Source organism: Nuphar pumila, chromosome 5 (assembly GCF_984573655.1).
Source record: "Nuphar pumila chromosome 5, dmNupPumi1.hap1.1, whole genome shotgun sequence".
NCBI lineage: Eukaryota > Viridiplantae > Streptophyta > Magnoliopsida > Nymphaeales > Nymphaeaceae > Nuphar > Nuphar pumila.
In genome coordinates this window covers 25,760,462-25,904,640 of record NC_143253.1, presented here as the reverse complement: position 1 = coordinate 25,904,640, position 144,179 = coordinate 25,760,462, and the positions used below count along the sequence as shown (strand labels likewise).

At 37.2% G+C, this 144,179-nt stretch overlaps 2 protein-coding genes across 2 annotated transcripts; both read right to left on the bottom strand.

The window, feature by feature from the left end:
- Positions 1 to 144: 144 nt before the first annotated feature.
- Positions 145 to 4,922, bottom strand: LOC149837177 (uncharacterized). The gene is made up of 7 exons (XM_090007267.1): positions 4,577 to 4,922; positions 4,268 to 4,466; positions 4,013 to 4,113; positions 3,770 to 3,873; positions 3,151 to 3,594; positions 1,232 to 1,369; positions 145 to 1,113 (listed from the first exon to the last, which is right to left on the bottom strand). Exons 1-7 carry the CDS (start codon positions 4,904 to 4,906, stop codon positions 906 to 908), a joined length of 1,524 nt encoding a protein of 507 aa, XP_089863393.1. The 5' UTR covers positions 4,907 to 4,922; the 3' UTR covers positions 145 to 905.
- Positions 4,923 to 32,661: 27,739 nt separating this feature from the next.
- On the bottom strand, positions 32,662 to 125,307 carry LOC149837176 (putative ATP-dependent DNA helicase CHR12). The gene is made up of 12 exons (XM_090005870.1): positions 125,037 to 125,307; positions 123,174 to 123,330; positions 121,781 to 121,845; positions 101,643 to 101,837; positions 101,364 to 101,513; positions 100,760 to 101,152; positions 93,130 to 93,389; positions 58,491 to 58,709; positions 36,340 to 36,547; positions 36,113 to 36,266; positions 33,834 to 34,436; positions 32,662 to 33,671 (listed from the first exon to the last, which is right to left on the bottom strand). The coding sequence occupies exons 1-12, from the start codon at positions 125,196 to 125,198 to the stop codon at positions 32,935 to 32,937; spliced, it is 3,303 nt and encodes a 1,100-aa protein (XP_089861996.1). The 5' UTR covers positions 125,199 to 125,307; the 3' UTR covers positions 32,662 to 32,934.
- Between the last annotated feature and the right edge of the window lie 18,872 nt (positions 125,308 to 144,179).

Below are 144,179 nucleotides of genomic sequence, written 5' to 3'. Positions count from 1 at the left end.
AACCATCAGTTGATGCCTCCAACCTATATCGAAAGCATTTTTCCGTTAATTGCTGTTCAGCAAGGTACAAGGCACAGGAAATGAGGGTCTTTTAAAGCAGTGTAGATCACTCGCGATTGCAGTGAGTGATGACGCAGCAATGTATCAAGTATAATGCGTATATAAGGGATCCTCTGTAGTAGATTCAAAGTGTAGCAAAGACCCACCACGTAACCTCGCCAAGCTACACCAATGCTTGCTTGTTCATCTGAAAGGATGGAAGTTCACAATGTCTAGACGAGGCGAGTTGGTAACAATTGTGTGTATTCTTTCTTCCTTCTGTGTTCTCTGTTTTATTACTCTGAATTGCTCCGCCAAGATATGTTTTGCCTTGGGATGCAGCAGTATAAATCTTGCACAGGAAAATGTAGTTTGTTTCGCTTGGTACGAGATGAAGAAGCTGACGAATTGCAATTTTCTTTTCAGTTTTCATATTTTTACAATGCCTCACAAGTTGCAACAATTGGGCAGGGAATCTGCGAAGAGGATCCTGTTACCAACCTCGTTCATGGAGCAAAAATCATGACACAGCCTGCCTGCTTGCCTGCATTAGTTGTGTATGCTGGGAATGCGCCTGCCCTTTCATCTCCCTCAAGACGTGCCTGCTTGATCTCTTTCCCTTCTCTTCCCCCTTCTCTTTGCAAGACGAGCTTCGAGCAGGGTGGTATGGTCCCAGGAGACTGGTTGGTTCACCACATCATTGGCCATACCATTTGTGACTGCAGGGGCTTGGCCCGGAGTTCACTCATATGAGTGGACACACCATTGATGATGGCGGTGATCTCGCGAGCTTGGTGACAAGAGGAGACTGACCACGCCAATGCCAAAACACAGAATGGAGAGTGATTTGTGATGCCACCACACAACTATCTGCTCGCTCCGACGTGCTGTTGGTCAGCCACCTCCACCTCACGGGAACACGATGGTGGGCCTGATTGAAGGCAAATCGTTGTCCTGGAGACATGCTTTCTGCACCGCTCGAAGATGCTGTCGTAAATAAGATCAAACTGTGCACCAGCTCTCTCCCGGTTCACAATGAAGAGGATATGGTCTGCTTCCACTACCTTGTAGTACCTAGGCAATGATATCGATTTGGTCACAGATACAAGCATGCATCAGTTCTCCCATTTCATAATGCTGATGTGAAAATGTGAACAAACACCATTCAGCAAAGAAAGAAAAAAAAACATACCATATGCCTGGCCTTAGGGGATGGCACTCTGGGTCGCCCTCATCTTCCACAAAATGGCTGGGATGCTCCAATGGTATGCGAGGGTGCGTCATGGATACCGTGTTGACTGCCCCATCATTGTCATGCCAATCCTCATCCCTGAAAATTGAAGTTGGCATCGGAGGTTAATTAAGTTGTGTTTTATTGCTTGTCCAAAATTGGATGGAACAGGACAACATAGACAAAATACATATTCTATCTGTTCTGGTACTTCATCCAGCGTTTGTTTCACCTTGACATGAAGTTGTGTTCCTTGTGTATGGTGTATGATTTTTACATTGTGCAAACAACTTGGAAACATATGGATAATGGGTCGGACACATATGAATCTTTTATTAGATGTAAATACCAAAAAATATTTAAAATTTGAGTAATTTGATATATATATATATATATATATATATATATATATATATATATATATATATGCTTTAAAATTATAGTTTTTTAGCCTCGAATATGATCTCAAGATGGATTAAGGTACATAAAATGTTTAAAATTTGGGCAACTTGAGAAAAAAAATTATATTTTTATAAACAAATGCAAAGCCCATAAATAAATCATAAAACTTTAAAATTCAAGAAAATAAATAATAAATTAATTAAAAACCCTTAAAATTAAATATAAAAAACCCTAATTCAAATCATAATTAAAAAACTAATCAAATCAAAGAAAAACCAAAATAAAAATAACTATATAAAACCTTAATTTAAGAAATTTGATTCAAAGCCCTAATCAAGAAAAAAACTCTAATCAAATCAAAGAAAAGCCCTAAACAAATTAAATATCAAAAGCCTTAATTAAAGACATTTGATTCAAAGCCCTAATCAAACAAAATAAAAGAAAAACTCTAATTAAACTAAACATAAAAAATCCTAAATAAAAAAAATTAATTCAAAGTCCTAATAAAAAATTCTTTATTCAGAGCTCTAATCAAAGCTTTAAGAATTCATATTTTTTATATATAAATGCAAAAACCATAAATAAATCTTATAACCCTAAAATGCAAGAAAATAAACCAAAAAATCCTAAATTATAAGAAAAATAAACCATAAAATTAAATATAAAAACCCTAATTCAAACCCTAATAGAAAAAATCAAATAAGAAAACCATAATCAAATTAACTATAAAAACCTTAATTCAAACCCTAATAGAAAAAATCAAATAAGAAAACCATAATCAAATTAACTATAAAAACCTTAATTTAAGAAATTTGATTCAAAACCCTAAAAAAAAATCAAAGAAAAAACCCTAATCAAATTAACTATAAAAAGACAATTAAAGAAAATTGATTCAAAACCCTAATAAAAAAAACTTAACCAAATTAACTATAACAAGCCTTAATTTAAGAAATTTGATTCAAAGCCTTAATAAAAAAAAATCAAATAAAAAATCATAATCAAATCAAAGAAAATTCCTAATCTATAAAAAACCTTAATTAAGAAATTTGATTCAAAGCCCTAATCAAAGAAAAGCTCTAATCAAATTAACTAAAAAAATAAAGAAAAAAACTTAATCAAATAAAAAAACCTAATAAAAAAATTTCTCATTCAGAGCCCTAATCAAACCCCTAACAGAGAAGGAGAGAGACCAGGGTGCAGTAACCTCGCCCCCCCCCCCCCCCGCCGGCTGCAAAGAGGTGAGAGAGAGAGAGGAGAATGAGAAAGGGTCAGGGTAGACCCCTTGCCCTGTTTTTTTTTGAGTGATCCCCAATCCTGTTCTCTATGTAACAGTGGGGCTGGAAGGGGGTGGAACGGTGTTTCACAGTTCAGCGGGCACGTCCCACGTTTGATTGCGGCAGCGACCCGCCTCCCGTGCGATCAAACACACCCTTAAGGACCAAAAGTCCCAAGCATCCAACAAACCAAACCAAACCAACCTGTATCCCTTGTAAGGAGGATGGGCATTGGGAGGGTGGCGCCATCTTGTCATCTGCAGGACTCTTATGAACAATAACGGGTGGATCCCCAATATGCCGGATGGAACGGTGATGCCCATCAGCTTCCTGGTACGTTTCGTAGCGTAGCTGAAGTAGAAAGTGTTGGGGAAGGTATTGAGGGAGGCATTGAGTTGCATGGATCCTTGAAGGGTAAGGTCCGGCAGGATCCAGTCAGACGAGGCGAAGGGTCCTCCACCATTGTTGGCGAGCAGGGACTCGATCAGCCCAGAGATGCCCAGAGTCGACCAATCCATGAGGAAATGGTCGAACCCGAAACTGTAGTACCTCTTCAGCCACGGAATGTCCATCCATTCGTATACGATGACACCAATCCGGCACAGCTGCAGAAGGCACAGACGCTTCATCCATCTCCCGTCTTCGGGCCTGTTCCATCGTTGAACCCGTCATCCATCAACCAAAATGATTAGTGCGGCATTGCGCCATGGTTTCATGAACGGACGAGCGCTCTTGATTGACAGACGCCCTCATCAAACTGCGCTTTGATCGACGCCAACAAGCTAATCGAAAAACTAAACCTCTAAAATCAAAATCCACTCACTGCATTCCATCCATGTATGTCCTGGTCGTTCCGTTGAGGGCACCCGACAGAGAAGTAATGCTCAATACCCAATCTGCAGAAGTGTCCTCGAACCCCTTGAAGGCCTAGTAAACATGACAACCTTTTGTTTGTCAATTACCCTTTGAGATGTGCGTTTGTGTCATGTAAAAGAGACATATTAGAGTTGCTGACGATTATTGCTTTTGATCCCTTAATAGAGGTGAGACAGAGATTATAGTATACCTTGTCCGCCAGCATCTGCTGCAACACCCGGACAACCTGCGCCCCTATAGAATGACCCACAAAATGAACGGGATGCTGCTCGTCCCATACCTCGTAGTTCCCTATAATAGAAGGTGGACAACGGGGAGACCATAAGAAAGGATTACCAAAAACACGATACCACACAATTCGATCAGGTCCTCATTTTTTGAGAGAGGCGTTGATCTATGGGGTTTCGCCCCAGTAGGCGAAAAAGATTGGAGTTTTGAAAGATACCTCGATCGTACACTCTGCCAAATTGGCAATGGCCGCAGCGCTTGCTGTGTTCTTCCCCATAATCAACCTGCCCTCCTTTGAGGTAATAAAAGAGCTCCCGAGCCCGATCGTAGACGCTCGTCAACGGCCCGAGGTCCGGCACGAGTACGTGCTCGTCTTTCGTCTCCGCCCCCGCGAAATACGACAGACCTCTCAATCTCTGTCACACACAAACACAACATGAATCAATCAAACGGGCAAAGGTCCCCCCCGATCTGGATCTAACAATGGCTGGCGGGGTGGGGGAAAGATTTAGAGTTGGTGACCAACCCCCTTTCCGAAACCGAAAATCCCGTGCACAAGAACAATTGGGGGCAGGTTGTTTTCCGGTGTGAGACCCTCGCCGGGTGCCCGAAGCAACTTCGATCGATGATCCGCGTCTCCGTTCGCGTCTATCAACGAAGAAGAAGCAATCGCAAAAACAATCCTTCTTAATTTGTTGCTAACCCTAAGCACCCTGCTGCTACTGCTGCCAGATGTGGCTATGCGCTCTATGTCGGAGGCAATGGCCGTGCTGAAGATGTACATTCCATACAACATATGAACCATAGAGCTCACAAGAAGCTCCGCACAATCCAAAGCCAGCAGCCACAACCTCATACTCTCTCTCTCTCTCTCTCTCTTTTCCGAAACCCGCCTCAGATAGCAAAAGGGCAGGCACGTATACAGGCAATGCCCGATAAAGGAATAGCCGTAGCTACTGCTGCACAGAGGAGAAGAACTCAACTTGATGAAAGTGGGGAAGGGTTGGGTTTATTTGTCCCCCTCTTGCTCTTTATCTCTACGGTGTCGGCAGAGAACAGATCAGGTGATCTGTCAAGTGATTTGAGCATGAATTAGTTTTAAACATATTGGACGAAGGCCTAATGATCCTCCAATTAAAAAAAGATGAAGAAATGAGAAAATATATTAGTTAAAAGAGATCGGGGTAGGCCTAAGAAAACATGAATAAAGGTGATAAGAAAGTATATGAATGCTTTGAACCTCACCGAGGACATGGCATTGGATAGAAATGAATGAAGAAGGATTCATGTGGAAGACCCATAATGATTTTCTTTGTTGGTTCATATTGCCGACCCTAATTGTTTTGAGATGAAGGCGTAGTTGTTGTTGTTGTTTGTATGAATTAGTTTTAAAGTCCTATCGGTTTTATTTTCTAAAAATGGGAGCAACCCCCACCATATTCGTGGTCTACTAATAAACAATTTGATTTGGGTGCCAACTTATGAAATCATAAAGCTAGGAACCATTTTGCTAAAAATCTCTTAAACGAGAGCTAAGACCTAACTTTTCATAAAAACCCATAAGAAAATGATCTTTCGTGCTCTCGTAGTCTATCTACCTCGATGTTAAATGGGGTTTTCATTTTTTTTTTTTGCTTTATGTTTAAATTATGACCATACACATGTGATCTAGTAAAGATCAGTTATTGGAGTGTTCAATTTGGACACATGGGTGAGTTTTTATAAAATTCACAAAATTAACGCTTCAAAATCTTTATAAATTTTTTAGGCTTCAAATATCATTTCTTTTATCAAAAATACATTATTCAGGTGTCGATTCCTAGTAAATTGATCATGCCAAACACATTTATGGAGTTAGAATTCTTAAAGGAAACATGAAAAACTCATTTAACATGTTTCATTTAGTGTATTTCATTTAGCATGTTTGCACTACTGGAGTTACAAATTCCAAAATAACCAAATTGCATTTTTAAGCAGTAACGGTGAATCAAAATTCCATCTAGCCCATCCCCAGATTGACCACCCTTACCCTACAACATCCCCATCCATTCTTGAATATATGACTTCTGTGTATTTTAAGGACCTGTATTATATATAAAATAGATATTTTCACTAAAAGTTGGAGTAGTTAACATATTTCAAGATTCGTCTTAGAGGAGGCAAAAATTTGTCGGCGCAATCAAATAAAAGGCTATTCTCCATCATCAAATGGGGTAAATTCATCATCTTTCAAGACATGCACCCTCTTCATGAATACTTCAGGTCAGAATAAAAATCATCTCAAAGCTATCAAAATTAAGGGTGTCAACGGGTAGGGTTTGGTTCGAACCTAGGTGAAACCAAACTTGTTCTAGATTTTCGGGGCCCGGGTCTTATCGAGTCTACTATAAGAGAAACCATACCAAGACCTGATAAGAACTACATGAACCAGACTTGAATCATACCGGGTAAAACAATATGTTTTATCATTTTTACATTGAAAATTTGCGAGTCTTAATCAAAACTCAGGTCGAGCCCAAGTCTGGTATAAAATTTCACAAACTATACATGGATTCATGTATTAGTCAAACCTTCAGGTTCGGACTCGGGTCTTCTTATTTATCATCATACCTAAACCCTATAGGGTTTGGTTCGAGTTCGGTCCTTCTAACGCTCCAAAAATTTTAACCTTAATTATATTTCAAATATTAAAATTTTGAGACCATTTTTTTTTTATAAGTATAAGTAAATCAGATCTTATAATGCAGAAATAATTTTTAAAAACAGTTACGACTTTTAGCGCAATTACACTAAAAATAAAAATCAAATCAAAATATATGAGATATACACATTTTAAACCACATATAATATAAGATTGAAATATGAAGAATTTTAATTTTATTTCAAATTAGAGTATGAAAACAATACTTCAGTCTCTACATGATCAAGTACTTAAAACAAAAAGATCATAAATACCAAGATCGCAAGGTAAGAGTGGACCCTCGAGGATGCAACTCGATTAGCCCTTCGCTCTAACTACTCATCATACTTTATCTGCATTACATGTCCCCTATAAAATGGGGTCAGGCTCGCTAAAGTCTGGTAAAGCAACCCAAACTCAAACTTAAAGAAAACATATCAAGCATTTAAATGTAAAGATATATTATTCATCCATTGTCAAGTGATAGACATGGGAACAACGTCCTATGAGTCATTCATTTCAAGCATTCAAACATAAAGCATTTAAAAGTATTTCATCACTTAATATTCTATTCAACCTTAACTCACATAATAAAGCATAATCTATATGCATTCAAGTCATACAAGTCATTACATAAATATATATATGCATTTAAATCATTCAGATCATTGTATCATTTTCATATGCATTCATAATTCTTATAAACAATAAGTCAAATCATATTTGATCATTCCAACGTGAAACGCACGCACATACCTTATAAGTAATTTAGTTAGATATTCATGATATACATCAATCATGATACATAGGTGTGATATATTTACTCAGACAATAATTTGCAATGAAACTATGTAGGCGTGATGTATCATTCACCTAATAAGTCAAAACTAGTCATTTGTAGGCGTGATGTGTCATTTACCTATACGCTAACATAAGTGTCACAATCATAACCTCATATCAAGATCTAAAATCAATAAGGATCTGATTATCATATATGAGTTCAATATATAATCATGCTATAATAGAAAAACCAAATCTATAGATTCATAACTGGTTATCTCAATCAACTCAGAAGATCATCACAATTCATCATAACATTTTATTTATTCATAATAATGATTTACAAAATTTATGCTGGATCACCTGGTCTGAGAAATGTACAACCTCACATAGAGTTACCGCCCTAGACGGATGGTCTGCCTGGTCTTGGACAATGCACTTCCTCACAGGAATATACCGTCTTCGCGGGCTACCCGCTCTTGAACAATGCATTTCCTCACAGAGACTTACCGTTCTAGCCGGATTACTTGATCTAGTCATGCACACCCTCACAGATAATCCTTTGGGAACAGTTCCTCAACGGGTACCATATATAGTGAAAACTATTATGATATATGCATTAATACAATTGACCACTCTCAGGGTCAATAGCCATCAACACGAGCATAAGCATGTATACAATCAAAGCATCACACCATACATCACTTCATATGGCATTAAAATTATAAAATCACACATTTAACCAATAAGTATTCATGAACCAAAGTTCACTATTGAACTTAAACATTTATCGCATGCATTCATAATTTCATTTCACGTGGCATTTAAATCATATCATATATAAGCATATTATCTTACGCATCATATCATCGCCACAAAGAATATTGCACTTCTTAAATTGAACCTCTAAGCATGCGTAAACAAAATATGAGTTCTATGCATGCATACGTGAACATGCACATTTCATAATATGAAGCAACTAAATCTCAACATACATAACTCCTACGTAGTTCAAGATTTGCACACACGATAAAAGTCATATGCATTTTTTATCACATGAATTGATATATCACCTTAGATATAATTGTATAAGGGTTGGTCAAAATCTCATTGACCATCCTACTCTATATCATACGCATATATTTTTCAAGCAAACAAGACATACAAGTTCAAAATAATTTATAATATTCACATGCTTTCTTCTATACAAGAATAAATGAGTCCATCATATGACAAGACAATATATATAACATTCACAATATGCATCAAACACGACTTATACATATCCACAGTAGTTATATGTGTATCATGTATCAAATTCATATAAACACACAAAGCAACATAGTATACGCAAACCAAAGTATGATGACACACATTGTGTACATATTATACATTCATAAGTGCACATGCATTCAAACCCACACACAGGTGTACCTACAACAAATGCACTCCATATTCCGCTAACTATAATCATGACAAGCATGATCTCCGAACTACAATCACAAGAGTCCTAGATATCCACAACTAAGTAAAGTGTGTGAGCATAACTTGTAGTTGCAATTCATTTAGATATTTAGTGCAACATCATGCTTACACAATTAGTGCCTAAACATGCTCTTTATAAGTTCAGTTAAGGTATCTTACTTTAATAATGTGACGAACAATGAATCGAAACTCAAAAGGCTGAGGAGTTTCGAAGTCTGCAAAGACCGCTACCCAAGCAATACAACGAACCCTGCGTGTGCGATTACAAATGCCAAAAACTCAAAAAAATGCCAACTATAACAAGATTAGCCAAAAATAGCAAATTACCCTGTAAATCATTACCAAGAGCCAAATAACACAAATACACTCCAATAATTTACAGACTCCATTAAAAAAATATTTAAATATAATATATATATAATTTATAGCCCAAAATAGTTCTATAAATGTAAATTATACCCTGACTAGCTTGAATGAATAAATGAATATGTAATAAATAAATAAATAAAATTTAAAAGCTAGAAACATATTTCTAATTTAGAGATAAAAAAATGAGTTTTTTAATTATTAATAATCCTTAAAAATTATGGGTTTTACAGTCCTGGTAAGCCCGACCTGTTGGCACCTCTAATCAAAATTAATGACAAGCTTCGATTATCTTTTTTAATATATTGGTAAAAGATCATGGCATTAATGAAATTACAAAGAACATGAGGCCTGGATTTAAGATTTCACTGGAGAGGTTGGATCCCTGAATGAGAATTTTCTTAATTTAAATTTTCACACATGGAAAAAAGGTAGCAGTAAAAAAGTAAAAGTAAAAGAAGGGTTGACTTGATCCTGCTTGGCTGGGATGGGTTATCACCGTAGTGACAAACATTTTTTTTTCGCAAAATCTCATTTTTCAAAATACTAGCATGAAATTGAAAATTTTTCATAAATCTTGTGTTTTTTATGGCAAAATCTTGGCAATAAAAAAATTAATTAAAAAATATAAAATTATTTTTTATAAGCAAATATTAATAAAATGTATTTAAAAATAAAAATACATGGTTTTTTCACAATAAATAATTGTTTAAAACGTAAATATCATGTTTAAATCACGGTATTTATGTTTTTTCATAAATCTTGCGATATTTTGAAAATCTCATGAGAAATTTCAGTTTTGAACTTTCAGGCAATTTCTCACAATATTATCACAAGATTTTTCATAAATCTTGCTATATTTGTCACTATGGTTATCACCAGAACATTCGAGGGTCAAGTCTCATCAGATCCCATATGACTGGTGCGCTCCAACGAAATCTGTGGATCACAACCAAGGAAACGAGTAGATGGGAGCAACTTTGGATACCATTGATCTCAAGATAGATAAACGGCATCCAAACCTTTATGAATAAGATGCCCATCACTTGATGGGCCCCACTTTTTTTCTCAATGTCGTTTAGGTTTCGAATGGACAACATCTGGATGGTTTAAAATGAGCGGCTCACAATGAGCCTTATTCACTGTTTGATGGGTGTCGTTCGTTTTTAAGATGAATGGAATCTAAAGCGCCTATGATGGTTTTTACCATCTGAGGTGCCTCTGACCCGATCCTCTCTCTTAAAAGAGGGTCGGTTGGACTGGACAGCGGTTGAGGTGGTCGGAAGTGCAGGCGACCAGTGTGTAACCGGGTTGGGTATACTTGAACTGAACCAATGTCAGTGAATCCATTGGACGGGACTTGATTCTGATTTGTATAGACAGTAGGTTTTGGGCCGGGTTTAAAATCCAAGCCTCCTTATAAATGCAATTCTTTATTTTTATTACTCAGAGAAACTCGGGCCCTGGTAGTAGTTAGATCTCAGATCGACCCTCAACGGTAAACACATTCATTGCCATTTTTTTTGGCAAGTTGGTGTTAGGCAGACCCTACACCAATATAAGAAAAACAAGATTACAAGCTCAATGGAGAAGGAAACCAAGTAGGTGTTTTTTTTTTAACAACGAGGCCTCGGCTTGTTTGGTAGGAGCTGTTAGTGCACGTCAACATGTATTGAGACGTTGCAAGTTCAAAACCCAATGGTATGTTGTGTAACTTGTGGGGGTCTACCCTCCTATCAGCTTGCCTATAAAAAAAAATGAAATAGCTTGATACATATAGTTGCTTGAACTAGGAAGGAAAATTCACTTGAAAGCTCGAAAAGGAAAAACTATGTCCAACAATGTAGAAACTAAAACGGGTAACCGTCCACGACCCTCGAGAGCTTGGTCAAGTAATTGAACTCTATGTGTTCGAGCATGTTTGCACTTGACTTGCTCTCAGGGGCTTGAGGCCCTAGGCATATTTTATTGGAGGCTCATATTTCTTCAATTTTTTTTCCATTAGAGGCCTTCAGCATGAGGCACATGCATGTGCCATTAGGGGTGGCAATCGTGTCGGGTTGGCGGGTCGACCCGACGGGTTGGCAGGTCAGCATACCTCAACCCGAACCTGACCCGTTTATTAAACAGGTCGATTGTGGCAAACACGAACCCGACCCGTTTAATAAACGAGTAACCCGACATGACCCGCCAACCCATTTAATAAATGGGTTGGGTCGGGTAAACGTGTTCGCAGGTTCGCGGGTCAGGTTGGCGGGTCGGGTTAGGGGGTTGGCAGGTTGATGGGTTGGGTTGGCAGGTCGGGTTGGCGGGTTGACCCACCCGCCTAACCCGTTTATTAAACGGGTCAGCCGGGTTGGCATACCCCTAACACGAACCTGACCCGTTTAATAAACGGGTTAGGCGGGTCGACCCGTTTATTAAACGGGTTCGTTTTTTCCAAACCCAAACCCGCCTAAGAGGCGGGTTGGCGGGTCGTGTCAGGTTTTGCCACCCCTATGTGCCATGTTTTAGTGGAGGCCCTCACCATGTGAAAAATAAGCTTTATAATTGTTTTTTTCATTTGAGGCCCTAGGCAGTGGCCTAGGATATCAAAGAGGCCAGGCGGCCCTGCTCGTTCTTATGCTTGATACAAATGGTTATATGCAATTTATATCTCAACTAACTAGAACTTAACCTCGATTTGTACTCAAATTGCTTGTTTTGTTTATAGTTTGAAATCGAACCAATATCGCCCAAATCAAGTTTATACCCAACTTATTTTAAATAATGTTTATTTTATCTATAAATATTATCATCTTTTACAACAATGGAAAATGACTGTATTGTATGGATACGATTGCTTAAATACCTTACAATTTTTTATATTCTCCCATTGTCTAAAATTGCAAATATCCAACATCTTTAGGATTCTTTTACCATTCCCAACTGTGAATTTAAGCTGCGAATTTAAGCCTTATTGCGATCAAATTGTACCGCCAATTGCTTAGTTTCAACTCCCACTTAAATCTAGAATTGCATGTTTTTTTATGCAGACCTCACAAACTCATATAAATTTATTTGCAATTTTTTAGTAAAATTGAAATCACCAAAATCATAAATATCCTACATTTTTTTCATATACATCAATTTCACATAAATATATTTTTGAAACTCTAATTACAAATATGTTGTTTTTTTTCATATACTCCATGAATTCACATAAATATATGTGTAAAAGTCCACTTACCACTAAATTCACAAATATCTTACTTATTAGCATATACTGCACTCGCATAAAGTTATTTGTGAATCACCTTATATTACAAATATCGTACTTAAATATTTATGAAATTATGACAAATATATAATATTTTTTATTTTTTTAGGATTTTTAGAATTATATATAAACTCGCTATGGTCTTCAATCTACTTATTTTCGTATAATTTAAGTATTTTTTTGTCTTTTGTCTCCAACTAGTGGTTCCCAATCTACTTTCCTTTTGGCAACTATTTTCAACTCATTTGCATATATCATATTTTTTTCGCATATACGTTCCAAAATCTTATGAAGTATAGCAAAAAATCTTACTAATCAACAAAAACATAATAGTTTTATAAAATTGTTTCTCCGTGTATAAACAAGTCAATATAATTAACATAAAACTAAATACAATTGGTTTGCAAGAAATCAAAAAATTAAAGTTTAACAATTACAAAGTTACATTCAATATACGGGCTTCATTGCAAAGTTACACTTAAAGGTTAACTTGATCCATTTAATTACAAAGTTTAACTTGATTCATTCACTTATAAATGTATGTTTAAATTGATTTACCACAAAGGTGCATAATTGTTCACAACTCAACTATTTATGATTTTTGTGGTTTCACTTTTACAAAAAAATTTGCAAACAAATTTGTGTGAATTTGTGAGGTCCTCGTAAAGAAAACCTACGGTTTTGTATTTAAGTGAAAGTTAAACCTAGTCTACTGTACAATTTTATCATAATAAGGCCTAAATTTGCAGTTACAAGGGGTAAAAAGGTCTTAATGATGTATCAAATTATTTGTACGATCATTTTTTGTCAGAATAATGGCTTATATAAGCTTTTCATTATCCAACTATTAAAAAATAAGTGTTTACAAACTGATCTTGTATCGACGAATCAACCCGTACAAATCTATGATTTTTGTCGCACCCAAACCCAAACCTGAACTCAAATCAAGTTGGCTAAGTTCGGGTCCTATCTATAGTCTTGAACAGAAAACAAGTTTTTTTTTTAAACTAGATCCCGCATACTCACGTATACTTGAACCCATTAATCCATGGTGGTACCCCTCTCCAACACCACGAAGCAGGTTATATGTCCCCCCCGAACAGGGGAGTTAGCTACATCTCATGTTCGGGGGTCCCAAAGAGCACCACGTATGTAAGCATGTGTGTCTCGTATCCCCATGTTTGTCAGCATTAATTAGCGTTGAAGTTTGATGCGATTGCAAAGACTTAAGTACCCTCTCCTCCATTGGTGCAAAAAAAATGATGATTCTTGAAAAAAAGTGGTTGTAAAGACTTAAGTGCCCTCAAGATGATTATTTAAGACCCAGTCTCTGCACTGCAGGATTATCCGAGAAAGAAATCTCCCCTGTAGGAGGCCATAACATCAACCCTCTCACTCTCTCTCTCCCTTCTATTTCTGCTTTTGGGCACATTCAACAGAAGATCCTACATTGCTCCATCAAGCACCGACTGCCCTGCACATTGACTGTTGTACAGCCTGATTCAGAGTTTTTACCCTTACAGGAGGAGGGTTTGGGGGCTCATCCTAGCGTGGGTAGCATCATTCAACTAAATAAGTTGTAGATCCTGATTCAGAGTTTTTACCCTTACAGGAGAGGGGTCTCGGGGTTTCTCCCAGCGTGAATGAAATGGTGGTCTTCAACAAATGCACAAATAACTCACAAACAAGTGTCTATTGGAGACACTACAAGCATGACCCTTGAAAGGGTATAAAAGAAAGAACACTTGAAAAATAAATAATACTTTATTCATGAACAAAATGCTTAAGAAGCATGGTCATTTACATTGAAGGGGTTCACCCCTATATATACAAAAAAGTGGGAGAGAGGAGAGCGCATTTTGAGCTCTCCAAAAGAGACGTTGGATTCCAACGACTCTTAATATAGCTGTTGGACTACAGTCCAACAGCTATTTGCACAGTCAAGTTCCAACAGGAACTTGACTGGATCAAATATCTAGTTTCTATTGAACTAGATGCTAAAAAAGAAAATAAAGAAAAATAATAAAAGAAATATAATAATATTAAATAATATATATATATATATATTACAGTTTATATTTTAACACTCCCCCTCAAACTTACGGTACAATGAGCGAAAGTTTGTCTAAGAGGAAGTGAAATCTGGGAGCAGCGAGAGGCTTGGTGAAGAAGTCTGTTAATTGATATTCTGATGTAACATATGGCAGATCAATGGTTCCATGTAAGTATTCCTCTCTGACATAGTGACAGTCCATTTCAATGTGTTTAGTGCGCTCATGGAATGTCTGGTTGCTTGCAATGTAGATCGCACTTTTGTTGTCACAGCACATCTTTGAAGCTTGCGTTTCTTTAGCTCCCATATCCGCTAGCAATCGTCTGAGCCAAACAACCTCCATAGTGGTGGTTGCCATGGCTCTGTATTCAGCTTCGGTGGAGGAAAGAGAGACTTTCTGCTGCTTCTTGCACCTCCACGAAATTAAGGTTTCACCTAGGAACATACAAAAACCAGTAGTTGAGTGTCTATTATTGGGATCACCTCCCCAGTCCGCATCAGTATATGCAATTAAATTTAATGAAGATGAAGCAGACAAGAAGAGTCCTCGTGAAAGACAGGATTTTAAGTATCTAATAATACGCAAAATCGCTCCCATGTGCACGGAGGTGGGAGCATGCTGAAACTGACTGACTGTATGAACCGCATGAGTTATATCTGGCCTAGTAATGGAAAGATAAGAAAGAGCTCCAACAAGCTGTCTATAAGGAGTAGGATCATCAAGAAGTTCTTCATCATCAATTTTCATTTTAACATTGACTCCAATGCTTAGTGATGTCAACAGACACGGGAATACGAGCCCCATGTGCTTGTATACGTGGTGCTCATTCAAAGCCCTGAACACAGACGTGGGATTCAGTGAATCATCGTGGGGGAACATACACCACCCTCTCATTTCTCCCAACACCAACTTCACATTGGGTGACTCCGGTTGGTAAAACCCTTAAGGCCCCCTTTCCCATCAGGGAGTACACCCAGTGACGTCCCATCAACTTAGTAACATTCAAGTCGCTCGTACCAGATGAGCAGAGTCCTTGTGGATCCCATTCCGTGTTTACCATCTCTCGTTCTTAATGAAAGTTCGGTTACTCATCATCATCATCATGGTCGTCATTAGGTCTGTTACCCAACCGAACTGAACCCGTTTACTCAGGTTTGGTAAAAAACTTAGGAACCTATTAATAATTGTGAGTTTGGTTTTGAGTTTTGCAATCAAACCCTAAGAATCTTAAAAAAAACCCAAACCCGATTAAAATCTCACTCCATTAAGTTAATGTTGTGTTTTAAGCTAGTGGATTTCGGGTTTGGTTTTATCCAAATTCATTCAAAACGAAACCCGATCAAGCCATACCCGATTAAGTTGGACTTGGTAATGACCAAATCCAGCTGGAGTCTAACCCGTTTACATCCCTAGCCAAGTAGCCATCATCTCTCATGCTTAGCTGCCTATCCACGCCTTCCCCGCAACCAATATATGCGAAAAGATCAGGTGCAATATGATTCCACAAATATTTGTGCATTAAGCACCTGATCACCCTCCATCTTGGGGACAGGGCCTGTCAGTTGTGGGGCCCAAGGCCTGATGGAGGGCGATCAGGTGCTTAATGCACAATTTTTGTATCATGCTATTGCACCCGATCTGGACTCACCTATATATCCAATAAGAAGCGTTGCACTTGAACGAGTCCTGATCGGGTGCAATCACATGGCATAAAAATTTTTCGATGTTTTAATTAAAACCCGTCCGTCCCGTCTTCTTGGTAGTTGGAGGCAGACCGTTTGAGAAAGTAAATGCCGTAACATATTTTGTTCGGTGTTGTTTGGAAGACGTGCGGGGCACAATCATGGTGGCATGACTGAACTCTTAATAAGGGCTCCACGTGACGATGGGCCACCCAACAAGTCACCTAGGGCTGGTCAACAGGTTTGGTTTGCATCGGGTATTCGACCCGACTTGACCAGAAGTCGAATTTTCGGGTATGGTTATGAAAAGTATTGGCCCGAATAATATTTAGGTCCACCCCAACCTGCCCACAGCAATATGCGAGGGAGAGATGTTTGGGTCATGATTTTTGCCGAGTAACTTACTGGACCCAGTTTTTTTTTCTGGGTACCGAGCATTCTTAATTAAATAAAATTTTAAAATTATATCGCTTTGAGTTTGGGATTCTATTTTCGTGACCCGATACAATTCAAACCCGAACTTGAACCCAGTTATTAATTATATGGGTGGGTCCGGGTCAACCCTGACTCGACCCCTTGACAGCCCTAAAGTTACCAACTCTCAATGAGCTGGGTTTGTACTGTGTATTTGACCAAATCCGAACTCAAATTTTTAGGTATGAGCATGAAAAGTGTCGTCCCGAATTATATATATTAGGATCTACCTGAACCCAACCTGAACAATATGCAGGCCCAGGTTTGAGTTATGATTTTTGCTGAGTACTTGATCCAACTAGCTTTTTTCTGGTATCGGACCCGACCTGAGTATTTTATAAGTAATTTCAATAAAAGTAGAATTTTGAAATTATGCGGATCCAAGCTTGGGATTTCATTTTCGTAACCCAGCAAAACCCCAACCCGAACTTGAACTCGCTCGTTTCTTATGTGGGCGGGTTTGGGTATATACTCTAATGGGCCGAGTTCCCGACCCATTGACAGCCTTATTACAGGTTAACTCCTATTCAAATGTTCTGACTGTCGTAGCATACACGGCATCACTTGATTGTGACTCCCTCGCACCCTTTACACGCCCACCTTTATCCCCAACATTAAGGGCACCTTTGCTTGAATTTGTGATTTGACTCCAAGTTATAGGGTGCATAGGCAATGTTTGATTTGGGATCACAACTTTCTTATGTGTATCCTTTTAAAATCTTAAAATTAGAAAATATGTGAAGTTTACCATAAAAATAACGTGTTTTTTTCAAAAAACTTTACAATTTTTTACAATCTCTTCCATGCCAAAAACCACAAATGTCTGTCATTAAAAGGACCATTTAAACTTTTGTATGGCGAATTTCCTCCCAAATATGTTTTTAAGTATTATATCCAAGATCTATGACAGCCTTTGATTACTGATTTTTACTCAAAAAATGAAGGATTTCAAAAAATATAGAAAAGAACAAAGAAACTAAACAAAAATATATTTTCAATAATACTTGATTCACTGAAAAATGACAAACAAGCGTTGAGACACAATCCCGACAACGTTCTTAAAATAGGAGATGAGCAAACACAACTACACCAATATCGATTATTCTATGACATTTTCTAGCCACCTCTGCCAGAAATTCAAAAAAACAATAAAAAGGACAGAGACATATCGGGGCATTAGCTTTTCATTGCTATCAAAATCACCTTGATCTTACGAGCACTTGAGGAGAAACGTCCTTTGGAAGTTAGTTTGTTCGGTTGTTCCAGTCTGCAAATCATGTTTCTATTTCAGTTTTGAAACTTAGAAACAGGAACCCTAGAGGGGGGTTCTGGTTCTGACTCAAAACAGAAAAGTTATAAACATATCTCTCAGCTTTTGAACGACTATAAAAATATAGGTTTTCAACATCGATTAAAAAAGATACAAATCTGAGAATATAAATTATTCTGAATAAAATATGTGAATATACAAATATGTGTGTGTGTGTGAACTGAACATATTAGGCCCCATTTCTCATCATGCTCTATTTTTTCTCATAGGTTTTAAATATTTTATTATAGACTTGAACCGTTAGATGTTTTTAAAATGCTTGATTTAGTGGGAATAGAGTCTTAAATCATGTTTTTTTGGACAAAAAAACATTTTTTTGAGCCAAGAAAAACTTATACCTTCATAGCCATTGATTTTGGATCACTGGAAAAACCTATACACAGGTCAGATTCTAGCAATCCAAAAGCTGGTTCTGACTAAACAAAACCTATAAATCACATCTAACATGTTAGATCTGAGAAAAAATACTTAAAACTATAATTTTTGAAGGGGCCTAACGAGACTTAACGAAAAAGGAGACATATATATAGATGTGAGTAATTGGTAGGAGCCTGATCCTTTGAGCTTGACCTTGGTAACCATCTAAATCAGATCCAACGACCAGTAAAGAGAGAGAGAGAGAGTGGGGGAACCTGTGATCCTGCTCTCTCTCTCTTGCCCTATTCTCGCCTTCCTCTTCCTCCCCTTCCCTACGAGTAGACCCCTCTCTCTCTCTCCTTCGCTTTTACCCTCTCCCTCTCCCTCTCCTTCTCCTCGTCCTCGCATTCGCCCTGCCCTTTTTATCTATTTTCCTATAACAAGCAGACTGTGATCTCTCTCTCTCTCCTTCACTCTTTCCCTCTCCCTCTCCTCGTCCTCACCTTCCCTCTCTCCCTCTTGTCCTCGTGCTTGCCCTCTCCCTCTACTCACCCCCACCTTCCTCCTCTCCCTCGCATCCTCGTGCTCGCTCTGCCCTCTTCCTCTCCTTCCCTGCAACGAGTGGACTAGTAGAGAGAGGAGCATCACCACCATTGTCACCACTGCCTCATGATCACTGTGAAGCCATGGCAGCGTAGGCATCGGTTCTTGCCTTGTGCAGAGTCGCCATACCCAGCTCACCAAAGCCAAAGTTGCCTAACCCAAGCCGCCAGAGACCCCATTCTCCACCACCCTTGCTCACTGAAACCCCATTCACCAAAGTCGCCTGACTCGACTATTTTGTTCTTGGTTTGTTTTATTTCAAGCACTAAATTTTAGGTTTTTTCTTTTTTTCCTCTCCCTTATCTTTTCATAATGTCAAATGTGAAGTTGTTATACGGATTGGAAAATTATGTTCAAGATTTTTGTTGTGCATTATCTTTTCATAACATCATCTTTTTTTCGCTTTTTTTGGGGGTTCTTCATTTTTCATGTTGTTGGGATTTTGGTATTTGTTCTTTAATGGCGGATGCTTTGAATCAATGAAAAATGACCATACTCTATGATTAATTTGACCTGATTTCCTACAAATCTTACAATTTTTTATATTCTCCTGATGTCCAAAATCGCAAATATCCAACATTGTTAGGACCCTTTTATCCTTTACAACTATGAATTGAGGCCTTATTGCAATTAAATTGTATCGCCCGTCAGCTACGTCCAACTCCCACTTAAAACCAGAATCATTGTTTTTTTATGCAAAACTCATGAAGTTGCATAAATTTATTTGCGAATTTTTGGTGAAAAAACCACCAAAATTGCAAATATCCTATGCTTTCACATATATATCAATATTTCACATAAGTATATTTACGAAACTCCACTTACCACCAAATTCGCAAATATACAACTTTTTGCATATACTTCCAGAAATCACATCAATTTATCTATGAAACTTACTACTAAATTTGCAAATGTCTTCTTTTTTGCATATACTTTTTGAAATCACATAAATTTATCTTTGAAACTCCACTTACCACTTACTAATAAATTCACAAATATCTTACTTATTTGCATATATTGCACTATCTCGCATAAAGTAATTTGTGAATCACTTTATATTGCAAATATCATACTTAAATATTTGCATAATTATGATAAATATGCAATATTTCTTATTTTTTTGTAAAATATTTTCTTAAATCATATATAAAGCTGTTGTGTTCCCCAACCTGATTATTTTTGCATAATCTAGTATTTTTTTTTTTGCTTTTGTCCCCAACTAGTGGTCCCCAACCTGCTTCTCTTTCATCAACTATTTCTGTTGACTATTCATAAGAAGCATGTCATCATTGTTGAACCATCAACGACATGTTTATCGATAAGCACAATGTTCTCTTTTGTTTAAATGTTGAATCAAACATTATTTCCTTTTGTTTAACAGCTGAATCATACAAGATTCTCTTTTGTTTTGTTTTGTTTTTTTTAAATGAAATGATTTTTTACTATTAACAGTAAGCACAATGTTTCCTTTGTTTTGAAATGCTTTTTAAAAGCAAATAGTTTCATTGTGTTTTGCAATGCTTGTTCAATATTCTCTATCTTGTTATTGTAGGAGAATTTAAATTTGTTTATAAATACAATATGGCCAATAAGAAGAAGACAGCGAAGGGGTCCACTCCCATGTCTTCTTCTATTGTTATAGCATAACAACAAAAGCCAACGAAGAATTATGAAATGGGTCATCCTGGTAATTTAAAAGCACAACTTAGTGTACAAAAGTGGGTAGAGAGGGAGCCACATCCAAAGCCAAAAATATAGGTGTCTGATGTTTTTCCATAAAAATGCACCCTTGATAGTCACATACAGTTGCGCTTAAACAGTGAGTTGGAAGGAAAACTTGAATTGTCGTATAGCAAACAATTACAAATGTCAAAGTGGCTTGTATCTAAAGCAGAATGTGCATACAAAGTTGAGCAGTTTGTAGGGACAATCTTGTCTCTCAACCCGAAAGCATCTAAAAAGGAGGAGGGTGACTCATTGGTTGGCACTGAGGTTATTGTTAACCTCAATGCTCAAATAAAGGAAGTTGTAGATGCGGCCACTTGTAGTGGCAACGGTAAGAAGGCAGAGGAGGTACCTAACCAAGGGATTGAGGTTAATGTGGACCCTCTTGAGAAAGTAGATGTAAGTGATGGTCATATAGTTGAATTGAATGCGAACATCGTTCAGGAGTCCGATGTTGCTCTCCACGCGGAGGAGAAAGTGCAAGCTCTAACAAAGAGGTCATAGTGGGGAAGAAGGTCTGATGCTCATAGACAGGTATTGCTATTATCCAGAATGAAATTGAAATTTAAATTGCTACTATACACATATACATTCATTAATTGATTAGTTTAATATTGCTACTATTCATTGAAATCGACTTTGATTAGTTTACCATGCATTTGTGAAACATGTAGAAATTCATTGAAATTGAATGATTTTATTGATTAAATTGGGATATATATATATTGATTAGTTTAATGTTGCTACTATTTATTGAACTTGACTTTGATTAGCTTGTCATGTATTTGTGAAACATATAGAAATTCATGCAAATTGGCTGATTTCATTGATTAAATTAGAATATATATAGTTGTTAACCATGAATGCAATTAAAATTGAAATTGCTACTATACATATATACATTTGATCTTTTATTAGTTTAATGTTGCTACTATTCATTGAAATTGATTTTGATTAGTTTGTCACATATTTGTGAAACATATAAAAATTCATGCAAATTAACTAATTTCGTTTATTAAATTGGGATATATATATATATATATATATATATATATATATATTGCTACTATCTATGGATGCAATTGAAATTGCTATTATACATATATACATTCAATCATTGATTAGTTTGATGTTATTACTATTAATTGAAATTGACTAATTTTAGTAAACTTAATTTGGATTGCAGGATTTTTAGCCAATTGATTTAGAAAAGCTAACATCTTGCATGCACCGATTCTACTAGAATCAAGCATACTGATGATTTTTAATACTAACAAAGAAAGCAAATGAATTGTCGAATCGAATGCATTTTTGCAAATTCTTGGATACCACATCATGAAATATTAGTTACCCCCTCTAAGAGGTCATTGTGCAGTTTTGAAATCCGACAACCAACACAATCTAGTTCAAAGATCTTAAAATGACCATCATGTCGAACAACGTGTTATGAATCACTGAACTGAGTGCCATGGGGAGCCAGTTAGTGGACAATGGAAGAAATATTTCAAGCAATTGTATGATTTATTTGCAAGCAAATGATGATGCATTCAAAGGCAATAAGATCAAGTTTTCATGGCTTAGGAACTACTATGACTCCAATAAGGCAAGGAGGATGAAGGCAAAATTGTTGTATGTTAAAGGAAAGGGTGGTAGTAGGGTGGACAAGATGGTGAGAGCATTCTTGTTATACTTCTTTTGTAACACTCCAATTTTTATAACCCAAAAATAGTGGATTTTTTTTTTAAAACAGAAAAACTCATCAGGTGTAAAATTTGGCATGCTACTTTTCATGACCATTCATAACCATACAATTATAGAATTTTGAAGAAATAAATTCAAACACGCAAAAAATAAACCAAAGTCCATAACTCTTCATAATTAATTATATTTGTCTCTTAAATTAAAAATTAAATAAATAATCGGAGTCTAAAATCTTTGAAGGTAGAGGAAATGTAGGCTTGATTCCCGTCATAACCTCCCGCCTTCGCATGCAAGCATCTACTCACTTCCTTAAAAATATTAAATTATAGAGGGTCAGACATAACATGTATCAGTAGGCTAGATTATACTAAACCTGTAAAATAGAATACGAAGCAGAAATTTCATCAGACTTTTTATAATTTAAAACTAAAAATTAACTAAAATACTTGCACAATTGACATGTGGGTATAATTTGCTAAATTAAACAAGTATGCATTAATTAACTTATCCAAAGTAAATATAATGCATGAGCAATTAAAATGCATAAACTTACCAAATGCAGAAGCCATTGAATGTATGCATAAATTTTTTTCTTTAATTACATATTCTTTCTTAAATGATGCACACAATGCCTAACTAATGCACATACATCTTAAGTTATCACTTATTAACTCTGTGGGTATAACATAGGCAAAAAACTAGTTCAGGGCTATGGCTCAAGCAGTTTTTTACATACAGTGGTGGCTTTGACCTGGCCAACACCTTTCACCAATACCGGGTGCGGGACAACAAGAATGAGAGAGACTCCCAAAACCACCAACCCAATGCAGCAAACTTTTACTTATGAGCTTTTTACCCTCTACACTGCAGTTTATTGCAAAAGTTTCTCCTATCTTCATGGGTGGGGAGGAGCAACCTTCTATACTTAAAAAGAGTTCCACGAAGTTAGATATACCGCTTGCCTTCTCTTTACAAGGCCTTACTTTAATGTCACATGTTTTACTTAATTACTTTAATGACTTACATGCAACATTATGATTAAATCTGTTATAAGAATTTAGCCACTTCTTGGGCAATGAATGCATTTATGAAGCATTGATACTGAAACATGCATTCATGTTTTTAAACAGAAACATGTACATATGCATAAATGCAAAATTGCATTCATTACTTGGCATCCATCCATGCATATATGACAAAATCATCATCATCATCATCGACATTATCATAATCATATAGATTTTCAAACAATTTTAGCAGGGCTTCCATTAATATCCATAAACACATTACACAATTTGGACTCTTTGGTCCATTGCTTGTGCATAGCCCCCCATTTTGGACAAACATACTTATTATTGAACATGCATACATGCTTTATCAAGGACACACTATACCCTGTATAAAATCAAACATACTCATGCATACACATTCTATTGTTGATTGAAAGAAAATAATTTATGCCAAACATAATGAACTGCGCAAGTATCAGGGTTCGGTCCTTAGACCAGTTCCTATTTGCAAAACTCATGATTTTGTCCGGCTGTTATAGAGTTAACAAAAAAAAAATTATTCAGTGAACAAATCTAAGATTTTCACATATTGTAGAAAATTTTGTCAGCTTTCTATAGCCGCAAATTGTTCATAAAAAATCTTATGTATGAGGGAGTTATGAATATTTTAAAATGAACATATTGTTTTTTATTCTAACTATCACAACATCGTACTTCATTCATGAACAGAGCCCAAAATTTTATAGTAGGTAGAAAATTTTGTTAGCTTTCCAACGCAATAAACCACTCACCAATACTCCTCTAAATGAGAGCGTTACGAGCATTTTACTTGCTGAATGTTTGGCTAGAAAACAAAAATATCGGGTTGATGCATTGAGGTGGGGCCATACCGGGTCACCCACATCCGTACACCCATATTTTTTGTCATAAATTAATTCAAAAACTTAAATAAAATCATACATCTAAAGTTAATATATTTTAAATTTGATAAATCATATTTTTCCGCAGTCGTTCAGCCAGAAAAAATAGACCCATCTCGCACATGCCTTATTTTCTCAAAAAATAATTCGGTAAAATACATAATTAAAAAAATAAATTATAGAATTTGCATACAATTAAAAATAAAAAAAAACTACAAAAATCATAGAATATACACATGAACATAACCTACCAACTATAATTAAATATTGCATGAATCTAATTACGAAATTCATGTTTTTCCTAAATTTACCAATTTCTTTTATGAAAAACCAGATATGACTAAAATCGCAATATCTCAAAATTTTGATCATGAAAATTCACCAAATTTTTATAGAATGTCTACAACATCATATACTACTGACCTAAATCAAAATTTGCATATAAATATTAGCCTAATTAATGTATTTTAAAATTTTATGGTTTTATTTTCAGAGAAACTGGTTTTGGGAGAAAAACATGTTTTCAAGATGGTTTTCTCTCAAAAAACTATTCTCTTTTCATCTTTTGATAGCCCTAAGCCAAACCCACATATGTGAGAGTTTGTTTAGGGTGTAGGATTATGAAAAATTATTGGAATTCATGCTACGAATTTTGTTTCTCAAAAAAAGTATAGATCCACCTACCTTTTTCATCAAAAATTATAGGAGTGAAAACTATGCAAGCACCAACTGGACTCGAACCGAATACCACCTTCAAAGTGGTTGCAACACCTGGCTGAACTCCCTCTAATGAGTTTTAGATCTTCTCAAATGAATGGAGGGTGGAGGGAAGACAATGAAGAGAAAAGAGAAGAGGGAAAATGAGAGAATAGAGAGAGAGAGAGGAAATATAAAAATCCGACAAATAAGGGAGGGGGCATGAGCCCTTCTCCAACCCTTATACGGGTTGGCTTAATCCCTTTATTTCTAAAATAAAAACTGAAACCTACTTATTCTAAATTTTAATTGTTATATATTTTTATTTAAAATTTCATTATTTTTTTCTTTCTTTATAAAAGGTAGCAACCCATTTTTTGAAAATTGTATACTAATAAGGAAAGAATTGAGTGTTTATTTCTTATTATTTCATGTATGAGCTAACGAGGAAGGTCTGTGTAGGGAAGGCTTTTTATTATTTTTATACTTTTTTTTTATAAAAAATCTCCATTCATATGAAAATAAGCATTCTTTATTGAGACTACAATGGCCGGCTCAATTAATTGGCAACCAGTCACTATCTGATAGTTCTAAATATATTCTCAATTTTTTGGTTAAATTGGAGCCTCTCTTTGCCTGTGGTTGTGACTTTATTATAAAGCACCATGGTGGGAATTAGTAAAAGACTGATAATGATTAGTTATAGCTGCATTATAAAAAAAAAGTTGTTGAGAAGAACAAGTGTCAATATAATGTAACTCTATGTTGCCTTTCTATCATATGGACATACATGAATATAATGTCATTGATTTGTATATAATGTAATTGATTGAATGTTTCTATGAATGAATTTTTATATAAATACATTTGAATGTCATTAAATGATTTAAATGTTTAAACTGAAAACATTGTTGAATGTTTAAACTGAAAGTACTGTTGAATGATTTGTATATAATGTCATTATTTATATGTTTATATATTTTCAAATCATTTGAATGTTTAAATGATTTGAATGTCTATTTGCATACATTCACTGTTATTTGGTTGTTACATGCAAAAATTTACTTAAAAAACTGAAACCACTAAAATCTCAAATACTTCATAAATTTTCTTTAACATATGTTCACTTAAACTGAAACCACTAAAATTGCATATATCATACGTTTTTGCATATAATTCATGATTTCACATAAATATATTTGCAAAAATCTGATTGTTTCACAAAAATCTGATTATTTCGCATAATCGTTGAAACAACTAAAATCGTAAATACTCAATTTATTTATAAAATAGAAGGAATTTTGTGAACGAGTAGGATTGTTGCAAATATATTTATGTGAAATTGTGAATTATATGCAAAAATACTATTTTAGTGGTTTTAGTTTAAGTGCAACTTTGCAAATATATTTATGCAAAATATTGATGTATATGCAAAAGCATAGGATATTCATGATTTTGATGGTTTCAGTTCCATCAAAAATTCGTAAATAAATTTATGCAAGTTCGTGAGTTTCGAGAGTTGGACCTAACTGATGGGCAATACAATTTTATTGCAATAAGGCCTTAATTCACAGTTGCAAAGGGTAAAAGTATTCTAACGATATCGGATATTTGTGATTTTGGACATTGAGAGAATATAAAAAATTGTGGGGTTTTTATAGAATCGAGTCAAATTAATCATACAGTCCAATGCGCTTTGATAATAGTGGTGATGTAGGTTAAAATGGTCCACAAAGCACCTTGCATTTGTTTTTGCTTATTCTTTTTTCCCTTTCCCCCTCATACAACATTGTGATTGTAAATTAGATATTATTATAATGTTAGGGTTTTGTCCTAGTGGGTTTGATATGATCTTTTTCAGTTAGGATCTTTTGTATTTGCCCGTCAAATTTTGTTTTTATGGTTGCTTTCTGTTTTTACCTTTGATTTGAAAATTTGTTGGTCCTATTTGATTTTGTATGTTATTTACCTATGAATAGAATCTATGGGATCTTTGGGTACATTTTTCATAACAGACATTAAGAGTGAGAAGGTGTTGATCCTATTTTTCCTCTCCTTCTCTTTTCATAATGTCAAACGTGAAATCGTTATCTAGATTGGAAAATTATGTTAAAACTTTTTGTTATACATCATTTTTTCGTATCATCTTTTTTTTTTCTTTTGGGTTCTTTGTTTTTTTATGTTGGGATTTTGGTATTTATCCTTTAATGGAGGATGCTTTGAATCAATGTGCTTTGATAATGGTGGTGATGTTTGCTAGATGGCCTGAGAGAGTCTGGCCCCGACATGCCCTGTCCTGAGCAAGGGGTTTCTTTAAAAATAATCTGATTTTTAGGGTATTTTAGAGATTTTATAGGGCTCTCCTCCATATCTTTCTTGCTGGTTCTTTGGTGAATGGGCTTGTTCCATAGCTTTAGTGATAGGCCCAATGAGTTGCAGGGACTCCTTTCGTGTAGTAGGCGCTTTAAGCAGCTCTCGCGAGTGCAACAACCGTTCATCAAGTTCAAACAACATTCGCTTTCCTCAAGCCCTCTTCTGATGCAGTTATCGTTGTTATTGTTTTCTCGATCAGTATTGAATCTCTGTGATATGAACTTATTGTGACTTGTCATGAAAATTCATAAAAAATTTGCTTCGCAGTAAAATCATGATCAATTCACAATTTCTTTTATTTTGAATGACATCAAGTTTGTATGCTTTTGTTTTCTTCCTACATTTTTCATACTTTATATTTTGGTCTATTTAATTTCTTTTATATTAAGCTGTTGGCCAAGATTTTCCTGATATTTTCCAAAAGTTTTTTTTTGTTTAACCGCTAACAAATCTATACTTTTCAAAAAAATGGTTCTACTGTACTAACCATGGTTAGTAGGTCTATAAATATGAAGCATTGAAATACATAACCTAGATACAGTAGTATAGCACCATTTGAACTATGATGGTTTTCATTATTTGGATCCCAGTCGATGAGACCCTGGTACCCCACAATATATTGTAAAATATTGTAACTAAATATGATGAATTTTATTATGAGAACTGTCTCCCTGATTCTTGTTTCATCAACTAGCAATCATGTTCCTTGTCAGCATCATCTAGATTAGCTCAATTGGTTAGTAGGTTGTCTAAAGAAAGTCAACTTTTTAGAGACCTTGTTTCCTTGCAATCACTCGACCAAAATTATATTTATGCATTATTTAAGGTGTTGAGGAAAAAAATCATAATATTCTTTGATGTTCTGTTTTGTTTTTTACATAAATGATATTGTGGTGCAATTAATTAATCATGTAGTGCATATTTTCAGCTTTTAGAAAAGTGCACGGCTTTGCCTCAATACATGGAATAGTTAAATTACAGGATTATACACACACATGGGGGGAATGTAGGCCTTAGCTGAATATCCTTTTACTAATTTGATTTTTGGTTGTTTGCTGATTGATTTTTAGTTGATTGCTTGTTTATAAGGTTGAAGAAGGGTAAAGTTATGGATAAAAACTGGTGTTCTGCAAATCTCAATGTGGCAAACAAGCTGGACATGTTTGTTAACAATATAGACAATGGTGACAATGTGAGAAATTATGAGAATGTAGATATGTGTTTAGTTGTGGATGATGATGAGAAATTTATTACAAAAATAGATAAAGAATATGATATTGGTCTTACGTTATGCAAATGAAGGTGACGTGAAAAACAAAATAAGTAAAAAATATGTCAATTGTGTCGTTGAATAATATACCTATTAAGGGCATAAAATTTGAGAGTGATGTGGTTGCATATGAGTTCTATCATATGTATGCTAGAATGAATAGTTTTAATACTAAAATAAATACTTTAAAAAAAAAGAGTAGTTATTTGGAGACAATTTGAATGTACAAGGAAGATTATAAGAAACCAACATAAGAGTTAAAGAAGGAAAACCTTATTGAGAGATGTGGTTATAACGCAACAATGATTGTTCAGTTATATCCCAATAAAAAGAAGTGGGTTGTTCATAATATTTGATTGAGACACAATTATGTATTGCACTATCTATCTAAAATAAATATGCACAAGTCGGCAAAATGAATCAATACACCTAAAAAAATGTTATAAATACATGGATCAAATCTGGTACGAAGCATTCTCAAGTGATGTATCTTTTAGCCGCTAAAGCAAAAAGAACAAAAATTGTTTCTTAGGAACAACTTAGGGTGCATATTTGAAAGGAGAATAAAAAATATCATGACAATGATTGTCAAATTGCATTACAATATTTTATGAAAAAATGAAGAAAATACATATTTTTACTATGCTAATCAGGTTGCTGAGAATGAAAATATTGGCAATTGTTTTGGAGTTGTTGCTATATCACGTGAAGATTATTATTATTTTTAAAATGCAATTGCATTTGACACAACATATAAAACAAATAATTATTTGATGTTGTTTACCTCATTTACTGAAATTAACCATCATAATCAATTGATCATCTTTGGATATGCATTGCTTCTAGACGAAAAAATAAAAAACTTTGTTTGGATTTTTCAAAAATGATTGTGCGCAGTGGGTGACCAACCTCTAGTTTTGGTTATCACTGATTTGGATCTATCAATCTTTGCAGCAATAAAATAGGTATTCTTAAATACATTGCATAGGTTGTGCATGTGGCATATCATGCAAAAGGTTTCAGGATATGTAAAAATATATATATAAAAGTTATTCAGATTTTAAAATGCATTGGTATGCATGGTTTTACAATGTAAAAACAATTGAAGAATTTGATGCTAGATGGTATGAGATGATATACTTGTATCCTGATATGCAAAATAGTAAGTAAATTATGAACCTTTGGAAAGACAACATTGCATGGGTTTCAGCATATTGAAATGATATATTTACGACAAGAATGTTTACATCTCACCACCATTATTAAAGCACATTGATTCAAAGATTCCTCCATTAAAGGACAAATACCAAAATCTCAACATAAAAAATGAAGAACCCCCAAAATAGAAAAGAGAAAAAAAGATGATGTTAAGAAAAGATAATGTACAACAAAAAAGTTTTAACATAATTTTCCAATCGAGATAACGACCTCGTGTTTGACATTATGAAAAGAGAAGGGAGAGAAAAAGAAAAACTTAAATTTTAGTGATTGGAATAAAACAAACCAGTAACTGGGTTAGGTGACTTTGGCGAATGGGGTTTCGGTGAACAGGGGACTCCGGTGAGCTAGGTCCGACAACTTTGCACAAGGCAGGGACCGATGCCTGCTATGTCAAGGCATCATGGTGATCCTGAGGCAACGGCGGCAATACTCCTCTCTCTCTCTCTCCCTCTTGATCCGCTCGTTGCAGGGAAGGAGAGGAAGAGGGCAGGGAGAGCGCGAGGACAAGGAGAGGGAGAGAACAAAGGAGATGGTGAGGGGTCATGGGTTGCCCACACTCTCTTTTTTTACTGGCTGTTTGATCGGATTCAGATCCAATGGCCAGCATGGTTAGGCCCTGGTCAAGCTCAAAAGGATCAAACTCTTACCGATTACTCTATATATATATATGAGAGAGAGAGTAATTCGTAGGAGCTTACCCAGGGCTTAACGATACTGGCCGTTGGATCTAATTCTGTAAAAAAATTCTCATATTCCACAACCAAACACAGCTACATTTTCACAATTCTCATATCATCCCCATTGTCTATATTGTTAACAAACATGACCAGCTTCTTTGTCACATTAAGATTTATAAAACACCAGTTTTTTTCCATAGCTTTAGCCAACCTTATAAGCAAGCAATCAGCTAAAAATCAATAAGCAAACAACCAAAAATCAAACTAGTAAAAGGACATTCAGTTAGGGCCAACATTCCCCGATGTGTATATAATCTTGCAATTTAACTATTTCATGTATTGAGGCAAAAACGTGCACTTTTCTAGAAGCTGAAAATATGCACTACATAATCTGCACTGCATGATCATTTTTGTGGAAAACAGAACAGAACATCAAAGAAGAATATGATTTTTTTTCCTCAACACCTTAAACAATGCATAAATATAATTTTGGATGAGTGATTACAAGGAAACAAGGTCTCTAGTAAGTTGACCTTCTTTAGACAACCTACAAACCAATTGAACTAATCTAGATGATGCTGGCAAGGAACATGTTTGCTAGTTGATGAAACAAGAATCAGGGAGACAATAGTTCTCGTAATGAAATTCATCATATTTAGTTACGATGTTTTGCAATATATTGTGGGGTAGTGGGGTCTCACCTAATGGAATCCAAATAATGAAGACCAACTACATAGTTCTGAACAGTTGATTTTCAAACCTTAAAAGATTCTTATGCATCGTAATAGGATGATCCATTGTTTCCATAAAACCAAGCATCTAGATCACATTAAATTTAAGAAAAAAAATAAAAGAACCCGTGAAAATCTCAACTCTCTCTCTCTCTCTCTCTCTCTCTCTCTCTCTCTCTCTCTCTCTCTCTCTCTCTCTCTATATATATATATATATATATATATATATATATATATATATATATAGGAAAATGCATAGCTGCTTGATGAATAGGTGCTTAATCAAGTTGAATGTCCAACTCACATGCATGATGAACCGTCAGCACGAAAAAGTTCCAGGGGAACTGGGACCTTTAGCGGTGCATAAAAACACCGTGGTCCACATGGATCTTTAGCGATGCTTTTGAAAATGTTTTTAGCGGTGTTTTTATGCACCGCTAAAGGTCCCAGCAGAACTGAGACCTTTAGTGGAGCTGTAAAAGCGCTGTTGGTGCTTTCATCACCCATTTTTGCATGTTTTAGCGCATTTTTGCCAAAAAAAAGGCTGAGCGTCCATTGTACACGCGATGGATGCTCAGCAACATAAAGTAGTATTGATTAAGCAAATTGCATAAAGAAACTATAGACGTTAATATGTAAATCAACTCATCTACCAAATATGCCCAGGATCTCCTATTCTTCTGTTTTACCTTTTCTGTGTATCTTTTTTCATCAAATATATATAACAGATTCAATTGTTGTATGGAATATGAAAAATTAATTAAATGTATGGCAGAAAACGCCAGCTAAAGTTTAGAAAATCCCAAAGAGACAGCATTTCACTATTGAGTAAAGGAAAAAAAACTCAATAGGTAAGCAAACTATGGGTAAACATATCCATTACATATGGAAACTTCACCAACTTTACTTTTGCATAGCCAAACCGAATCCATCATGCAGGGCAATTCTGCCTTCTTGATTTAGGCAACTCTTTAGGTATGGAGACTACCCAATTGACCATCAGCTCTTCAACATTCTTTCCTTTTCCACTCATCAGGGCTCACAAGAGAAAGCATCGGGGCTAAGTCTAGCACCGTTGTGGGAGGGGCCCACATCCTTGCGCTTGGAGGATGACCCTATATAAGCTTTAATGTTTTTTTTTTCCTCCGCCCCTGCATGTAACAACAGTTCTTTAACATTGCCTTCTTTTCCGTATAACAATTAACAAAAAAGCAAGTGCAAGTACATGACGCTTTATGATTTATGAATAGAAACTTCTGAAAGAAAAAAGTGGTCTATTTCATTTGCAATTACATCAATACCATTTGCTCTAGAGGGACCCAAACGGATCCAATTTGGATCAGCTAAATACATGAGAGAGTCATACGGATCAGGTCGGAACAGCCAAAAATCACAAAACCCCAATACTGGATCCGATCCATTTGCATCCCTCCAGTAAAAGTCTCCAGTGGCAGGAAAAAGGGGGGGAAACTGGCGAGAAACGTGCTGGCTCAAACCCATCTGTTTCCCTTATTGCTGGATTGCTTCCCTCTTGCATCAGCGGGGTAGACATGGCTAGATCTCTTCCTTTTATGGGCTTTCCATGTAGCGATACCCCCAGCCCACACACTGCTACCAAGACCATCAGTTTCATCCGGCAAAGGTTCATCCGCTTCAGGGGACAGAGGTTTTGGTTTAGTGGACTTCAGCCCTTTTGGTACACTAGTAAAAGGATCCTCGCTCGTCCCCTCACTGACCACAGCCTCCTCCTCCCTGTTCCTTGATTCTTCAAGAATTTCACGCTCCACGATCTCACTGGTTGATTCTGTTGCATCCACAAGCTGCTCTTTTCTGCTGCTTCTCATAACTGCCTGAGTTAAGTCTTCACCACTTTCAACAGCTTTCAGCCACTGCACATCACTGAGTAGATCAGCATAAACCACCTCTTTCCTCCGTCGTTTCCCCGTGCTTTGGCTATTGTCAATGCCTTTATCCAATTCTCCAACAGTCCTTTCCTCCTTTCTGTTGGCCGCTGTAAAAGCCCAGTCTGGCACCTCATGTTCTTCCATTAATCTCGACTGGTAGTTCTCCCTCTGTCGCCTCTCTTCATCCATCTTCTCAAAAAGCCAGAACTCCTCTTCTGTTCTAGCTGCGAGACGATTGATTTCTCTCTCGCTTGGTACATCCGTTCCAAGAGAATTTGTACCTCTACGCATTATTTCCTGCAACATGTCTCTTCTATCCTGGGCTGAAAGAACAAAATTAAAAATCACATATCAATAAGCAGTTAATTGAGAACTGTCAATATCTCTCTCTCTCTCTGCCTTGGATGAACCAAGAATTATATATATGCAAGTTAAGAATGTAGGAATAAATGCATTTATAGATATAAAAGCATTAAACATAAAACCTGTTGCAGTGGTGTTGAACAGTCCAGCTTGAATGACCTTCGCATCGATCCCCATCTTCTGTTTTGCACGTTCCAAGATTTCCTCTTCAATTGACCCAACACTTACTAATACAAAAACACGCACTTCCTTCTTTTGCCCAATTCGATGAGCTCGATCTTCTGCCTGCTGGTCCATTTGTGGGTTCCAGTCACTATCAAACAATATAACTGTGTCTGCAGTCTGCAAATTAAGGCCAAGACCACCAGCTCGAGTGCTTAAAAGAAACATGAAGTAAGGGGAATCTGGGGCATTGAATTGTTTGAGTAGTTCACCTCGCTCCCCTGTCTTTGTTGCACCATCAAGCCTAAGATATGAAAATCCATGCAGTGATAGGTAGATTTCTAAAATGTCCATGAGGCGAGTCATTTGGGAGAAAAGTAGAACTCTGTGCCCTGATTTTTGCAGTTTTGGAAGCAAGCGATCAAGTAACTCAAATTTTCCTGATGCTCTCACTATCTCTTCTTTCTGATACATGTTGTATTCACAAACAAATAGGTAAGGATGATTGCAGCATTTCCTTAGTTGCATAGACAAATTCAGTAGACTCTTGGACTTTCCAGTACCTGCAGGTTTTTTTGTTTAATGTACAAAACAGTAGGTGATACGGAAACTATATAAAAGAATGAAAAAATTTAACTGTGACAATACAAATGATAATTCCATTGTGCCAGTGCCATCTATAATAAGGTCAACCATATCATGATATTGTCGTTATCTATTTGCTGTATGACTATAAAATATGTGCTCTCAGTTGCAATATTACTACTGTAAATGATAGCTAAGCTTGCCAAATAGTCCTTGATAATGAAACTTAAATTTTTTTTTCTTCTAGGATTGGCATCTCAAGGGATCACTTTGAATTGGAAAACAGAGAAATGAATTGAACAATCTCATTTCTAAGCTCAACTTGTACCATTCCTAGTGTAGGGAGTAACCTGTCCCTAGCCTCAAAAATTTTGTATTCTAATCCGTGTTATTAAAAACGTGCCTCAAGGAGCAAAAAGTGCGCTTCACCTCAAGGAGATGCCCTTTGTGCCTTAAGGCATGCAAAAGACTTGAGGCATGTGCCTCATAGGCCTTGAATGTAGCAAAGACCTGAAGCATACACAGTTTTCCTATTCTTGTGTGTGAGACGTCTCATAAATCCCTTGAATGTAGCAATGAAAATAGCAAGGGACTCCTAAAACCAATGACTTGTAAAATCAGGTTTCAAGATATTTTAAATAGAAACCAATCACCTCCACAAATTGTGAGTGATTTTATTTTCCATGGACGTAGGGGAAAGCTAGCCGAACCACGTTAAGAGTTTTCTGTGTATTGTCTCTTCTTCCTTGCTTTTTGTCGAATTGTGTTTGTTCCATACCTGTGCTTGTTTTTTCATGGTATCGGAGCCAATGGGGTTCCGAGCTGTGTGTTGTTGTTAACATCTTTGTTATCATCGTGGCATTGTCACCCAACTCTTCTGTCACTCAAGTTGGTCTTGCTTCCACCATTCAGTGGAATGCTCTCTTGTCGTTGGTGACAATAAAGCTTGATCAGACTAACTACCTGCTGTGACAATTGCAAATAGAGCCTGTGATGTATTCACAGGATCTCATCAAGTTGTTGATGATACTTTTCCAGCTCCAGATCCGCAAATCAAAGATGGTGATCAGCAGAAACCAAATACAGATTTCCTAGTCTAGAAACGCTCAGATCAGTTCACCTTGAGTTGGATCAAGGCAACTGTCACCCAGTCGGTCTTGGTCCAAATTGTTCGCAAAAAAATGCCGCTGATCACGTGTGCAATCAGCGGCGCAAAAAGAGTCCGATTTGCATTGGACACTTTATGTGTTTGACGATATGCACTAGTCTCTCTCTCTCTCTCTCTCTCTCTCTATATATATATATATATATATATATATAGAGAGAGAGAGAGAGAGAGATATAGAGAGAGAGAGAGTTTTCATTAAAGTCGATGGAATATTAGATGCATGCAGCAAAACCAGGATTCTTTTCGCTGCAAACCACCATGAATCCACTAATGGATCTAGCCCAAATACTTCGGTGTTACTTTTGCCAATTAAAGGTACTAGGAGATAACCAGTACACCGCTTAGACAAGTCAAACTTAAGGAACTTAAGTATCTTCAAAATGAAATGAAAAATAACAGTCAAATGCCAACTCTAACAAACAGTAGCAAAAGAAATAAACCAGCCCTCGTCTACCAAAAATGATGAGTGCAAGGGAAGTAGCATACTTGAATCAAGTCCAACTCTTCCTATATCTGTGATTTGTTGGTAATAAAGTTTCTGCCAGGCTGATAAATCACATTTCAAAATGACTTGTGTTTTCCCTGGAAGGAACTTCTCCACTTCATCCTTCTTCCTCCTCAGTAAAAATGGCCTTATAACCTGAGGGGGAAAAAACATAAAAAAGAGAAGCAACGATAACTTGGAATACAATATGAAGAACGGAAACAAGTACATGATGCAAACGACGGATAATCAAAAGTTGTTCTTCATCCGTCAGAGAAATATCAACGCGATCAGCAAAAGGTGCATTGAACCATTCTTCGAAGTTCTTTACTGAATTGAAAATGCTTGGAAGCAGGAAGTTGAGCAAAGACCACAGCTCTTGCAGACTATTTTGTATTGGGGTCCCAGTTAAAAGGAGCCTGCGCTTGATGTGGTAACTGCAACAAAGAACATGTTTAATTAAGAGTAGACCAAGACTCACTTGTAAACACAAGCAGACAGCAACCAACAGAAGTTAAAATGATTGGACAATAGCCTTTTTCTTGGAACATATGAAATAGTTCTATGAATCTATAGTAAATACACCTATATTGCAGATGCACTCATGTAACTAGAAATTTTCAGGATTAGAATTAGATTGTGTCCACCATTCTCTGAATTCTTATTCGATCTCAAAGAAAAGCCACCATTTCATGATCTTCCTAGTGACACATCATGCTCCACTTTTATGACTTTTCTGAGTATTCGATAGTTAAATCTTTTGCTGATTTAACAGATGCTGCAAACAATTGTGACCAATGCACTTCCTATTAACTTATAAGTGACACAATAAACTATATGAAACTAATATGGATGGCATCAACCTTCATTTGTTCACTATATGTTTGTATGCTATTCCCAACCAGATGCCCTACCAGCCCCCTAGAGATGTGCTTTCTTTGGTTGCATGAGCTCATTTTCTGGAAACACAGTATCACTAATATCATTCCTATTCTACAAGCCAGTTGGCATGTCTCAAATAGCAGACATCTTGAGTAGAAGATCTTTAATAATGGGAGTGTGGCTCCATATGTTCCAAGGAGGTCTCCATGAAAATTTTATTTCTTCAATAGACTTTTGAAAAAGGATGTTAAAAACATAAATATATATATATATACAAAGCATATGTACATACTACATACATATGTATACATATATGTATTTGTATATATGTAACTAGAATTAGTAACTAGGTTAGGTTAGTTTCCTTTTTTTGTTTTTTGTCTTTTGGTTAGAGTAAACTAGTCAACAATGTCAAAGAACCAAAGAGACGTTGGGAAATGCGCCAATGTCTCTATGGAGGCCTTTTGCTCATGTATATATAGGAGTGAAACCCCCTCTCATATGTATGCTTCTTGCATGGTCCATTATCAATAAAATTATTATTTTTAATTCTTGTGTTAACCACCTTTGGTGGATTTGGTGTGAGCCCATTTTGTGGCTTTTATGTGTTCTTTTGGTGCTTTGGTGAAACTCTTTTGAGTGTCCACTTTGATGATTTGGTGAATATCTTCAGAGGAAACTTGTTTCCTTTCATGGTATGAGTGCTTGGTGATCAAGCTGATTTTATGATTCGGTGCATTGGGAAGCATGGCACTCAAAAATTGAAAGAGTTGAAGCTTATTTCGCAAAACCTATTCAAGTGAAAAAGATTGGTGGTGCTCTTTTGGTGGTGCTCGCTTGGTGTTGGAGTTCTTATTTCTCTCTCTTCAAACTCATCAAGTTCGAAGAAGAAGAATGCAATCTTCACACTTTATTAACATATAAAAGTAACTAAGAATACAATCTTCACACTTAAGTTTTCAAACAAAAATTAGAGGCTTACACTTTACGCCTCGCCTCAGTTTTTTGTGGAGCGTCTCGCTACGCCTCAACACTTTTCACAACACCGGTTGTGGGGATTAGTGGATGGATCCGATCCGGAACCCAAACTAATTCTTACAAAGGTAGAAGGTGAAAAAGAAGTACCTCTGACAAAGGTTGAAAAGGTCAATGGTATGGTCACTTACGAGAAAAAATAGAAAGAATGGAGAATGGGGCATGCTAAGATTATATTTTGGCTTATTAGTAGTATTGATATCAAGAAGTGCTCTAGTCATGTCAAATTTAAACATACAAATAAGGCATGGGATTATCGTAAGAGAATATTTTTTAAAAGATATTGTACATGTATGTAATTTACAAGATAAAATTCGTACTATGACTCAAGAAGAAAGAAGTATTAGAGAATACTTTACTGAACTATCCGATTTTTAGAATGAGTTGGCTCTTCTTGAGCCTAAATGGCATTGTCCCGAAGATATAGAACTTCATCAAAGACAAATTGATGTGGAGCATTTCTATCAATTCATCAATGGCCTAAGACCGGAGTTTGAGACTACAAAATTGGCTCTTCTTCATATAGGAAAAGTTTCCTCTATGCAGGATCGCCAATCAGGAAATTTGATTGGAGAAGGCCATAGAGAAGGAGGTTTATACTATATGGACTTTTTGAAAATATCCAAGAATACTTTTTGTTATAATGTTCATAAACTAGATTTGGATTTATAGCGTAAAAGCTTTGGTCATCCTATTGTATTCAAAATTCAACACTTTCCAAATATGAAAAAAAAAATTGTAATCTTGAAAATTTTACATGTGAAAATTATATTTTTTTGCAAAATAAAGAGATTGTCATTTCAAAAAAGAACTTTTGTCTCTATACGACCTCTTGAGTTAATACATTTGGATGTTTGGTGCCCAACACCTGTTATATCTAAGGGTAGATTTGCATATTACATAATCTTTGTTGATGATTTTACTAAACATATTTGGATTTATTTTCTTAAACACAAATCTGAAGTTTTTTCACATTTTCAAATATTTCACAATTTAGTCAAAAATAAGTTTATAAATGATATCTCTATCTTCCGCACTGATTCAATGAAAGAATTTTTATCAAAATAATTTAAAGATTATATAGAATTAAATAGTATCACACATCAAAAATCTTGTCCTTACACTCCACAATAGGCATATCATAGAAACCACGAACTTTGCTTATTGCAAATCAAGTACCTAAAGATTTTTTGTTGAAGTCACTATAATTGCAGTTTATCTTATTAACATAATGACATTTGATTCTTTGAAAAATGTATCACCAGTTGAAAAACTTTTTAAACTTATCCCTAATTATTCTAAATTAAGAAGCTTTGGGTGTAAATGTTTTGTTTTCACTGATAAAAATGCTAAACTTTTTCTTCACGCTATTCCTAGTATTCATCAAGATGTTTGACTTTAAAAATAAAAATTTGTATGTCTCAAGAAATGTATCTTTCTTAGAAAAAGAAAGGTTTTTTAATTTTAAAAATCCTAAGGAAATAACTGAATACTCTTTCTTGTTGGATCTAATTCCAAAGTTTGGTGATTGTGATATTGATCTTGATGAAGATCAGGAAGTTAAAAGAATAATCTCATGATAATGAGATGAGTGAAGAACAATCTCATAAGGATCAAAGTTGTATTCAATATTCCATGCACAATAAATCTAAACATCTACGTGCTCTTGAAAAATATATCAATGATGAAAACTATGTAGAAATATAAACTAGAAGGTCATCTAGAGTATCAAAACTCCTTAGAAAATTTGTGTCTTATGAGTCTTTTTCACCTAAGTATCAAGCCTAAATTGCGTTAATACATTCCTATATAAAATCCTTGAACTATGTTGAAGCCAAAAAACATCTTTAATGGGTAAAAGTCATGAGGGTAGAATTAGATGTCTTAGAAAAAGCGAATACTTGGACTGTCCAAGATATTCTCTCAAGAAATAAACCTATAGGTTGTCGATAGGTATATAAGGTAAAAACCAAGAGTGGTGAAACTCTTGAAAGGTACAAAGTCAGATTAGTTATCAAGGGATAATTTAATAATATAGAATAGATTATGAGGAAACTTTTGCCCCAGTTGCAAGATTGACCACAGTTAGGTCCTTAGTAGCCCTTGTTTCTGTGAAGAGATGGTCTATATATCAAATGGATGTTAAGAATGCATTTCTTAATGAAAAATTGGTTGAAGAAGTCTATATGGAAGCACCACCTGATATAATGATTCCTAAAGGAAAGGCCCTTCGTTTAGATAAAGCTATGTATGGTCTTAAACAAGCACCAAAGGCTTGGTAACCGGTTTAGTCAAGTTATGCTTGATAGATTTCAATCGTATCTGACTGACAAAGCTCTATTTGTTAAGATTTCTTATGCAAGTATTATTATTCTCCTCTACGTGGACGACATGATCATCACAAGAGAAGACAAACAGGGAGTAGAACACATTAAGAAACTTCTCAAAACACATTTTGAAATGACTGATTTGGGGTTTTTAAATTATTTTCTTGGTATAGAAGTTGCATATTCTTCTAGAGGTTATTTGCTAACTCAATCGAAATTTACTTTAGATATTATTGTCAGGTCTAGTATCTCAGATGATAAGAAGGTCGACATTATCAAATTTGTATGTAATATCACATATTTTTACATTTAGTTAAATTTGAGATTTTCGAAAATTTGGTTCAGTATAAAAGAAAAATCGGTAGATTCTCGATTTTAGGTCGTTGCTTTTCAGTCTGAGCTTGGCCCAAGTCTCACTGTCAAGGCCTTAACGAGCCACTTAAAACGTGAGAAAGAGTTTTATTTTAAACCTTTAAATTTAAGCAAAATTCGAGTTATTTTCAAACGAATTTCAGAAGCAAAATTCAAGTTATATATCGTTGGATGCATCTCGAAATTATGTGGGTAACAATATTTTATTTTTCTAGATTCGGACTACGGTTGGCCTGACAATCATCTTTTTCTAAAAAAGGACTGTCTCAACGGGCCGGGACCGAATTTGGATCGGGTTGGATCCAATGGATTTGATCTAAATTAATATGGATCTGAACTCTATCCAAGACCCATATTAATCTGGATTTGATCCAGCCCTAGATCCATTTGGATTTTTAGAGATGGATTTAGATCTTGAATCTGGATCCAAATCCAAATCCATGCCCAACGAATTTCCAACTTTAAATGCATTAGATATCTTTAAATTGAAGTTAATTAATGTTAAAAAGTCTCCAAAGTTAACATGGCAACTTTTGGAAGCTTATGGATATTTATTTATTATTTATTATTTATTATTTATTATTGATTATTTATTATTAAATATTAAATAATTAATTAATTAAATTCCGAAATTGTATTTTGGTATTTGTTTAGGACTCTTAGTAGATTCCTTTAACACACATAGAAGAATCTAGGAAGGTTTGAGAGACTTAGAGTCCAAATGAATTAAAAAAATTGAAAAGTCAACTTAAGAGTCCAAAAAATATTGAAACTTTATTGGGTGAGAGAGTCCCATATTGGGCTGCACTCTCTTCTCCAGCCCTCTTTAGAAGGGGCCGGAGAAGAGGGGTGTGTCACCCCTATAAAAGCTAAAAAAAAGTCAACTCAATAGAGAGAAAGAAAGAGAGAAAAAGAGAGAAGAGAGGAAGAGGAAGAAGGGGCTTTCTTCTTCGATCATCCGACGTTTCCACCATCAAATTCATATTTTTTTCGATCTACACATATGGTACGGGTTTCCTCTCTTGATTCAAGTGAAAAATTGTATATAGATTGGATTTCCATGCAATATTTCGGTGAAAATCCATGGAAAAAGAGTAAATCTAGATGTTTACTCTAAAATACATGAATGAGGATTTATGGATCCTCTTTTACGGATGTATTTTTTATTTTATATATCTTGCCAAAAATAAATTTCTGTACATGCTTATTTCAATGCCAAAATAGAATTTTATTTCATGAGAAATATGGCCTTTCATGTGTTTGTTTCTTAGTAGATTTGACTCCCACGATTCGCCCAATGTATCAGTGGTGAGATGCATATAGGCATGTGAAAGAAACCTGTTTATGCATGCATATCTACATAAATCTGTATGAGTGTGTTCGTAGCTTGATGAATCTGAGCGTATTTAAATATTAATATGTACATGCACGCAATAACTAAATAAAAGTATGCATATTCATGCATACAGGAGATGTGAAAACTTTGTACGCATGCAGCCTGAATTTGAATATGCATATGCATGCATCAAGCCTAAATATGTGGGGTTTTGCATGTTAAAAAATTTATTTTATATATCTTTGTGCTGGCCTGGGTGGCAATCCAGCCGAGTTGGGCTTGGTTGGGCAAAAGCCCAGTCCCTGCCATGCCCAGCCAGTCGGCTGGGCAAGGAGCAGGTCTAGCAGCACTTGATAGGTGCTGACAGACTATATCAGGCCCAGCCGATTGGCTGGGCAGGTGTCTTTCAATATATATATATATATATATATATATATATATATATATATATATATATATATATATATATATATATATATATATATATATATATATATATATATATATTGGCTTTCAGGTGGGCTGGCTGCCAGGCTAGCCGAACCTGATCTGACATGCCAGGCCCTGCCAGACTTGGCTGGGGTCTGGTCGGGCCGGACCAGACCCAGCCTAGTGCTAGGTTGGGCTGGCAGTCGGCTGGGCAGGTACATTGCCTGCTAGGCCCAGTCGAGCAGTCGGCTGGGCAGGCCCTTTATAAAAAAAAAGGTTTATTTTTTTTAGTTGGGCAGGCTGGCAGTCCAACCGAACTGAGGCTTCGCCAGGCTCTGCTAGGGTCAGACCTGGCCTGCTGAGCTCAGCTGGGTTTGAGCCGAACCCCAGCCGACTGGGTTGGCTGGGTGCAAATGGTTGAAACTGAGTTTTTGCAATGGATTCGAAATATGAACTTTTCCCATGTTTTTTTTTGTGATCGGCATACTTATGAACAGGTATGTTTTAAAAGTTTCAATATGACATGTTAATCAGATTATGCGGATGCAATATTCAGACAATGGGCAGTCAATTTGTGGGCATAAAACTGCAGATTTGCTATTCGAAATTTGATTTGACTGATACATGCAAAAGAATGAGATTCTACATATCATGCTTAATCAAAGTATTATTGCATAGTTGCTTTCATGTGCAGGTGCATACTTAAATTGATGTGTTCTTGCCTATGTCACAGGGACTCGGCTAGCAGGGTGCCGCACCCGCGTCGAAGCGACTCGACGCAGGTGCGGGTGAGGGTGCGGCACCGGGTGCAGTCAACCCGACCCTGGGTGTGTTGACCACACCCAGGGTCATTTTGGTCCATTTTTTTGCTTTTGTTTTTTAAATTTTGCCCTATGAAATGGGTTGCGGATGGTCCATTTTTTTTTGTTTTTTTAAAAGGACAAAAACTAATAGTTCTTCACCCATGTAGAGTTGACTCGTTTCTTAAGTTCAGTTGGGGTTCTTTGCCTTAACGAATGCGATTGGTTTTTCCACAAAAAGTAGACAAGAGATTAAAAAAAAATCAAGTGTTTGGCTAAGGTTTCAAACTCAAAATGATTATGTTTCATTTCTTTTGGGGAAACGTGATTAAACAATTCTCAGTTATGGTTCTTTCAGATGTAGGATACAAAATCTGATAACCACCCATCTTGGCATTTCTGAAGATGGGTGCATTGTTCATCCATCTTAAGAGATGTTGAGATGAATGGTCAGCAGTAGTGCATCTGGATGCTAAGCAACAAGGCTGCTGCATAACAAATGACCTGGACAAGACAAACCCCAAAAAGGAAGAATATGCCAAGCATCCATCTAATATTCTAACCTCTTAAATCTATTACCCATCTTTAGTTCTTCGAAAAGAATGATCAAGTAGGCCCTTTTAACAGCTTGATGCGTCATTTCCCTCCATCATTTTAATTAAAATGTGACAAAAAGCAGAAAAAACTATGAAGTGACTCCACGGTCTTTCCTTTTCTAATAACATCCACAAACCTCTGTTTTGATTGGGGGTGTCCTGTAATGAGGTTGAGAGGTGCCCTGTTTTTTTTTTCATAACGAGGAACCTTGGCTGAAGCAAGGAAAACCCCGGGTGGGGGCCTCACGACCACCCTATCTTCCGTGGCCCACCTTTAAAAGCTACTGACATACCCGTGCCCAGTTGATTATGACCCTAGAGATCCAGGGGTCCCTTGAGTGCCTGCCTATATGACACAGGCCAGCATGATGGACGGCATTGTTGTAACCCTTGTGGCAGTTTGCCGTCAGGGGTACCCTGCCATCGTAGGCACTCTTTAATTCTCAACGACACAGCACTCGATGATTTTGTGCACCAAAGAGAGTCGACAATGGAGAGCATAAAGTGAACTGCGCACCCAACATTCGTCTCTCTCTCAATTGAGTTCAATGTAGTGATATTGAAGTTTGAGACCCATTACATCTGCTTTTTACTATAAAAAAACAATAAAATTTTTTATAAGATAGAGAGCCATCTTGTCCTTCGCCTTTAGCTTATTATTGTCCTCGCTAGATTAACAAGTAGAAAAAACCAGTGTTGTCAGTATGGGTGGCCTGGATCGGCTGATGCTTATTGTATCGTCAGAAAATTGATAATGATACTGACTTGAATCGATTATTTTTAATAAAATGTAAAAAAATAGCTTAAATTGATTTTTAAATATTCTTTACTACCCACGCCGGGTCCCCGGACACCCCTTATATATATATATATATATATATATATATATATATATATATATATATATTTTTTTTTACATTTTTGCCCCTGACGCACCCCTGCACCCGGGTTTTTTGGAAGTGCTGAATCCCCGCACCCGCACCCATGTGACATAGGTTCTTGCTTGTAAATGATTGCATGAGTGTTCACATGTTTAATTAAAATGATTCATGAATGAAAGCAGGAATTTGACATGAATGTGTATTAAATGAAAGCATGCAATTGACATGAATGTGTGAACTCATGCCCATGCATACGAATATTTTTGTTTCATGCACATCCCTAAATTGACATATATGAATGTGCATTGAAAAGCATTTGAAAGAAATACATAGTGGCATGCTATTCATGATTTTTGAATAAAAATATATGGATGATCAAAATGGATCATCGTGGGCCATGTGAGCCTTGAGCATGTGTTGCTCTTTGTTTTAGTTCTATGCATTGCAAAAATCAAATATGATATTTTTGTTCTAATTGCATTGTTTTATGTTGTCATGGGTTGTGGTCCCATGAAGAGCTTCACATGTTGCTTTGCGAGCTTGTGTTATTAATTCTACATGTTTAATGGCAAATTAAAAGAGATGAATTAATAACAAGATAAAAGAAATTAAAAGAACAATGTAATATATGTTTTCTTAATGTCTCTTTTATAATATGAGAATCTTGGACATTACGGTTTTGGAAAACCGTGATGATACTAACACTCTGTGTGCATTGTTGTTACTCCTGAACTCGATATTGAGGTTCTTCTTCTTGTCACGGTTTTAGGGAGAATCCGTCACTTTATCTAAGAGTGGTGTGTAGACACAGTTGTTGTTTTGGTATACCAAGAAAGTGGCATTATGGTTGTTGATTTGCATAGTATCCCAGCATTAGATGTTGATTTCTAATGTTTCAAAGGTTGTTTCGGTCGAGGGCTAAGTTTGAAACCCAGTAATAAAATACAAATTGTGTATTGAGCTACAACAGGGAACCTAACTTGACCTCAAAACATTTTATCCGTTTGGAGTATCTGTGGGCAACGGTAATAAAAAGATGAACTTAAATTGTGTGCATTTAACAGGTACATGCATATGAAAAGAAAACTTTGTTAAAAGATGATAATTTATTCATGCATGTGTATTGAAACCATGCATATTTCTGTTATGCATTAGATCATGCATATTTACTTGTTCTCTTATGATATATTAGTGATTGCATGATATGTGTTTTTTATGGCATGATAACTATCTTTATTGCATAGTTGATGTTCCCTATTAATAATAAGTGTTTCCTCTTGTTTAGCAATTGATTCTTGTTGCTGAAATTATTACTTGAATTATGAATTTACCATGACTGCATCCCTCTAAAATATTGTTTAAATCTTAATTGTGTTTTTTACTTATTTGTTTCATTAGAGAGATTCATACACAGAATTCTTTGGAGTCTGATACTCCTACTTTTGTGTTTTTTTTCAGCCTTTGAGACCCACTGAAGGGATTTGCTTTGCGAAGAGCTACGAGGGCTATGTGACCACTTGGCAGACTTTTCTTGGGATGACGTGGCTCTTCTTTTTGCTTTATTTATATTTTATTTGTTTATGTCTCAGACTCTATGCATTTTAATAAATAAACCTTTGAATGATAGGTATAAGATCCTCAAGGTTCGTGTCCTTTGTTCAGAGGAGTCTGCTACCCGTGCCAGCAGCCTTAGCACATTGCAACATATTATCCAAACAGGCCGACGGCTCAGGGAGGACAGCAGCAACAGAGGCCTTAGCAACAACAGGAACAATAGAGGGCGAACAAACGAGTTTACGCCGCTACACCAGCCACATAGGGTGATTAGACTGATCTGATCGAAGGTATCTTCCTAGTTGCAGATCATTATGCGCGTGTTATGTTTGATTTTGGTGCTACTCATAGTTTTATATCCTCGTCGTTTGCGAGTTTACTTGATTTAGTTCTATCTAGCCTTGAAAATGCTCTCGATGTGATGTCACCTATGGGTGCATCCTTTTCCTACAGAAAATACTTTCCTGCAATTTGTGTGGTGATCGAGGGGCATGAGTTGTCTGTCAACTTGATCATACTAGATATGACTTTTTACGATGCCATTCTGGGTATGGACTGGTTGTCCAGACACAATGCTACCCTCCAATGTCGGGAAAAGAAAGTCATATTTGAGCATCCTGAATTGTCTGCGTTAGTGTTTCAGTCGACTAGACTGACGAGTGAGGTGAAGGTTGTTTTCGCTTTGAAGATCTCCAAGTACCACAAGCAGGGTTGCATGGTGTTCTTGGTCAGTGTGTTCTCGCACGACAGTCAGGCGACACCCTTGGAGCAGCTAGACGTTCGCGAGTTCCTTGATGTCTTTCCCAAGACTTGCCGAAATTGCCACCACACCAAGAGATCAAGTTCTTGATCGAGTTAATGCCTTATACAACACCTGTTTCTCGAGCACCGTATTGCATGGCACCTGCCGAGCTAGTGAAGCTAAAGAATCAGTTGCAGGAGCTTCTTGACAAGGGCTTTATTAGGCCGAGTGTATCTCCCTTGGGTGCACCGATCCTCTTTGTCAAGAATGATGGTTCGATGAGAATTTGTATTGATTACCACATGCTAAACAAAGTGATGGTGAAGAACAAGTACCCATTGCCTATGATCGATGATTTGTTCGATCAATTGAGGAAGGCAAAGGTGTTTTCAAAGATCGACCTTCGTTCTTGGTACCATCAGTTGAGAATCATGGCAGAGGATATTCTGAATACCGCATTCAGGTCCAGATACAGGCATTACGAGTTTCTAGTGATGTCTTTTGGACTCACCAATAACCCTACAGCGTTTATGGACCTCATGAATCGGGTCTTTAATTTGTGGCTAGATTCTTTTGTCATCGTGTTCATCGATGATATTCTTATATACTCGGAGAGCGTGGAGGAGCACCAAGAGCATCTACGGATCGTATTGCAGACACTAAGAGAACACCAACTTTATGCTAAGTTTTTGAAGTGCGAGTTCCGACTCGATAGAGTGATGTTTCTCGACCATGTGATCTCTGTGAAGGGTGCGAAGGTCGATCCGGCCAAAGTGGAAGTCGTATTGTCAAGGGAGCAGCCGAAGACGATGTCCGACATCAGGAGTTTCTTGGGATTGGCGGGCTACTACCGTTGATTCATCCAGGTCTTCTCGCATATAGCTGCCCCGATGACTCGACTAATGCATAAGGCGGTGAAGTTCGATTGGTCACCTCGGAGTAAGGAGAGCCATGTCACAGAGATTCGGCTAGCAGGGTGCCGCACCCGCGTCGACGCGACTTGACGGGGGTGCGGCACCCGGTGCGGTCAACGCACCCAGGGTCATTTTGGTCCAATTCTCGGACTTAAAAAAAATTGCCAAAAAAATTTTTTTTGCCCTATATGTCACAGGGATTCTCCAACTAGGTGTTGCACCTGTGTCGCACCTGTGCCCGATGCGGTCAACCTGACCCTGGGTGCAGTCAACGCACCTAGGTTCATTTATGTCCAACTTTTGGACTTTATATATATATATATATATTATATTTTTGTCGCACCCCCGCACCCAAGTTTTTTGAAAGTGGTGCATCCCCGCACCCATGTGACATAGAAGGAGAGCTTTCAATAGCTGAAGAGGAGGTTGACTATAGCCCCGGTTTTGATGTTACCATATAGCACAGGTGGATTCGTAGTGTACAGCGATGCTTCAGGGACCAGACTGGGTTGTGTTCTTATGAAGCACGGAAAGGTTATCGCGTACGCTTCTCGACAGCTGAAGGTGCACGAGAAAAATTACCCCACGCATGACTTGGAGTTAGCAGTAGTGGTCTTCGCACTCAAGATCTAGCGTCACTACTTATATGGAGAGCAGTTTGAGGTCATGTTCGATCACAAGAGCCTCAAGTACATAATCACTCAGCGTGATTTGAATTTGAAACAGCATAGGTGGTTGGAGTTCCTGAAGGACTACGGCTTCTCCATCGCCTACCATCCTGATAAGGCGAATGTAGTGGCAGATGCACTCAGCAGGAAAGCGTCGGTCACGACAACCAGTCTGATAGGGGGTAGTTGGGATCTGATTGAGGAGTTTGTTAGATGATAGCCTTTTTCAGATGACTCAGGATGCATCCTTTGTGCTGGGATGCAGGCACGGCCAGAGATTATAGATCAGATCGAGGAGCTTCAGTCAGCCGATCCAGATTTCGAAAGGTTATGCGTGAGTGGCTAGAAGCCAGAGGCGCAGTTTCGTCGAGAGGAGGATGGGACCATCATGTTCGGAGACAAATGGTGGGTCCCAAAGGCATTTGCGGGAGGAGTTGATGAGTGAAGCCCATAGGTCTAGATATTATGTTCACCCTAGTTTCACCAAGATATTCAAAGACCGTCAGAGGACCTATTGGTGGAACGGGATAAAGCTGAACATCGCAGAGTTTGTGTCCTGATGTCTCACCTGTCTGTAAGTGAAGATCGAGCACCAGAGACATGGTAGACTTCTGTAGCCGCTAGATATACTAGAGTGAAAGTGGGACGATATTTCGATGGATTTCATTGTAGGGTTGCCAAAGACCCGACAACAGCACGATGTCATCTGAGTGATAGTGGACAGACTGACGAAGAGTGCTCATTTTCTTCTTATCAGGATCAATCAGAGCTTGGGGAGCTTAGGAGACCTGTACATGAATGAGATAGTTAGACTTCACGGGGTGCCACGTTCGATAATGTCAGATCGAGATCTCTATTTCACGTCTGAATTCTGGTGCCAGCTTCAGAAGGCCCTTGGCACTACTTTGAAGTTCAACACAGCTTTTCATCCACAGACGGAGCGTACGATCCAGACACTCGAGGACATATTGAGAGCGTGTGTTTTGGATTCGGCAGGAGATTAGGACAAGCATGTGAAGCTTGCAGAGTTTTCATACAACAATAGCTTTTGTATGAGTTGGGGTCGTTATATTGTCAATGTCAAAATGAAGATTAATGATCGAGAACCACTTGAAAATCCAATACCGTACAGACAACTTATAGGGCCACTATCTTATCTCTCAATTAAGAGACTTGACATCGCGCATGCAGTTCACACAGCAAGCCAGTTTTAGCATGCTCCCACCTCGGTTCATACGGAAGCAGTTTTATATATTATTAGTTATATCAAAACTTCTATTTTTTGAGGACTTTTTTTTCTACTTCATCATTAGATTTAACTACTTATATTGATGCAGATTGGAGAGGTGGTCTCAATAACCGATACTCAACTACTGGTTTTTGTGTTTTTAGGTGACTCGTTGATCTCGTGGAGGTGTAGAAAGCAGCAAAAAGATTCTCTCTCTTCGACTAAGGCATAATACCGAGTCATGGCTACAACCACAATAGAAGTGGACAGGCTAAGAAGATTGTTGGCGAATATGAAAGCTTATATTACAAGAGCATCACGAATGTGTTGTGACAGCAAAAGTTTCGTCTACATTGCCAGCAACCAGACCTTTAATGAACGTATCAAGCATATAGAGATGAATTGTCACTATGTACGAGAGGAGTATCTACATGGCACTATTGATCTTCCATATGTCACTTTCGAATATCAATTAAAGGATTTCTTCACCAAACCTCTCGTTGCTCCTAGATTTCACTTTCTCTTAAACAAACTTTCAGTTATCCAACCGTAAGTTTGAGGAGTGTTAAAAATGTATGGATATATATATAACTAGGATTAGTAAATAGGTTAGGTTAGTTTTCTTTTTTGTTTTTTGTCTTTTGGTTAGAGTAAACTAGTCAACAATGTTGATTAGTCAAAAAATCAAAGAGACGTTGGGAAAGAACCAACGACTCTATTTAGAGCCGTTGGGGCCTCTCCCAATGTCTCTTTGGAGTCCTTTTGCTCATGTATGTATAGGAGTGAAACCCCCTCTCATATGTATGCTTGTTGCATACATATTATCAATAAAATTATTTATTTTTAATTCTTGTGTTAACCACCTTCGGTGGATTTGGTGTGTGAGCCCATTTTGTGGCTTTTGTGTGTTCTTTTGGTGCTTTGGTGGAACTCTTTTGAGTGTCCACTTTGATGATTTGGTGAACATCTTTGGAGGGAACTCGTTTCCATACAAAGGCAAGCTTCCAAAGGTCGTGTGCATATCTATAAATGCTAGGCAAGTAGATATCCTTGTAAACCACAATTTCAGTGCATTGAGATCATGGTAAGCTTAATCATAACTTGCAAAAGTGCATTTTCATCAGTTGTTGATATAATTAAAAATGGTTAATGTAATAACCCGTAAAAAAAAAAATGGATTCGGGTCGGATCCGGACCGGACCCGAATGGAGGCACCGCCTCCCGTGTTTTTAACATAGGGAGGCAGTTCAAAGAGAACCCCCGCCCCCTTCTTCCTCTCTCGTTCTCTCTCCCCGATTCTCCCTCGTCTTCGGTGAATTGCCAAAGAGGACTGTTAGGTCGTCGTCGGCGACAGCCCCCCTCTGCGACCACGCCGACGCTGCCGCCACCTGCGACCTGCCACCGACGACGCCGTCGGCGACCATCAGGTACGCCCTCTTTCGTTCGCCACTCTCTCTCTCCTCTCTACCTCTCCCGTCTCTCTCTCCCTCACTTCTCTGTGTGGCCACGGGAGGGGTCAAACCCCCTCCCTGTGCCCCCTTTTAGCAGGGGAGGGGCACGACACCCCTCCCTGCTCTCCGTTTCGGTAGGGGAGGGGGGGGGGGGCTGAGCCTCCTCCCTTCTCTCGTTACGACAAAGGAGGGGTTGAGCCCCCTCCTTTCTTCTGTTACGGTAGGGGAGGGGCCGAGCCCCTCCTCCCTGTTTTCTGCTACGGCAGGGGAGGGGCCGAGCCCCTCCTTCTTGCCCCTTTTTATTATACCAGTGGCCCCTGCCTTTTTGTTGTGCCAGCAGGGGCCCATGGCCCCTGCCTTTTTGGTTTGTCAGCAGGGGCCGTGGCCCCTGCCTTTTTATTATGCCAGCAGGGGCCATCGGCCCCTGCCTTTTTGTTGTGCTAGCAGGGGCCCATGGCCCCTGCCTTTTTGGTTTGTCAGCAGGGGCCGTGGCCCCTGCCTTTTTATTATGCCAGCAGGGGCCATCGGCCCCTGCCTTTTTGTTGTGCCAGCAGGGGCCCATGGCCCCTGCCTTTTTGTTTGTCAGCAGGGGCCATCGGCCCCTGCCTTTTTATTATGCCAACAGGGGCCGATGGCCCTTTCCTTTTTGTTATGCCAGCAGGGGCCGATGGCCCCTGCCTTTTTGTTGTGCTAGCAGGGGCCCATGGCCCCTGCCTTTTTGGTTTGTCAGCAGGGGCCGTGGCCCCTGCCTTTTTATTATGCCAGCAGGGGCCATCGGCCCCTGCCTTTTTGTTGTGCCAGCAGGGGCCCATGGCCCCTGCCTTTTTGTTTGTCAGCAGGGGCCATCGGCCCCTGCCTTTTTATTATGCCAACAGGGGCCGATGGCCCTTTCCTTTTTGTTATGCCAGCAGGGGCCGATGGCCCCTGCCTTTTTGTTTGCCAGCAGGGGCCGATGGCCCCCTGCCCTTTGTGCACGAGCCGATACCCTTGGCCGACAAGCCTGGGGAATCTTTAGAAGCTACATCGTGATGGGGACAGATCATTACAATTGTTGGTCTCCAACGAGGAATTCCTAGTAGCGTGAGTCATCTGTTCGCATTTTACTACACCCCTCTTTTGGCTGCAAGGGTCATTTGACCCTGCCCCATCTTCTTTTCGAGTCAATTGGGACGGTTTGCCCCAGCCCTATGTATCGGAGAAGTTGAGTCTTTGCCTTGCTTTTGCTTTTGTCTGAGTTTGCTTGTTAATATCGCATATTTGCAGCTACGACAGATCACACTCGCGCTCCGCGACCCGAGCCGTTAATCGTGTACGTCCGCAGACGTCAGCAAGCTCGTAACCCTCCAAGGTAGGAGAAGATTGCAAAGAAGACTTGGACAATTGAATTGAGTTCAATCAACTAAAAAGGACTATTAAATAAATATATATGCATATATATATCATATATATTTATATGAGTACGCATTTAACTCAAGGACGCGGTTTCGCGATCCTTGTCATTTACTTTGCCGTTGCGCATCGCGCACAGGTTTTGTGTTGCACTCCTGTTTACAGTTCCTTTACTTTGCCGTTGCGCATCGTGCAAAGGTTCTGCATTGCACTCCAGATTACAGTTTTTACTTGCCGTCGCGCGTTGTGCGAGGGTTTGCGTTGCACTTCTGCTTACCGCCTTTACTTTGCCGTTGCGCCTAGGCTCTTGCTTTTGCATATGTGTTGGTATTGTCTTGCTTTTGCGGATGACGTGCAGGTTCTTGCTCTTTGTGTATGCCTTAAAGGCATCCTCGTGGAGGATGCAAGAGACATCTATCACTCACTCTTGCGACAAGAGTTCAGTTGGGAGCTGACGATACACCTCCGTTTAAGGAGAAGGATACCTCACAAGGATCCTGGCTTTTCGTGTGTGCAGTCCTGCAGAGTCGACTTGAGATTTCAGGGAGCTGCGTAAAAGCATCAAAGACTGCTCCAAATCGAAGCATTTGGAAGGATGTGACTGGCTGGTTCTGCTCGTCTTTTTGGCATATCTCGGGTGATCCCGAATTGGGGGTTCGAGCGAACTTCTTAGCGGGTGTTCTGTTGAGAAACCCGTATCCCGTCTATCGAGGCTGGTATCGAATCATGCGAGACATGTAGATACCCCGATAGCGGATGTGATTCGAGATAATCACAGGCATAATGTTGGCACAAGGTACTGTTGTTTCAAAAGATAGAGTAAAGTTGATAAACTTTACATCTTTGTGAAATACTCCTGTTGGGGCTTCTATTGAGGAGCTATACCCCCTTCATCCTAGAGTACTTGTAGTCGTGCACGACACGTCTAGTACTGCGATGATCGGATGAGACGGTTGTGCGACCTCGAACAGCGCTAAATGCAAAATGTTGTAATCACATAAATGGCCTCACATTCGCCTTCACAGGCCAGATGCTTGAGTGGTTTAAATACCACAGCATAGAATGGGTCGTTAGTTAAGCAACCCCTAACGCACCCGTTTGCTTCTGGTTGTCTGTCAAGGGAGAGGACAGATCGGTATAAAAAATTCCAATGGACAGGTTGTTAACAACCACCCCACGGGCAAAGATCCGGCCTCCCCAGTCATTGGAGTTAGGGGATAGGGGCTACACAAGTTAGCTCAACACTTCTGCAGAAGTTGGATGCATCCGTGGCACTGCTTTTCAGCCTCTGGGGAATCCTGTCTCGGCTAATGCCGTCCCCTTTGAAGCGGACTCAACTAGCTATTCGGGTTATCGAAAATACATAGAATAACAGACGCCCGAACTAGTCTGAGTTGTTTCTATGTTTTGCCTGCGCGTACCCGCAGGCCAGTAATTATCAAAACATAAGGTATGTTCACACTGGTCATGGGTCGTGAGATTCACTTGCACTACGGATTCGCTTGCACTACTGATTCACTTGCACTACTGATTCGCTTGCACTACTAATTCGCTTGCTTGCTCGATAGTTCAGTATGCTACTCGTTGAACTGTGCACGCCTGTCAAGGCGTTACTCTAGTTGGTTAAACTGCTTACGCAGTTCTTTGCGGAGTAATAAGGAGTTCCTCATGCTAGTTAAATGCTTATAATAATAGCATTATACCAGTTGCTACATATTAGCATGCGACTTGCTTTATCCCTTGGTTGAACTGTTTGGTGCTTATTGTAGCGTAACACTTGTTGGTTTACATCTCTTATGATTGATGTAATTGCATACAGCTCGTAATCTACGAACTGGTGGCAACTAGAATTGATGTGGCCGCTTGTCTTATAAGCAGCTTACATATTGTGATATAATTGTTGCCGTATGATTGCTTATGAATGGCTTGTGATGTAATGGTTTATGCCTTACGATTAATTTAATTACTTGTTCATGGACTGAGCCATTTTATGGTAATTATATGTTTTACGAGCATTGTTATGAGTGCTTGTCTTATTCAGTTGTTTTGTTTGGCTGACGGGTAGAGTTAGTTACCCTTCGCCCATAGAATCAACTGAATTGCCATATCTGCGCGTTCTCATGTGTCGTTTACACATGCTTTGAGGGCCTATTTGAGGATTGCAATATTCCTCGTGGCAATCATATGATGCGTAGGATTATATGCTTTTGTGCGGAGTGATACAATTCATATTGCTGATATACATGCTTGTGCCCATATTGTGGCTACTGACCTCGAGAGCAGTCAACTGTTCGGAGCAGTCGATTGTATAGATGCGTGTATCACCGAGTAGGGTGTTTGACGAGCACCTGATCTCCAAAGGATTATCTGCGAGGGCGTGTATGATCAAGACCAGGTGATCCGGCGTTGATCTTGTTGTATGTATTAGTAGCTATCGACCCCAAGAGCGGTCTTTTGTGTTGATGCGTGTATCGCAATGATTTTCATTGGATATGGCATATGTTGGGGATCGGTTTCCCAAAGGTTTCGCTGTGAGGTTATACATTTCCCAGATCGGGTGACCCGGCTAGAGTGGGAGATCTCTATGAGAATGTACACTGTCCACGAACGGGTAGCTGCAAAGACGGTGAACTCCTGTGAGGAAGTGTAGGGTCCAAGATCAGGTATACCCTCTAGGGCGGTAATTCCTTGTCCGGTCGTATATCTCTCGGACCGAACGATCCGACGTGGATCTTGTGTTTTCGCTTACCATAAAAAGTTATGGTGAGCTGTGACGATCTTCTGAGATTGTTTGTGATAGCCAACTATGAATTCATAGTTTCGGCTTTCTGTTTTAGCATGATTACGTGCATGACTCAAATGTGAGAATCAGATCGTTAGTGATTTGAGTTAGTGATCATGTTTCGGACCTTCTACGGAAGGGTGAGATTCTCTGAGAAAGTATGACGCCTTAGTGCGTCATAACCGGTGACGGTTAGCCGCGTAAGACTTTGAGATGAGGATAGATTAAGGTTGTTCAGGACAATGCGTTTGTTAGAAGTAGTGAGCGATAAACGATGTCCTGATGGTGATTAGATGCAGAGACCTCGTTCTAGGAACGAGGACAAGCTTGTTGCGTAGTAGTTCTCAACTTACGATCAAATGGATCGTATGCTGCGTTGGTTAGTTGCACTGCTTACTTGCTTTGAACTGCTTACTTGCGTTGAACTGCTTACTGTTTGCACTACTTACGCATTTGCACTGCTTACTCGCTTGCACTACTTACTCGCTCGCACGCCTTATTCGCTTGTACTGCTTACGTGTTTGCACTATTCACCTGCTTGCATTGCTTTCCTGTTTAACTGCATATCTGCTTTAAACTGCGTAGCCTACTGAATTAAATGTACTTAATTCAGTTCCTTGTAGTCTCTCTTGTGCACCTACTAGTTTTTCGCGAAACTAACTCATTCTATGGGTACAGGTGATGATTAGGTACACTACGGACGATAGCGCGATTGCGAGATGGCTTCAAGGCTTCTTCTTCCTGCTCTTAGCTCGCGTCCTGGACGCTTGGGTTTGTATCGGATTTCCCTTAGGATATCTGAATCTTGTGAGTTTTGGTTCTTTTAGCTAACGTGCCCAAAGTTGTCAGCTTGCCTTATGATTTATCAAAGAAAAATCTTCCGTTGATTTCATAAACAAACTCTGAAGGAAAGAGATATTTCTAGTCTCTTGCCTGTTTTTCTGAAAAGGTTCGCAAGTTTGAAATTTGGGGCGTTACAGTTAATCTCACTTGAAGCTAGTATTGGAGTTTTAAAGGATTGAGATGCTTATTTTCTGAAGTAAAAAAATGATCTCAAGCAATCTAATCCACTCTCATGGTATCTTCTATGTTAGTTGACCACCAACATCTTCATGTATATAGCGACAAGTGGTGATGAAGATCAGCTTCCTATGCTGCTAGTCTCCTGTCCTCAACTATGATTAAATTGCTACCTGACTTGACAACTCAAGAATTATGAATAGGTCAGATCGAGTAACCCACTCACAAAAAAACATGTTCACAAAGTACATTATTTGCATAAAGCCAATGCATTCTTCAGTGCAAATGGATTTATAAAAGAAAAGCCAAAGCAAAAGATGTTACCAAAACATGCAAGTCTAGACTTGTAGCCAAGTTGCATGAGTGAATACTGAATAAGCACATCTGAGTTCTACACATTACATGGGAATTGGGAAGCACATTACAAAGCACTAGAACTGGGGTCATGATTCATAAAGTAGGATAATCCTGAAACTGAGGATGAGAACCCCTCTTGCCGCAAAGTTTGTCCTTATTTGTATCTGCTGCTTTTAATAAAAAGAAACTACATGTGTGGGTGTCAAGACCTGTGATTTTTTATGTAACAATAAAAATTGTACATGAAAGCATTATACCAATGTTGAAATTTCTAGTCATTACAAGGTTTTGGTTATATTACGAATCAGTACAACAATTACACCTAGTTTTAGGTTTACAAATTTAAAGCAATCATGACATTGGCAATGAACACAATGGCAACAATGTGAATCATGTGTTTTTATCATCTTTTTATGTGAATGATGTCTATTGGCAAGTAATAACATGATGTTAACTGCTTTAACCAAAAAGAGCCTGAACCCACTTTTTTTTTCATGAAGGATGTGGTAACCACCCTCGGAATCAGAGACCTGGTCGCACTGGCTAAGTCTGCCACATTTACGGTTGCTGTCCCGATCAGAGTTACCAGTCGAGGAAGCGGGAGCGGTAAGCGATACGGGAAGCGGGAGCAGGAAGCGAGGCACTTTCAAAAGTTTAGGAAGCGGGGAAGCGGGGGACCACTTAGAAGAAAATTTTGAACCGTCTCGAAAGTGACCTAGGAAGCGAACCGGAAGCGAACTAGGAAGTGAATCGGAAGCGAGGGGGAAGCGAAAAAAATGCAAAAAAATGAAGAAGCGTGGGGGAAGCGCGCTTCCCAAAGAAGGGGGACGCTTCCCCTCATGCTTCGGAAGCGCGACGTTTCGGGCTTCCCCTTTTACCTAGGCGCTTCCGGTAACTCTGGTCCCGATGGTGTAAACTCGTGGTGCACCCCTCGCCCCAGGGAGTCGCCAAGCTTCAGCTGAGCAAGGGTTTATCTGTTGCCCTCATTAATGCAAGGGGATGACACTCATGGGAATGGAACCCTGACCACCAGCCTAGTGGCTAAGAACCCCTCCTCTGCACCAAACCCCTTGGGGTGCCATAACCCACATTTTGAGATGAAAGATTTAAGGAAGCCTATTGCATATTTGGTATAAAGATCATCCAAAAGAGAGGCCATAGGAATATTAGCCTATCTAAAATGGCACACAGATCACATCGTGTTCGTGAAAAATAAACATCAACGTATCAAAAATAAGATAACATGACATATGCATGCATGAATATGTCAATGCATATTATTTGTCAACATAACACATGCATGAAAAATAACATCAACATATCAAACTCATAAGCATGTACAGTAAAATTTTGGCATACTACTTATCAAAAATATGACATATGCCTGCACCTTCCAAGGACATACCTAAGAGACACATTAGAAGAAAAAAATAGTTTTACACCAAACCAAGAATTAGGCCTTGAAATATGTAATATGTTTTGCAAATGTTGCATAGACAAATATAAGAAAAAATACATATGCTGCAACACAAGTAGAAGATGGACGTGAAGACATCTATATGGCAATTATGAAAACCAGATAAAAAAACAAATTCAATCATTGACACAAATACATACCCAGTCACTAATGTCCGTGAAAGTGCAGAGTCATGATTCTTTAACCGATGCCCTTCATCAACAATCATGTAGTACCAGTGGATTTTCCTCAAGAAAGATTTATCTCGCATTATAAGATCATAATGTGTTATCATCACATTGAATTTGCCTTCACCACAATATTCTTCCCTCATTGCCTTTCTTTCAACTGCACGTCCGTCGTAAAGGACAGCAACGATACTAGATCAAACGAGAAACCTCTAAAGTGAGCCAGCACAACAAAGTGCATAAAGATTTGAGAAAGCAACAAAAACAAATGAAGTACAACAATTGCTCAATAGACAAAATAGCCATGACCTTATGGTTTTCATTAAATGCATGAAATATTATCCAATGAAAGCCATTTGACCTAATCTAATATAAGAAGTCCCAATATTTGTTAATAGCACCCTTTTAAAGTCAATACACACCACCATTCTTTCCATTGGCCACATTCAAACCTTATTGTTCTATGCTAAACAACTATATCTCACACAGATGACCATTGTTACTCCTGCAAACATCCCCTTATATTTTAGTGATTGTATCCATGAGTCAACAGCATTATCTATGGACACAAACTTTGGAACCAAGGCCATATCTGCAAGCCTTTCCACCAGCTGTTTGTGTTAGAATTCTAACTTACCACTCATCCTCATACAGAAGCAAACATCACCCACCCACTATACATGCTGAGATTTTCCATGGTCATGGCTTATCCCCGAGGCAGTGAGCCCATCTAGATTTTACAGAATAAATTTACAAGATTCTTGCACCTCCACCTCCTAACAGCTTAGCAATAAGATAGTAGCTTTAGAAAGAGACCACATTCATGTTAAAAAGACTTGGAGAACCTCAAGTCAACCTTATGCACTCAACGTGACAATAGACAACATATAGTAAATGTAATGAAGTATGCGGAATTACAAGAACAAAGTGCAAAAGCACAAAATAAGTCAAGAGTGGACAATTACAAAGGCACAATAGGCACAAAAGTGCATAAGCAAAAGTCCACAATGTGACAATACAAAGTGTATACAAAGGGAAACACCAAGTAAAAGAATAGGATTTTATTTATGATATGCTTGAAAGCATTAAAAGAAATAGGGGGAACATCGACCCTATTTATATACAACAACATAAAGGGGAGGCCATTGGGAGATCCCTTCATAGAGTTGTTAGGGCCCCCAACGACTCTATGGAGTGGGGCCCCCAATTGCAAGGAAATAAAATTAAAAAAAAAAGAAAAAGAAAATAAGAGAAACAAAAATATAGTTGTTTCTAATAAACAACTATAATTACATGTGAAAAAACAAAAATGCCCCTATCGGGCAAACTAATACAAAATAGATTATATATATATAGAGATTACAAACATATATTTTAACACTCACCCTCAAACTTACGGAAAAAATGACCGAACGTTAGCTAAGGAAAAAAATAAATTGAGCAGGAAGAACTTTGGTAAAAAAATTTGCCAACTGGTAGTCCGATGTGACATACGGCAACGTAATAGTTTCTCTTTGATATTCATCACGTACATACTGATAAGCCATCTCAATATGTTTAGTTTGCTCATGAAAAGTGTGATTGCTCATAATATAGATTGCACTCTTATTGTCGCAGCATATCTTCGAAAGTATTGAGATGATTATTCCCATATCACTGAGAAGACTTTTAAGCCACACAAGCTTCATTGTTGTTATAGTCATTGCATGATATTCAACTTTAATTGAAGATAATGATAATTGTTGTTACATCTTGCATCTCCATGAAATCATAATCACCTAAAAATACACAAAAGCCAGTAGTTGAGACTCAATCATTGAGATTCTTACCCCAATCAGCATCAGTATAAGCATGTAAATCAAATGAAGAAGATGAGGATAGAAAAAACCCTTTGATTATAATATTCTTGATGTATCTAACAATTCTCAAGACAGCACTCATGTGCACAGTGGTAGGAGCATTCTGAAACTAGCTGATGGAGTGAATTACATGAGTTATGTATGGCTGAATGATGGATAAGTAAGTGAGCGACCCAACGAATTGGCGGTAAGGTGTAGGATCTTCAAGTAGAGTTCCATCTTCCAGCCTTAATTTAGCATTAATCACTTCTGGGGTTTCTATCTTCTTATCATCTGTAATGTCAGACTTTATATCAATATCAGTAGCAAGTTTCATTTGAGAAGGAATGTACCTTCTAGGAGAGTATGCAACTTCAATACCTAAGAAATATCTTAAAAACCTAAATCAGACATATCAAATTTTCTTTTAAAATATTTTTAATATTACTAATTCCCTGTTTGTCACTTCCGATGATAATCATATCATTTACATAAAGTATAAGAATAACAACCGTAGAACCTGCACTTTTAACAAAAAGAAAAAGAGCAATGTCAGTATAGCAAGAATGAAAACCCAGATGAATCATTACATTACTAAATTTATCATGTCAAGCTTTAGGAGCTTGTTTTAGACCATATAAGGCTTTTTTAAGTTCAAAGATTTTACCTTTTTCAATACAAAACCCTGACGAAAGATCCATGTATACATTTTCATTTAATTCACCATCTAAAAAAACATTTTTCACATCTAGTTGGTATATGGGTCATTTGCAACGGCTATGAGTGTCTTAATACTAGTCATTCTAGCTGTCGAGGCAAATGTTTATTCATAGTCAATTCCATATTCTTGAGAGTACTCTTTGGCCACTAGCCTAGCTTTATATCCTTCTAGAGTCTCATCCCTCTTGGTTTTAACCTTAAAAACCCATCTGCATCCTATAGATTTCTTCCCTATGGGTAACGAAGTTATTTTCCATGTTTTAGATTTTTCAAGAATTTTAAATTCTATATTCATTGCTTCAACCCATTTTGGAAGATTTTTTGCTTCATTATAGTGTGATGGTTCATTATAGGAATGTAAAGCTATTAGGCATGACCCATATTTTGGAGTCAATGTGTCATAAGATACAAACCTACTTAGTAGGTTGAAGATACGATTGGATCTTCTAAGAGATCTCTTCTAACGATGAATTTTGTGAATATTTTTCTAAAGCATTTAAAGGATACCTTTGCTCACGTCGGGTATATATTTGTATGTGTTTTTCAACAATATCATTATTTCTTATAGATGATTCATCATTCTCATCAATTGAATGTGTTGAGACTAAGAGGCTTTTAGTAAATAAGTTTTTGAGACTAAGAGGCTTTTAGTAAATAAGTTTTTCTAAACTAGAGGTTATTTTGGAAGATTTTTTGCTTCATTATAGTGTGACGGTTCATTATAGGAATGTAAAGCTATTAGGCATGACCCATATTTTGGAGTCAATGTGTCATAAGATACAAACCTACTTAGTAGGTTGAAGATACGATTGGATCTTCTAAGAGGTCTCTTCTAACGATGAATTTTGTGAATATTTTTCTAAAGCATTTAAAGGATACATTTGCTCACGTCGGGTATATATTGTTAAAATATATCATGCGTATGGATCTGGATCCAGATCCATACGCATGGCATATTAAATGAAACACACATGCTAAATTCATCTTCATTAATGGCATCCTTGTAATATCTCTGATATTACAAGGCTCGTTGTATACTCCTTGTATTTTATAAACGTTAGGGTTTGGAGGTCGAGCATGTAGTGTGCCGCCCCAACCGATTCTGCATCTCTCTCTCTCTCTCTCTCTCTCTCTCTCTCTCTCTCTCTCTCTCTCTCTCTCTCTCTCTACTTTCCTGTGCAGGCTCTTGCAGGCTGAACCACACATATATATTTGTATGTGTTTTTCAACAATATCATTATTTCTTATAGATGATTCATCATTCTTATCAATTGAATGTGTTGAGACTAAGAGGCTTTTAGTAAATAAGTTTTTGAGACTAAGAGGCTTTTAGTAAATAAGTTTTTCTAAACTAGAGGTTATTTGAATCTTAATATTTAATGAGGGACCTGGGTGTAATTTTGTTCCTTGGACTATCTCTATTTAATATAGAGATTAGCCCTAATTCATTTCAAGAAGTTCTCTTATGTGCAGCTCTCTCTCTCTCTCTCTCTCTCTCTCTCTCTCTCTCTCTCTCTCTCTCTCTCTCTCTCTCTCTCTCTCTCTCTCTCTCGGTTTCTATACATCTCACCTTACCTTCTACATGGTATCAGAGCAGTCGACCTTGGGAGCGTGATCTCGTGCTTTGCGCCAAGTTCGAGTGATAACGGAAAAGGTGTGATCGATCTTTGTTTTGAAATAAGTGATATAGATCTGATAACAGATCTGAGATCTAACAAATGTCATGACTCAGATATGTAATCAGATCTAACGGTTATGGTGAATACCTATATCCATGTTGATAAGTATGAGTGTTGTGCAAAAGTCGTGAAACTGATTTTATTTTGGCTGCCGTGATTTATATGGCTGGGAGCAGCTGTCGTGAATACCTTTATCCATGTTGATAAGTACAAGTGTTGTGCAAAAGTCGTGAAACTGATTTTGTTTTGGTTGTCATGATGTATATGGTTGGGAGCAGCTGTCGTGAGTTAAAAAAAAAATTTTGCTCATGTTATCGCTGGTTGTGCTCAGATTCTATTTGGTGAGCAGCTATTGTGATTTCTAGTCTCAAACTGCTCATAGTATTGTTGGTCGTGCATCTGGGTGTTGTGTTGTGATCTTTTTGACTCAGCAAGCAGTTGGGTGCTGTGTCGTGATCTTTTTTACTCAGCAGGCTTGAAAGCAGTCTCTGCGTGCTCATATTATTGTTGGTCGTGCATCTGGGTGTTGTGTCGTGACCTTTTTGACTCAGCAAGCAATTGGGTGCTGTGTCGTGATCTTTTTTACTCAGCAGGCTTGAAAGCAGCATGTTAATATAATTTTTTTTTGGAATCAGCGGGCGTGATTCCCTGCTGTGTTGAAAAATATTCTGTTTGTGGGATCCTTTTCTTTTGTCGTGGGATTCTGTGTTGAGTACTGCTACTGGTTGTCATAGTGGCTAATGGGTGATGGTAACACACGCTATGTCGTGTTGGATGTGTGATCTTGATTTGCAACCTATAGCCATCCTTGGTTGAGGTGGAAGGTTTTCGTCAAGTTTCCTTAAAATTATATTTGAAGTTTGGATCTGAACAGTCGAAGGTTGTGTTTCTCAGATTTCATTGGTGAAGTCAAAACTTGATATAGTCGGGTTCGTAGTTGATTGTGGGTGTGCGTGTGTGGTTGCTCCTGCATTTTGTGAATCAAGCCCATTAGTTTATATTATAGCTCAAGTGGTTAAATCAGATGCAGATTCCTCCAATGATTATGTAACTCTTAGCAGGGCTGAATATGACGAGCTCCTTGCTTTACGATCATCCAATTTGAAGTCTTCTGTTGCGGAGGTTGTGTGCTCGGCAGGTGATGGCCTATCTGGTCAAGGTGGTAGGTGGATCATTGATTCTGGAGCCTCTGGTCACTTGTGCGGAAATTCGAGTAACTTTTTGAGTTTAAAACCTGTGACTGGTCAAAAAGGGGTACGTCTTGATGATGGTAGCTCTTCCCCAATTGTAGGGCAGGGAAACATGTCTATTAACCCTACTCTTCAATTGTCGCATGTTCTTCATGCTCCTTCGTTTCCACAGAATTTATTACCGTCATTCGAATGACAAAAGATTTGAATTGTAGAGTGATTTTTTATCCTATGGGGTGCACCTTTCAGGACTTGCTGAAGGGGAGAAGGATAGGTGGCGGCTATGAGGAAGGTGGTCTGTATTACCTACACCAACCAGAGGTTTCGGCCTATTCTGTTGTTACATCATCCTCAAGTCCTCTATTGTGGCATCATCGTTTGGGTCACCTTCCAGTGACAAAACTTTGTCGTGTCATTCCTCATATACCTCCCTCAGTTTCTTTTCAGTGTGAAACATGTTAATTGAGAAAACATTGTCGAAGCTCTTTTCCCTCCAGTCAGAGTCCGTCAAGTCAAGGATTGTTTGATCTTCTTCACGTAGATGTGTGGGGTCCGAGTAGGATTCCGAATAGGTCTCAGTGTCGTTATTATCTAGTCATTGTTGATGACTTCTCAAGGCTATCGTGGGGTGTTCCTGTTAAAAGATCGGTCTCAAGGTCCTGTCATTCTTAAATCTTTAATTGCAGAGATAAAAACTCAATTTGACGTATGTGTTAAAATTGTTCGCACTGATAATGCTCTTGAGTTCAAATCCAAAGACTTACTTTAATTCTACTCTGTTAATGGGATTCAACCTCAATTTACATGTCCTCATACCTCCCAGCAAAATAGGGTGGCTGAGCGGAAACATAGACAAATCCTTAATGTTGCTCGGTGCCTTATGATTAAATCCAATATGCCTGCTTCATACTGGGGCGATGCGGTTTTGACAGCCGGGTTTCTTATAAATCGCATGTCGTCAAGCTCTGTAGAAGACCAGATCCCAATTCAAATTCTCCATCCATAGGCTCCTCTCTTTCTTATCCCCCCTAAAGTTTTTGAATGTGTGTGTTTTGTGCATAAGCTGGGTCCTGATCGAGATAAACTTGTTGCGCAGTCTATTAAATGTGTTTTTCTTGGGTATCCTAAGAACCAAAAAGGATATTGTTGATATCTCATAAAGAGTATGTGAGTGCGGACGTTACCTTCTTTGAGTCTATTCCTTATTTTTCAAGTACTACTCCAAGACTACAGGAGAGCCTTGGTGATATCCTTCCTCTGTCGATTCCTCCCTTTCCGTTAGAGTCGCTTCCTCCTCAGTCCTTGTCTCCATCGTCGGGTGTGTCTCGCTTCCGAAAACCCTTCCATAGTATACACTCACAGGGTTCCTCCTACCTCCATGTCGCCATCACCTCCTCCTCAGGTAAGTATTTCTGAGCATACTGTTGTCCCTACATCTGATGATGATCTTCCCATTGCTCTGCGCAAGGGAAAGAGACAATAGACTCTTTATCCCATCTCGCAATTTGTATCAGAAGTTAATCTTGGGGCATCTATGAAGAATTTTATTTCTGCTTTGTCTGCCTCCTTTGTTCCGCTTCATCACAGTCAAGCTCTAGTTGACTCCAACTGAATGCAGGCTATGCGTGATGAGATGGATGCCCTATGGTCTCGAAGCACTTGGGACTTGCTTGATCCTCCCACAGATGCAGATATTGTAGGCTGCAAAAGGGTATATAGCATTAAATATAACTCGGATGGGTCGATTGAACGGTACAAAGCCCGGTTGGTTGCAAAAGGCTACACTCAGACTTATGGTGTTGACTTTTTTGAAACTTTCTCCCCAGTTGCTCGTCTTGGCACTATTCGTCTCGTTCTTTCTGTTGTTGTGCACCATGGATGGCCCCTGTTTCAGTTGGATGTCAAGAATGCCTTTTTGTATGGGGATTTGCATGAAACTGTCTACATGCAACAACCCCCAGGCTTCGAGGTTCAGGGGGAGTGTCAGAAGGTGTGCAAGTTGAAGAAGGCTATTTATGGCCTGAAGCAGAGTCTGCGGGCATAGTTTCACAAATTATTTGAGGTAATGTCGAGTTTTGGCTTTGTCAGGTCAGCTTCAGATCACTCCTTGTTTATCAAGAAAACCAGTGCTGGAATTGTTGTTATGGTGGTATATATCGATGACATCATATTAACAGGGAGCAGTGCCCAAGATATTTCTGCCACAAAAAATCATCTTCAGAAACACTTTGTTACTAAAGATCTTGGTCACCTTCGATATTTTCTAGGTATCGAAGTTGCAAGAAACAAAGACGGCTTAGTGTTGTCTCAAAGAAAGTATGTGTTGGACTTATTAAAAGAGACTGGAATGTTAGGAGCTAAGCCAGCTAATATTCCAATGGATCCCAAAACTCACATGTTCGATGAGAAGTCTGAGTATGTGGATAGTGTCAGCTTTAGATCCTTGGTGGGTAAGTTGTTATATGTGACTGTTACTAGACCTGACATTTCATTAGCTGTGAGTAAAATCAGTCAGTTCATGGACAAACCTACAAAAGTTCATTGAGATGCAGCTATGATGGTTCTTCGGTACTTAAAGGCATCTCCTGGTAAAGGTCTGTTGTTTAAACGAAATCCATCTTTGGACGTTGTTGCTTACACTGATGCAGATTATGCAGGATCTGTTGAAGATAGGAATCAACATCTGGATTTTGTGTGTTTGTGGGAGGAAATCTTGTTACCTGGAAAAGTAAGAAACAAACCGTTGTAGCCAGGTCGAGTGTTGAATCTGAATACCGAGCAATGGCCCAGACTGCAGCTGAGATTATGTGGGTAAAATCAGTCTTGACCGAGCTTCAGGAGAAAGTATCCCTACTTATGTTGATGATGTGTGACAATAGGGTTGCTACATATATTGCCAACAACCCAGTGTTTCATGAAAGGACTAAACATATTGAAGTTGACTGACACTATGTTCGCGACTTGGTTCAGGCTGGGTATATCTGCACCGATCGTGTATCTTCCGAAGATCAAGTAGCTGATGTTTTTACCAAAGCCCTGGCGAGACCAAATTTCTCAAAATGTTGTGAAAAGCTGAGCATGATTGATATCTATGCTCCAGCTTGAGGGGGAGTGTTGAGACTAAGAGGCTTTTAGTAAATAAGTTTTTGAGACTAAGAGGCTTTTAGTAAATAAGTTTTTCTAAACTAGAGGTTATTTGAATCTTAATATTTAATGAGGGACCTGGGTGTAATTTTGTTCCTTGGACTATCTCTATTTAATATAGAGATTAGCCCTAATTCATTTCAAGAAGTTCTCTTATTGAAGTTCTCTTATTGTGCATCTCTCTCTCTCTCTCTCTCTCTCTCTCTCTCTCTCTCTCTCTCTCTCTCTCTCTCTCTCTCTCTCTCTCTCTCTCTCTCTCCCTCAGTTTATGCGCATCTCACCTTACCTTCTACAGAATGCACATTATCATCAACATTTTCATTATCATTTAAGCTATGTCACACGGATTCGGCTAGCAGGGTGTCGCACCCGCGTCGACGCGGGTGCGGCACCGGGTGCGATCAACCCGACCCTGGGTGCGTTGACCGCACCCAGGGTCATTTTTGTCTTTTTTTTGGATTTTTTTTTAAATTTTTTTGCCCTATGAAATGGGTTGCGGAATTTAAAAAAAAAACTTTTTTTTGGGGGGGGGGGGGGCGCTGCCCCCCTATAACCCCCCACTAGGGGCGGCCCCCCTGGACCCCCGCCCGCTGACCGCGCAACGGGACCCACGCCGGGGGGAGCCCCCGGACCCCCCTTTCTGCAAGGGCAAAAACAATGAATCAGGCTCCACAACTCATCACTTTCATCTTTGGGGACAACCATATAAGATAAAAAAATGGTAAAAAGCAAGTTGGGCACACATTCAGATATACATCTAAAAAAAATCAATGCCTCTGCAAACATAAAACAAAAGGCTTCTCATGAAGAGGGATCAGTCTAGGAAGTTAATAAGTGTGTTGACTTCCATAGCCATCTGCAGGTGTTAACACATTACCATAAAATACACCCTTGAAGTTTAAAAATGACTTGGCGGTTCCTTGCATTAATGGACACCAGTAGCTATTTTTGCAATTTTGTGTAAAAATAAGGTACACACTTATTAGCTGTGCATTCAAAATGCAAAATTATTAATATGTTTTCCTAATAAAAATTACTAAAATGTCCATAATTGTGACAATTAATACACCTAATCACCATATCAATTTTTAAATTTGTTAGGGGCATAAAATTGTGGTGAACGTGATAACATGCATAAATGTCATGGACCTTAACAGCTACCATACATTCATACATATACATTATATATATATACATTTTTTGCCCCTGCTGCACCCCCGCACCCGCACCCATGTGACATAGCATTTAAGGTATTATCCCTGATGTCATTCAAAGAAGATCAAATAGAAAAGTGTAATCGACTTCATTGTTTTCCTTGGTTCTCGCAAAATTATTTTCATTTTTCAAAAAGGTTACATCTTTAGAAACATATTGTTTGTTACTCTTAGAGTCAAAACATCTATATCTTCTTTGGTTTTCTCAATAACCCATGAATACACATTCAATGGCTTTTGGAGACAATTTATCTCTTTTATGCAAGAGTACAAAACACTTACAACCAAAAATTCACAACCGCTTCAAATCGGGTGTTCTCTCAAATAATTTTTCATAAGAAGATACATTTTGCAAGGATAATGAGGTCATTCTATTTAACAAATATGTTGATGTTAGAGCAGCCTCGGCCCAAAAACTTTTTTGAATATCTTTAGAAATAAGTAGTGTTCTAGTGGTTTAAAAAATATGTCTATGTTTTCTTTCGACTAATCTATTTTGTTGGGAAGTTCTAGGACATGACTTTTGGTGACAAATCTCATTTTGTTCTAGATAATTTTAAAACTAATTTAATAAGTATTCATCACCCGAATTGGATCTAAGAATAGAAGTGTTGCTTTGAAATTGATTTTTGACAATCATATAGAATTTTTTAAAGAAAGAAAACACATCGGATTTAAAATTAAGAAAGTAGATCCATATATATATAGCGAAATCATCGATAAAGGTAACATAATATGAATATCTTTGATATGACGGAAGGTCTTCAAATATCCGAATGGACTAATTCAAAAGGTCTCTTAGAGACAAAAGTTCTATTAGGAAAAGGAGTGGATTTCAACCTTACAAAGATACAATCTTTGCAAACTAAATTTTTTTTATTACAAATTTTGTTCCCAAAAAAAAGAAGATACATCTTTGAGAAGCTTGAGTGTCTTTTATGCCAAGTTTCAATATGCTTATCTTGGACATAATTACAAAAAGAATTTGGAGGAAGATTTAGATAATTCATGAAGTAGACATCTCCCCTCCTATAGCCTTGCCTAATCTACTTCCCAAACTCGAGATCCTATACAAAGCAACCCTTAGATGAGAAGAAGATTTCACATCCATGATCAAAAATTTGTGAAACGGAAAGAATATTTAAATTTAGTTGAAGAACCACCCTCACTTTTAGCACAAAAAAACTTTGAGAGAAATTTAAGGTTTCAATACTTTTAATTTACAAAGATGTTTCATCGACAGTTGAAACATAGAAAGTTTTTGAGTTAGTGCATAAATCGGATAGACCATTTTCATTAGGTGTCATATGAAAGGAGGCCTCGGAATCAAGGATCCAAGAAGACATACCTAGAGGAGGAGATGCGGCTATCGCGGCACCCATGTAGATGGAGATTTGAGTAATATTTGAAGTGTCTCCGATAATTGAGCAAGTGAAAATGAATCTTCGCGTTTGATTCACTTCAACGGAAGCCACTTTGTTCTTTGAGGTGTCATATAACTTGAGATAATTTGGTCATATATGACCCGACTCGTGACAATGATGACAAATAGCCTTCTTGTAGCCACCAATATAGTTATTTTGCCTCACAAAGTTTAGACGCTTGTAAGTTTTTACATGATTAACGAGTTTGGATACATCTAATACTCCATCTCCTTTTATCATACCAAGACGAGTCTCCTCTTGACATATTTCGGCAACGACATCCTCCAAAGGAAGAAGCTTAAATCTATGGAGAAGAGAAGATCTAACTTGTTCATATTCGGGCCTAAGCCCATGTAAGAATTGAAAAAGGTGCTCTTTTCCATTTGCACTATTCTTAGTTCAACATCTTCACTAGCGACCCACTTGGATTCAAGAAGAGATAATTCATCCCATAAGGGACTAAGAGTGCTAAAGAAATCACGGGCACTCATGTCTCTTTGTTTGATGGTACGTATTTTTTGTTAAAGAAAGAATTGTCTTGCAAAATCTTTTTTTGTGTACATACCTTTTATAAAAAATCATGCCTCATTTGCCTTGCGAAACTTAGCGATGTTAGCATATATTTTGATCTCAACATTGTTCATAAACCATGCAAGAATCTTTGTATGTTTACTTTCTCAATCTTCTATCTTGGATTGATGGTCTTCAATAGCTTTTATGCAAGCATTTCTTTCTAAAGTCTTTTCTTGACCTCCTTCCAACTTGGTGAGTTTGAGTTGAGGTTCCAAAATAGAGCCCATCACATATCCCCAATTTCTTGTCTTTGAGGTTATTTTTTATGGTGGATACCCAGATCATGGAAGAACATGGAAGAGCCCCTCCACTTGAATTACTGAAAGCACATCAATCCTCGAATCACGATTTTTCAATGGCCAAGGATTATGGAAGAACACAGAAGAGACCCTCCACTTGAGTTATTGCAAGCACATCAATCCTCGAATCACGATCTTTCAATGGTCACTCTTCAAGAGGCCAAGAGCACTATGGCTCTAATACCATGTAATGAAGTATGCAGAATTACAACAAAATGCAAAAGCACAAAATAAGTCCAAGAGTGGACAATTACAAAGGCACAATAGGCACAAAAGTGCATAAGCAAAAGTCCACGATGAGACAATACAAAGTGCATACAAAGGGCAACACCAAGAAGTAAAAGAATAGGATTTTATTTATGATATGCTTGAAAGCATTAAAAGAAATAGGGGGAACACCTCCCCTATTTATATACAACAACACAAAGGGGAGGCCATTGGGAGCTCCCTTCATAGAGTCATTAGGGAGCCAACGACTCTATGGAGTGGGGCCCCCAATGGCAAGGAAATAAAATTTAAAAAAAATAAGAAAAATAAGAAAGACAAAAATATAGGTGTTTATAATAAACAACTATAATTACATGTGAGAAGACAAAAATGCTCCTATCGGGCAAACTAATACAAAACAGATTATATATATAGACATATATATATATACATGAGTATATATATATATATACAAACATATATATTTTAACAGTAAATTGGAGGAGGCCCAAACATTACTTTTGCCAAATGCCAAAGTGGTATTCATTGTAAAGGTATCTTTCCAAGAGAAATCTTCTCTTTTTCACAATTTTATGGTTGATAAACACTTTTCATCCATGTTTACACCCAAGACAACTATTTTTCTATGATATTAAGATCAAACTATAGATTTTCATTAACTTGACAACTTTTATGATTCCTTAGAAAAGCACAAGTGACTAAATCTATCATTTTAGATTAATCAACGGTTTTATGATTTTAGGGCTTCATTTGAAATTTATGATGCCATTATGGTTTTAGACATAATAAGTGTAAAAAAACAAGAAAGAGTACAATGACAAGGCTACTAAGGGCAATCAAGAAACAAAATAATGTGCATAAACACTAGTTCACCAAGGGATAATACACAAGCCACTTAAAGGGCAAATACAAGAGTTCCAAATACTCACAATAGCCGCCTAAGGGAAAATATAAGAGTTCCAAATACACTCATAATAGCCACTAATGGGCAAGCACAAGAGAACAAAACAACATAAACAATATGAATTTATTCACTAACAATGCTTAAGAAAAGCATAACATGGGAGAGATCCCATATTTATAGGTAATACAATACACTAGAGGGGCTAGCCAACTAGTCGTTGAGCAAGTCCAACAGCTAGAACAAAATATAAAAAACAAAATAAAGAAATGTACAGAAGTGCCCCTAATGGGCACCACCTATTACATAATAGTGAAAAGACCAAAATGCCCCTAAGGGCATAACTTCTTACATATACAAATCAACTAAAAAATAAATATATATATACATATGCATGTACCTATACAATTTAACACTCATCAAACTTATGGTGTGATAACCGAAAGTTTGCCAAGAAGATAAATAAAACAAGGTGAAGGTAAGGCCTTAGTGAAAAAGTCTAGCTGACATTCGAAAGTAGCGCAACTCAATATTGCTCTTAAGTATTCTTCTCTAACATAGTGACAATCTATCTCTATATGTTTTGTTTGTTCATGGGATGTATGGTTACTCGCAATATAGATAGCACTTTTGTTGTCGTAACACATTGTCGAAAGACTAGAGAAGACAACTCTTATATCTCTGAGAAGATTTTTCAACCAAATAATCTTCCTAGTTGTTGTTGACATAACACAATATTCAGTTTTCATTGACGATAACGAGACATTATGTTGCTTCTTGCACCTCCAAGATATTAGTCTCCTAAAAACACATAAAGTCCAGTAGTTAAGACTCTATCATTAGGATTTTCTCCCCAATCTGCATCGGTATAAGCAATTAACTCTAAAGAAGAAAAAGAGGACAAAAAAATCCTTTTGGATATAGTATTTATGATGTATTTGACTATCCTCAAAACGACACTCGTATGCATTGTGGTTCGTGCATACTGAAATTGACTTGTTGAATGAACAACATGAGCAATGTCCGATCTTGTAATGGACAAATAAGTTAGAGATTCGATCAGCTATCGATATTGTGTTGGATCTTCAAGAAGAGTTTCATCTCTACTTTCTTGTCATCTGATATTCTTGATTTGGCAATAATATCTACAGTCAGCCTCATTTGAGACAGAATATATCTTCTGGGAGAGTAAGTCACTTCTATACCTAAAAAATATCTCAAATAACCAAGATCAAACATGTCAAATATTTTTTAAGAATTATTTTAATTTCATCAACTCCCTTTTTATCACTTTCTGTAATGATCATATCATCACCGTACAATAGAGGAATGACAATGTTAGAACATATATATTTGACAAAAAAAGCAAGGTCAGTATAAAAAATTTAGAACTCAAATTCAACATAACCTTTCTCAATCTATCATACCAAGCTTTAGGGGCTTACTTAAGCCCATATAAATATTTTCTCAAATGAAGAATTTTTTCTCTCTCGATTTTAAGACTAGAAAGAGGATCCATGTAAACTTCCTCATTTAAGTAACCATCCAAGAAAGCATTCTTAACATCTAGTTGGTAGACATGTCATTTCCTAATAGATGCTAAGGCTATAAGAGTTCTTACACTAATCATGTGTGTTATAGGTGTGAATGTTTCCTCGTAGTCAATATCAATGTAATACTAAGCATTTTCTAAAACCCGAAAAAAAAATAATTAATAAGATTTTTATGTGAATGCTTTTATTTTAAAAGATAGGTGTAGACTCATTATAATTAATCATTACTTATTTAATAAAGGGGTTAGTATTATATATTGGATCTTAGGAGTGGACCTTAATGTTGGATTATGGACCCTAATGGAGATGATCTATAGTCCATGCATGGGACCACTTGAGGAGTCCAAATGTTAAAAGGAAACTAGTGACAAGAGGTAAACCAAGATTAGGAAAGTGACGAGGAAACTCCAAGGGAGGGACGTCACCTAGGAAGCTGGATAGAGATAGAAAACCCCAACCTCCTCTATTTAAGAGGTTGAGTCTCATTTTTCCCTAAAGAGAGAGAGCAAGAGAAGAACCAACCAACCCTTGTGGAGGCTATCGTTTCCTAGGTAAGTTTTCTTATCCACCATTTTTTTTGGTGACCGACCATATTAGCCGATCGTACTAGTGGTTTGGTTTGGTTTTGTGTATTGGGTCTGATGCAAGGTTTGTATATTGGTCATGGACAGCAACCACATGTGTTGAAAAAGGGATCTATGATCTTTTTCACATTCTGAAGGTGTCTCAAAATTGCTACATTGCGGTTTGAGCTTCGTTTTCGTGTACAGTGTTTTAACCGGAACAAAACCGCATTAGGGTACGGGATTTTAAAGTTTTTCAGGTATGAGGTTCAACATAGACCGATCAAGCATTAAACCTTGTTTTTATGGATTGTGTACAGAGGATCTAGGTTGGATTAATTTTATTTCTTTCATAAAAAGGATTTTTATTCGTAGAATAGGGCAAACTTGTTCTCTTTTAAAAAATGGCTGATTTTAGGTGTTATATTTATGTTATGTATTGGATTTCTGTATTTACAGTATGTTAAATATTTGTAGGAATGGATTTGATGTGTTTTTTATGAATTAGAAATCATTGGATGGTTTTATTGAAGTTCTTTTTGAAATCTTGAAGTTTCTTGGTTGATTCTTGAACAGTTATATTTTGTTCTATGTATTTTGATTCGACCAGTTAGAAAGATAAATTTGTTTCTCCCAAATCGTAGACCCATAAATCTTGAAAATTTGTGGAGATGTTTCATACATATGGAAGGAGTCCCAGATCAAATCCCAGACTCGAATGAGTTGTAGATTGTGAGATATACCCTCTGCAAGTTGACACAGAAATTCTAACATGATAGTGAGTCTGCAGAGACAGAATATTTTGTAAAAATCATATCTTTAAGAATACTTTTGTGGATAAAACTTTAAAGTGTGTTAGTCTAGATATGGAAGAACACGTGGTTAAAATTTGAGAGGTCAAATCATCACAGTTTGGAAACGAAAATTCATGGAAGTCAGTTCAGATTCTGTAATTCTAAGAAATATATTTTGTCTAATAACAGAAACTGTATGTGTTTTGAGATTTTTTTTTCTCAGCTAGAATCGAATTAAATTCTGAAATTTTGTGGGTTTGAACCTGACATATCAAGTCAACCACAGTAAAAAACCCAACATTTAATTCTTTCTGAGCGATTTATGACTGATTTTTCTTTGAAGAGACAAAATTTGACAAGATGGTTCTGTGATCAGAAATCAATCTATGTTATAGAAATTTTATTTCCTATTCTGTGATGAGTTAATGTCTGGGTTTTTGCTTGTATGCATGTAACATATGTAAGTGCCTTTAGTTAAAATCTCATAGCCTAAATCATTTTATACGATTTATGATAGATTTTCTAACATCAGGTAAATTATATATTAACAGTCTTGAGAGTGAATTGTTTTTTGTTTAAATAAATATGAAGGTTACAAAAGTGAACCAGATGGACTTTGTGGCATGTTTGGCAACATGTGGGCCTATTGAGGTAGTGTGTTGATGTAGTCTTTTGTAAAAAATTAAATTGAATGCTAAGTTTAAATTTTGTCATGATACATATGATGAATGACACATATTTGCATATATTAGCACATAATTGGTACATTGTTGTGTCCGAGTAGAAAGATCGCCTAATAGGATGATGCATGAGATGATATGCATGTTTAAGCTGGATATGGAGATCATGTGGTATGAGAGCATGCTATGGATGTTGTGGATCCAAAACCATTCTACGTGGAAAGAATGCATAAAAGTTAAAGATATAAAAGATATACAAACAATGTGCTAATTTTTGCTCCTTAGTTGCCCTCTAAGAAGGTGGGGTCCTTGGATAGCTGTTGTGAAGAACAGGGTGGTACTGAACTCTGTGGTGTGGTTTTTCTCCAATAGCATGATATTGGGGCTCGTGCCCTCAACCACAGTAGTAGAAGACATTTTCCACCATTGAGACTCGGGAATGGTGTGGTGTGGGCTTCAGCTATTAAGCATTATTGGTATACCAATAAATGCCTACCCAGGGTGTCGTATCTCGATGTCGCCTCGAGGGACAGGTGCATACCAGCTTAATAAAATACAATTCTGTGTAAAAAATATACCCTTGGGATTGCCTTGTACTTTGGTTTTTGCCTATGAACAGTACCCACAGTGAGGTCCGGAAGAAAGTTAAATTGATTGCAAGTGATGCTCATGCATTCAAAAGTAAGTGTTAATAAGATAAAAGTTACCTCACGCATTATGCATTGGTTTATGTATCTTATGTCATTGTAAGCATGTCTGAATTGTTTTACGTACCTTCACATTTTTTCTGAGGTTGATGCTAAAATGTAATATATATATATATATATATCATTTTTTTCTTTTAATTTTTATACAATAAATATTATCTAGTTCGTATCGAACTAGATAATAACTAGTTTGGTTAAGTTCCACTTGGAACTTAACCAAAAAGCTAGTCGTTGGAACTAGTCCAACGGCTAGATTTCTAGCCGTTGGACTAGTCCAATGACTAGAAGGGAGAGCTCCTTATGAGCTCTCCCAATAGCTCTTGTATAAATAGGGGTGCAGCCCCTCTTGTAAACTCACTTCTTGTAATGCTTTTCAAGCATCTTTTTACATAAATAAAAATTATTTATTTATGTGTGTGTTGTTCCTATTTTACCCTTTTTAAGGGCTTTGCTTAAAGTGTCTTTTAGACACTTCTTTTGAGTGTTCCAAGGGTGTTCGTGGAAGACCACCATTTCGTTACAGATGTTTGTTCGATTTATGCTTTACGTCATTATTGTTAGATTATGTAAGATTTCGTACCTAAAACAATTCACGAGATGAGTAAATGGGCATAAGACAAGCTCTATACCTAGGTAAAAAAAGACTCATAGGACAAATTTATCAGGAAGCCTAGAAAACCAATTGAATTTCCTAATACTAGGTTCTTCACATGATTGGTTTTGAGTATATCTATCAAGTGCACATAGAGGATTCTCAATTGTTCTTCTAGAATACAACAACAACAACAACAACTACGCCTTCATCCCAAAACAATTGGGGTCAGCGATATGAACCAAAAAAGAAATTCATTTTGGGTCTTCCACATGAATCCTTTTCCTCCAATCATTTCTATCCAACGCCATGTCCTCAGTGAGGTTCAAAGCATTCATATCCGTTCCTATCATCTCCATCCAAGTCTTCCTAGGCCTACCCCGACCTCTTTTAACTAATATATTTTCCCATTTCTCCAACCTTCTAACTGGAGCATCATTAGGCCTTCGCCGAATATGTCCAAACCACCGTAAACGATTCTCTCGCATCTTATTTTCAATGGGTGCAACACCTACCTTCTTACGTATCTCTTCGTTCCGAATCTTATCTTTTATTGTATTTCCACACATCCATCTAAGCATCCGCATCTCAGCTACACTCATTTTTTGAATATGATGTCTCTTGGCAGCCCAACATTCCGTACCATATAGTAAAGCGGGTCTAATAGTCGTCCTATAAAACTTTCCCTTCAACCGCAATGGCATTCTACGATCGCACAGCACTCCAGTAGCACTTTTCCATTTCATCCACCCAACCTTTATCCTATGATTTACATCTCCATCAATTTCTCCATACTTTTGAATGATGGATCCCAAATATTTGAAATAATCATTCACCGGTATATCTTGCTCACCAAGCTTCACTACACTCCCATCACTACTTCGTTGCTTACTAAACCGACATTCCATATATTCAGTCTTACTCTTACTCAACTTAAAACCTCTAGCTTCCAATGTCTGTCTCCATAATTCTAACTTAGCATTAACCCAAGCTCTAGACTCATCAATCAAAACAATATCATCAGCAAACAACATACACCACGGTACATTTTCTTGAATTGATCTCGTAAGCTCATCCATCACTATCGCAAATAGGAAAGGGCTTAAAGCAGATCCTTGATGTAACCCAACCGTTATCGGAAAATCGGTTGTCACCCCTCCACAAGTGCGGACATTGGTTACTACTCCTTCATACATATCTTTAATTATACTAATGTACTTGAGAGAAACACCTTTCTTCATCATTGTCCACCAGAGAACGTCCCTAGGTACTCTATCGTATGCCTTCTCTAAATCAATAAAAACCATATGCAAATCTTTGTTCCTCTCTCTATATCTTTCAATAAGTTGTCTAAGAAGATGTATAGCTTCCATAGTTGATCTTCCAGGCATAAAACCAAATTGATTCTCCGATATCATGACAACCTTCCTCAACCTAGACTCAATCACCCTCTCCCAAAGTTTCATAGTATGACTCATGAGTTTTATACCACGATAGTTTGTGCAATCTTGTATATCACCCTTATTCTTATATAAAGGCACCAAAGTACTCTTCCTCCACTCATTAGGCATCTTATTTGTTCGCCAAATCAAGTTAAAAAGATTTGTCAACCATTCTAAACCTTTCTCTCCCAAGCATTTCCAAGCCTCGATAGGTATACCATCTGGGCCAACTGCCCTTCTTGATTTCATTTTCTTCAAAGCCTCTGCAATTTCTTTCTTTTGAATCTTGCGCATGAAGTCACGATTTATCTAATGAAAAGGAATGGAGAAGTCTCCAAGATCTTGAGCATGACTATCATTAAATAGCTTATCAAAATAATCTTTCCATCTCTCCTTAATCTCCTCATCTTTGACTAAAACCCTTTGCGTTTCATCTTTGATACATCTAACCATACCCAAATCCTTCGATTTCCTATCTCTCATCTTTGCAAGCCTATAAATATCCTTCTCGCCTTCTTTGGTATCCAACTTGTCATAAACCTCCTTATATACCTTAGCCCTCGCGTTTCGAACAACTTTTTTAGCTTCCTTCTTTGCTATCATATACTTCTCCAAATTCTCATTATCACGACTCTTACTTAGATTTCTATAACACTCTCTTTTAACCTTAATAGCTAATTTGACATCCTCGTTCCACCATGATGTATCACCTAGTGGTGCACCGCCTTTAGACTCACCCAATACCTCCTTAGCTACTTTTCTCATACCACCCGCTATCTTATTCCACATTGATTCTGAATCCTCCTCGAGACACCAAATTGATTCTAGAATAATTTTGAATATTATGAACTGGCATATCACCATTTAAAGAATCACTAGAATCACCAATATATATAATTTCATCATTATTATGCTCAATCTCTAATTTATCATTAGATTTATCATTCTTTTGTAACAAATCAAATAAAAAAGAATACTCGGTGTCATCCTTAGGCTTATTTGTATAAAAACCATTTTCCTTTTTAAGAAAATTTATGTTTCTTGAAACATAATTTGTCATTTTTCAAATCGTAACATCTATATCTTTTTTGGTTTTCTGCATAACCAAGAAACACATATTTAATAGCTTTAGGGGAGAGTTTATCCTTTCTTTCAATAAGTACAAAACATTTACATCGAAAAACTCTTAATCTACTTAAGTCGGGAGTGGTTTGGTAAAGTTTTTCAATTGGAGAGATATTTTGCAAAGAAGATAAAGGCATTTGGTTTATAAGATACACCATGGTTAGTGCACCTTCGGTCCGAAAGCTTTTTGAAACATTTTTTGAAATAAGCAAAGTTCTTGTGGTTTCAATGATATGATCATGTTCTTTTTTTTGCTAAACCAATTTGTTGTGTAGTGTATGGACATGATCTTTGATGTGTAATACCATTTCCTTTTAAATAATTTTTTAAATCATTAGATAAATACTATCCTCCTGAGTCGGATCGAAAAATGAAAATATTTGTTTGAAATTATTTTTCACAAGCTTATGAAATTTCTTTAAAACATGAAAACACTTTGGATTTTATCCTAAGAAAATAAATCCGAGTATATCCAGTGTAGTCATCAATAAACAAAACATAATAAGACAAACCTCTTTTTGATACGACGGGATTCGGTCCTCGTACATCCAAATACACAAGTTCAAAAGGTTTTTGAGAGACAAAGGTTCTAGAACCAAACATAATGAATTTTATTTTCCCAAGAATACAATCATTACACAAGTTTTTTTCAATACAAGAATACTTCAAAAAAGGAAAAAACAAACAATTTAGATACATTTGGATGGCCCAATCTTTTGTTTCATAAACCAATATCTTTTTCCTTTACAAATCACAAACAAATTCTTTGAGAATATGAAGAAAGTTCATATAGTAGAGATTTTCCCTCCTATGGCCTTCCCCAATTAGCTTCTTTAACTAGCGATCCTGCACCTAAAACTTTTTAGATGAGAAGGAGACCTCATACCCACAATCCAAAATTTGATAAATGGAAAATAAGTTTAAATTAAGTTTGAGAACTCTAACTTTAGAAACTTGAAAATCTTTTAAAATATTTTTAAAAGTTTCAATGCTTTTAATTTCTAAATGGGTTCCAACTGCAGTAGAAACACAAGAGTTATAAAAAGGTTTAGTGCATTCGAATAGAAGTGACTCCAAGGGTATCATGTGAAAGGAGACACCATAATCAAGTATCCATGAATATATACCGAGAGAAGAAGATGTAGGCACAGCGACTCCGAAAGTATGATTTGCAGATGCCTTTAAGAATTATTAAAGAGACTTCATAAGTTGGTTAATGGCATCCTTAAGATCTCCTTTTTTATTTGTCTCATCTCCCTTTCTGGATGATTTTTCAACGGTTGTCACCTTCTTCTTGAGTTTGGGATATTCTGGTTTGATATGTCCCAGTTCATTACAAAAATGGCATATAACTCTTGTTCCTCCACCATTGTTGTTTCTTCCAAAGTGATGAGGCGTATATGATATAATGTTGTTGTCGAGCCTAGACATGGCAAGAACTTCCTCTCCTCCTTTAGACATGCCAAGCCATGTTTATGCTTGGTATACTTTGGCAAGTGCCTCATTAAGAGAGGTAGCATTGGTCCTATGCAATATAGAGGACCTAACTTGATCAAATTTGAGCCTTAACCCAAAGAAAAAAGTGAAAAGATATTCCTTTTTCCATTTGTTTTTTCTTCATTTCAATGGTTGAGCCCTTCCACTTGGGTTCAAGCAAGACCAATTCATCCCATAGAAGGGAGAGGGTTCCATAATAGTCCCTCACTCTTATCTCCTTGTTTTGTGGTCCGGATCTTCTCTTGGAGAGAATATTGTCATGCTAAGTCTCTTTGCACAAATATATTTTTGAGAAAAATTCAAACATCACAAGCTTTTTTAAACTTGACAATGTTGGCAGCTATCTTGAGTTTCATGTTGTTTAGGAACTAATAAAATTTGAGCTTTCTCGGCTTCCCAATCCTCCATTTTGGTGTGATATTCTTTAAGAGTCTTCTTTCATTCATCATCATCAAGAGCTTTAATTTGATCTTATCTTTCTTTGTGAGTATGAGTTGTGGATCACAAGTAGTGTCACTCATCTACCCCCAAAGCTTATTTCCTTTGAGATGATTCTCCATGGCGATGGCCCACATAAGGCAGTTTGAACCTTGAGTTTGAAGGTAATCACCGTCCAGAGTTCTTTCTCGGCCATTTTTAGAGGTGAGAGCTAATATTTAAAGAAGATCTCTTCTTTACTGCAACCACGAGCTTTGAAAAAGTACAATAAGATCTCAAGAGCCTACCATGTAAAGAAACAAGAAAGAGCACAATGACAAGGCTACTAAGGGCAATCAAGAAACAAAATAATGTGCACAAGCACTAGTCACCAAGGAAAAATACACAAGCCACTTAAGAGCAAATACAAGAGTTCCAAACACACTCACAATAGCCACTAATGGGTAAGCACAAGACCGCAAAATAACATAAAAGATATAAATTTATTCAATAATAATGCTTAAGAAAAGCATAACAACAATATGGTAGAGATCCCATATTTATAGGGAATAATACAATACACTACAACAAGATGTAAGAAACAAAAAAAAGAAAAAAAATGTACAAAAGTGCCTCTAATGGGCACCACCTATTTACAAAACAGTGAAAAGACCAAAATGCCCTTAATGAGCATAACCCATTACATATACAAATCAGCTAAAAATAAGTACACACATATATATAGTACATATGTATATACATATAGTATATATGTATAAACATACATATATATTTCGTTTCATTTTACACTTTTAAACAACTTATATGGAGGGAGCTATAGAGACCTCTGGTCCACGCCCCATGCCCAGGAACCCTGGCTCTCGAGGCCTTAGTGCCAACCACTCAGCATTACATACTAAAAGAAATACTCATAGATGAATACAACACTATATAAGCTTAGCCAGTACTAAATGAAGAGACATAGCTTCTCTTCCATTATGCGAGCAAACTTTTGAATTTTATTTGCAGAAAATGTAACGACCCCAGCTAATCCTCGTAAAAATAGTAAAAAAAAAATTTAACAATTGTAAAAACTGTTGAGAGTAGGTGGTTTAAGTTTAAACCTTCTTAGTTTGGAGGTTATTTGAAAGTTTTATTAAATAAGGGACTTAGATGTAATTTATTATTTTGGCCTCTCTCTATTTAACATAGAGAGAGCCCTAATGTTAATTAAACGAGTTTCTCTACATGTGCAGCCGTCTCTCTCTCTCTCTCTCTCTCTCTCTCTCTCTCTCTCTCTCTCTCTCTACCTAGGGTGTGGTGCATCCTTCTACATGGTATCAAAGCATCGATCGTGGGAGCTTAATCGATCGTGATCAAACTGTTGCCGAGTTTCTCTCTACACTAACGAGAAAAAAAAAATTCCAGGTCAGCTGTTTATGTTTCTGTGTAGGATCTGATAACAGGTCTGGGTTTTGACCAAGGTCATGGCCCAGATTTGACATCAGATCTAAGGGAACAGGATGCGTGCGCCTCGTTTCCTGTTTTTTTTCTGTTGCCGTGATTCCCTGTTGCCGTGATATCCCTGTCGTGATTCCTGTTGCCGTGATATCCCTGTCGTGATTCTTGTTGTCGTGATATCCCTACCGTGATTCCCTGTTGCCGTGATATCCCTATCGTGATTCCTGTTGCCGTGATATCCCTGTTGTCGTGATATCCCTGCCGTGATCCCTGTTGTCGTGATTCCTGTTGCCGTGATATCCCTGCAGTGATTCCCTGTTGTCGTGATATCCCTGCCGTGATTTCCTACCATGATGTTTTGATTGCCAAGTTTTATGGCCGTAATATCCTGATGTTTGGGCTTTGGCAGCAATCTTCTTGTCGAGTTTTTTTTTTCTGTCGTGACTTCCTGTTATTTGGGAGAAACAGCAATCGCACTTGTTGTGATGTGCTGGTGATTGAGATATGACTGTCGAGCTTTATATGTCTGGGAGCAGCCTCTGTTATTATTCAGTTTATGCATATGCAGAGTTATGTTGGTCGTGACTCCCTACTGTGCTGAAAAAAAAAATTGGTACTATTATTCATGTGTGTGGGCTACTGTTCACTACTGTCGTGGAAACTGCAGGCTTGATTCCCTGCTGTGTTGGGAAATTACGCTTGTTGTGGGCTGTTGTTTCTTACTGTCGTGGTTTTGTGTGTGTGAACAGCTGTTGGTTGTCGTGTGAGTGCAACACACGCTATTCCCTGTGTTGATTGATGATTGTCCAGATTTTTTATCTTTGCTGAAACAAAAGTATATCTTCAGTACGGCTGAAACTTCAAAATGTGATTCCAAATTAGAAAATATTGGAGAGTATAAGGCATTTGCCAATCCCTTTTCGTACGGATCTTTTGTAAGGTTGAATGAAACTAACTATGCCAGGTGGTCCAGAACGTTCATGATGTCGGTATTTGAACATCGTAGAAAACATATCTTGTTGGAAGAAGAACCCACTGAAAAAGTGGGAAAATATGCGACCTGGGATGAAGATAATGACATAGTTATGTCATGGATCATGAATAGTGTTGAAACCCATATTGAGATGGTTTAATTTATTATAATACAGCCAAACAGATGTGGGACAATCTTAGAGATACGTATTCACAAGAGACTAATGTGAATCGTATCCTGCAAGTCGAACAGGAGATATATAATTTACAGCAGGGAGATCAGACCTTGGCCCAGTATTATGCATCAGTAAAAGCTGTGTTTGAAAGACTCAATGCTCACAGGCCTCTTTGTTGTTCGAAGCAGAAGGATCATCAAGAACAGACTATGGTTGCTCGGTTTCTTACAGGCTTATCTTCAGAATTCTCTGTTGCAAAAGTCCAAATGTTGACTGGATCAGATGTACCTACTCTTGCTGATGTATACAATCGCCTGAGTAGACTTGCGATATCTCTTCCACAATCACAGTCTGTGACTCAGTCATCGGCTCTAGTTGTCTCCTCTGGTTATGGGTGTGGAAATATTCAGAATATCAGTGGACGAGGTCGTGGACGAGGTATGGGAGGCAGAGGAAAGCTTCAATGTAAATTCTGTGGAAAATTTGGACATTTAGAAGATCGGTGCTGGGATAAACATGGTCGGCCAACCTCTTCTTCATCAAATTCATATGCTCCAAAAGCAAATGTTACTACTCTCGAGGCAACAAAGGTACAGAAAAATATCTCTGCAAGTGACAGTAGTATCACCCTCAGTCGTGCTGAATATGATGAGTTGATAGCTCTTCGTTTTGTGAGTTCCACCCCTCCTGTAGCTGGTGTTGCCTATTCAACAGGAAATCATCTACATCCAACTGACAGTAAGTGGATTATTGACTCTGGTGCATCCAGACATTTGTGTGGAAATTCTCTTGTTTTTTCAGATCTAAAAGATATTAATGTTCATCGAGGAGTCTCATTAGCCGATGGGAGTTCCTCTCCGGTTGTTGGTCAGGGAAATATTTCTATATCCTCCTCATTACAGTTACAAAATGTTCTTCATGCTCCAAACTTTCCTCAAAGCTTACTCTTTGTTAGTTGCCTTATAAAAGAACAAAATTGTAGAGTAATATTTGATCCGATGGGTTGTCATTTTCAGGATTTGCTGACGGGGAAAAAGATTGGTGGAGGCTATGAAGCAAATGGAGTTTACTACCAACATCATCCAATGGGTAATGTTCATGTTGCCGTGGAACATTCATTCAGTCCTGTTCAGTGGCATCGCCGTCTTGGTCACACCCTTCATTGTCAAAGCTTTGTTCGGTCTTTCCTCAAATTCCTTCCACCATATCATTTCAGTGTGAAGCACGTCAACTGGGCAAGCATCATCGAAGCTCGTTCCCTTCGAGTCAAAGTCAGTCTAGTAATAAAGTTTTTGAACTTCTTCATGCAGATGTATGGGGTCCTAGTAAGATTCCTACTAGGACTCAGTGTCGATACTATCTTGTTATTGTTGATGACTTCTCTAAGTTGTCATGGGTGTTTCTAATAAAAGAACGGTCTGAAGTTCCAAGTATTATCAGATCCTTAATTCTTGAAATAAAAACTCAGTTTGAATCTATTGTCAAGACTGTTCGCACTGATAATGCTTTTGAGTTTAAATCAAAAGTTCTGTTACAATTTTACCAAGATCATGGCATTCAACCTCAAACTTCATGTGCCTATTCCTCTCAACAAAATGGGGTGGCTGAGCGAAAACATAGGCACTTGCTTGATGTTGCTTGGACCATTATGATTCAATCTAATGTTCCTGCTTTATACTGGGGTGATGCGATTACCACTGCTTGTTATCTGATCAACCGCATGCCTTCTTCTTTCGTGGGTGATCAAATTCCATTACATATCCTAAAACCCAATACCCCACTATTCTCTTTCTCTCCTAAAATATTTGGATGTGTTTGTTTTGTACACAAATTTGGCCCTGACCGTGATAAATTAGTTGCTCAAGCTACAAAATGCATATTTGTAGGTTATCCAAAAAATCAAAAGGGATATCGATGTTATGATCCTAATTCTCGCCGATAGTATATTAGTGCGGATGTATCTTTCTTGGAATCCACTCCATATTACTCTAGTAGCGGTTCCCCACTGCAGGTTGATCCAGCTGAGTCTTTTCCATTACCTATACCTCCTTTTCCTTTGGAATTTGTGCCCTCATTACCAAACCAAACTTCATCCTCTTCCAGATTTCATAATCCTCCATTGGTATATGTGCGTAGAGCTCCACCTCCGCAAGTGCCTTCATCTTCTTCTTCCCCTGAGGTAAGTTCTACTGACAATAATGATCTTCATGATGATAATAACAGGCCTATTGCTCTACAAAAGGGGACACGACAATGTACCTTATATCCCATATCTCATTTTGTCTCCGATGTCAGAATTGAAAATCAAATGAAGTCTTTTATTTCAGCCTTATCTGCTAAAACTATTCCTCTGAACTATCAGCAGGCAGAACTTGATAATCGTTGGAAGCTGGCTATGCAAGAAGAAATGGATGCTTTAGTATCTCAGCATACATGGGATCTAGTTGATTCCCCAGCAGATGCTGACATTGTTGGATGTAAATGGGTATATACAATAAAGTACAAATCTGATGGTTCTATTGAAAGGTACAAGGCCAGATTAGTAGCAAAAGGGTATACTCAGACATATGGTATTGATTTCTTTGAAACCTTTTCTCCTGTTGCACGGATGGGTATCATTCGTCTTGTTCTCTCAGTAGTTGTTCAGCATGGTTGGAGCTTGTACCAATTAGATGTGAAAAATGTGTTTCTATATGGAGATCTATCTGAGACCGTTTACATGCAACAACCTCCAGGATTCGAGGTTGAGGGGGAGTGTCAGAAGGTGTGTAGATTGAGAAAGGCGATTTATGGCTTGAAACAAAGTCCTCCTGCATGGTTTCAAAAGTTGTTTGAAGTGATGTCACGCTTTGGCTTTAATAGGTCAGCAGCCGATCATACATTATTTATCAAGAAAACTAGCTCTGGCATAGTTGTTATGGTGGTATATGTGGATGACATCATTCTTACAGGAGATGATGTGAAAGCTATTAAAGCCACAAAGGCTCATCTTCAAAAACACTTTGTTACAAAAGACCTTGGTTCACTCAGGTATTTTCTGGGTATAGAAGTTGCCAGAAGCCGTGAAGGGATGGTTTTGTCTCAACGGAAGTATGTTCTTGACTTACTAAAGGAAACGGGAATGTTGGGAGCCAAACCAGCAAATATTCCCATGGACCATAAAGTTTAGTTGTTTGAAGAAGGGTCAAAACCGGTTGATAGCAAAAGCTATCACTCCCTAGTAGAAAAGCTACTATATGTAACTGTGACCAGACCGGATATTGCTTTAGCAGTAAGCAAAGTTAGTCAGTTTATGGACAAACCAACTAAGGTACACTGCAATGCAGCTATTATGATTCTCAGATATCTAAAATCTTCTCATGGAAAGGGGTTATTGTTTAGGAAAGGTGGAACTCTGCAGATAGTGGCCTATTTTGATGCTGACTATGCAGGATCTGTAGTGGATAGAAAATCTACCACAGGATTCTGTGTGTTTCTGGGAGACAACTTGATTTCTTGGAGAAGTAAGAAACAAAATGTGGTTTCTAGGTCGAGTGCAGAATCAGAATATCGGGCTATGGCCCAAACAGCTGCTGAATTGATGTGGGTTCATACTGTTCTTCATGATCTTCAGGTGAAGGTTTCCTCTCCTATGACCATGATGTGTGATAACAAGGCTGCAACATATATAGCAAACAATCCTGTCTTTCATGAGAGAACAAAGCACATTGAGGTTGATTGCCACTATGTAAGAGATATGGTTCAAGCTGGACATATCACTACAAAACCCCTTGCTAGACCAAATTTCTAAAAATGTTGTGACAAGCTGAATATGATTGATATTTATGCTCCAGCTTGAGGGGGAGTGTTGAGAGTAGGTGGTTTAAGTTTAAACCTTCTTAGTTTGGAGGTTATTTGAAAGTTTTATTAAATAAGGGACTTAGATGTAATTTATTATTTTGGCCTCTCTCTATTTAACATAGAGAGAGCCCTAATGTTAATTAAACGAGTTTCTCTACATGTGCAGCCGTCTCTCTCTCTCTCTCTCTCTCTCTCTCTCTCTCTCTCTCTCTCTCTCTCTCTCTCTATACCTAGGGTGTGGTGCATCCTTCTACAAAAACAAACCCAAGGATGCGGGGTCTCACAGATTTAATATACCAAACAACAAACAGACTGGGCATTGAATCAACGAAGAATAATCAACTTTATTAATCAATGAATAATGTCAAATAATTGAAACAGTAAAATCATCTATGACATAATGAGCCAATCTGTCAGAAAAACCAGAACTAGTCACAGGGCTCACAGTCTCCAGCTAGCAAGTCAACCCATCACTGAGCAACCGATCATGTAAAACAGTTTTTTGAAAACGAGTAAGAACCAAAGTCTTTTGTACGAATTTCTCTAAAAATTCAAACAATAAGAAAAAAAACATAAACCAAATTTGTGCATAAATTTTAGAGGAATATCACAACAATTTTCATAATCAACTTATCATTCAAGCATTTAAATAAATATGATGCAATAACAATTATCATGCAAAATAAAGTAAGCATTTGAACAGTAAATATGCATGATTCAATGCCCATGCATGAATAACTTATTAAGTTATTTATCATCAGGGTTGTTTTTGCATACATATCCCTAATAAATACACACAAGTTTAATTTTCACTTTTCCTTAAACACGCGGATACTCAAAACGGGTACAACTTCCTGAAATTTAAGTTAGGTTCCCAGTTGTAGCTTAACATATAATTTTATTTTATTACTTGGTTTCACACTTGTTCATCGACCGATATCAAGAATCAACATTATTAATCGGAATATTAGAAATCAATATTTAATGTTGGGACATCAGAAAAATCAACATTCACTGACGCCACTTTCTTGGTATACCAATAACTATAGTTGAGTCAATAATATCACCCCCAAGCAAAGTAGCTGAAATCCCCCTAAAATCGTGGTCGGGAGGTGAACCACCATATCGGGTTCAGGGACACAATCACAAAAAGTTTTAGTATCTTCACCGGTCTCCCATGACTGTCATCCAAGATTCCCACACTGTGAAAGGGACATCAAGGAAGAGATTAATTATATTGTTTGGTCTCTTTTACCTTCTCAAATAATTCCAAGTTCTTTGCACAAGAACCGTTCTGCAAGTCAACATGCAAAACCAATCTCAAGCCCTAGCCCGCACAATTTAACAAAGCAATTAATTTTGAAAAAACATTAAATTTCCAAAAACAAATTTTGCAATGCATAAATAAAATCAATAATAAGTGGAGCAACACATGCCCTTGGCCTACACGGCCCGTAATGGTTCACATCTGACCACCAACTCATCTCAAAAGTGATTTATTCATCTTTGCAAAATTTTAGTGAACATGCAACACACTCATTTTTTCAAAACATATTTACAATGCACATTCAAACATACAAAATGAATGCACATGAAGTCAAACGCATACGCATGCCAATCGATGCTCGCAGAACCATTATCATGATTAATTTCATGCATAAATAACCAAACATGCAATTGATCATATTTATGCAAACATCAAATAAATTTTAGATTCATGCATATGATATGCACAACTACAAACATGATCAATTCAAACTCATGTTTATGTATCATTTCAGAAAGAATGCATGCATCAACCTTAACACGTACGTGACCCATTTCATGTATTTAAAACAACTATGCAGAAATTTCTATCGAACCAACAACTAAGACGGATCCATGTACATGATCAAATACATGTACATGGGTCGACCAATGCTGAAAAATACACATTTCCAGCATGCTGGCTGATCCATGTACATGATCGTAATGATCTACATGGGTCAATCAGACTACCAAAATCATCTATGTATATAACATATACCACATGATGGCTGCATAACAGATAAAAGCTAAAACATATAGTTATTTACAAATGCATGAACATGTATTTCAAACTAACATAACACAAAACAACACATTTGAATGCATGAATAAGCAATTGGATAGATCTGAATTGAAAACAAATAATCATAAATTCGGCAGACCCGAACCAGATCTGCCTAATGCATACACTCGGCAGATCTGATCTGAATTAAAGAGCCCCTAAACTTGGCAGATCTGGTCAGATCTTCATATATGAGCTCGGCAGGTCTATCCAGATCTGTCTACATGTACACTTGGCAGGTATGTCCAGATCTGTCAACACATGTACACTTGGCAGGTCTGGACCAGATCTGTCTAACTGTGCACTCGACAGATATGTCAACGCATGCAGTCGGTCCAGATCTGTTTACCTGTGAAAATAGGCAGATCTGTCCAGATTTGTGAAAATCAACAGATCTATCCTAAAACAACATATTCATATGCATGTATATATAACTTGGCAAAATTCTGAATCAAGCAAAATATTTAAATGTAATGCATAAAAGAAGTCGATAGGTTGAGTTACGTATACAACTAAAAAAAAAGATCAGCAAATATGAACTGATATCTATCTTTATATTCTTTTTCAGGTTCATGAACACAAAGGTCGAGAAAACTGAATCGCAAAAATACATTCAGGTTTATAAGAATCAGCCAAACCTGGAATATATATATATATATATATATATATATATATATATATATATATATATATTCACATATTTCCAAATTTGCACAAGTATGTGAACTCGGCAAATCATAAACATATATATATGTATATATATCTAGATTTTAAGAGCAAGAAACTTGAAAAATCTGATTATATAAACATATATATATTTAGCATACACGCGCATGAAACATTGCCAAAACTGATATGTAAATAAACAATCAAATACATACTTAATAAAATCGATAGATTTCAACCATATGCTTATTTACTGATGCATGATCAGGAAAATCGACAATCTAATATACATGCTTATTCTCAAATGCAAGAGCATGAAAAATCGAAAATCTACATGCTTTTTTTCTCATGTGTAAGAATTATTAAAATCGACAAATCTGCAATATGTTTACATATATTTCCAGATTTGTATACACAAGGAAAAAAAATCGACAATCACAAAGAAATAAACTATATATATTCAGATTTCTCCTTTTCCATCTAATATGTATACATAAAATCAGATTTATACATATTTCTTCCCATATGAACTTAGAGAGAAACTCATACTTTCATCAAAAAGCGGAAAAAGATCAAACAATCGATGGATGTATGAGAAAAATCTGTTTTTCTTCTCCTTCTCCTTCTCCTTCTCCTTCTCCTTCTCCTTCTCCTTCTCCTTCTCCTTCTCCTTCTTTCTTCCTTCTCTTTTCTCTCTTTCTTTTCTTTTCTCTTTTTCTTTCTTTTTTCTCTCTCTCCTCACACGATTTTAGGGTTTTCCTTTTTTTTCTCTACCTAACACTCCCTCTCTCTCTAGGACACGAGTTCTAGAGAGAGGAAGAAACCAGCCCCTTTTCATAATATTTTATTTTCTCGTTTTTTATTTGAGTTACCCTAATCTAGAAGGTGGATGACGTCCCCTCTAGATGACTTTAGGTAGTAGAGTTCTACTTAATGTAGAACTCTACCTCTTCTAGATAATCTTAATTAATTAAAATTTTTATTTAATTATCTTATTATTTTATTTAATTTGATATTCTAAAGAATATTTCAGAGGGTGTCGCCCCCCTCTGAAAGACTTTAAAGGGTAGAGTTCTACCCCAGGTAGAACTCTGCCTCATCCAAATTAAATTTGAAGTTCATTTTAAAGTTTTAAATTGGCCATGGATGGATCTTGGATTCAGATCTGGATCAAGGATCCAAATGCATATCCAAATCTATATGGATCCTACCTGGACAAGATCCTAGTCAATATGAATCCTGGATTAAGTCTAGATCCAACTTAACTTGGATCAAACGGAGCGGATTCAGTCTGATCCAATCTAGAAAAAGTTAAAAATAGAGGTGAGTCATTTTTTAAAATTGTGATTTTCAGGCCAACCGTAATTCAAATTCGGAAAAACAGGTCGTTGACACAATCAGTATTCTGAGGCGCATCTAATGATGTTCATACCTGAATTTCGCCTGAATTTTGCTTGATTTTTGCTTGAATTCAAAGGTTAAAAACAAAAAATTTCTCAAATTATAATTAGCTCAACTAGGTATTGTCAATGGGCTCTAGGCCACGCCCAGACCCAGCTGATGTCACCTATAAAATGATATATTTTTCCATAATTCTATTCATTTAATTAAATATATACTTTAAAATTCATATTTATCGATTTTAAAAATCATGAAAAAATACACGATATTACAGGGGCATTTCAGTCATGGAAAAGATGTAACTGAAGGGGGTCAATGCAGTCATGGAAAAGATTTTGAGAATGCAGGCCAATGCTTGGTGAAATGGTAAGTGCTCAACGTGGAGACACAGGTTCAAGTCCTGACGGTGGTGAGTTCTTGCAGAAATACAGAAGATTGGAACTGACCCCAGGATGCCCCTCCCCACCACCCTGGAGCATCAACCACACTGGCTATGGCCCTTGTTAAGATTGAGAATATAATACTCCAAAAAACAGAGAAATCTTCAAAGAATTAGAATGTCAATTTTTTATTAATTTAACGAAGAGAATCTTTGAAGTAGTTTGAACTAATTGAAATGCATCATGTTGCCTCACACCTCAGAATTACATGAAATAGCCAAGAGCAATTGAATGAAGATCTTTTGGAAACTAAGACTGTAATGGCCCATTTTGTTTCATGAATACCAGGTTGTTACTGGATTCAAGCATAAAACAGTCATACAGTAACTGACTAGTGTTTCAACTTGAGGAGTTAAAAGTAAAACTGAGTATATTTTGTAATGAGATGTCTCCAAGAATGCAAAAATCACAATGCCACTATGGGCAAAATACATAAGCCATTCAGGGCATTCGCAAAGGCACAAAGTTCACACAACCACAAGCCACTAAGGGAACAAAGACAGCACAATATAAAAAGCAACGTTTTATTATTAGTAAAATGCTCAAGAGAAGCATAGCATAACAAAGAGGAAGAAGACTAGCCAACCTAAAGACTAAAATGCCCTTTAAGGGCATTAAAAATACAAAAAATAAAAATATAAAGAAAACCAAAAAAGATCTACATATTAACCTAAAATACAATCTATAAAAAAGAAGAATATATATAAGATCATCGACTGCCTAACTACTGAACTGCAGAAAGAAACATAGATTCTGGACAAGTTTTAACAGGTCAAGACGGCCAAGTTAGTCTAAGCATCTAAGGCACCACTTCCAGGTACTGGTCCTAAAGGACATGGGTTCCCAGTTCAAACCCCATTCTTAACAGCTAATCGGGTTTTTTTCTCAATTGTCAAAATAGCAATACCTTAAAGTGGTTCCCTCACTGAAATTAGCAAAAAAAAAAATGAGAGAAAAAAAAAAAGGATTCTGAACAATTTTGCATACCTAGGAGCCCAGGTTGAAAATTCATTGGCCCAGTTAGAAAGTACAGCCTTTGGAGCTATAATCAAGTGAGGTCCAGTCACCCCTTTATTCTCCATTAGGTATGCAAGTAATGCAATTGCCTGGATTGTCTTCCCTAGGCCCATCTCATCAGCCAATATACCGTTAAGGTTGTTGTTGAACAGAGACAGCATCCATTGCAGACCTTCCAATTGATATGGCCTCAGTTCACCACCTCGAAGCATTGCCGGCTGTTCAGTAACCTGGAGCATCATGATAAAGGTTAGTTCTGAGCCCGAGTTCCTTTTGGTTTTTAATCATATCCCTAAGAAAATAAACATACAATTTTAGGACACTCAACTGCTGACGGAGGTAAAGTAACTCCAATTAAGAAAAATTATACAGGGAACCAACACAAAATTAACTATAAATTTTTTTGGGAAAATAGGGCTCGAGGACAAATATTTTTAATGTTAAAATGCATTTTTATTGAAATAATATTTACACCATTAAAATATTAAAATATCAGTGCCCATGTCTGCTCCTCTCACCAAGGACACGCCACCAAAATGGCATGTCCTCGTGACATAGTTCTAACGTTAAGTCTCAGCTGACAAGTGATTTGGTTTCCTCAGAGGATAATGCTGCTCATGGGGACAGCTACATCCCAATTTATCCCATTATAAAGAAAAAGAAATGATCAAGCAGGTTTTGCAAAGTTCTCATCTCATCACAATGATGATCTCATTGTTCTTTTAACTCAGGTAACACACATCTCTGGTCATGATCATAGATGCAACCTCTGACAATTGACCATAAGCTGCATGTTTAACCCAGTTTTGACGGACACAGTTTTGGGTGTTTGCTTAATCCAAACTCACAAGCATATTCTCTATGGCTTACCTAGTAGAGAACATGCATTAGACTAAGTATTTTTTCATGTTTAGATGCCTATTCAGAGCAATAAAAAAAGAAGCGCATTTGCACCAAAACTTGGTGAAATAGAAATTAAGGTTTCTCATGGAATTGACTCGATCCAAAGCATGTTTTTTAGTGAACAAGCAATGAAGAACACATCTCCCGGTTAGGATTAAGCAAAAAACAAATGCAACTATGTTTTTTGGAAGTCTCTCTCTCTCTCTCTCTCTCTCTCTCTCTCTAAAGGGGACAGTCCAACCAAAGGAAGGTCCAAAATCTACAGATGATGATCGTTAACCTATGTCACATGGGTGCGGGTACGGCACTTTCAAAAAACTTGGGTGTGGGGGTGCGGCAAAATATATATATATATATATATATATATATATATATATATATATATATATATATATATCGAGCCCCCTCCCTGTGCCGCCCTCTTTGTGCAGGGGAGGGGTCGAGCTGATGAGTTGTGGAGCCTGATTCAGAGTTTTTGCCCTTGTAAAAAAGGGGGGTTCGGGGGCGCTCCCCGGTGCAGGCGAGGGTCCAGAGGTGGCCGCCCCTGGCGGGGGGTCTCTAAGGGGCACCGCAGAACAATTTTTTTTTAATAAAAAATTAAAAATAAAAAAAATAGACAAAAATGACCATGGGTGCGGTCAACACACCCAGGGTCAGGTTGACCGCACCTGCATCGACGCAGGTGCAGCACCCTGCTAGCCGAATCCCTGTGACATAGTCGTTAACCATTGGTCATCAAGGCGTATTCTGAAAATACCAATATCAGTGTTTCTCTTCTTTAAAAAATGTATCTCCTGTTGAAAAACTTTTCAAACAAATTCCAGATTACTCTAGGTTTGTGGTTTTTGGATGCAAGTGTTTTATTTTTTCTGACCAAAATGACAAACTCTCTCCTCGTGCTATCCCTTTGTGTTTTTCTACGATATGCAAATTATCAAAAAGGCTACCAATGTTTTGACAACTAAAAGGTTATATGTCAAGAAATGTATCCTTTTTGGAAAAGGAGAGCTTTTTTTTAAGTGAGAACACTAAGGAAATAAATGAGTATTCTTTTTTATTGGATTTAGTTCCAAAGATTGATGACTGTGATATTGGTGAAAACAAAGAAGATAAAAAAGATATGATAAGTGTACAATCATTTCATAATAATCAAGATTGTATTCAATACCCTAAGCTTGGTAATTTAGAACATCCATGTGCTCTCGAAAAATATACCAGTAATGAAAACCAGGAAGAGATACAAATAAGGTCATCTAGAGTGTCAAAAATCCATGAAAATTTTGTGTCCTATGAGTCTTTTTTACCTAAGTATCAAGCCTACATTGCATTAATACATTCTTACATAGAACCTTGTAACTATATTGCAGCAAAGGAACATTCTAAATGGGTAGAAGCAATGACAGTGGAATTAAATATCTTAGAAAAGGCAAATACCTGGACTATTCAAGACATTCCACCAGAGGTGTATAAAGTTAAAACCAATAGTGACAGAATTCTTGAAAGGTATAAGGTCAGATTATTTGCCAAGGGCTATTCCTAAGAGTATGGAATAGACTATAAGGAGACCTTTGCTTCAGTTGCTAAAATGGCCACAGTTAGGACCTTAGTAGCCTTTGCCTCTGTAAAAAATAGCCTACATATCAAATGGATGTCAAAAATGTGTTTCTCAATGAAAGCTTAGTCGAAGAAGTTTATATGGAACCACCACTTGGCATTGATATTCCTAAAGCAAAGGCTCTTTGTTTAAATAAAGCTTTGTATTGCCTTAAACAAGCACCAAAGGCTATAACAAGTTTAGTCAAGTTATGCTCGATTTTGGTTTTCAATCTTGTCTTACTGACATAACTTTGTTTGTTAAGATTTCTTATATGGGTATTATTATCCTTCTCCTCTATGTAGACGACATGATCATCACTGAAAGTGATAAACAAGGAGTTGAAAACATTAAAAGATTTCTCAAAATACATTTTGAAATGAGCGATTTGGGTTTTTTAAAAAAAAAAATCTTAATATAAAAGTTGTTTATTCATCTAGAAGATATTTGCTAACTCAATCTAAGTTTGTTCTAGATATTGTTGACAGGACTGGTATCTCAGATGAGAAAAAGGTTGACACTCCCGAAGTTGTAAATGTCAAGATGAAGATTGATGATGGAGAACCACTTGAAAATCCAACACCGTACAGACAACTAGTTGAGGCATTGTCTTACCTCTCCGTTACAAGACCTGACATTGTGCATGTCGTCCACACAGGAAGTCAATTTCAGCATACTCATACCACTGTTCATATGCAAGTTGTTTTACGTATTATTAGATATATTAAAACTTCTATTTTTCGATGATTTTTCTTGTTTGCTTCTTCCTCCTTAGATTTAATTGCTTATACTGATGTGGATTGGGGAGGAGATCTAAATAACCGACACTCAACTACTGGTTTCTGTGTATTTTTAGGTGAATCATTGATTTTTTTGAGGTGCAAGAAGCAACAGAAAGTTTCTCTCATCAACTAAAGCATAATATAGAGTCATGTCTACAACCACTATGGAAGTAGTCTAGCTAAGGAGATTGCTTCATGACATGGGTGTTCAGAGTACAGAAGCATCACAACTATGCTGCAACAATAAAATTTCTATTTACATTGTCAGCAACCAGACATTCCACAAACGAACCAAACAGATTGAGATGGATTGTCACCATGTACGAGAGCAATTTCTACACTATCTTTCCTATGTTGCTTCAGAATATCAATTGACAAATTTCTTTACCAAACCTCTCACAGCTCCTACATTTCACTTTCTCTTGGACAAATTTTCGGTTATCCAACCGTAAGTTTGAGAGGGAGTGTTAAATAATGTATATCCTAACTAGGCTAACTAGGAGTTTTTTTCCTTTTAGTTTTGTTTATATAGATTTTTTTCCTTTTATTTTTGTTCTTTTTTGCTTGTATTTGACTAGTCAACATTTGACTAAGCCAAATACAAAGAGTCATTGGACCTCCAACGACTCTCCCCTCTTGCTCCTCTATTGTGTATATATATGGGGGCATTGCCCCCTCTCTATGTATGGATTTTTGTTGTGGATTACAATCAATCATAGCATTATTTTTTCCTCTTGTTGTTGAATATTTATTTTTGGGTATTTGTGTATGAACCTCTCTTGGTTCGTGTGAGTGTTCATTTCGATGCTTTTGTTGGAGCTCTTTGAGTATCTATTGTTGGTGATCTAGCAAACATTCTTGAAGGAGCTCATCTTCTTACAGGGGTTGTGTATATTAAATTTGTAATGTGCCTCGAATCCCTGGGATGTTTTCACAATGTTTTAAAAAAATGCATATTTTAAGGGTCAGTTTGGGGTCATTACATTAACCGTTTATGATTTATGTATAGTTTATGTATTTGTAATTTTGTATATATTAACATATTATAAGTGTACGTCTTTGTTTTTCACATATATAATATCTATTAATATATGAGCTTATGTTATTTGTTGTTTACTCCTTTTAATTTAGCGAATTTATATGTTTCTTTTTTTTAGATTCTTAGCATTTTTTAGAACAATGGAAGGGGCTTCTTCTGCAAGTGCTAGAGGGTCCCCTCCAAGTTCGACATTTCCAAATTTGGAAGATATGCAAAACTTCAAGCAGAAATAAGGTGATCCAGTATAGGAGTGGGCTTATATTAAGGATAAACAAGATCTGAATTCTATGACGCGCTTGCTCCGAATTCTGTGATGAGCTTATAAAAAGGAAAAAAGGTCGTACAAAAGAAAAGTGGTGAGGGTGGAAGAAGCTAGCTTTGCAGAAGAAACTAAAGAAGAGCAATATATCGATGAAGATAATTCAAATGATAACGACAAGTTCATCATCTAAGGATTAAATTCAAGTTATTATAAACTTATTGAGGTTCTTTGACTATTTTAGACTTAAATACACTTATAATGTTTTGTCTTTATATTTGCAAATATATTTGAATGTGCTACATATTCGCCACCTTTAACATCTAAGTTGCTTGCTTGATTTTGTTTTTACTTAGTTTAGTTATGTGTGTATAGACTTGTTGAATATCTGTATGTCTATATTTTTATTTGGTGGTTAATTGGTTATGTTAACATTTTTTTTTGTGTTTTATTTTATATTTTTTTATGGCTCCTTCACCAGATGATTCAGCATGGCAATACTGCATAAGCATTGATAATAGAGGGTTAAAATTGAGATGTGTATTTTGTGGTTATATTATTAACAATAGACTACATAGATTTAAGCAACATATTGCAGATTTACGTCAAAATGTACATCCATGTAATTCTTTATTTGTTCCTACCACTTTTTTTGCTAATGTTATTGCCGAACTTGAAGTAATTCGAAGAAGAATATTGCAACAATAAAAAGGACTTACAACCATTGTTCCAAATTTTGAAGATGACGATGATGATGACTCACTTGCCAAAAAAATGGCCCAACATAAAGAGATCATCGAAGGACAGGTGGATGTAGAACTGAGGAAATATTGTTCAGTTGTTTGACAAATATGCTCTAAAAGCTAGTTTTTTAGTTATCATGAACTCTTAGTAGTTTATTTATGATTTATGACATTTTAGTACGACTTGAATGTGAATTTAATATTGTTAAGGCTTTAATTGTGTTTAAATTATGTAGTTGCTTACTTGCCTTTTATTTGCATTGAGCAAGTTATCAGTTGCATGGTTTCTTCTTCTTATCTGTTAATTTTTTTGTATATTGTTTATTGAACTTTATTCACATTTTAGTTGTATGGTTTGGTTATTCAATTGCTCATTTATTCTTAATTTTTTTTAGTAGGTTATCATTTGCATGATGGTTTGTTTATTTAATTATTCATTTCTTTTTCTTATTTGTCTATTGCTTATATTATGTCTATTATTGTTGTTAATTTTTTTGTATACATTATTTTATTTTTTGTATAGTGTTCATTCACATTGTTAATTATATGGTTTGTTTATTCAATTGTTAATTTATTCTTAATTTGTTTGAGCAGGTTATGTAATATAATTGCTTTACATGTTATTATTTGTCTATTTCTTATTGTTGATTGATTTTATGTTGTATATATGTTTTTTATTAATTTTAGTAGTTTGTTTACATATTTTGTATTTTTTTTAATGTTTTTATTTGGGGTACTGCCTAGGGCTCACCGCCTAGGCTCTGCCTAGCGCCTATGACAACTAAGATGTACATTAACAAAATCAACGGCCCAGAGTACTTTGTATCAAGGTCGTAAGTATTGTATCATTACCCATATTGGTCGGGCCCAAAGTAACACCGTATTGTATTGTATTGTAAACGTATCGTAAATTTTTAATAAAATTTTTCTAAAAAACACAAAAAAATCAAGAAAAAACAGAAAAAAATAACAAAAAATCTAAAAAAATCATATCACATAAAACAATGATGAATTGCACAAAACACAACCATAAAATCATACATGAAGCATTTATATATGAATGAGTGGCATAAGACGTTATCAAACATCAACTATCTCACAAGAACAATGCAAAATATTAAATATCTTGCAATTAAGAAGATGCCACAAGACTCATACTTTCATACTACATAAACAAAAACATCATGGCAATAGTTGCACTCGATTTTCAATCGATTTTCACTCATTACTTGAGTGTCTCATTGCCATGTCAGATCATCTTATGCCATCTTTGTTGGAGGAGTGTGGAGCCTGATTTTTATCAGGATATAAATCTTTAATTTTCGTGGCAAAATTTTTTTGGAGAGTAGCTTTGTAATTTTTTTTATAATAAATATTTTTTTACCTTAACCTATTTTCTTGAGTGGAAAATGGTGAAAATGCACTTTTTTTACCTTAACCCACTTTTTTGGGTGAAAAAACAATAGAAATGCAATTCTAATGGCCTCTAGACAAACGGAGAAGTTGGTCCTCAAAAGGTATTTAAAACCCAAAATGCAAAAAGTAACTTTCAGCCTTTTTAAAGTGCGTCGAAAGTGTATGATACGATACACAATGTATCATACAATATGGCCTGATACAGGGGTGTATCATTCGATACACCTGATACAAGTACGATACGCACTCGTATTGCGATACGAGTGTATATCATATCGCAAAACCCAAAGTAACGATATGTATCATACGATACAACACTGCTTTGTATTGTAAAGTTTTAAATGCATTGTGAGCCGTCAATTTTTCGAAAAACATGTCTAGATGTTGTAAAGTCTTTATGTAAAGCATACTTCTTACTAAATAAATTATAAAGAACAAATATACGGTCTGATCGAGGAAAGGTTAAATATTGGAGAAGGGGAGTTGTCTGATCGTCATCAATTGTATATTTTGGACCTTCCTTTGGTTGGACGGTCCCCATTCCCTATATATATAATAGAATAATAGATAAGTCAAAGGATCATACCATCCTCAAATCAAGAATTATGCAACAAAATGACACATCAACTCACAAAAGCCAATTATTAAGGGAAAGAATTTCCTGAAATTAGTGCAGGATTCTCGATTAGGAGTGGAAGCATTTGCAACTATAAACAGGAGAGAATGAGATATAGAATTAAACTTCAGTAGACCTAATCAAATATAGCCATGTGTATGGTGTGCATGTCCAAGTGATAGTTGTTGAGCATACAGCCAAATCTACAATCCATGTAAAAGTTGGCAAAACAAAATGATGGTTAATACCTTTTCTTGGATGGAATGGATAACAGAGTTGTATGTACGCTGGCCTTCAAGCAAGTCGTTTGTCTTGACCGAATGATCTGAATCTATATCAAGCATGTCTAATTCATCATCCAGACCCACATCTGCATCAGATAGAGATATCTGTGATGGATCATCAGTTTCAGAGCCTCTAACAGATTCAGGTCCATCATCATGTTCTGCATCCTTCTGCCTTTGAACAGCAGCTCCAAGTCCAATAAGAAGCTCATTCGTTTTTCCAAGGAGGGTGGTCAACCGTTCATTTTTACTCTCTTCAACCATCCGCAAGTATGCCTCTTGGTCATCAGCTTTCAGTGCTTGGAACCTAAGTTTTTCTGCCCTTGTGGCCCTTTGCCTCTGCCTTGCATGCCATGCCTGCATTGATAATGAGATTACTGCATCATTGTATTCTAGCTAATTTCAAAATTGACTAAACAGTAAACGCATAATCCACTGTAGACATGAGGATGGTCCAGGTAATCAAAATCAATCTCCTCATGTTATTCAAGAGAAGTAGACATTTCCGACACTTAACTCCGGGTCTAAGAATTAAGGGAAAGAAAAAACAGCTGTGCCTAAAAAGAACCTGGATTCCATCGTTTCTCTGTTTTCGACGTTTCAGAGCAGCTTGTGCTTGAGATTGGAACTCACGCCATGCATTAAGAAATTCATTGAAAAACTTTCGTTTTCTGGTTTCCATGCGGTTTTTCTCTTCCTCTTCTAACCTTGACAGCCTCTGGAACAAAAAGATTCGTGTCACAGTGAAAGAAACCACTAAAAAAAATGTCTATGAAAGTCCAATCAAACTTGCTTATCAAAAACAAAAAAGTCCAATCAAACTTGAACATGTAAATACAATTGTAACCTCCTCATCTCGTCTCTTCCGCTGGCGATCATCAACTTCCACATAAGAGGCATTACCATTGCCAAATAGTGGAAGAGTGCGCCTCAGTCTCATCATTCCCCAGTCGAATAAATGCTTGTCTGGATATGAACATTTCTCTTGCAGCCAGTACTCAGAGCTCACATCAGCTCGTACCTTCCTCTGCAGATCTGATAGCTGCTAGAAAAGAATCCTTGCCCATAAGTAAAAACTCACATTTGCTATCACGCCAAAGCAAGAAATCAAACAAAAAAATGTGCACCCAAGACAACCCATGCTTTTAGGCCCACAAGTTTATAATTCATTGAGCACTTCATGTAGGGGCCAAAAAATACAAACATATATACACTTTTGTACTTTAACCTTTAACAAACTAAAGCGTACATTTTGTAGTTGATGCACTTAATTTTGTTAAAAATACAAAAACATCAACAGTTCACCATCAAAATCATAATTCCATGCTTTTGATACTACTCATTGAAGAAAAAAATCATGGAAGATAATATTCATATCCTATCAACTTTAAGTCAATAATTTGCCTGCACAAATACACTGCCTTGTGACAGTTATCAATGGACATTTTTTTCTCAGGAGAATCTCAAGGACCATTTACAAAAGATATATATTGAACAATTTGTGCAATTGTTCAATGTGGATACACCAAATGCAAAAGAATGAAGATCGTCCTCCCCGTTCGAAAGCTGTATTGCTTCATGATTACAGAACATGCTCAGGATCCTAACTGAGTTGTGTCTATTTAGGTTTCAATACTTTGCATATTTTAAAGGTGACTGCATCCTAAGAGCCAAAAATAAGATTTGCACTACTTTTCATCATTTAACAATATGTTAAAGATATGATAATATGCAATTACAAATTTATTATATGCAAAAGATATTAAAGAATATTTATCACATGAACATGGATATCTTTAGCAGCATGGTCATGGGAGCTCAAACCACTCATCCTTGCTTCAGCAATATGGAATGGAAACATCATTTGTTAAAAGATATCCATGACCATTTGGCATAAAGATCAACAATCTTTTCAAGCAGATGCAACCCTAATTGCACAATTCAGTTAACAGAAAGTCTTCAGACACAACAAACAACAACAATAGAACACCTTTAGATATGACAGTTAATATATATATGACACATTTTAGGTTTTTTCATGTAATTTTTTGTTTTGTTGTTTTTGGTTTTTATTTTTATTTTTATTTTTTTTGTAGTCAGCATTGTGTTGACTAGACGTTAGAGCTAGTGTAATGACTAGATAATCAAGCAGTTAGACTAGTCTAATGGCTAGTTGGCTGCTCCCTTTTGTATATATATATAAAGGGGTTTTCCCCTCTTTGTAATGAATGTATTTTATGTGAATTATTGTTATTAATAAAAATAATATTTTACATAAAGAGTGCTCTCTTGGTGTGTGTCTATTGTGCCTTTAGTGGCCTTTTGTGATTGTGCCCATAGTGGCCCTTTGTGATTGTGGCCCATAGTGGCTTTGGTGGCTATTTTGGTTGGTGGTGTTGGTTGACTTCTTTACATGGTATCAGAGTCATAGAGCTTTTGATCCTTCAAGTTGGTGATCTTATTGCATCTTTACCTAGAGAGGACCTTGTTTATGTGCTCGTGGATTGTTCCTCAAGTGTTTGTGATTCAAGTGTGTTTTTCCTTCCATGTCATCTTCTCTCTCTATTCCTCTCTCTCTTCTCTCTTGGTCTTCAGCTATAGAGGACAAGGAGAGCGTCATCGTGCCCGTCAAGCTCAATGACACAAATTACGTAACGTGGTTTAGGGCAAAAGCTTGTGGGGGTTGGTGGATGGTTCTGATCCAAAGCTCAAACTCCTCACCAAAGTCGAGAACGGAAAAGATGTGCAACTTAAAGGAGGAGAAAACTAAAGTTATATCCGATTATGAAAGAAGGTGAAAGAGTGGAGAATGGGAAACTAAAAAATAATGTCATGGCCACTGTTATTAAAAGCACGCCTCAAGGCGCAAAAAGCGTGCCTCGCCTCAAGGCGAGGGCCTTTGTGCCTTGAGGCGCAAGCATAAAGCGCAAATGCCCCAAGGCGTGCGCCTCATACGCCTTGAGGTGCACGCCTTGGGGTGAGGCGCGCCTCAAGGTGAGGCGTATACAGATCTCTTTTGCAGTGAGAGAGTGATATGTAAGGAACCCAGAAAAACCATCGTTTCTACCCAATCTTGCAATCCAAAAGAAGACGAAAACCAGAAGCAAAATATAGGAATCGTGGAGATAGAGTAAGGTTCTCGAGGTGGGTGCACTACGTACTGCTTGGAGAGCATGAGAGGGCTTCCCCTGCTGGATAAACTCGCGAGCCAATGCCAGTAAACCCCTCATATCCGGTGATCCCTCGTTCTGAACATATGAAAAAGAAGATGCAGAAGCATCTCTCTCTCTCTCTCTCTCTCTCTCTCTCTCTCTCTCTCTCTCTCTCTCTCTCTCTCTCTCTCTCTCGTAAAACACTACCCTCTAATCAATACCTAAGATATTGATGCTTCTCGATCTCTCTCGCCTTTTTTGGGTTGTCTTCTGATGAGACTATTATAAGAAATTGCAGAATAAAATGGGGTGTTGCATTGTGAATGATAACAGAATACCCAAATTGATTATAGTCTTTTTTTACTAGGGGAATTTATCCAACTATAACACAAGTATCATGTGTTTTAAAAATATCATGATTTTGTTATGTGATTTGCAAAATTCTATAATGTAATGCCCTAAGATTTAAAACAATTTCCCTTCTTCTCAAAACCCTTCAATGGGAACTTGAGGGGGTTCGATCGAGGGCCTCTCTATCAGAGACCGAATTGCCAGAAGCAATTTGAGTGCCATTGTCCGACGGTACATCACTGAAAGAAACCTCACTTAGGGACTAGTTTCTTAAACCTCACCAAGGTGGTATCCCATGTTGGGGTCCTATGTCAAGCTACCCAGGATCAAACCTTGATGTCACATGGGGCTACCGTTGCTTTTACACAGGTTGCGGCACATAAGGCTGGGTGGTCGTGTCCCCAACCCAGAGTTTTACCTTGTAGGGAGGCAGGCCCGCTAGTGACTCGGTTCTCGGTGAGGGTTTCTCCGTCAAAAAAAATTGTCCTTTTAATTTTAGTCCTTAATATTATTATTTCCTATGTGACTATGAAAAATTAAGAATAGAGGTCCTGTTTATGCTATTTTCCAAAACAGATCTGTATACTGAATTTTTGCAATAGCCGATTTTCTTCTTGTTGGTTGTTGCTTTATCAATAAAGCAATTTTTTATTTATAATTTTAAATATTTTTTATAGTTTTTTTTTTTAATTTAAAAAAAATTGAGGCTTACGCTTTACGCCTCGAGGCTTACGCCTCGCCTCAAATTTTGGTGGAGCGCCTCGCTACACCTCAACGCTTTTCACAACACTGGTCATGGCTTATCAATAGCGTAGACAATAAAAAGTATTCTAGCTTGGCAAAGTTTGAGCATTCTAATGATGCTTGAAGCTATCTGAAGAATATGTACTCGCTTAAAGACATCGCACATGTGTGCAACTTGCAAGACAAGATTAGGGCGATCAACGATGACTCAAGGGAATATAAGCATTAAAGAATACTATAATGCTTTATCCAAACTATGGGAGGAATTAGTCTTGCTTGAACCAAAGTGGCATTGCCCGTTCCGACACAAAACCAACTAAGAACACCTGCACCAAAGCACAAGTTGGGATCGGATTCCGAGTTGAATCCAATCCAACTACGATCCAATAGTTAAGTCTTAGTTTTTGGGTTTGTTTTGATTTGGATTTTTATAAGATCCAAATTCAAACAGCCCATAATATATATACATTAGAATAAAGGATAGAGTTGGGTCCAACTAGACCCAACTCAATCCAAAACAAAACCCAACCCAAACTGTTTTGGGGTCGGATCCAACCAATGGATGTCAACACCCCCGTCGACATCCCCAAACCGACCCCCTTTTTATTCCCTATATAAACCCTTAGGGGGTTTCATTTTTTTCAAACTCATTCTCACTCTCTCTCTCCCTCACTTCTCTCTCCCTCACGTTGTTCTCGAGTGCCACCACCCGCAAACCACCACCACCACTGTCTCAGGTGGGCCTCCCTTCTTCCCTCCTTTTTTGTTCCCCCCACTGGAGCACTGCTCCGCTCTCGTGCACGGCGGCACTGCTCGCGTCGCCATCACCTTCCTCTTCTCCTTCTCTGCTGAACTCGACGAACCAGAGCCACCAACGGCGATGGCTCTGGCTCACCAGGTGAAAGGGTGCCTAGCACTCTCTCCTCTGAATTCTCGTTGAATCAGCAGCAACTGGAGGCTATTGCCGTTGTATTGGGTGGGACAGACGAGAGGGGTGCTTGACACCACTCCCTCCCCTACTGTCACGCCTCTCCCCTCCAGTTGGCCCCAATTGGGGAGAACAGAGCCACCAAGGTGGTGGCTCTACTCTGCCATCTTTCTCCCCCGCTCCCTCTCTCTTTCTTGATGATCTCGGCGGCACCACCTGTAATGTTGTGTCTCTTCTCTCTCTACCTCTCGATCATTCGATCGAGCTGAGCTCGGTTTCTTATGATTTCGGGGTCGAGCCAGCTCAGCCAAGACTGGCCACTACCTCCAACAATGACCCAGCCACCCGCCACACCACTGGGGGCGCGGCAGGGCCAGTCTTCATGACGGCACCACCTGCGCCACCGTGCCTCCCCTTCTTATAGCCTCTGCCCTCTCGTGCAGCAGTAGCAGCTACTGTTGTTGCCTTGGGTTCGGTCCTTGTCTGATTTAGGGACCGAGCCCGACTCAGTGGGCAACCAAGCTCAGCTCGGTCTTGGTGCGCCCTTTTTTTTACCGAGTTAGCCTCGGTTGGAACCGAGCCTGACTCGGTTCAATAGTCACCGAGCCCGGATCGGTTTTCTCAAACCAAGCTTGGCTCAAGCCATAGACAAAACTGAGTCAAGCTCGGTTTTCTCATAAAATCGAGCCTAACTCGGTCCATCTATTTTTATCCTTAAACCAAGCCTGGCTCGATCAAAAGTTTTCCTCGGGACCCCCACCCCTTAGCCTTATTGGAAGTCGGCTCAACCTTTGAGCCCCAGCCGCTTCCCCTGTGTGTTCCGTGATCGACTCGGTTTGACAGAGCTGGTTCGGTCGTGGATCTCATCCCACGTAAACTGGGTCAAAACCCGGATTCCTCGAAGCTGAGCTGGACTCGGCTCAGATTTATCAAGCCCTGCTCAGTTCGGTCAATTCAAACTGGGTTCGGGTTTGACCTGTGTGATGCAATTGACGCCTCTTCTACTAATATAAGAATTTAACCTCGTTCTTTACATTGTGCGATAAAAACCTTTTTTAGTGCACCACATCGACGCAGCAGATGAGACTCCATACCTCTGACACGCATGCCAAGGCACAAGCAAATTAAAAACCTACACTCAAAATCATCAAAGATTTGGACCATCACTAAGGTAAGGAAAAGTTGCATACGATGACAGCGGCTGAACATTTCTAATATATATGTATTTATGTCATATAAATATAACATTAATATATATATGTACGTATTTAACTCGCAATTTTGTGTATTCTTGTCTCATTTAAATTACGCTATTTACCTTGTTGTTGCATTTAAAGTACGTGGTTATGCATACTTTCTCATTATCTACAATGGCATTTTAGCGGATGTTGCTTTAGTATATATATTATATATACATATATAATAATTCAAAGTACGCAATTTTGCGTACTCATGCTCTATTTCAATTATGCTCGCATTTATTTAGAGTACGCAATTTTGCGTACTGATTTAAATTACACAAGTATTTATTTAAAGTAGCAGATTTGCACAACCCTGCTTTAATTCAATTTCAAAAAAGTTTTCATGCAAGTTTCAAGTTTGCATGCCCCTGATGTTTCGTAAAATAAAATAAGGGTTTTGCATTCACACGTTCGTGATATTCAGCATACATACGTGTCACTTATTCTATAAACAAAATAATGCTCACATGCATCAAAGATGTTACGTCCATTTTGATCAGACAATTTCCAAGCATTTTTGTATTCTTCAAAACACCATTCCAACCTAGTTCGAACTTTAAAATAAGTTGAGATTGGCATGACTCAGGCATTCGCAAGTGAGTCTTCGCTTCGAACCAATAAAACGCAAAGACTTCAACTAGGTAGACTTCGGTCGTACTTACGTCAGGTCCTTCCTTTTTACATCCAGAATGACCCTGATATGCCTCCGACCTAAGGCGAGGGAAATTGTGATTTTTTCAAAGTTGTAATTGGTCTTCTTTCTGATAAACCAATATTGTTCTTATTGTTGATGTACTATCAAACATGCACGACATGCTCGTACGTTGATGAATGGTTTTGAGGTTTATAACAAACCTCGTTATAATGCACCGCATTATAGAAAAATCATATAAACATACATGATCACCTTCACAGGCAAGATGCTCAATTTGGTTTAAAAGACCAGAGCATATTGAATTGGTTGTTGGATAAAAGAAGACCCGGCACACTCATTCATCCTCTAGTTCTGTCAAGAGAGAGAATAAGAGGTACAAACTCTGATGGACAATATTGTTAACAACTACGTTCCTCGAATGGCAATGGCTTGGTGTCCCCGGTCATCGGAATTAAGGGGCAAGGCTACCAATTATTATCTTATGTGGTAGATCCCACAAACTTCTGTAGAAGTTCAGATGCATCCTCCATTTATTCTTGCCTTTGGAGAATTCTCTCTCGATCACTGAAACAGTCCCTATTTAAGCGGATTCCGCTAGTCGTTTGGGTTATGAATTTACATAAAATAATAAACCCCTGAACGGTCTCAGTTGTTTCTGCGTTTTGTCCTATGGGTACCCACAAGTCGATAATTATCGAAACAAGATTATGATGTTCACTATGCTTCTTTTGAAACTGAATGTTGTGAAATATGATAATGCATATGTTAGTCATGTTCTCTGGTATGTTGTCATTGCACCTACCAGGCTTTCATGAGTCTGACCTGTTTTATGGGATAAGGTGACGAATAGACGGATGTTGCAGGCAATGGAGCGATGACGCGATGATATCAAGAATCCACTCTCTTTGTTGTTCGCTCCTAAGCATGTTTTGTAATTTTGTATAAGGACTTTTGTAGAACGTTATTTCTATCTAAAACTTTTTTTTGAATCTTCATAGTTTTGCATGGATGTACGAAAATGTGGACCCAGACCCAAGACATTTAGGGACCCAATTTGTTGGTTGGAAATTTCGCCTTGTTTTCGCTGAACTGTTGTTTTAACTCTAAAAAGGGATTGATTATTAAAATTTCAAATTTTGCCTTAAAATTTACAAGTTCAGGATTTTGGAGTGTTACAGCTAAACATGAAGGAAAATAGGTTAAAGAAACAAGCACCCAAAAATAACAAAGAATCGCTCTTGGTCGTGTCTAAGCCAGGATTCTATGTTCGAGCATACAAGCCACCTCATTTTGGAAGACAAAACAACGAGTACGAGAACAAGAGAAAAAATAGTTTTCATCATTGCCATGAACATAGACACATCAAATCCTTGTGTCCTAAGTTGAAGAAGAGGGAGGAAAAGAATATGGCTTTGGTTGGTCCACCACAAGAGTCCATGAACGTGAACAACCCCCAAAATACATCCATCGGTAGCATGTCCCTATCTCAATTGGTGGAGGCGCTTCAACCTCTTCTTAGAGAAACAACCTCTTCAACCCGAAATGCAGTTTCATCCTATTCATATCCCAATATGTCCCCTTCGCTTTGTGACTCCAGTGTTTCATTTCATATGACCCCAAATCTTGATATTTTATCTGAATGTCATACTAATTCAAGCATGTCTAATATTTTTATGGTCGATGACACTTCTCTTGATATCAAAGGAATAGGAAATTTTGAAAGGAATCTTGAAATTTTCAAAAAAAAATCAATTCCAAAAGTTAGATATATTCTCAAATTAAATTTAAATCTCTTATCCATTTCTCAAATCTCATACCATGGATGTAATGTCTCATTCTCATCAAATGGTTGTTCGGTGTAGGATAGCAAGTCAGGAAAGCTAATTGAGGAAGGCATAAAGAATGAGGCCTCTACTGCATGAACTTTTGAAAATACCTAAGAATACTTTTTGTTATAATAATCAAAAATTAGATTTCGATGTGCATAAAATATTGGAACATCCAAGTGTATCAAAATTTTCATATTTTCCAATTTTGAAAAAAATTTGTAATATTGAAAAATTTGATTGTAATGATTGTATTCTTGGTAAAATGAAGAAATTGCCCTCTTATGAAAGAAACTTTTGTCTCTATTAGACCACTTAATTAGTTAATTTGGATGGTTGGTTTTCGGCACCAATTGTATCAAAAGGTGGATATGTATACTATGTGATATATGTGGATTGATTTTACTAAACATACTTAGATTTACTTAAACATAAATCCAAAGTATTCATGCATTTTCAAAGTATTCATACCTTTGTTAAAAATAGATTTAACATTTCTATTGGTGAAATGAAGAAATTGCCCTCTTATGAAGGAACTTTTGTCTCTATTAGACCTCTTGAATTAGTTAATTTGGATGGTTAGTTTTTGGCACCAATTGTATCAAAAGGTGAATATACATACTATGTGATATTTATGGATTGATTTTACTAAACATACTTAGATTTACTTAAACATAAATCCAAAGTATTCTTGCATTTTCAAAGTATTCATACCTTTGTTAAAAATAGATTTAACATTTCTATTTTTTGCACGGATTCAAGAGAATTTTTGTCTAAAGAATTGAAAGATTATCTTTACACGACATTATATATCAAAGATCGTGTCCACATGCACCTCAACAAAATGGTGTGGTTGAGAGAAAATATAGACATATTATTGAAACTACTAGAACTCTACTTATTTCCAAAATCCTTTTGTGTTGATGTCACTTTGACCGTTGTGTATCTTATAAATAAAATGTCCCAAAATCTGGAATTTCTAAAACACAATATGTCCAAGAACAGGAACAAGTTGTCGTGATTCACAAATAGGGTGGAGTTTAGACTTGATTTATGTGAAAGATTGTGTAAGACACATTTATCTAACTACATTAAAATTTACAGAATTTATTTTATTCTGTAAATTCATTAACTGAGGGTTGCTCGGTAAAGCTAAACTGGACAGGTCTGTTTAGGGAGCAAAAAAACAAATTTAGTAAAGCATTTATTTCTCCTGATTCGCAATTTGATTGAATCAAGGTTTGCAGATATAGTTAGCTAACACATTTATGTATCTACTGTAAAAAAAATATATTTTTATTCACTGTATTCTGAGCATTTACAATGATTGTTAAATCATGTGAAAAATCCATCTTATGCATTGGTACCTTTTGTTCCTAAGTCTTGTTTTGAATGTCCTTGAAGAGGACTAGGTTGGTCATCTCATTGTACAAAGCAAAACCTACCCATTCAAGCATTATCCTGGGGCATTTTTTTTTTATGAAGGGGGGCATCAAGAAGAAGAAAAAAAGTTATCATAATAAAAGGGTGAAAAAATGCCAAAATGCAAAAAAAAGTGAGAAAATGACAAAAAAAGGAGTTATGTCATTCCCTGGGCTTGATGGTTTTCCTTAAATTCATCACCTGGTCGTAGGTCCTGGTGGTAGTGACAAAAGAAAAAAGGAAAAAAGGCATTGCTAAAGAAAAAATAGGCAATATCGAAAGAAAAAAAAATGTATCTCTAAAGTTGCAACGCTTCCTCTTTAATTGAAGATCTCATGCATGAGATACCTAGGATCCCTTACCTACTTGCATTTCTTTGAACCTCGCATTCAAGAATATTGTGTCCAACCTTCTTTGTTACCCCTTTTGAGCCTCGTGATACCCGAAGTTGGAAAAAAAAAGTCTATTTACCTCAAACAAATTACCATTTCATCCCTTACCATTGTTATTATTGTTTATCCTCATCATTTGAAGTCCAATGACCCATGTCTTATTATTCTTTCAACGCCTTTGGAAAATAATTGGCCACATGAAAATATTTAATATGGATAAGTTTGATGCAAACTTTAGAGTGAGAAGGTTAAAGTACATCAGAATGAAAATTCTCAGGCTTTTATAAGCTTGGATCTCTTATTTTCAGGCCTACATAGCCAAGGAGTCATGCACATTTGAAAGTTTCTAAAGACTCAATCTTTGTGAGGTTATATTGGCAGTTATTGAAGCAGGAGCTTATACATGTGCTTCTATGACTAGTTGCTTCAAAATTTGAGAGTCCAACAGAAGATTTATTCTAGTGAAAAAGAGTGAGATTGTTTATTTTATGATGACTTTAATTAGATGCAAAAACTAGAAAGTGAAGTTGGAACTTGGAACTTGGAACAACATTGGCAAAGAATCAAATTGATGTTGAGTAATGCAAGTTGCACACGCTCATGTTTGCACTCACTCTTCTTGTGTCTGCAACATTGTCCATAGCAAGTATCCAATCAAATAAAAATTTTTATTTTTAAAAATCACTTTTAAAAATTTTACAACAACAACAACAACTACGCCTTCATCCCAAAACAATTGGGGTCAGCGATATGAACCAAAAAAGAAATTCATTTTGGGTCTTCCACATGAATCCTTTTCCTCCAATCATTTCTATCCAATGCCATGTCCTCGGTGAGGTTCAAAGCATTCATATCCTTTCCTATCATCTCCATCCAAGTCTTCCTAGACCTACCCCGACCTCTTTTAACCAATATATTTTCCCATTTCTCCAACCTTCTAACTGGAGCATCATTAGGCCTTCGCCGAATATGTCCAAACCACCGTAAACGATTCTCTCGCATCTTATTTTCAATGGGTGCAACACCTACCTTCTTACGTATCTCCTCGTTCTGAATCTTATCTTTTATTGTATTTCCACACATCCATCTAAGCATCCGCATCTCAACTACACTCATTTTTTGAATATGATGTCTCTTGGCAGCCCAACATTCCGTACCATATAGTAAAGCGGGTCTAATAGTCGTCCTATAAAACTTTCCCTTCAACCGCAATGGCATTCTACGATCGCACAGCACTCCAGTTGCACTTTTCCATTTCATCCACCCAACCTTTATCCTATGATTTACATCTCCATCAATTTCTCCATACTTTTGAATGATGGATCCCAAATATTTGAAATAATCATTCACCGGTATTTCTTGCTCACCAAGCTTCACTACACTCTCATCACTACTTCGTTGCGTACTAAACCGACATTCCATATATTTTGTCTTACTCTTACTCAACTTAAAACCTCTTGCTTCCAATGTCTGTCTCCATAATTCTAACTTAGCATTAACCCCAGCTCTAGACTCATCAATCAAAACAATATCATCAGCAAACAACATACACCACGACACATTTTTTTAAATTGATCTCGTAAGCTCATCCATCACTATAGCAAATAGGAAAGGGCTTAAAGCAGATCCTTGATGTAACCCAACCGTTATAGGAAAATTGGTTGTCACCCCTCTACAAGTGCGGACATTGGTTACTACTCCTTCATACACATCTTTAATTATACTAATGTACTTGAGAGAAACACCTTTCTTCATCATTGTCCACCAGAGAACGTTCTTAGTTTCTCTATCGTATGCCTTTTCCAAATCAATAAAAACCATATGCAAATCTTTGTTCCTCTCTCTATTTCTCTCAATAAGTTGTCTAAGAAGATGTATAGCTTCCATAGTTGATCTTCCAGGCATAAAACCAAATTGATTCTCCGATATCATGACAACCTTCCTCAACCTAGACTCAATCACCCTCTCCCAAAGTTTCAGTTTTAAAATTCACTTCTAAAAATTTTAGCAAGGAGCAATTCCTTTTTCTTTTGAAAGAAAAAATTGGGCATCATTTTGAGACTTAGGTCATCATTTACATTGTATTTCATAAGTCTCACCATGGCACTTGGCATTATACCATGCACCCTTATCAGTCATAAATGTCATTATCTTATAGTTTGTTTGTCATAAAGTTTTCTAGCATCATGTTTTGATTGTCTCATCTCATTAATAGCATTCATATTGCAGCCAATCATTCAAGTTGTCTCATTTAACCCACAAAGGTCTACAAGATGATCCTAGAGCAAGGTTTGTTTTGACAATTTTTTGTAATCTTTTGTTGATTTTATCCAAATTAGGTTTTTCGCAGTGCACAGATCATTGTCGTAACTTTTGCAAAAAAGTGTCATTTTGAACCTGTAATGCCCCAAAACCCAGGACTTGTAACTTTTTATGAAAAGTTTGAAAGTTTTGTAATCATTCGTTTATCAGAGTTTTAAAATAGTAATTCAGTTCAGCAGAAAATGATATTTGAAATAGCAAGTCAATGGGACTTGAGCGCATTACAGCGCAAACTTTCTTTCGCAAACACATTTGAAACCCCATATATTTAATAAACCAAATAAATTCTGAAATGCAACAATTTAAGACTTCTACAAAGGAAGAATTTTCTAGAAAGCCTTTATGCAAATTTATCGAATTGTCCTAAGGAACGAAACGTCAGGAAAAGAGTCTCATCAGAGTTCTCATACAACAACAGCTTTCATGTCAGTATTGGTATGGCACCGTACGAAACTCTATATAGTAGACCATGCAGATCCCCCATGTGTTGGGATGAGGTTGGAGTGAGAGCAGTGGAGTCTTCAAAGGTCATCCAACATTATGCGAACCAGGTGTGTTTGATCCGACAAAGGTTGGTCGCAGCATAGAGCAGACAGAAGAGCTATGTTGATCAGCGACGTAGAGAGCTCAGTTTCGATGTGGGCAATCACGTGTTCGTGCAGATTTCTCCCATGAAGAGTATCTTTCGGTTCGGGAAAAAAGAGAAGTTAGTCCTCGGTATGTGAGACCCTTTGAGATCCTTGAACGAGTTGAGGAGACCACGTACCGTGTGACACTTCCTCTACAGTTTTCGCAGATCCACGACGTTTTTCATGTCATGATGTTGAGGAAGTACTTACCTAACCCCTCATATGTGATTTACTATGAGGCGATCGAGGTGCAGCCTAACTTAACAATAGAGGAGAGGCCAATTGAGATTGTGGATCGCAAGGAGAGGACACTTCATAGTAAGATGATCCCGTTCGTGAAGGTGTACTGGTAGCATCACGGACTGGACGAGTGCACCTAGAAGCCTGAGACGGATATGCATCAACACTACCCACACTTATTCGGTACATTCCAATTTTATGGACGAAATTCTTTTAAGGAGGTAGGGACGTAATATCTTGTATTTTCACACTTAATCATTTTGAGATTTTCCAAAAATTTGGCTAAGTATAGAGAAAAAAAATTGTAGATTCTCGATTTTAAGCCGATGCTTTTGAGTCTACGCTTGGCCCAAGTCTTATCGTCAAGGCCTAAACGAGCCACTTAAAATGTGAGAAAAAGTTTTATTTTCAACCTTTAAATTCAAGTGAAATTCGAGTTATTTTCGAGTGAAATTCAAAAGCGAAATTTGAGTTGTTGGATGCGTCTCAAAATTTAGAGTATAACGATATTTTACTGTTCTGAATTCGGGCTACAGTTGGCCCAAAAATCGCATTTTTTCGAAAAATAACTGCCTCAACGGGTCAGATCCGGATTTGGATCGGACTGGATCAATTGCTTTTGATCCAAATTAATATGGATCTGAACTCTATCCAAGACTCATATTAATCTGGAATTGATACAGCCCAAGACCCAAATGGATTTTGGATATAGATTTAGATCTTGGAACCGGATCCGGATCCAAAACCCATGCTCAACAAAAATACAGCTTTAAATTCACTTTTTATATTTAAATTGGGGTTATTTAGAGTTAAAAATACTCCTAGAGAGATAAGGTACCCTATGGAAGTTTCTAGATATTTAATTATTAATAAATAATTAATTAATTCTGAATTTTACTTTTTGTTAATTAGTTTGGACTCCTCGAGAGAGGCCTCAAATAGGTTTAAGAAGGGTAAAGAAGCTTTGAGAAAGACTTTTTAAAAATTAGAAACTTTGAAAAGTCAACAAAGAAAGAATTTTAAAATTTTTGGAAAGTGAGTGTGAGAGTCCCAAAGGAGGAAAGCTCTCTCTCTCTCTCTCTCTCTCTCTCTCTCTCTCTCTCTCTCTCTCTCTCTCTCTCTCTCTCTCTCTCTCTCTCCAACCCATCTAGAAGGGGCTGGAGAGAGGGGGCGTCACCCCCCTTATGACCTATATAATGATAAAAAAAAAAATAGAGGGAGAGAGCGAAAAAAAGAAAAAGAGAGGGAAAGAGGAAAAAAGAAAGAAAGAAATGAAGAGAGGAAAAGAGGAGGAAGAAGAAGAAAGCTTCTTCTCCAAACAACCCATCGTTTTTTTGTTTTCCTACAATCTATGGTTAAGGTACGGGTCTTTCTCTTGTTTCGAATGAGAAAAAGAGCATGGATTTGTATTCCATGCAAGATTTTAGTGAAAATCCATGGGAAAAGAGTAAAGTTGAATATTTACTCTAAGATCCATAGTTAAAATTAATGTGTTTTCACCTTTTCAAAATTTAATTTGGAATACAAAGAAATTCGTGTGTGTGTATATATATATATATGAGCCGCCGATCTAGTGTGCTATTGTTTTAAGAAGAAAAACATGTATTGTGATTTGTGCGTTGATAGAACAATTTCTGCGTAAGTTTATTTTCATGTTAAACCAGAAATCGTGTTTTTGATTTATATTAAAACACTGTATTAAGTTGTATGTTCATTCTCTGTTAAGATCAATGTAAAAATCTGAATAAAAAGACCTGTATAAGCATGTTTGAGAGATGAAGCTGTAAATGCATGCATACTTGATTTTAAATTTCCATATGCATGCATCTTTAACCTGTAAACCTGCATTTTCTTTTATGTTGGAGGTTTGACTGGCTTGACAGGGGGCAGGACAAGGCCCAGCCACTCGAATGGGTTGGTGCTGGCTTGACAGTCCCTGCCAGGCCCAGCCACTCGAATGGGCTAGCATGCCATCAACAAAGGGAAAAAAAATAAATATATATATAGTAAAAAGGGTAACTATTTTATTAAATAAGGTTTTTAGTGTGGTCTGGTCAGCAGACCAGCCGAGCTCGGCTCGACTGGCCAAGCCTGGCCACGTGTTGACAGGCCTGTTAGGCCCAACTGAACCGAGTTCAGTTGGCCTGGCATGCCAGGCCTGTCGAGCATGCGAGGCCTAGCCGGAACCCGGCTGGGTAGGTTCTGAAAAAAATTATAATAATAAAAGTTTTTTTTAAAAGGGGTTATGTTGGGCTAACTGGCAGCCCAGCTGAATTGGATTCAGCTGGACTGCCCGGCCCTAGGAGATTGTACACAGGCCCGGTCTGGGCATGTGTAGGGGCTGCCATACCCAGCCGACCGAGCTCGGCTGGGCTGTAGCTGAACCCCAGACGACTGGTTTGGCTGGGTGTAGTTGATCTATAGAAAAAAAAAAAGATGAAAGGTTAAACAAAGAATAAAAAAATTTATGTATTTAAAAGATAATGAATTTCTGTTTTACATGAATGGGTTTGGTAGTGTACCAGAACCAGCCGACTGGGTCGGCTGGGCCATGTGCTTGGTGAAATTAGTTTTAAAAGGAAAACTATTCCACATGTTAATCTTAACGGTCATCACATGTATAGATTTTTATTATATTATGTGCAGATTGATGTATGATCAATTCCTTTTAGTTTATGCATTATGCCTAATGAGCTTGAGTAGAAACTCAGACTTGTATGTAAAATTCCAGATCTGTTATTTATATTAGACTTGGCTTTTAGCATGCAAAAGAATGGTATTTTTCACATGCCTGCACTTGATATATTATGTTGAACCAAGGTATATTGCATGGTTGCTTTATTGTGCATGTGCATACATGAAACTGATGTATTTTGGCACATGCATCATAGCATGAGTGTTCACTTGTTTACTTTGAGACAGTTCATGAATAAAAGCATGTAATTGGCATCACTATGTGAACACATGCATATGAATATTGTTGTTCATGCACACCTCTGAATTTGCATATATGATTGTGCATTGAAAAGCATGTGAAAAGAATGAATAATTGGCATGTTCTTTATGATTTTTGCATATGGATGCATCGATGATCAAAATGGATCATCGTTGGCCGTGTGAGAGCCTTGAGCATGTGTTGCTCCTTGTTTAATTGGTTATGCATGACAAAAATTATGCTTAATATTATTGTTCTAATTGCACTTTTTTATGTTGTCATGGGTTGTGGTCCCGTGATGAGCTTCGCATGTTGATTTATGAACGTATGTTATTAATTTTGCATGATAAATTATAAATTAAAGAAGATAAATTAATAACAAGATAAAAGAAGATAACAGTGTAATCTACGCTTCCTCGATGTTCATTATTTGGTATGAGAATCCCGAGCATTGCGGTTTTGGAAAACCGTGAGGATACTAAGACTCCATGTGTGTTGTTGTGCCCCTGAACCCGATACTGAGGTTCACATTATAGCCACGGTTTTAAGAAGATTTTCGCCACTTTGCTTGGGGTGGTGCGTAGATATAACTATTGTTTTGGTATATCAAGAAAGTGGCATTATGGTTGTTGATTTTTATATTGTTTCGGCATTAAATGTTGATTTCTAATGTTCCGATAGATAGTGTTAATTCCTGATATCGGTGGAGAGCTAATTGTGGAACCTAGTAATAAAATACAAATTGTTTGTTAAGCTATAGCTGGGAACCTAACTTAACCTCGAAAATTTTTACTCATTTTTTAGTATCCACGACCAGCAGTAATAAAAAAAGAAATTAAAGTTTGTGTGCATTTAATAGGGACATGCATATAAAAGAAAACTCTGATAAAAGATAATAATTTATTCATGCATGTGCACTGAAATCATGTGTATTCATGTTATGCATTAGATCATGCATATTTACTCGGTCCCTTACTTGTGATGTATTAGTGATTGCATGATATTTGTTCTCTATTGTATGATAAATGTCGTTATTGCTTAATTGATGTTCTCTATTGATAATAATTGTTCTCTCTTGATTAGCAATTGTTCATTATTGGTTTAATGGTTATTTGAATTATGAAATTGTTGTAATTGCATCCCTCTAAAATATTGCATGACTCTTATTTATGTTCTTTTTACTTATTTGATTCATTAGAGAGACTTGTACGCAGGATCTTTGATTCTGACACTCCTACTTTTGTGTTTTTCATAATCTCTGAAGCTCAGTGAGGGGACATGCTTATGCGAGGAGCTACAAGGGCTATGCGACTACTTGACATACTTTTCTTGGAAAAGCGTAGCTCCATGTTTTGATTTATTTATATTCATTTGCTTATGTCTTCAGACTATATGAATTCAATTAATGGTTTGGATGATGGGTATAAGATCTCTTGTGGTTGTTGATGTGTCATAACTGTAAAGGCTCGGGTCTCTAGAAATGTTTTCGTAATTGTTTAAAAAAAATAGTTACTTTTCCACATGTATGAGTTGGGGTCGTTACAATTAGTGAGATGGATGCTCTACAGAAAAATACATGGGATTTGACGAGCTTATCTTAAGGAAAAAGGATGGTAAGATGCAAGTGGGTGCACTTTGAAATTCAACCCCGATGGGCCAATAGAAAGGTACAAAGCCTGATTGGTGGCAAAGGGATACACATAGACTTGTCATTGATTATGAAGAAAGGTTTGCATAGCAAACTTGAATTCAGTATGTATTATCCTTGCTCTTGCAGCACGCAAGTAATGGCCACTACATCAATTACATATGAAGAATGCTTTCGTGCATGGGGATTTACACAAAGAAGTGTTTATGGCACTCCCCCTAGGGTTTATTCAAAAGGAGGGAGGAAATATTGTGTGCAAGCTCACAAAGGCCATTTATGGATTGAAACAATCACCTAGAGCATGGTTTGAGAAATTGGCTATCATGGAATTTGGGTTTCAAAGAAGCGCATTTGATCATACCTTGTTTGTAAAAAAAAGAAAATTCACCACCATTCTCATTGTCTATGTTGATGATATAGTCGTGACTGGAGATAATATAGGTGACATTGCTAGATTGAAGAAGTATTTGATATAAAAGACTTAAGGGCCTTGAGGTCATTCCTAGTTATGGAAGTATTGAGATCTAAGAAAGGAATAGTGATTTCTCAAAGGAGGTATGTGATAGATTTACCGAAGGACACTGGCACGAAAGACTGCAAACCTATTGGCACATCAATAGAACAAAACCATAAATTGTGTCACAAGGACAGAGTTGTTTAAAGACAAAGGGAGATATCAGACTCGTAGGAAGATTGATTTACCTCACTCTTACTAGACCTGACATATCATATGTTATCAATGTGTTGAGTCGTTACATGCATGGACCAACTGAGTCTCATATGCAAGTTGGGTTCAGGATTTTGAGATACTTGAATAACCCAGCGAAAGGCATTTTATACACAAATAATGGCCATTATAAGGTGGAAGTTTTTACCGATGCTGATAAGCAGGCTCTACAGAAGATCTGAGATCTAATATTGGATATTGTGCATTTGTAGGAGAGAATCTCGTCTCTTGAAAAAGTAAGAAACAAGATGTTGTGGCTAGATCAAGCATAGAATCATAGTACCAAGCCATTGCGCTTGGGGCAAGTGAAGGAATATGGATTAGATCAGTTCTTGTGGAAAAGGGCATGGTTGTGCCCTTACCAATGACACCATATTGTGATAATATGTCAGCCATCCATATCGCCAGCAATCCAGTGCACCATGAGAGAACAAAACTCATTGGTGTAGATTATCATTTCATAAGAAAGAAGGTAGAAAAAGTAGCCTTTTGAATTCCTCATGTGAGGACCCAAGAGCAGCTTGCAGATTTACATAAGTTTTCAATAGAGCAAGACATTTTGAAGTTTTGAACCTATATGCAAGTTGAGAATGATCGATATATTCATTCCCAACTTAAGGGGGGGAGTGGAAGGAGGTTCTACTTGATGTCCATATTTAGGAAACTAGTCTTTTGACTGTTTGAGCTTTTTGGTCATTATACTTGTATATAAAACCTCTTTAAGAGGGATATACTTGTCCACTATTTGTACTAAAAAGTAAAAGTCAATAAAGTATATGGGATGGGAGCACGATGGTGAGTGTGAACCATCTCATTTCCCTTCTACTTCTTTCATCTACACTCTCTCTTCTTCTTCCAACAGATTTTCAGGTCAGAGGAAGACTGTAGGAGGCTGAAGAACTCGTGACAACATTATTTAATTAGAAAAATAAACCAACGTTCGCTTGTATATAATCTATAAGTGTGGTATGCTAATGTTCATCCATTATTTGTTGCTTAATCATTATAATACTAATAAGCAATATTTTTTCTTGACCTTAAGTTGTTCATAAACCGAGTCTGTCTTTGTATTTGATACACATCAAATAGACTAATTTTATAATCATGTAAAAAAAATGATTATAGATCATATGGCCATAGGCTTTGTGTTAAAAGAAAAAGGTTAAAAAATCGTAGATGTAATACACCCTAAAAGGCCAAAATAATATCCTTAGGTAATATAGAGCAAAGCCTTCAAGATGTAAGCATGCATCAAAGATTGGTGAAAAGTGAAAAGTGAAAACTTATTTATCATACCATTGGAATAAGAAATCACCTACATTGTAAGTTCAGTGAGTGATTACATGCATATGCTTCTTAATTCTTCCAGACAAGCTATCAATTGTATTTTATAGCAAAATAAAATCATTAAAAAAAAGAAGAAGAAAAAGTATCCTTTCCACCAACCATGAAGTATCACGCATATCTACAGAAGATGGGAGAACTACATCAAGATCATGCATTTAACATTCAGAACTTCGAACATGTATTAGCACGTCAAGTACTGACATATAGTAGTGATGGCTATAAGTATGAGAGCAGGGCTTTGAATTAGTCTATTCTTATGGAAATGGGCATAGAATTAATTGAAGCTCATGTTATCTAATCTAGTGTATTAATATAGGTTGTAAATCACAGAACCTTTTACACGGTCACATTAACTAGGCAGATATTACACAGTCAATTAAGTTGCTCTAAAAGTCCAAACTGAGAAACTGAGACTAAACAATTTACCTTTAACCCATATAGCTCAAGCAGGCACTTCATCTGCATGTCTTCTCCCCTGCTTGAAGGCAAGTCTGGATCAAATGTAAATGAGCATATGATAAACTTATATAATTGGAGACATAGAACTCCAAACAAAAGGTAACAAGTAGAAACATCACAAAAACATCAGACATGATAAGTAGTTATGTTTTTCAAGCCAGAAAACTGATAACAAATCAAACGATAAGCACAAGTTTAACCAAATATGATGGTTGCTGAAATATAAATTGTACTGTATAACAGGAACTGTTTTTTTGTAATTTCATCCATCTCACGTAATAGTTGCACTTTGGTAGATAAAAGTTACCTTAGCTTTTCTATACATTGTGTGCATGTGAATACACATATTAAGCATATATTATAGCTATTCCAACCACTTCCAATGATTGTTCTATCAAAATTCTTTATGACAGTGAGGTTGGAGATGATGTCCTTCTAATCTATTGTGCTGGTCCAGGAACTATGCTAACATAGATCGAAGCTCATTTATTTTGAGTTGTAGTATATCTTATATATTTGATTTGAAGAAAATAATAGTTTATACCAGTCACCTATATTGTTCAAGGTAATTTCTCGGCAAGGATTTTTCTTGGAGATATTTTTAAACAGTGATTTTCTCGAGAAAATCTCAGAAGCTTTAAAACTTGAAAAAGAAAATACAGTGAATAATAAAAAAAGATGAATAATAGGATTTTTAGTGTTTTTCTTACAAAAATATAAAGAAACAACCAGAAAAGCTTTTAAAACATAAAAGAAACAAAAAATACACTTAAAATATATACAATTATATGTTTTTTAATATCTCGGGAATATATCACAATAATATCGCAATATTTTAGATTCTGGAAATATTTTGAAAATCTAGGAAAAATATAAGCTGACCTTGAAATATCAACAATATCACGATACTTTCAAAATATTGGTGATAACTGTGACAGTGGTTTATACAGATAGAAACCAACGTGATCCAAGACTTGAATGTCCCAAGTTAGGAGTACATTATCTCGGATTGATTCTCCCTGGTTGGAGTTGGTTGTTACCCCACTCTGAGATTTGTATGCTTCCACACATTGTACACATACTACAATTGAAAAACTCTTGTAAGCCATCTGTGGTTGAGGCCCTTCTCACATACTAAAATCATATTATCATAAAAAACTGAATTTATATCCAATGAGACTTTGTCAAGCATTAGAAATCTTGCCACTAGCTTTTCCTTCTTTTCCAAATGGCAACAAGAAATTTTCATTACCACAGAGCATCCAAACAAAGAGATAATTCCAGCAAAAAAAACAACTTCTAGCAATTAGCCAGATAACAAAGAAGAAAAGGATAGGTTTGACATATATGAAACAGACACCTTCAAGTTCATTTAAACGATGTTGTTTGCAGATTTGAAAACGGCATTCCTCCAACTTCTTTATTGCAGCACTTGATGCAAAATTCAATCTTTGTTTCACCAATGCATTGTGAAAATCCTCCATCAGACCTCCTTTTGCTGCATCTTCGCCACCATCCTATAGTGGTAACAGAAACAGAAAGCAATGCATCAAAGGAATACCTATAGAATATGGACTCATAATATATATATATAAGTAAATAGGCTTACGACAGTGAACATAACTTTTCTCCATGTTAACAACTAAAAAAAACATTAGGAACAAGTTATATATAGAAAAGATATAGATGGAATTTTGACCTAAATTAGGGCAAGTCAAGCATAGCAGATACTGAAGAAGAAAATATCATCAAAGCCTAACCATGATGTGGATTCAATCAGGATTTTTCTATTTAATCTGCAACGCTTTCAATGGTTGTTGTTTTTTTTTGCAATATTTATCTGGGTGATTATATCAATTCTCAACTCTAAGTTTTATAAATAAGGTCTCTAATCAAGGAGCAGAACCAGACACACTTTTTCTTTTTCGTCTGAACAACTCCATGGTCTACAGCATGTTCTTGAGCATGCCAAAGCAGGAAAAAGAAAAACATGTCAACTTTAGAAGACAAAGGCTAAAGATCAGCCAATTGAAAGAATAGATGAAACAGCACTCAGCAGTTCTATGTCGAACCCATAAAATTTAAGATGCCATGTTTTAATGTAAATCTTGGATTTTTTATTGTAACTTTTGTTGCAATGTCCACCAATGATTTTTTAAAACTTCTAAAAACCTTCCTAAACATCAACATCCCATAATCCAGTACATGTGTTCCCCTAAACAAACTATGGATTTCACATTTGTAAGGGCAGTATTAGAAAACAAAGGGCTATTAGACAGTATGTCCTCTTGTTTAGATGTGCGAGCCATTGTTTGGGTCTAATCCATTTGATGTCAAACTCGATTCTTGTTATCCATTAAAAACATTATGGAAATCACATCCATACGTTAAGATCCACAAAACGTCGCTGAAAATATCAAAAATAAATGCGAGTACTAATGGTACTACCAGTAGTAGCAAATATATACTGTGTGGGCGCGCATAGGGTTATTAATTTTCTTGTTCTATTATGAGCTCCATAAAAGGCATTATATATATGCTGCATGCCTTTTAGTAACTTCTTTTTTCTCCTTTTTCTGAAGAAACAAGCCTCCTTGAAGAGGGAGAATATGAAGAAGGAGCTATCCCAAGTTCCGTTACATTTCAAACTGGTGGAAATTTTAGGACTCTGTCAGGATGCAATAGTTATACACGGTTATCATGTTTTTCTCTTTTTGGGGTGGTGAGCTCTAGAAAATGGACTCTAGACGCCAAACAGCTTAATAAAGACTAACATCTTTGTGGAGAAAAAACCCGGCGGCATGCCTAATAAGCATGTAGCAATCACCAAATCATACCAACATCAGAAAAAACTCGGAAAAACAGAGGATGACCACCACCCCAATTTCATCCAAACTAGCACCCACCAAGTTAATTGAACTGGTCAAAGAGTTCGCCTCGGGATTTCGGGCTCCCGAAAGCTAGATTTTCGTCGTCAGCGAATCATTTTCCGTAAACAAAAACTGAATACTAGCCTGCACGCAATCAACTCGTAGGAACTAATAGATGGTGATGCAGAATATGCAGAGAGGCACCATCCAATATAATCAGCAGAAAGCATTGTCCGTAGCTCGGCAACAAATGCACATCCAATCATTAAGACGCAAGAAAATAAAGCGTTTGTACGGTTTCATTAAGATTCTGTGGGAAATTAGAGGAAGAGGAAGAAGAAGGGTAGGGGCACCTCGTGGGAAGAAGCAGAGTCGCCGGAATAGTAGATGGAGAAGACACCATCCAGGAGGTCGGGAGGAAGAGGGAGGTTCCTGGAGATGAGATTCAGCGCTGATACCAGGGTCCGCAGCTTGTGCGCATGATCGGTCGGCGGACCTTCCACCGTCTGAGCCATATCAAGGTCACCTACAGCTCTGTGGTGGTGCGGTCGGCTTGCCCACCGGAAGGCGACCTTGGCGCTCGCGACCCCGGCCTTCGCCTGCTTGACGCCTTTTGATAACACGGTTTCCGGAGGGGGACATCGGAACCCTTAGTTTTGTCCGGGTGAAAACGAGTCGAATGTCCATCGCTGACCCCACCTCATACCTACATGGATTCCGATAAGGACCGAAAACGCGGTCCGTTTGTGCATTGGATCGAACTTTGAACCATCTTAAAGTTTTTTTTTATGACGATGCGAGAAAAAAACCCGAGTGCAGCCCTACGACCACCCTGTGGCCAACCTTTGCAAACTAGTAGGATTTGATCCGGTCATCTCAACACCCTCACAACCATCCGGCTGGCCACGCAGGCAATCCCGCGGTGGTGGACCATCTCAAATATTAGATTGCAATGTCTACGTCATAAAGATACAGGTACGACCCCATACGTGACCTGAGTTCGATGCAGCCGTTTGAAAAATGGGACACAGCAAATTTTGATTTTTTTTTAATCACTAAAAAACTTGTTTTGATACTTTAATAAATGAGTTAATGTTTGGTGTTATTGAAGCCATGAAACTATAGAATATAAATCACCTTATTTTTATACTTTTTTATATTTTTTTCAGATCAAATCTTATTTTTAGATCAAAATAGCATAATGAAAGGTTTAAGCGTATCTATGAAGTCAGATTTAGAAGCTTGAACCTATGGTTTTCAGCTCAAAAGTTTTGTGCCTATAATTGTAAAATCCATGATAAAATAATAATAATAATAATAATTTGGATCTAGATTGGATCCGGATCTGACCCAAACCCGTTAACCTGCTAGGGTTAAAAGCTGCGGGGGTGAGGGTTCGTTTAAACCCTCTCCCCCCCCCCCCCTTGCGCAGTTGTGCTCTGCCTTTTTCCCTTGGGGTTTCCCTGTTGGGCTCCCTCGATCCTCCTTTAAAACTACGCTGAGGCGAAGGAGGGCTCTCATCGTATGCGCCTCCCTCCTCCTTCTATAAAATTGAATAAATAATAAGGTTAAAGAACTTTAAAATTAAGAATTTATGGGGAAATGACCAAAATACCCATGAAAACAAGACTATGGTCTTCAAATCAGGGTTTTTAGAAAAGATTTTTCTAAAACTTTTATTTCAGGGATCAAACAAATTCAAATCAACACCAAATCGGGTATAGAGCACCCTAGCATGATTATAAACATGATCAAACCCTAAGAATATAAAATGTTTCCTAAAAAATTCAAAATAGAATAAAAATATCAAATTTTGTCGGTGTTTCAGTTGAATCGAGACTCTACGAGCATCCAGTTTTTATGATTTAACCAAATAATATATCAAATGAATTCAAAAATTCATAAAAATTCACATGTATACTTATGATTACTTTAAAATTAAAGTGCAATAAAAAAATATATTTTTGATATTAATTTGATATAAAAACTAAATAAAAACCTAAAAATATATAATTTTGTCTGCAGACACTTACCTGTCACAGTGTCAGACTCGAAGCGGGTATCAAATCACCATAGAAATTTATAAAAATTTATAGAGAGATACTAGACAGATTAACACAAATTTACCTTATTACAAATCAGAAAAATCATCTTTGGTTACGAAGATATCGTTCCGACAATATACGCTTTATTTCGATTAATACGTAACGGCTCCAAGAAAGACAGTTCTGACTTCGGTTCAACTAAAAATAACAGATATTATTCAAAAATTACAAAAATCGTACAGATAAAACTAGACATGTTGTTGAATCTATGACTTTTTAGGTATCATTGATCGGATCTGCAGTTAGGAAAATATGATCTACGTAAGTTAACTGATAGCAAAAAACATACATAACGGCTATTGTTAAATAGATTTTGATTTGTGACAGAGGAAAAATAGCAAATGACCATAAAAATAAAAATAAAAATCAAAGAATATACTAGACATCATAACAAACCCATTGATTTTTACAGATCATCAATCGGATCTCTGATAAAGGAGATATTGCTTCGACAAACCATACCTGATTCTTTAGAATGCTCTCACGGTACCAGAATCAGAGTTCAGTTTTTTTTTTTTTAGAAGGGTTACACAATTCAAAATAATCTCATTTTTTTTATAGAAAGACACTGACATATGCACGGTTTGACCCAAAAAAATCAGAATATAATGATAGAAAAATAAATATGAAATAATGTCATTCTCGCATGCCCATAATCAAGAATGCATATTATCAATAAAGCACAATGAATAAAACTAATATAAACATGTAAAAAACATTAACAAATGCAAAATAATGTAATGAATTATGAATTGATGCTTGAACACATGAAATAAACATTAACATGATAAAATAAACAAAAGAAAATTAGGGAAAACATGGTTGGGATTTGATTTAGCCAATAAAATAGAGGTTTGATCCATTGAACGGTCGAATCTTGATCTTTTTGAGGCGTTTAATATAACAAAGCAAAAATAAATATTATTAATGAATCAAAAACATGTAAGGCACCATCAAACATCAGATGATTATCATCTTGAGGCCGTCACATGATTTTTTGTTTTAATAAAAACAAGGGAGAAGCATGTTAAAAGAGGCGACAATGGTGATTTTAATAAAAAAATAAACAAAAAATAAGAAAATGGAAGAAGGTCGTATCTTGGAGCTTCAATGGAAGAGGTTGGAGCTTGGGTGAGAGAGAGCCATGAATTTGAGAGAGTGAGAGGAGGAGAGAGAATGTGGAGGTTGACCCCTATGGTCTCTATTTATAGTTTTTCAAAACTACTTAATTAGGGTTAATTAGAAACATTTGATTTTTTGAAACTCTCCCTAATTAGTCCAATTAGGGGGGAACAATTTTGGTAGAGTTTTAGCCTAACAAAACTCTAAACAACTAACCCTAATTAAGACTCCTAATTAGCTTTAAGAAATCTCAAATGTGGCACCCCCCTTGTGGGCCCACATTTGTTTTTTTAAAGTGCTAATTACAAGTTTTAAAAACAAGGTTTCAAAAAGTGAAAAATAAAGGTTAGATTTTAAAATCGATTTCGATCTTTTTGAAATTCTAATTCAATTAATACACTAACTTGAACTAACCTAGACCCTTTCAAATGTGGCCCCACCTACTATGGGCTCCACTTGTTTTTCAAAAAACGATTTTAAAGTTCTGAAAATAAAGGGGTTAAAAGTAAGGCTTTAAAAAGGCATTTTAAAACAAAAGGTGAAAATCAAAATTCTAAATCCTCTAGAGTCCTAGATGAATTAAAAATCTCTCAAATGTGGCGTCAGGTATGTGGGACTCGCATCTGAGTTTTTGAACATGTTAAAATAAATGTTAGAAAAATAGTTTTTGAAATAGATGGAAATAAAAGCAAAAGATAAAATTTGAGAAAATTAGAGTCCTAAATCAACTGAAACTCCTGACTAGAGTCCTAAAATTTTGAAACTTTTAAATTTTTTGTTTTTGAAATACAAACAAGAAGATTTTGAAAGATCTTCTTTGAGGTTAGTAAAAATGAATGAAAATATAAGATGAGGGTTAGAGTCCTAATCAACTCGGACTCTAGAATAGAGTCTAAGAATTTTGAAACTCAAATTAGAATTGAATATGTTTTTTAAAAACAAGTGAAATAAAAGTAAAAAGATGAGATCAAAGTAGAGTTTTAGACCAACTGGAACTCTCGGACAAAGTCCTAAAAATTTTAAACTCTACAATAAAGTGCTGAAATTTTAAATTTTGATTTTTTAAAGGATAAATAAAGAAGTTTTTGAAAGATTTTCTCAAAAACGAAGTCAGAGTTAGAGTCTTAATCCAACTAAAACTCTCAAACAGAGTCCTGATCCGACTGAAACTCTAAAATTTTAACTTCTTTTGAAAGATTTTGAAAAAAATTCTTGAAAATAGGTAAAAAAAGAAGTGAAAGGTAGAGTCCTGATCTAACTGAAACTCTCATATAAAGTCCTAATCCGATTCAAACTCTAAAATTTTGGTTTCTTTTGAAAGATTTTAAAATATCTTTTTTAAAACAACTGAGAATAGAAATGAAAGATAGAGTCCTAATCCGACTGAAACTCTATGGTGGAGTCCTAGTGTGACTAAAACTCTAAGATTTTGACCAAAATGAAGGGAATGAACATGAGACAAGGCTACTTCTGGTTTAAAATCAAAATAAAATTTTGAAAAAGGTTTAAAAAGATGAAAAGACAGTCCTAAGTCAACTAAAACTCTAAATTTTGAGAAATGAAGGAATCCAGAAGTGACACCATCTAGATGGGTTTCATCTAAGAATTAAAATCAGTTAAAATTTGAGTTTAAAATGAATTCAGACCGCTTTATAAACAAATATTTTGAAATATAAAATTCAGGGGGTTAGCAAAAGGGAAATATCGATCTAAAAACTCAGGTTTTTTAAATTGATTTCAAAGTTGGGCTTTAAAATTGAATATAGATTTGAAGATTTTGAAAAAACAGAGTGTTGGATCTCATAATTGACATGCAATGACATGTAATGCGATGAAATTTTGTGAAATGATATGAAATCAGATGGAAAAGGAAAACCCTGGATGAGGGATTTGAAGTCCCAGACCCCTGACAGAGAGAAAGAATTGAACATTTATGTTCGAAGGCAAAGATTGATGATTGAAATTGAGCAAAAATGGAGATTGGATTTTGAAATATTTGAATTTGGGGCAATATTTGGGCTTTAGATAGCCCTGTCTCAGATGTAGACCAACTGGTTCGCTAAAGGATTTAGAGCGCGGGTCCTAATGGCAAGAGAAAAGGGTGTTTGTGAATGAAGGAGAAATTTTGGGGTATTTACAGTACCACCAACTCAGAATTAAGGAAGACGATAATTCTAAGATGGTCTTTCAGACCAGATACATGCATTATGAGTTCACGGTCATGCCTTTCGAACTTACCAATGCCCCCACCACTTTCATGGACTTAATGAATAGGGTGTTCAAGCCATTTTTGAACATCTTCATGATCATGTTCATCGATGACATCCCGGTGTACTCAGAGAGTCGGGAGCAACATCGATAACACCTAATTATCATGTTGGAGACCCTGCGAAGGGAACACTTGTATGTCAAGCTCTTCAAATGTGAATTTTGGCTCGAAGAAGTTATATTTTTGGTATACGTTATTTCTAAGAAAGGAGTATTCATAGACCCTGCAGAGGTGGAGGACATGCTCTATTTGCAACAATCAAAAAACTCGTGTGATATCCAGAGTTTCCTCAGATTAGCTGGATACAATAAAAGATTTATAAAGGATTTTTCTAAGTTTGTGCTACCTATAACGAAGTTGCTGAACAATGAGGCCAAATTCGTTTGGGGCAATAAGTGCGAGGGAAGTTTCTGGTTGTTGAAGGAGCAACTTACTAGTGCTCCTATTTTGGCCTTACCCTTGGCTAAAGGTGGATTTATTACCTACACCGACGCCTCTCGGCCAGGCTTAAGGGTCGTGCTGATATAGAGTGGGAAAGTGATCGCTTATGCCTTGTGGCAACTTAAAAATCATGAGAAGAACTACCTGACTCATGATTTGGAATTAGCAGTGATCGTGTTCGCATTGAAGATATGGTGATAGTACTTGTATGGGGTGCAGTTCGAGGCATTCACCAATCGTAAAAGCCTAAAATATTTATTTTCGAAGAAAGAATTAAACATGAGACAACGATGTTGGCTCGAATTATTCAAGCATTACGACTTCACCCTCTCCTTCCACACAGAAAAGGTGAATGTCGTGGATGACGCCCTCAGCCGCAAGGCACCCAAAGTTTTGATCAATGCCTTATTTGCTGGATGAAAGTTGCTCCAAGACCTAGACTCTTGGGAACCTTTCGCGATCATGCATGGTTCATTCAGTTTATCCAATCTGGTAGCTCAACCCAAGCTACTATCTAGGATCATCAGTGGATAGAAGATGGATGCTCGCTACGAGAAGTTGAAGGCTCAAGTGTTGTTGGTCGATACCCCTTTTTGTTTGAAGAAGGATGGAAGTATATGGCTGACCTGTGGGGTTCTTGATGACCCGATATTGAGAGACAAAATTCTTGTGAAAGCCCACAAGTTCAGGTATGCTATTCATCCTGGTGGCATGAAGATGTTAAAGGACCTACAGTAGAGTTATTGGTGAAGCGAGATAAAGTGAGACGTGACCGAGTACGTCTAAAAAAGTTTGACATGCTAGCAGATCAAGATCGAGCACTAGAGACCCAATGGGGTCATGCAACATATGGAGATCTCGTTATGAAAGTGGAAAGATATCGCCCTGGACTTCATAGTCGGTCTACTGAAAACACAGAGGAAGCATGACACGATTCAGGTGATCATCAATAAACTCTCCAAATCTGCTCACTTTCTACCTATCTATCACAGCCAGTCGTTGGACAGTCTCACAGATCTCTATGTTAGAGAGATTGTGAGACTGCATGGTGTTTCGGTCTCAATTATCTTTGATCGTGATCCGAGATTCACTTCAAGGTTTTGGGGGCAACTTTAGTTGTCTTTAGTCACAAAGCTGATGTTCGGTACTGCTTTTCACCCTAAGAGTGAGAGGCAGTCTGAGTGTATGATTCAGACCTTAAAAAACATGTTTCGAGCCTGTATGAGAGACTAGAAAGGGAAATGAGATTTTCACATCAGTCTAGTAGAGTTTGCGTATAACAAAAGTTTTCATGCTAGCATCAGAATGACTCTATACGAAGCTTTATACAACAAAACTTGTCAATCACTTGTCTACTGGGATGAGGTCAGTGAACGAAGGCTGAAGACACCTATAGTTCTGCAACACTACACTCAGTAGGTATAAATGATTCGGGAATAACTCTTTACCGCTCAGAGTCGGTAGATGAGCTACGCCAATAGATGTCGATGGGAGCTTACCTTCACGATTGGTGAAATATTTTTTGCAAAGATATCCCTGATGAAGCGCGTATTCCAGTTTGAGAAGAAGGAAAAGCTAAGTCCTAGATACGTCAGACCGTTCAAGATCTTGGAACAAATTACAAAAACAACTTATCGTGTGGTGTTACCTCCTTAGTACGCTCAGATCCATAATATTTTCTACGTGTCCATGCTCATAAAGTACGTTCATGATCCATCACACATCATTCACTACGATGATGTGGACATTCGAGGGGACTTGACATTCAAAGAGAGATCGGTGGAGATTGTTGAGCGTCGTGACCAAGTACTGAGATCAAGGACCATATTTTTGATAAAGGTTCGATGGCAACATCATGGAATTATCGAATGCACTTGGGAACCAGAGAATGATATGAGAGAAAAATACCCTCACTTTTACTTTAAGTCTTGAATGCATTAAAATTTTATGGACAAAATTCTTTTAAGAGGGGTAGGATGTATAACCCATGATAAAAAAAAAATGGACCCAGGTCAGATCAATGTATAACCCAAGATAAAAAAATAATTTTAAACCCAGGTCAGATCCGAATCTAACCGAACCCATTAATCCGCTAGGGTTAAAAGCCACAAGGTGAGCGTTCGTTTAAACCCGCTTCACCCCCTTTTCCGCTTGTAAAATAGGAAACCCGTTTGGGGGTTCCCAGTTAGGCTCCCCCGATCCACCTTTAAAGCCACGATGAGGGGAGGGAGGGCTCTCATCGCCTGCGCCTCGCTCCTCCTTCTCTCTCTATCTCTCACTCCCTGTGTGCAACAACGCCGATAACACCGACCCTCTCTTAGGTATTCTTCTTCTCCTTCTTCCTCATCTTCTTCCCCTTCTATCTTCTTCTTCTTTGATTCTCTCCCGTTAGACACGGCCTAGACCCATGGCGCAAGCAATTCTCGTTTGGCATAGGGCCACACTCATGCTGCTTGGATTCACAAAAGGCACGGCGAGGCCTTGCCTCTATTTGGTTAGCAGAGGATTCACCTCTGCCACTTGAGCCTTTCAGCAAGCAGGGTGAAGTCCTCCCCCCGTCCCTCTCCCTCCTTGTGTACACCGGAGGGCGACATAAGACCGATAACCCTTGCTGCTCCTCTCTCTTTATATATGTTGGAGGGCCGACAGGAGGCCAGCGGCCCTCAGTCGCGCTCTCCCCCTCTTTGCCTTCCTTAATCTTTCGGTCAATAGGGGAGCGAAGCCCCCTGCCTTTAGAAGTTTTCAACAGTGAAGGGGGCTCTGCCCCCTCATCCTCTCGATCTCCCAATCGGCAGGGGGCAGTGCCCCCTATTTTTATACATTTATGCCAGACAAGGGGTCTCCACCCCTACCTCTCTTAATTTTTTGATTGGTCGGGGGCGAAGCCCCTGCCTTTGTAGATTTTTGACAGACGGGGGCTACGCCCCTATCTCTTTTGATTCATCGGCTAGCAAAGGGCAGGCCCCCCTACCTCTGTGTTTTTTTGACAGGAAGATTTGGGGCTTCAGTCCCTACCATTTACTCAATTTTTTGGGCAGGGGCACTTGGTTTTCTGGCAGAGGTCGCACCTCTGCCACTTTTTGGTTTTTGTGGCTGGGGCTTAGCCTCTGCCACTTTTTCTTTTTCTGGCAAGGGCTGAGCTCCTGCCACTCATTTGACTTTTCTAGCAGGGGTCGAGCCCTTGCCATTTACTTGCATAAGTCAGCAAGGGCCAAGCCCTTGCCACTGCACCCTTTCTTATGGTTGCCAGCAGAGTGGCGGGCATGTGTTGCGCCCTTGCAGCTTCGCTATTTGTTGATCTGCGGACAGAGGTTGTACCCCTACCCCTTTTTGTTCTTTACTTTGGCAATAGCATACTAAGTATCCATACTTTGCAGTTTGCGCGACGGATCCCGCTCGTGCCCTGGGGCTCGAGTCCTACATCACTTACACTCATAGGCACTCACATCGACACAACCTTCTGAGGTAGGGAAAAAGTTACACGAGGACTTTTGATGAATTAAATAAAGTATTAGCATTTTGAGATAGAATAATTGATATTTCATGCATGCATACATGTAGATAAATATGACTTGTGATTGATTGTCTTTATTTCCCTGAAGTTTATATGTCTTTCTGTATTCGACATGCATAGGCTTGTTATATAGTAAAATCCTATTTTTGCTTTCCTAAACTTGGTGCTTGGTTTTGCCAGTACATGTTTGTTCTTGTTGCTGCCCTCAGGCAAGCCACACAGAGTGTGCAAGTATGCATACAACATTTCACACTTTTAAAAAAAATGCAAAGTTGAGTATAAACACTGTAGTGGCGAGAAGAGGGTCTTCCTTATGCAAGTCTTGACTTTTTGATCACGAAAGCCTGCTTTTAAAGCTAGTGTTCTCTCTGTGAGTTGCTAGATGCAATCATCTGCACCCCGCATCGGTTACTCAAAAGATATACTCGGATCCACAACGATCTTGAGACTTATATTCTTGTTTCATAGAAACTAAGTTTTCTAACTAAAATCACTTATAGTATATCATACAAAACACAATGTAGGATTATCCTTCAAGAAACCCGTGATCTGCCATCATGGTCGGTCCTTTAGACAAATATGATATGCATACTATGATGGGTAGTATATATGAGAGATCGTTAAGCACCTCGAATTATGTAATGAGCACTCTGTTGAGATAAATAAAGATAATGATGTTCGCCTCCATAAGCCAAATGCTTGAAGAGCAATGCATGTCAAGTTTGAACCAAATAAAATACAATATATATTAAATGTTTCTCTCTCATCGTAGTCATACCTTTAGATAGGTACAATCATACTTTTATACAAGTATGTCATGCTAGTGTTATGATGTTTGGATGATGAAGTTGTGGCAACCTCGAAGCGTACATATAGCACAATGTTGAGATCACATAAATATTGATAGATCGTCTTCACAGACAAGATGCTCGAGTAGGTCTAGCAGACCAGAGCATATAGAAAGAGACAATGGTTAAGAAACCCATGTCTTGCCTATTGGACTCTCACGGTTTATCAAGGGAGAGGATGGATAATACAAAAACTCTGATAAACAGGTTGTTAACAATCATCCCATGGGCAAAAGACTCGGCTTCCCCAATCATCAGAGTTAGGAGAAATGATCATAGGTGGTAGCTCCTAGGTACTTTTGCAGAAGTTGGATGCATCCATGGGCCACGAATGCCTTTGGGGATTTACTCGCTTGGTCACTGATTGTCCCCTTAAGAGCGGAGTCAGTGAGCCACCCAGGCTAATAAAAAATTCTTGACATAATAAACCCCCAGATCGGTCTCGATTGTTTCTATATTTTACGTCTGTGCATACCCACTGGCCAGTTAATATCAGAACTTAAAAAAATATCTTGTTCACAATAGTTGTAGATTAATGAGATTCATATTGCTTAGGATATTGCTTATATCTTAAGATGAATATCTCTTTCAGTACAATAGTTATTTACATATGTTGCACATGCTAGAATAGATTTACTTTCTCGCATATAAATTGCGTAATTTGATTATTCCTTTTAATGAAATTAATTGCTTATCTTATGAATATCCTACTTTATTTATTCTTCATTGTCTATTCGTGCACCTAACAGTTTGTTATGAAACATACCCATTTTATGGGCAGGTGACGAGTAGGACCTTACAGATGGTTGATGGTGTGATGCAACTTGACTCGAGATTTATTTCTTTCTGCTGACATCCTGGCTCTGTGTTTTACGTTTTCTTTAGATTTTTGGATTATGAAAAAAATATATATTTTTTTGTAATAAACTGAAAACTCTATTAATAATCTATGGTTTTTTTCCTCACTTCTGTTGAGTATCTGTTTTATGGATGCTGATGATGTTGTAGCTAAGGTGCCCAAAATTTGTCAATTTGTTTTCCTTTCTAAATTGCTTATGTTGATGATTTTTTTTTTAAAGTATAAAATCCTAAACGTTGAAAGGTTTCTCAGCATTTTTTTTTTGAAATCATAAGTTAAAATATAAAAATAAATATGCATAAAAAATATGTTTGTGTATCATTTTGTGTGTAGCACTTGTCAAACATGAACCACCATGGGAAAGGAGTCCTCCATGGTGTAAATTTTCTTTTCCCATCAATGTTACTAATTCTTGAATCGAAAAATGATTGTATTATCCTTTTAAATTGGTGTGATCTTTGAAATGCCTCATAATTTGTTGATTTTTTTTTCATGCCCAAAAATTTAATTCTTGACTTGTTTAGAATATTTTTACCCTTCACACACGTGAACTTGTTGATGTTTGCACAATAGATATATATGTTGTCTAAAAGTCACAACATCTAAATAAAAATAAGATTTGCATTACCATTTCACGGACCTGATGATATTCACATAAAAGAATTTACGAACATGGCCAAGTTGAATCCACAAAAGCGATTTGTATATCAAATGTGCACATCTTCTAAGGTTCGCAAGCCCCTTGTAAACCTTCTAGAATTGAAAAGTTCTAGCACGGTAGATTAGCTCCATGCAGTTACGTCAGTCCTATATTCACGAATCTCCTTTCACTGAAAACTTGCTTTAATTCGAGACATATGTCTGTAAATATATGTCAAAACTTCACAAATTTGTGTTATGAACACCTTTAAACTTTGCATGTTTTTTTATTCAAGCTCGAAAGGATCACATTGCCTGTTTGCGGATGTCATTACTGAAAGTGCACTAGGATCGAGGCAACGAGCACTAGAGGGGGGTGAATAGTGCTTTTAAAAATTGTCTGCGGAATATAGAATGATTTTGCAAATCTCAAAGAAAACACACAAAGAACACAAGATTTTATCCTGGTTCGGTCAAACCCGACCTACATCCAGTCCCCAAGCAAAAACCCGCTTGAAATTTTCCACTATCAACCTTGTAAACTACAAGATCACACAGACTATTAATCGGTCCCACTTTCAGTAACAATCTCACTGAAAGCAAACAACTCCTTTACACCAAGGAGTCCTTCTTTTTACACAAAAGAAATAACAACTTACAATACAACCTATGAGCCTTCCTTTTGAATGCAAATGAGATGCAATTGGCTTTTGAGGTTGTTGAAACACTCTACTCACGAATTCACTATCTCTCAAAGTGATTTGAGTGAAAAACTGAAGTGAAAATATCACATGAGTGAGAAAACAAATACTTGAATGGATAGGAGTGAAAAGCAAGAAGTAAATGATTCAAATCGATTGAATTCTTGTTTTTTTTTAGTGTAAAATGCACTCATATTTATAGTTCAAAGATTCCATACGTTGAGAGTATGAAAGGGTGTCAAAACTGTCCATTTTGAACGATCAAAACGTTTGAAAAATGAAAAGACACGCCTTTTTGAAGTTTCAGGAAAACGGCAAAATTAGTCGACTAATAGTTAGTTATTAGTAGACTGACAGTTATCGTCGGTCGACTGATCTGTTAATCGAGCCGTTTGAAAATCTGAACTTTTGAAACTTAGTCGACTTGAGAAAAGTTAGTCGACTGATAATATCATCAGTAGACTGAAAAACTTTTAGTCGACTGCTGCTAAAAACTTATGAAAAACAAACATTCTGTTCGATCGACTGATAAAAAGCATTAGTCGACTGCTGCTAAATTTTTCAGAAAACACATGTTTTGTTCAGTCGACTGAAAAACCATTAGTCGACTGCTGCTAATTTTCCAGAAAATAGACATTCTGTCCAGTCGACTGATAAAACCTTCGGTCGACTAATTTGACACGAATGACTTTTTAGAAAATATGGCGCGAAAGGATTAGTCGACTGATAAGTCTATTGGTCGACTAATAAACATGAAAATTTAAGAAAAGAGTTTTCTAAAAAGAGTTTCAAAAGAGTTTCTTTTAGAAAAGTTTTTTAAAGACTTTTAAGATGAAATGCAACCTAAATATGCACTCTAAGTAAGACTCTTACAAGAATCTAAGACTTTTAATGAATTAAACATTTGCACACTAGTCTTCAAGGATTCTTCACTGAATTCTTCAATTTCTTCATAGCCTTAGCTGAAATGCAGTTGATTCCACTTGCTCATCATCAAAACCTTGTACTTGAAGTATCATGTATGGCTTCATTGTCGTAACAATGACCTTCATGCACATGACATGTATACCTCCTTTAACTAAAATCAAATAAAGTCTAGATGTATGTTCGCAAATGTGTGTCCTAACATTCTTAAACATGTGTTGTGAACGTTCTTATCTTTGCATGTTTTTAATTGCAATATCACATTATACATGTGTGAACAACATGACCTTCACGCACATAACATGTAAACTTTTTTTAACTAAATTTGTATAAAGTAATGACATACATTCGCAAGATTCAAACATTTGCATGCATTATAAGTGAGACTCATATTACTGAAAAACAAATATAATTAAGATATGAATGACCTCCGCACATTAGCAAATGTCCTCTTCACATTCGCGAAAAGACACAAACATCTACTGTATATGTAAAACTTATGACCTTAATTGAGGACATTCTGAATATTCATCTATTCAACATGCAATTCACAAATATTGTTATTTTATGAAACTATGACATTGTACTCAAGTTATTTTTGCATATTCAATAACTCAATCTATTTGTTTTTTATTCAATTTCATGTTGTATCATTTGCCCATTTTTTGTCTTAATTTGGTATAGACCTCTACCTCAAATTTGGTTGTTTATATTTTGTTTATTTTATATTATAAATATTACTATGGAATAGTGGCATAATTTTCAAGTTATTTTTGCATTTTCAATATCCTTTTTCATATATTTTTGTAATTTGATTTCATATGACATAGTCTTACGTCTATTGAAATTTTTTTAGACTTTTTCTCACTGTAATCCGATCAAGACAAAATTTATACCGACTGATAAAATTTAGTATATGCAGTTATGAGTTGAAACACTTATGCTCATGTTGTCTGGGTTTCGAAAGTGGATCAGTTGGAACATGGTTGAGTTGCAAAATTGAATCTAATGAGTACATGAATGGTTGAATATCAGAATGTGTTCTTTTAATGTTTATGATATGCATTTTATGGTTATGCATGCTTTCATGAATTGATATATTGTATGTACTTGTATTGAATAACATGTTTATGATATATATGTGATATGTCTCAATTCATAAAAGAATATGACATGTAGTATGTGTGTGTATTGTGCATAGGAGGTTCTATTTGTATAAAGTGTTTGAAATATAGCATGTAGCTATGTGATTATAATATATTAATGTGCATGTATTCATTGTTAAGTGAAGTATGCCATTATTGTGCATAGAAATTATCATGTATGTGGTGCATAATAACAAACATATATTGGTTGTAAAAGTATGGACTTGAGACACACAATGTTGGTGGACAACCCAACTGCATTGACCTATGACCTTAATAAAGAGAACCCTATTGGCGATTTTTAGGCAGAATTGGTCAGTAAAAACACAGGATAATGAATCACATTTAGTGGTTTTTGATGTTTGCATTAAACTCACATGATTGGACTTCCCTGGCTTGCCTTTGAGATGACAATGTTATAACTTGCATAGACCATTTTTTTTTGTGGGCAAAAGGTCTCCCTCGTCACCACTACACAGAGTTAGGGGGTGGATTACCTAAATGGGTCCCAGGCAACATGTTCATGCATCTACAAAGTTCAGATCAATTATGCTTGTGCCACTGGTAAGTTTCATTTGGCACTCAATCGCTCGCAGGTGAGTTTAGCTCAGCCATTCACACAATTTTAATTAAAATGCATTGAATAATATACCCCAAGTGGTTTGAACTGAGTTATTGTTGCTATTTGGCATAATCAGTAGAGTTGTTAAAAAGAGAAACAATTCATTAGTTGAGTAGAGACATTTTATAAACTTTGCATACAATTTTATAATTGCATTTGTGCTTAAAGCATGCTCTTCATTATTTTGATATTTATTTGTGCTATGTTTGGATATTGTGTTTCGTGAATTTTATTGTTTGATTGAATGCTTGTGATTATTAACTACATGTGCATGTATGCTTTGTGTTATGTATATATGCATTTTTAACATGTTTTTCTGTTGAGATTGTGCAAGTCTAACTCCATATTTTAAAATCAAGAGATAGAGATAGTTGAATTAGAGGAGTTGCGGGATGCAGTGGGGGTGACATGCGAACCATCTATTGATCCTTGGGAGACTTTTTAGAATTTTATATTTATTTATTTCATTTCATTGAAACTTAGAAACAATTGCCTTATTGAATAAATGGATTGGATTTATTATGGATTGGTAGAAATGTATTTTATACCAGTAACTCACCCAAACTGTTTAACTGGTTTTAAAATAATATTTTCATTGTGATTTCAAACTTAAAAAAAAAAGGTTTTATCAATTGGTCGTCTTATATCTAATATTGTTCTATGGAGCGAGTAAACACTGGTGCTTGTGCAAGCTAACTTTTTAAAGCTTGATTCTGTTAAGGCAATATCATATATGAGACTTGTTTTAAAAAAAAATAAACGTATTTTTTAGTTAAATTTTTGGGGCATTATAAATTTGGTATGAGAGCTGGTATAAATTTTAGGTTCATGGCCTTATCCAACAACCCAACATCGCTTTGTAAGTATGCTCCAACATAAATATTTAATTTGATTGTTGTGAAATTACTTGGTTTTTTTATTGTGTAATGGTCAACCTAGAAAATGGAAGGGACATCACATGATAGTGTAACTTATATAAACGAAAATTTATTTTTGAAGGGATAAGTATTAATCTTTGATGATAAATTATTTTATCATAATATGCAACAAAAGTGTGGTGTAACTCGTTCATTTATAACCCTCTATGTTAAAACTACACATAGGTAACCTATGTACTAGACAAAAACATAGAAATAAGTGAAAAAATAAGAGAATAGTGGAGAATTTCGTCGGTAGATTCAATAAAAATCCAATAATACGGTATTGAGAAATGCATATGAAAACCCAAGGCTAATATGAATAAGAAAAGTACTGAGTTTGTTTAATTAGTCTTGTACCAAATTTAGATAACACATTTTTTAAAGGGGAGTAGGATAACACTGTAATTTTTTTAATATAAAAGAAATAAATATGCATTTTATGTCCAATATATATTCAAAATTTTAATTTAATTTGTATTTGGATCCTGAATATTTTTATAGTAGATATTGGATATGGATCTAAACCCTATTAATTCGATCTAATATGGGTTTGGATCAACTTTATTGTTTTGGGCTCTTAATTAAAGAGTTTGAACCAACCTTAATTGGTTCTTCGGGTCCAATCTCAAGTGGATTGAACCCATATGGTGGGATGGCCCATGTGGGAGCCACTTAAGTTAATTAAAGCCCATATGGCTGAGACTCTAATTAGGTAAGATTAGTTGAGAGGGAGAGACGTCCCCACCTGGGCGTAACTCTCAATTAATTTTAGTAATTAGTTGGTTACTCAATTAAGAAAAGTCAAACTTAAAGAATTTAAAAATAAGTAAGAATTTTAAAGTAGAAATGAGATAAAACAAGAGTTTTTAAACCTTAAAATTTTGAGATTTTTTTTTGTAAATATGAATATTTTAAACAATAAAAATGTTTGAATACAAGTTAGACAACTCTAGGCAGATTACAATGAAAAGAGTACTACATAGGACTGGATCCATTCCTCTTAGGACTTGGATCTCAGTCCCAAAACCAATGATTTCATACATTCAACTTTAATATTCATCCATAAAAAATAAAACTAACTTAATTTATCATCAAAGTATCAATGTATATTGACAAAATGGTTCTCGCTATGAATCCCAAAATAGTCTTACGAACAACAACTAATAGTGTTATGGTTCACCAGCCTTACTCATGCATTGCATCATCGCTCCAACTAACGTTCCTCACTTGCATTCCTCATAAAATGGGGTCAGTCTCTTTCAAACTGGCAAGATACAATATAACATAAAGCATGTATATTCTAAAGTATTTATTTTAATCCATTGGTCACAATTTCAAACAAGCATTCACAATATGTGGACAACATGATTCATTGAGCGACATATCCATGATATGATAATAATGCAATAATTTACATAAATCTCACAATTTATCAACTACGTATTCATGATATGATTTATACCTGATGAAATATCAGCAAATGATAACAATTTTCAAACGGTATAAATAAGTATTTGTTTCATCTTGATTACTTGACTTGCAATACTCGAGGCCTCACTACATCACAACAATGCTACTTCAGGAGTGTATTATTTTAAGTAATGAAGTCAACCTGACAAGGAGTTTCAAACGGGCAGCCTATGATCAAGAGAATTCTCACAATGACAACCACAAACTAAAAGTAGATGCATTTAACACTACTGAAAACCCTAGCCTCCCTAACTTCTAGCGACTGGAGACCGATGATACACCTTGCTCCCAAAACAAAGTGGCACCGTAGGTGAACCTATATGTCCAACGTCACTCAAGGTTATACCTTTTACCTTCTTCAAGTAAATCTTTAGTGGATGGGTCACTAGGTCTATTATCTTCATTAGTTATGTTATTATATCATCCACATCATTCTTTGAGGCCATCCAGGGCTTAGAAGCCCAAATACCCCTTAAGGCATAGTCACATCAATGTCGTTATGTGAACCCAACCTATTTTCACTTATGGTCAGGCACTTTTTAGCTCACGAAGGCGGAAAAAAAGTACGTGTTAATTTATTCACGTATTATGGCACTTTCTTACGTGCCTCATGGGTTCTTAATAGACTCTAATTCACTCACAAGCTAACGATGTGTAACCAATGGCTCATGTGAATCACACATTAAATTCAACATTAAGAACATCCACACGAATGTGTGCATCCTAAAAGGTCCCTTCAACCCTTAACCCAAAATTAATCAAGATAATGAAAACATGCATATCATTTATATGACTTTTCAATAAATAGACTTTTTCATTAGCTATCAGCTCAAGAAAATCCAAACACATGCTCACGTATGAAATTTCAACGGTTCATAGATATTTTACCTACAAGTGTAAAATTTATCCGGTTTTACCTGAGCCTACCCAGGCCATAAAGACAGATTTTCAAAGAAAAAAATTTGTTTGGATCTCGGTTGGAAGTCGCAGGAGCCACCCCCCCTAGGGCTTTTTCTTTTTAAGAAACCACCAAAGCCCCCCCCCCCCCCCCTCTCGCTCACCGGACTCCTCCTCACGCCGACGGAAGGTCGGACCTTCGTCAGCCACTCTCCCCTCCCGACTCCCTCTGTGTTGAAACCCTCTCTCTTTTCCCCTCCCCCTGCGCTCCTCCCTCCCTCCTAGTCTTTCCCCCTCGACACCCCGACCCCCGACGCCATCTCCTCTCCCCCTCAGCCGAAGGCTCGACCCTAAACCCCCAGACTCCCCTCCTCATGCCTGCGCAACCCCCAACCGGAGCCTTCTCCCTCTCGCTGCCCGTCTCCCCCTCTCTGTTGAAAGCTTGAGCCCCGAGCTCTACCGTTTCTCTCTCTTTCTCTCGGCACCCTATCACTCACTCTACCGAGCTCTGCCTCCCTCAGGTATGCGTCTCTCTCTCTCTCGTCTCCCTGTTTAAAAAAAGAGGCCGAGGAGGGGTGCCGCCCCTCCTGCCCTCTTCTCTCTGTGGTTGGCAGGAGGGGCGGTCCGCCTGCCCCTTTTCCCCCCTTTCCTCTTCTCGGTTGGCAGGCAGGTGCGATGGTCGCTCCGGATTTTTCACAAACCCCCTCCCACTCTGCTCTTTTTTCCCTGACGACTAGGTGGGGGCGGTTGATGCCGCAACCCACCCCCTCATGCTCTCTCTCTGCTTGCCGCTCGACAAACCACGATAGCAGCAACAACAGAGCTGTTGTCGCACCTGCCTGAACTCGGGTTGCCCAGTGTACCCCAAACCCGGACAAGGAGGGGGATGGATCCGGTCGAGCCCTCCAGCTCCCTATCAAGCTCCTGGGGTCTCGGGTGGGTTGGGTCGGGCTCGACTCAATCTAGCCCACTATCCCAACTAATCCAAGGATCTCAAATGGGCTCAATGCAACGGATCCC

What these genes read in the sequence shown, in the direction of transcription:
- LOC149837177 (XM_090007267.1), bottom strand. Translation starts at nt 4,906, where the DNA reads ATGAGGTTGTGGCTGCTGGCTTTGGATTGTGCGGAGCTTCTTGTGAGC. An exon ending in TGGCAGAGTGTACGATCGAG is followed by an intron (nt 4,114 to 4,267) that starts GTATCTTTCAAA and finishes CTTCTATTATAG; the next exon opens with GGAACTACGAGGTATGGGAC. An exon ending in CCTCCTTACAAGGGATACAG is followed by an intron (nt 1,370 to 3,150) that starts GTTGGTTTGGTT and finishes TTCAATTTTCAG; the next exon opens with GGATGAGGATTGGCATGACA.
- LOC149837176 (XM_090005870.1), bottom strand. Translation starts at nt 125,198, where the DNA reads ATGGCTCAGACGGTGGAAGGTCCGCCGACCGATCATGCGCACAAGCTG. An exon ending in TTTTCAACCTGGGCTCCTAG is followed by an intron (nt 58,710 to 93,129) that starts GTATGCAAAATT and finishes CGTTTGATCTAG; the next exon opens with TATCGTTGCTGTCCTTTACG. An exon ending in TTATCCGTCGTTTGCATCAT is followed by an intron (nt 36,267 to 36,339) that starts GTACTTGTTTCC and finishes TTTCCCCCTCAG; the next exon opens with GTTATAAGGCCATTTTTACT.